The sequence below is a fragment of the Bos mutus genome, chromosome 16 (assembly GCF_027580195.1).
Source record: "Bos mutus isolate GX-2022 chromosome 16, NWIPB_WYAK_1.1, whole genome shotgun sequence".
Taxonomy (NCBI): Eukaryota; Metazoa; Chordata; class Mammalia; order Artiodactyla; family Bovidae; genus Bos; species Bos mutus.
This window is the reverse complement of record NC_091632.1, coordinates 15,398,169-15,520,064: the sequence shown is the minus strand read 5'-3', so window position 1 is coordinate 15,520,064 and position 121,896 is coordinate 15,398,169. Positions and strand designations below refer to the sequence as shown.

General features: G+C 45.7%; 3 protein-coding genes, 2 long non-coding RNA genes and 1 pseudogene across 12 annotated transcripts in view; 2 read left to right on the top strand and 4 right to left on the bottom strand.

Annotated features, from left to right (window-relative positions):
- Positions 1–11,001: 11,001 nt before the first annotated feature.
- Positions 11,002–16,781, bottom strand: LOC138991242 (uncharacterized). Of its 2 annotated transcripts, none has more exons than XR_011467213.1 (3): positions 16,647–16,781; positions 13,253–13,416; positions 11,002–12,540 (listed from the first exon to the last, which is right to left on the bottom strand). It is a non-coding gene; the product is annotated as an uncharacterized lncRNA (long non-coding RNA). The 2 variants fall into 2 exon arrangements; XR_011467214.1 differs by lacking the exon at positions 16,647–16,781 and adding an exon at positions 16,094–16,195.
- ANGEL2 (angel homolog 2) lies at positions 16,745–34,748 on the top strand. Of its 5 annotated transcripts, none has more exons than XM_005888541.3 (9): positions 16,745–16,963; positions 19,106–19,431; positions 24,522–24,778; positions 25,565–25,634; positions 26,997–27,418; positions 28,317–28,443; positions 28,849–28,906; positions 30,796–30,959; positions 32,570–34,748. In XM_005888541.3, the coding sequence occupies exons 1-9, from the start codon at positions 16,905–16,907 to the stop codon at positions 32,719–32,721; spliced, it is 1,635 nt and encodes a 544-aa protein (XP_005888603.1). In that variant the 5' UTR covers positions 16,745–16,904; the 3' UTR covers positions 32,722–34,748. The 5 variants fall into 5 exon arrangements, with proteins under 5 accessions (XP_005888603.1, XP_070240864.1, XP_070240866.1 ...); XM_070384763.1 differs by having other exon boundaries at positions 16,786–16,922; XM_070384761.1 differs by lacking the exon at positions 16,745–16,963 and adding an exon at positions 17,056–17,135.
- Positions 34,749–35,233: 485 nt separating this feature from the next.
- VASH2 (vasohibin 2) lies at positions 35,234–76,250 on the bottom strand. Its single transcript, XM_070384766.1, has 8 exons — positions 76,078–76,250; positions 75,003–75,441; positions 66,562–66,650; positions 62,112–62,168; positions 61,001–61,075; positions 53,258–53,639; positions 51,092–51,207; positions 35,234–38,278 (listed from the first exon to the last, which is right to left on the bottom strand). Exons 2-8 carry the CDS (start codon positions 75,276–75,278, stop codon positions 38,209–38,211), a joined length of 1,065 nt encoding a protein of 354 aa, XP_070240867.1. The 5' UTR covers positions 75,279–75,441; positions 76,078–76,250; the 3' UTR covers positions 35,234–38,208.
- A 92-nt stretch (positions 76,251–76,342) lies between these two features.
- Positions 76,343–79,148, top strand: LOC138991241 (uncharacterized). The gene is made up of 3 exons (XR_011467212.1): positions 76,343–77,045; positions 77,913–77,991; positions 78,400–79,148. It is a non-coding gene; the product is annotated as an uncharacterized lncRNA (long non-coding RNA).
- Positions 79,149–96,031: 16,883 nt separating this feature from the next.
- LOC102267924 (large ribosomal subunit protein eL29 pseudogene) lies at positions 96,032–96,488 on the bottom strand (annotated as a pseudogene).
- Positions 96,489–111,465: 14,977 nt separating this feature from the next.
- The window catches only part of FLVCR1 (FLVCR choline and heme transporter 1), a 28,594-nt gene continuing 18,163 nt past the window's right edge, over positions 111,466–121,896 (bottom strand). For 2 of the 3 annotated variants that reach the window (XM_070384759.1, XM_005888546.2), the window contains 6 exons: positions 121,264–121,367; positions 119,501–119,611; positions 118,877–118,982; positions 118,540–118,651; positions 114,232–114,299; positions 111,466–114,057 (listed from right to left, as the gene is read on the bottom strand). In XM_070384759.1, the coding sequence (XP_070240860.1) occupies positions 113,983–114,057; positions 114,232–114,299; positions 118,540–118,651; positions 118,877–118,982; positions 119,501–119,611; positions 121,264–121,367 (576 nt within the window). In that variant the 3' untranslated portion in view covers positions 111,466–113,982. The other variant, XM_070384760.1, reaches the window with a different exon arrangement.

Below are 121,896 nucleotides of genomic sequence, written 5' to 3'. Positions count from 1 at the left end.
AAGATCAGCATACAAAAATCAATTTTATTTCTATACATTAGCAATGAACAGTCTGAAATTAAAATTAAGAAAATAATTCCATTTACAATACCATCAAAAATAATAAAATATTTGGGAAAAATTTATAAAAGAAACATGACTTGTACACTGAAAACTCTAAAAACATTGTTGAGAGAAATTAAAGCATACATAAATAAATAGAAAGTCATCCCCATTCATGGCTTAAAATATGGTTAAGATGGCAATACTCCCCAAATTTATGTACTGATCCAATGAATCCCTATTAAAATTCCAACTTTTTTTTTCTTTTTTCAGAAATGGTCAAGCTGATCCTAAAATTCATTTGGAAATGCAAGGGACTCTGAATGGCCAAAATAATCTTGAAAAAAAAAAAAGATTCACTTCCTGATTTCAAATTTTACCACGAAGCTACAGTAATCAAGGCAGTGTGGTAGTGGTATAAGGATAAACATATAAATAAATGGCATGGATAGAGAGTTCAGAAATAACTTGATATATTTATAGTCAAGTGATTTTCAACAAGGATCTTAAGATCATTCAATGGCTGAGGAGGGTGGAAGAGCGTGGGCAGGGGTAGCAGACAGTCTTTTCAACAAGTAATGCTGGAAAAACTAGATACCCACATGCAAAAGAGTGAATTTGGATCCCTACCTAACACCGTATACCAATTTTTTTTAATAACTCCTGCTCATGGGGCATGGGTCAAAAGAAATGAATCTGATGTTAATGCACATAATGTTCAGCCTAGCTGCCAGAAATGAGTACATACTCTATGATTCCATAAAGTTCAAAAACAATTAAAGCCAATCTGTAGTGATAGAAGTCAGGACAGTGGCTCTCCATGGAGGATGGGGATGGTGAGCACGTGAGAAGGACACGAGAAACTCCTCTGGGATGCTGGGAAGGGCCATGATCTGGTTAGTAGTTACATAAGGCCCCCTCTACCTCCTGGTGGTGCAGTGGTAAAGAATCCACCTGCCAATGCAGGAGATGCAGGAGACGCAAGTTCAACTTACAAGTTCCACCCCTGGGTCAGGAAGATCCCCAGGAGGCATACTCTAGTATTCTTGACAGGAAAATCCCATGGACCGAGGAGCCTGGTGGGCTACAGTCCATTCGGGTCACAAAGAGTCAGACGCAACTGAACATGCATATACAAGTATATGTATATGAAAACATTTATCACACTAAACATTTATGATTTGTTTACTTTACTGTGTGTATGTTATACCCCAATCAATAAGCTTATTTCTTCATTTATCTGTTTTTGGCTGTGCTCTGCAGCATGTGGGATCTTAGTTCCCCCACGGATTGAACTTGTGCCTCCTACAGTGGAAGGCAAAGTCTTAACCAATGGACCTCCAGGGAACTCCCCCAATCAGTAAGCTCTTTAAATTTTTAAGAAAACAAAAGTCCCCTGGTCTCCCTAGACACTTCCAATCCACCTTTCATATTCCCATTAAAATCATCCATTTTAAAAGCTATGGCATTATGTCACTCTTCTGTAAATTCTTCACTGGGTCTTATTGTCATGATTTTTCTGTCATAGATTTTTAGGATCCATTATGTCTGGTCCTTGCTCACCTCATTTCATTTCTCTGGGTTTCAATCAAATCATTTGCAACATCACACCTCCAGATCTTCAGACCATCTGTTTCTTTAGAAACTCCCACCACCTCCAACCAGCCTTCAGAAATCAGCTCACTCAAGGACTAATGAAGTCGTCTTTCACAGCCCAAGCGTCTCTTTCAAGGAATAGTAGGTATTTCTTCTTCTGTGCAATCACCTCTCTATTCTTCACCTGTGCTACGGACCTGGCACAGGGTAGCCATACGTTGTGTGGGTTAATTTAGGGCTGAGATGTTTTTATCCCATTATGCTGTGAACTCCTTAAAGGCAGGGGCTGTTCTTGCTTTGTATCCGTACCCCAGGTAACTGTTGCAGTGGCCAGAAGGGAAGAGCTATTTGCTAACTATATTAACTCCAAGGTTCTAAAGACTTTTTTCCTGCCAATCCAATTAAATATACTGTTATAACTATTTATCTTTTTGCCCAAAACAACTGACTTTTAACTACTGATCTGAGCTTCTGACCAGAATAAAATAAAAAGTATACTCATATTAAGCTCTTATAATATCAGTCAAAAGCAAGAAACTGTGATTTTGGCAAACCTTTGCTGCCTTGTTATAGACTTTTCTTCAATTTCTATATGATATTTCAAAATATTATAATAATTCAAAGATTTCTTTAAATTTTTTTGATCTCCAGGATCCTAAACTTCCCAGGTTTAGCTAACTATGAACTAAAGATTAATTAAAGAGAATAAAGTGATATGTTACCTACACCTTGATGTTAGCCTTCATGAAAGACACATACTGCTTTCAACTATGTGCTTAGTTTTGGCATGGCAAAGTCAAAATTCTTGGTAAAATACTATAAAATATCACATTATTTAGACAAACAAAAGACACAGTTCCTGTCCTCAAGTGGGAAATAGACAACCATGAAGAGCATTTTTGCTCTTTCTTACAGACGCCTCCTCTGCTCTCCTCTGCTCTTCCATCATTCTCTGTATCTAAAGAACCTCTGCTGGTATCTGCCCTTACTCCTTCATCAGTTCAGTTCAGTTCAGTTCAGTCGCTCAGTCGTGTCCGACTTTGCGACCCCATGAACCGCAGCACGCCAGGCCTCCCTGTCCATCACCAACTCCCGGAGTTCACTCAAACTCATGTCCATCGAGTCGGTGATGCCATCCAGCCATCTCAGCCTCTGTCGTCCCCTTCTCCTCCTACCCCCCAATCCCTCCCAGCATCAAGGTCTTTTCCAATGAGTCAACTCTTCACATCAGGTGGCCAAAGTATTGGAGTTTCAGCTTCAATATCAGTCCTTCCAATGAACTCCCAGGACTGATCTCCTTTAGGATGGACTGGTTGGATCTCCTTGCAGTCCAAGGGACTCTCAAGAGTCTTCTCCAACACCACAGTTCAAAAGCATCAATTCTTTGGCACTCAGCTTTCTTCACAGTCCAACTCTCACATCCATACGCGACCACTGGAAAAACCATAGCCTTGACTAAGATGGACCTTTGTTGGCAAAGTAATGTCTCTGCTTTTGAATATGCTATCTAGGTTGGTCATAACCTTCCTTCCAAGGAGTAAGCATCTTTTAATTTCATGACTGCAATCACCATCTGCAGTGACCCTGGAGCCCCAAAAAATAAAGTCTGACACTGTTTGCACTGTTTCCCCATCTATTTCCCATGAAGTGATGGGACCGGATGCCATGATCTTCGTTTTCTGAATGTTGAGCTTTAAGCCAACTTTTTCATTCTCCTCTTTCACCTTCATCAAGAGGCTTTAGATCCTCTTCAATTTCTGCCATAAGGGTGGTGTCATCTGAAAATCTGAGGTTATTGATATTTCTCCCAGCAATCTTGATTCCAGCTTGTGCTTCTTCCAGCCTAGCATTTCTCATGATGTACTCTGCATAGAAGCTAAATAAGCAGGGTGACAATATACAGCCTTGACGTACTCCTTTTCCCATTTGGAACCACTCTGTTGTTTCATGTCCAGTTCTAACTGTTGCTTCCTGACATGCATATAGGTTTCTCAAGAAGCAAGTCAGGTGGTCTGGTATTCCCATCTCTTTCAGAATTTTCCACAGTTTACTTTTTCATAGCTTCCCAGAAAGATAACCACAGGGGCCTGAAGACAGACCAGCCCAGGTAGCAAGACCATTTGTCAGAGTTGAGCTCTATTCTGTGATATCCACAAGTGTCTGCACTGTTGAGACCCACAAATCTGAAAAGTTCCCATTCTGGGACAGAGATGGGAATAAGAAAGGCTTTGGGGGTAGAGAGCAGAGAAGAGCTAATCTAAATTTTATATCCTGACTGCCAAATCTCTATCATTGTACCTCTGCTGTAAAAGCCTGAACATTAAGATGTTCCCAGTGAATTAAGGTTCTTGCTTCATGGCAAAAAAATTTGGAGACAAAGTGATAGGAAAAGTGGTTTTATTTAGGGAGAAACACACTCTACACACAGAGTATGGGCCATCTCAGAAGGTGAGAGGCCTCGAAATCTGGCAGGGTTAGTTTTTATGGGCTGGGTAGTTTCATAGGCAAATGAATGAGAGGATTATCCCAATTATTTGGGGAAAGGGCAGAGATTTCCAGGACTTTGGCCACTGTTCAGTTTATGACCTTTTATGGTTGGTCTCAGAACTGTTCTGGAGTTCACGGGCGTGTCACTTAACATGCTAATGTACCACAACTAATAAGGCTCCAGGTCTACTGGAAGTCAAATCTCCCGCCATTTTGGACCTAGCTGGTTCTAATCAGTTTGTGTCTTGTCCTATGACTGTGTCATTCTTTTAAAGGTTGTGGCCCTGCTCCCTTCCCTCCCTTTCATTCCCCCCTCAGAGATTTTACTCTCATAGTCTTATGGGAAACAGATGGGTAATCATCTGTCTTCTATAACTGCTTTGTTTCAGAGAGTTCTTAATTTAATCAGTCCATTTACAGGTTAGGAAAGAAACAAGAGATTCTAGCAAGGGCTGAATGCTATAGTGTTCATCAAGGAACACTGCAGAACATATATACTCATGAAGACTTCCATCAACTTTCCAGACCAATTTACCGACTATTGGCTATTGTGAGTGAAGTGAAGTGAAAGTCACTCAGTCATGTCCGACTCTTTGTGACCCCACGGACATGGAATTCTCTAGGCCAGAATACCGGAGTGGGTAGCCTTTCCCTTCTTCAGGGGATCTTGCCAACCCAGGGATTAAACCCAGGTCTCCTGCATTGCAAGTGGATTCTTTACCAGCTGAGACACAAGGGAAGTCCAAGAATACTGGAGTGGGTAGCCTATCTCTTCTCCAGCGGATCTTCCCAACCCAGGAATCAAACCAGGGTCTCCTGCATTGCAGGTGGATTCTTAACCAAGTGAGCTATCAGGGAAGCCCTGCTATTGTGAGACCATTCATCAAATATGTCTGCCCCAAATCAAACCTTTAATTTGCCACCACTCTAGCAGGCTCAAATGCAATTTACGCTGGAAAAATAAGAAAGAGCATGAAAAAAGTAAAGGTAAGATTTCATAACCATAAAGAGTTAGGAAACCACTGCACCAGACAACAAAATTCTGCAGGGGAGAGAATTATGTCACCATGACAACCTGAGATATTTTTATTGGGAGAGTTGGTAGGCTATACAGAAACATTTTCCAAAAATTGGAGTTGAGACTGAAGTATAAGAACATGTGTGGGAGTTGAGAGACACTTCAAATTTGAATTTTCATCTTTATTTTTTTAGCTTTTTCTTGCAATCTACATATTGCCAAATCCTGTTTTATAAGTGCAAAAGGGCAAAAATAATTTTTATACCCCATACTCATATACAAATGTTTTGTACATATGTATATGACTATGCAACTTCAGGAATTAGAGGGTTTTGTTAACAAAAGATACAAGGTTTCTTGAAGAATAGACATTTATATCAATCAACAGTTCAAATAGATCATTACATATATTAGCACATCTATCCTTGGCTAAGAAACCTGAGATTATTAGGTGGATACCTCATGTATTGAATCTATACCATATTACTTTATATTTGATTTTATAACATTTTAACTTTCTGTGTTTAATTATTTTGTACCGTTTCCCAAAATGTCTGCATAAAGCTCTGTTACATGTGTATTATCTACTTAGTATATGTAGTTCATTTAATCACGTTTATGTTCAAGTTTGTTTTGCACACAAAATTGATGCAAAATAAACATTTCTGCCTATGTCTCATAACAGATACTTCACAGCTATCACTTTATTTAATCATCACGATATTTCACAAGTATCATTATCGCCTTTTAGAGAGGAGCTAACTATAACCAAAGAGGTGATACATTTGCCCCGAACCACATCTGGAAGTGTCATGTCTGTTAAGCTGCAGGTCTATTTGACGCTCACAAGTCTTCCCATTTCCTGTGCTACACTGAATCTCAACGTCCTCATGATTCTTGAGGCATACATTTTGAACTTATAAAGAAATTGCTTCTAGATATTACGTAGTACAACATATTTGGACTTCCAGCTAAGATACCTTGTAAGTTCTTACACTGAAATATTCTCTGCTCCAACACATAGCAACCGGAGATAAAATATAAAAAGAGAAATTAACACACAAAACCAAAAAACAAACAAGTAAACTACCATGCTCAGAACCAATTTAAACCTCTCTGAGGCTCAAAAACACCAAAGTTGAGGCCTGCTAGATCCTCCATCTAAGAATTTTGCTCCTGCTCATTAACATGGACTTAAAGTCCTCCCATGAAAGGAAAGAGATGAACTCAGTCTCACTGCGGAAACTGGGGGCTTCTTCACCTATGACAAAAAAGGTTGAAAAGTGCAGCAATGACTGCTTCCGGAGCCACGCCCCAAGTGGAGAAAGGTGACAGTTTCATATCCAGGACCTAGTCCACTAGCTCAGGCTGGACCTGCAGTGTTTCTTTCTTTTATATATTATTTATTTATTTTAATTGGAGGCTAATTACTTTACAACATTGTAGTGGTTTTTGCCGTACATTGACATGAATCAGCTATGGGTGTGCAGTGTTTCTTAACAGCATAACTAGACAAGCCTAAAGCCAACAATACAAGATCTAATTCTGGTCTGGGATTCCATGGAGGGAAATGCAGGCAAATAAGACACAGCTTAGTATTGATAACTATACCAAACCCTAAAGTATCACTCACAGAGAAGCCAGAATTAAGATACTTATCAGTGACACTAAAAAGAAAAGATTTTATCCCCAACAGACATTTGCAAAAAGGAGAAACAATGTTTTAAAAAACAAACAACAAACCCCAGATGGACTCACTTTGCTAAGCCCTGTATCTCCAAATCAAGACTTAATTCCTAACCTAATTGCAGTTTCAGCCTCTCCCAGGAGTATAATTTTAAACCGGTCAATCTGAAATTACCTGGTCAGCACTGGCAAGGTATTCTACTCAATAGGACACTTTTGCCCACCAAAGGAAGATGACCTTCCCTGAAACAACCCATTCTTTTCTAGAAACTACTTTATCTCACCCTTTTCTGCCTCTTTAAAAGCTTTCGATTTTGTACAGCTCTGTGGGGCTTCTCTCTGATAGGATGCTGCCTGATTCATGAATCATTGAACAAAGCCAGTCATATCTTCAAATTTCCTCAGCTGAATTTTGTTTTCAACAACAACAAACAGCAAAGAAGTTGTTGTCGATATGTTAGTGAATGTACTATTAAAAAGCTAGATTTGAGGGCACAAAAATTCAAGAAATATAAAGTTGAGGCAAGTCGCTCAGTCGTGTCCGACTCTTTGCAACCCCATGGTATGTAGCCTGCCAGGCTCTTCCATCCATGGGATTTTTCAGGCAAGAATACTGGAGTGGGTTGTCATTTCCTTCTCCAAGAAATATGGGCAGCAATGTTTAATGAAAAATTAAAGTCTGCTAAAGTTCTTGTCTTAATCATGAAAATGATAGAGATAACAAAGTTCTTATTAGAAATTTTGTGAGGAATTCAAGTGAAACTAGTGTTTGGAGCAATGGAAATTTTTACATGTCCCAAAGGAAAGTTCAACCACTCTAGAGAGCAATTTGGCAATATGTAGTAAAGATGGAACAATTTTATGTTTCCTATCGTCGGAACAATTCTATCCCAGGAACACATAAAGAAACATCATAGATGCAAACAGGGAGACGTACAAGAACATTTATTAGTAACTGTAGTATTAGTCATGATAGCAAAAATGGTAAACAACATAAATGTGTACCAGTAGAATGAAAGAAAAATAAACTGTGACTTGTATTTGGAATACTGTACAGTATTGAAGAATAAATGCATCAGAAAAAAGTATGCCGCCGCTGCTGCTAAGTCGCTTCAGTCGTGTCCGACTCTGTGCAACCCCACAGACGGCAGCCCACCAGGCTCCCCCGTCCCTGGGATTCTCCAGGCAAGAACACTGGAGTGGGTAGAAAAAGGTATAAATATGGGTAAATCTTAAAATATTATATTGACATTAAAAAACAAGTTGCATAATGATACAGAGTATGCCATTTATATATAGTTTTAATATGTTTTATAAAACATTATATGTTTGTAATACTTACATATATAGAAAAATATAACAGCATATATGGGAATGAAAAGCATGAAAATCAGGACAGGAGTTACATCTGGGGAGATGAGGGAGTTGTGGATGAAGCGCCAAGAGGCTTCAACTACATTTTTAATACATTATTTCTTAAGCTGGGTATTGGGATAAATGAATAAATGAAAGAGTGAATGAATCTTAACTGCAAATGTCATTGGAGTCCAACTGGTGTAGAGATGTAACAATAATAATATCTGGAAAAATTATTTAAATTGGAACTTAACAAACTACAAATGCTCTGCTCTTGGTATGTCATTAACTTCTTCCTCAACGCCCCCTATTACTGAGGTATGATTGACAAATAAAAACTGTATATATTAAGGTATAAAACAAGTTTTGGTGTATATAAACATTTTGAAATGACTATCACAAGGTAATTAACATATACTATCCATCTCTTCACTTAATTACCATTTTGTGTGCATATGGTGAAAATACTTATCTTAGCAAATTTCAGGTACTCATTTTCATTAACTATAGTCACTATGCTGTGTACTTTAGGTCTCAGAACTTTTTCATTTTATAACTGAAAGTTTGCACCCCTTGACCAATATGGTATTAATTTCAGATTCCTCCTGTCCTCTGGAAACTTGTGAAAACGTTCTCCAGACATGTAATCTTTCTCTTCCAATCTATTTTAGATTTTTCTTCTATCATAATCCATACAATCCTGCTTGTATACTGATCCAGTCTGGACATTTCAGACTAGACAGCCGAAATTGTCAAGCCTCTGCTCAGGGATTCGAAAACAATCTTCAGATAATTCTAGGTCTTTTGCTATTGTTCAAAATTAATATTTTTTTAAAACTTGTATTGGAGTATAGTTAATGTACAATGTGTTAGTTTCTGCTGTGCACAATCCGTTATACATATATATGTCTGCTCCTTTTCATATTTTTTCCATACAGGTCACTACGGAGTACTGAGTGGAGTTTCCTGTGCTGTAGAGTAGGTCCTTATCAGTTGTCTGTTTTATATATAGAAATGTACATGTATCAGTCTCAATCTTCCAATTTATCCCTCTTCCCTCTTCCCTCCTGGTAACTATAAACTTGCTTTACATCTGTGACTCTACTTCTGTTTTGTAAACAAGTTCATTTGTACCGGTTTTTAAGATTCCACATATAAGCAATATCACATGGTATTTCTTCCTCCGTCTGACTTACTTCACTGAGTATGACAGTCTCTAGGTTGATTCATGTTGCTGCAAATGGCATTACAAAATTCATACTTTTGAGTGTTATTTTATCTCTGACCACATTTCCACGGCTCTAGTCATCTCTATTTCTAGTTGGAAAACCCTTAACTCCCCAGTGAATTTCTCTGTACCTGTGTCACACTGCTAAATGCTTCCGCCAGTGACTTTTTCTGGAAGAGAGTCAGTCTCTGACTTCATGCCACTGCACCTCTCCACCCTCCTCCTCCTTGCTCCATAATCAGCCCTGGAAGTTCCATGGAAGAGAAAGGCAGTCTTACCTCCTTTAGTTTCTGGCAGCAGTAACAACTTCCATGGATCAAGATTAAACTCAGAAAATCAAAAACTCACCCATCCAGGGAATCCCCTGGCCAAATGGATTCTGTGCTTTCACTGTGGAGAGGTGCAGGTTCAATCCCTGGTCAGGGAACTAATATCCCACAAGGGGTGCTATGCGTGGACAAAAATAAATAAATGAACTCCATACAGAAAAAACAAATAAACAAGCAAAACCTCACCCATCTGTCTTTAAAGAATTGTTCTTTCCAGTGGGCACAGAATTCTTGAGAGTCCCCATACCGTAGAAATGTGGGCTCTGAAGCACTTTTCTTTAAAATATCAGAGCCTCTGAGAGTCGTTTAACTCACTCTTTATTGCCATATTATCTCCTCACGCCTCTGCCTAATTGATGCAAGTTCCTGAGCTTTTAAGCAGTCCCCTTAGTACCAGATGAATCTCCATATGCTTGTGTGAAATATTTGGTTTCCCTTTAGTGCCAGGTACCACGTGCTAAGTAGCTTCAGTCCTGTCTGACTCTTTTCGACCCTGTGGACTGTAGCCTGCCAGGCTCCTCTGTCCATGGGATTCTCCAGACAAGAATACTGAGTGGGCTGCCACGCCCTCTTTTAGGGGATCCTCCCAACTCAGGGATTGAACCCACATCACTTACATCTCCTTCACTGGCAGGTGGGTTCTTAACTTGAATGTTGAGGTATCCCTGACCATTCTTCACTGCCTCAGCCCCTGGCTATCTATGCAATTATGATGAGATGGTATTTTGAGATCTCAATCAGTGTCTCACCCCACCCATTTCTTATTACTTCAAAAAAAACTACTTCAAAAATGCAATGACTTGTTCACTTAGAGACTGATCTTAATTATTTGAACTTGGATTCTTAACACATTTCTGAGTTACTTTTTGCAAGAAAAATATATATATTTCTTTTAAGTATACCATATTTAAAGTATTTTGGGAAGTTCCTAGCAGTCTGGTGGTTAGGACTTCAAGCTTCCACTGCAAGAGGCAAGGGTTGGACCCCTGGTCATGTCACAGCTAAGGATCTTGGCCTTCCCCGGACAATAGAAATTGACTAGATGCCAGGCAAGGCTTTACTGGGGCTGCAGGAGGGAGGGAAAACAAGTTACAGGTTTCCTTGCTTGCTCCCCAGGGAGGGAGGGCTGGGGTGTGTGTGTCCAGGGGTTGGACTGAAGGGTGGCTCAAGTAGTTTGCCCATCCCTTTGTGGTGATGTGTGTAGGGGGCATGCACAGTACGCTACTTTTGTTCCTAACACCTGGTTTTTTGCTCTTCAGTTCAGTTCAGTTCAGTCGCTCAGTCGTGTCCGACTCTTTGTGACCCCATGAATCGCAGCACGCCAGGCCTCTCTGTCCATCACCAACTCCCGGAGTTCACTCAAACTCATGTCCATCGAGTCAGTGATGCCATCCAGCTATCTCAGCCTCTGTCGTCCTCTTCTCCTCCTGCACCCAATCCCTCCCAGCATCAGAGGGATTTTCCAATGAGTCAATTCTTCGCATGAAGTGGCCAAAGTATTGGAGTTTCAGCTTTAGCATCAGTCCTTCCAAAGAACACCCAGGACTGATCTCCTTTAGAATGGACTGGTTGGATCTCCTTGCAGTCCAAGAGACTCTCAAGAGTCTTCTCCAACACCACAGTTCAAAAGCATTAATTCTTCCGTGCTTAGCTTTCTTTGTAGTCCAACTCTCACATCCATACATGACTACTGGAAAAACCATAACCTTGACTAGATGGACCTTTGTTGGCAAAGTAATGTCTCTGCTTTTTAATATGCTGTCTAGGTTGGTCATAACTTCCTTTCAAGGAGTAAGCGTCTTTTAATTTCATGGCTGCAATCACCATCTGCAGTGATTTTGGAGCCCCCCAAAAATAAAGTCTGACACTGTTTGGCTCTTCAGAAATGGCAGTTGGGTTTTTTTGTTTGTTTGTCTTCATATCTTTTGGCCTAGAATTTGCCCCAACTGGGCATACACACAATTATTTTTAGTCCCACACAGTTTCTTTGTATTCTGTTACTCTAGGAGGCATGTGTCCAAGTGCAAGTTTTGCAGCATTGCAGCAAAGGGTCCCAGGTCCCAGTTGGGGGAACGAAGATCCTGCAAGCCTCTCAATGCAGCCAAAAAAAAAAAAAAATCCGACATATGTCTATTTCTTTGTTTTCAGATAACTTGGGGAAGTGAAAATTTATGTACCTCTTAAACGATTCAGAACAGAGCTCCTTTAATAAGCTTTATAATTTAATATATTAGTACCATTCAGATGTAAAATATCTCACTCTCACATAATGCGAAATAAAGGTCTTTAGAAATAACAGACACATAGACACACAGGCATATGGAGCGTTTATGGCTTAAATTCTACAATTTCAGCTATGGGTCAAGAGTAAACACAGAAGTGTGAAACGTAAAACCTCACTAGTTTAGATATCAAAGAGCTATTCTACCCAGTAGAGAGAGAATCTTCTTTTAAAAAAATATATTTATTTACTTTTGGGTGTGCTGGGTCTTCACTGCTGCGCTTGGCCTCTCTCTAGTTGCCGAGAACGGGGGCTACACCGTAGCTGTGGTGCACTAGCTTCTCGTCGCAGTGGCTTCTCTTGCTCAGGAGCGCAGGCTCTGGGCGCTCGGGCTTGAGTAGCTGTGGCTCACGGGCTTCAGGGCACGGGCCCAGTAGTTGTGGTACACGGATTTAGCTGCCCCTCGGCATGTGGGCCCTTCTAGATCAGGAATCAAATCTTCCTCCTGTGTCCCTCGCACTGCCAGGTGGATTCTCAACCACTGGACCGTCAAGGAAGCCCAGGCAGATTTCTTGAGCTCAAAATAGACAAAAAGAAAAACCAAACTAAGAAACCAAACATTCTCTGTCTCTCACTCAACAGATAATGCTGCTGCTGCTGCTGCTAAGTCGCTTCAGTCGTGTCCGACTCTGTGCGATCCCATAGATGGCAGCCCACCAGGCTCCCCTGTCCCTGGGATTCTCCAGGCAAGAGTACGGGAGTGGGGTGCCATTTCCTTCTCCAATGCATGAAATCGAAAAGTGAAAGTGAAGTCGCTCAGTCGTGTCCGACTCTTCGTGACCCCATGGACTGCAGCCTACCAGGCTCCTCCATCCATGGGATTTTCCAGGCAAGAGTACTGGAGTGGGGTGCCATTGCCTTGTCCACAACAGATAATAGATCTCTATAAATCATTAATCCTTTTACAGAGCCCACCGTACAACCAAATTCTTGATCTTGCTGCCACAAGAGGGGAATAATTTACTGATCACATAAAAACTCTTAACAAACTGATGGAGGAGAATATTTCTGGGAGGAAAACAGAGGACCTAAAGAATTCTATTATGCTTCAGATTCATTTCTGGGAACAAGAAAATAAATTCCTGGATTTAGGTATCCATGAAGTGTACTTCTCTGATGGTGAAGTTCATTTGCTCATCAGATGAATTCATTGGGCATCTCATTTGGAACAGCAGACTTTTTAAAGGATAATTCACACACACACACAAAATATGAAATCATATTGTTACCTTGCCAGGGTTCTTGGCCTCCCTGCTGCTGCTGCTAAGTCACTTCAGTTGTGTCCGACTCTATGCGACCCCATGGACTACAGCCTACCAGGCTCCTCCATCCATGGGATTTTCCAGGCAAGAGTACTGGAGTGGGGTGCCATCGCCTTCTCCATCTTGGCTTCCTTAATCAAAAGAAATTGATAAAAAGTCACACAAGAAATTCAAGCAAGGGTTTATTGGGAATCTTGCTGCTAGAGGAGGGAGTAAGAACAAGCAACAGTTTCCCTTCCTCACTCCTTGAGGCAGAGTGAGTTGGTTCCTTATATAGGGTAAGAGTAGGGATGGGCTTCCCTGGTGGCTCAAATGGTAAAGAATGTGCCTGCAAAGTGAGAGACCTGGGTTCGATCCCTGGATTGGGAAGATCCCCTGGAGGAGGGCATGGCAACCCTCTCCAGTATTCCTGCTTGGAGAATCCCCACGGACAGAGGAGCCTGGTTGCCTGCAGTCCATGGGGTTGCAAAGAGTTGGACAGGACTGGGCAACTAAACAAGCACAGGGATGGGTCCAGGGGTTGGGCCAGAGGGGTGGCTTAGTCGGTCTGTCCACCCGCTTGGTAGTGCTCTATACAGAGTGTAAGCACAGTACCCTGCTTTTGCTCCCAGCACCCTTCTTTTGCTGGGGGTTTTGGTCTTTTTGTGTCTTTTGTTCATAATTTGTCCCAAGTACCCATGCACACAGTTATTTTTAGTCCCTCAGAGTTTCTTTGTATTTTGTTTGCCCAGGTACAAGCACTGCAGCAAAAGGTCCCAGGTCCCAGATAGTCTCAATATAAAACGATTTTATTTAACTTATTAATAAGGGAACCAAAGATATGTTACAATTTGTTCAAGGAGAATCCAAAAAGTAAACATTTTACAGAACAGGAATATTGAATTTACAAATGGATGCAAAACTGGTTTATCTACAGAGGAGAGTTTTCCCTCCATTGGATAGAATTTGTTGACATGTTCACAGGCAACAATTATTTGCATTACCATCAGTTCTCTACAAGTTAATATCTTCAAAATTCTAAAATAGTTTAATTCAAGGTAAACATGACTATCTTTTAGGATCAGATAATCCTCCAAATTCCAGCTCCATTGAAAGGATATTCATTAATCTCTGTTGCTTCTTTTCTTTTCTTGTGAGACCTACTGGCTCACTTGCCAATGCAGGAGACTTGGGTCTGATCCCTGGATTGGAAAGATCCCCTGGAGAAGGAAATGGCAACCTACTCCAGTAGTCTTGCCTGGGAAATCCCATGGACGGGGGAACCTGGTGGGCTACAGTCCATGGGGTCACAAAGAGTAGGATGCAAATGAGAGACTAAACAACAACAACACCGGCTGATTTATTTTCCCGTCAAAGAATAGCTCCAGAGGAGTCCCCAGGGATGTTGCTTAAAGTGCTACATTCCTCCTTACAAATCACAAACCAGAGGTTATAGAGTGTATTCGAGAGAAAAGGTTCTGTTAATTCGTAAGCCTTTATTTCTGGTCCAGTATTAACCATTCATTCAAAAGAATACTATCCACAATCTATTGTGTAATTATCATAGCACCGGGTAGGGTGTATTTTGAAAATAATGAGTCATAGTCCTTGCTCACAAGGTACTTACAACCTCATTATAGAGATAAGACATACAAGAAACTATCAGTCAATAAATTTAATAAACTGCCAAACTGAGACTACAGTTAGAAGTAGGACAGTATAAAATGGAAATGTATTTGATCATCATTATTCAAGACAATGACAGCCCACTCCAGTACTCTTGCCTGGAAAATCCCATGGACGGAGGAGCCTGGTAGGCTCCAGTCCATGGGGTTGCTAAGAGTCCGACACGACTGAGCGACTTCACTTTCACTTTTCACTTTCATGCATTGGAGAAGGAAATGGCAACCCACTCCACTATTCTTGCCTGGAGAATCCCAGGGACGGTGGAGCCTGGTGGGCTGCTGTCTATGGGGTTGCACAGAGTCGGACACGACTGAAGCGGCTTAGCAGTAGCAGTAAACAAACATAAATAAAACAAGGTTATATATTGGTTTAGTGACTAACATGTTGTGATCAGTGTTTGAGGGGAACCTAACTCTGTATTTCCCTTAGGAACAATGGTTTAGTAGTCCTTAATTCAGTGTTGGCAGTAACTTTGAGACAGTCTGGGACCTGAGACCTGAGATCCTTTGCTGCAATGCTTGCACCTGGTAAACATCTCCTTGAGCACCAAAAAACAAAGAAACTATAAAGGACTAAAAACAATCGTGTGCATGCACAGTTGGGGAAAGGGCGTCCCTGGTAGCTCAGCTGATAAAAAATCCCCCGGCAATGCGGGAGACTCCAGTTCCATTTCTGGGTTGGAAAGATACCCTGGAGAAGGGATAGGCTACCCACGCCAGTATTCATGGGCTTCCCTGGTAGCTCAGCTGGTAAAGAATCCGCCGCAATGTGGGAGACCTGAGTTCAAGCCCTGGTGGGGAAGATTCCTTGGCGGAGGGCACAGCAATCCACGCCAGTATTCTTGCCTGGAGAATCCCATGGACGGAGGAACCTGGCGGTCCATGGGGTCGCAGAGTCCCACACCACTAAGCGACTAAGCACAGCACGGTTGGGGATAATTATCAAAAACAAAAAAGAGACCACAAAAAACCCAACTGCCACTCCTGAAGAGCCAGGAGCAAAAGCAGGGCACTGCCCCTGCAATCTGCACTGAACAGAGGTGGGCATTTAAAAGTGAGCTCTGCAGACGTGGTCCCGAAAAATTAATTGAAAAAAATCTGTGGTATCACAATTCTGTGAGAACCCAGAGAAGTTTTTCCCTACCTTGAGCGGATACAAATAACCGGTTTTTTTTTTTTCTTCTTTCCTTTTTAACAGTAACTGCGGTGCTTTGACTTTTCACTTTCATGCATTGGAGAAGGAAATGGCAACCTACTCCAGTGTTCTTGCCTGGAGAATCCCAGGGACGGGAGAGCCTGTTGGGCTGCCGTCTATGGGGTCGCACAGAGTCGGACACGACTGAAGTGACTTAGCAGCAGCAGCAGTGCTTGCTTGCTAAGTCGCTTCAGTCGTGTCCGACTCTGTGAGACCCTACTGACTGCAGCCCGCCAGGCTCCTCTGTCCCTGGGTTTCTCCAGGCAAGAATATTGGAGTCGGTTGCCATGCCCTCCTCCAGGGGATCTTCCCCACCCAGGGATCTAACCGACGTCTCTTCAGTCTCCGGCATTGGCAGGGGTGGGGTGTGTTTCTTCACTATTAGCGCCACCTGGGAAACCCAACTGCAGTGAACCTTCCCATCATCTTTAATCAAGCTGTTCAGCTCTTAGTTAATTTCCTGTCTCTTTAAGACCTAAATCGGCTGTTTCGCCCTACTCACAAATGGCTGCGCCGGCTTCACAGTCTCAGCGCATGCCTCTTGAACACAATTTGGCGCCGAGACAATTCGCTGACTTTTGCAGCGCAAGATGGGGACTTGGCGGCGGGCAAGATCGAACTTCCCGGCATGCTTTGCAGTCGGGCCTCACGGCCCCGCGTCTAGTGATGGGGAGCCCCCGGTGCTTGACGCCGCCAAATCGGCCGTGGAGGTGGACGTTGTGACCGGGAGCCGGGAACTGGAAGGCCGCGGAGTGTAAAGATGGAAGCGTGGCGCTGTGTGAGGAGGGGCTACGGCCGCTGTGTGGTGGGCAGAGGCCGGTCAGTAGGGCTGGGTGGCGGGAGGGAAGAGGGAGGGGCGGGCGGCCCGGGGGCGGGAGCGAGCGGCCCAGGGGAACCGGGGCGGGGCGGGCTGGGGTGTCGGGGTTGGAAGAGGAAGAGGGTCCGGGCCGCGATGCCGCCGGGACAGACCTCTGGAGACCCTGAGGGATAGGTAAACCCGGCGCGCGGCCCGCACAGCGCGGGCCCGAGGCGCCGAACGCGTCGGCCGAGGGCCGGGCTCGTGCTTCCCCGGGCCGGGCTGGCCTCGGAGCCCCGGCTCACTTCCCGTAACCCAGCCCGAGCCTCCGGGTCCCCGGCCTCCTGCCCCAGCCCCCGCAGAGCCCCGGGCGGGCAGCTGCGGGTCAGTTAGCGAGGCCGCCGTTCGCCATGGGTTCGGGGCGGCCTGACCCCGAGGGAGGCGCGCGCCTTGTGCACACGCCCGGGGGCTGCTCTGTTGGTGTGTGGATGCCTCGCAAACTTTTCCCCTCCCCGACTCTGGGATCCCAACCTTTTACGATGATTACCAAATTCTCGTTCCACATCGATATTACCAGATAATTTACTTGTGAAATCGACTTATCGAATAAAAAGCACTTCAAGAGGTGCTGCCCACATTAGCGCCTTTCTAAGTAGTATCCACGAGTTGCTGGCTTTTATATACTGATTTTTTTTTCTAATACACTTTAAAATAAATGCTTGGTATTATTTAATTGTGTACCATATGAAACTGACTGGTGTATTATCACACGTGGGAAATACAGCACCCTCTTAGTTTTTACATCAGTTACGGGGATCAGGTTTTGACTCCTGTAGTTTGGGGACTTTGCTGTTCCGTAGGCAGCGTTTCCTGAGTACCAGCTGTGTGCCACGCACTGTGCTAGGCACTTGGGAAGAGACCCAGATTAAAAGGAATTAGGGTGCTCTGGCCCCAAAGGAGCCCATCAATTTAAGAGAAAATAAAAAGTCTGTATAAGTAACTACAAATACAGCGAATACGTTTTGTAGTACAAGTATTATATTAGAATACGGTAGCTTATTGGGGTAGAAGGTCTATGGCTTTTCTCCAAATCTCTATGGCTTTCAGACTTGTCACAAAACAGGATAGACTTACCCATGTCATGTCTTTAAAAGTTTACAATTATGTTGAGGTTAGAGAGCAATTTGAGAAAGGGTAAACTGCTCAATAAATTTATATAAAAATGTAAATGCTGTTGAAACAAATATATAAAGGTCAAATAACAGTAAATACAATTTAAACAAAATTCCCTTGGTGATGAAAGTGGACATTATTGACACTGACTTGGAAATACAGCTTTAATGAATTCTGGAGGACAGGAGGAGTCTCTCAGAATTGTAGCTATTTGCCAGAATAGCGTTTTAGTGCTTGAGTTGCATTGTTTCATAAGAGAGCCTGCGAGCAATATATCTATTCAAAATAATGATAACACTATTTCAGAGACATTTTTCATGATACAGCCTATCATATAATTGGTATCAGATAATTGGTGCTGTTGGGTTTGGAGTGTTGGTGAATTTCTAGTCTTTTTCATTTCCCTCAAGGAGGAGCAAGCTTAAAAGAGAAAAAAGTAGCATGGAAAAATAAATTATGTACTGATTACCAGGAGAGGTAGGTAGTTTCATGAAGTAGTGATAGGCTTTTGTTTTCTTAGCTATAAAGATGTTTGGAAAATAAAACTTTGGTATAAAAAAGTTGTTCAGAAACATATTTTTACTCCAAACCCAGGTTAGAGAGATTCACTTTTATTATAGTCAGCTTATGTGTTCTACATTTAAGTATTATGTGTGCTGTGGGTTTTATTTGTCCATTAGGTTTTATTAGATGCTAGAAAGCTACTCAATACAGTTTGGTGATTGGTTTATCTCTCAGCTGAATTGTGTGGACTTTTAGAAGTTTAGCTGGTACTTGGGGAGGCTGGTGGATTCTCTGTTAAGTGTTTAGAATACCATTCATAGTTGAGGGAGCGTTTTGAGGTATTGCCACGAGCAGTGAAATCCTTCAGATTGAGAAGTCAGATTTTAAATATTAGACATTACCTTCCCTTGAGGAAACAGATTTAGATTCTGTGTGCTATATAGCTGAACAAAAAGTGGTGCCTCAAGGAGTGTATTTATTTCTTTTAGATACCCCATGTTACCCCACCACCAGAAGAGTCTGGGCAGAGACTGGACTACACCGTGGGAGAATCTGCAAAAGTGTTGCTGGAACAGACACATTTCTAGTTGTATGAGGTGGCCTGGACATTACTCTCGCGCCCCTTACCCGTACTTCAGTAGTAGGCATTTCTCACTAAATTGGAGACCACCTGGTTTGTTTGAGTCTAGAGCTCCGTTTCAGTACTGGAACTGGAGACCTGACAGCCTGAGCCAGACTTCCTTGTTTCATCTCTCTAGTTACATCATGAACTCTGAGGGAGATGAGCCTTCATCAAAACGAAGAAAACACCAAGGTAAAGGTGACATTTATCTTGGTGCAGAAATAGACATAAGCCATAGCGTAATTGAAACTTTTCATATTTAATCCTTAAGAAAACCTCCTGCAGGTTTTAGAGGTGTTTGGTGTTTATTTTTAACCAGTACTTTTCTGTTAGGAAAACAGAAATTATTTTTTTTTAATTAAGTCTTAAAAAAAATCTTCAATTAATTGTGTATTTCTGGCAGTAAAAATGAAAGTTACTCTTCATATAAAGTTGGAAAACAATGGAGAACCAGATGGAAACATTAAGAATAATTTTAAAATTCACTGTTTTTGAAACAACAGTTCTTAGATTTCTTAGAAATTGATAACATGTATTCTTGAGATTCCACAGATATATTAAAAAACATTATGTTTTCATTTTTAATGTTAGCATTATAAGACAAAAAAATTTCCTTAAATAGAAACAATCATAAGTGAAAAATATTTTCTTACAGAATCAAATTTTAGCTTATTAAATTTATATTTTTCATGATGGGTCTTTAGACATAATCAAGAGTCTTTGGGAAGTTTATCTTTTAACCACATCTTATTCAACTTTGAGACAGTTTTTTCTAGCTATCTTGGTTATTTCTATTTTTCTCCTGTTCTTTTTACTCTCAACAATTCACCAGACTCTCTGTGCTTCCAGCCCTGCCCCCCTCCAAAAGGATACACGAGTAGTCTAAGTAAATTTGGAATTGTCATTCTTACTGAGCTACAGTTGTCGATGAAGATCATTCCTCTGAAGATACTTGGAAATAGGCTGTGTGGGTGTTAATTTGCAGGGAGCGGACATGTTTGTCAAAGAAAGGCGTTCAGAGGGAGTCTCACCTGGGAGTAAGAGCTAGATTAGTTAGAACTCTTCTAAGTAGGACTTCTACTACACATTTAAGTAGAAATTCTAATTACTCAGAAGAAGTGGAAATCTATTTGTATAGCGCTTAACCATCAGTGTATCTGTAAACAAGTATTTGAGTGATTGCAAGGTACATTTAGAATCATTAAAATTAGGTTCCTAAAAACAACCCATCATCTGAGGCTGTATGAGGACGTGAGATGGCTGCTCGTTCACGTATTCATTGTTCATCAGGTTGACACACTCCTCTTCTGTTTGGCCTCTTGTAAATCTGGTGGGCTCTCAGGTAGAGAGGTGGCCTAGTGACCCCAGGCATGGGCTTAGGAAACGCTCCTGCTCTCATTCTGCTCCACCACTAACTGTGTGAGTCTGGACAGGTTACAAACCTCTCTGCTCCTTGGTTTCCTAGTGTGAAATAATGCCTGCTTTGAAAGCCTGTGGAGGATGGAGTGAGACATATTCAACGTGCCTAACACATTGTTGGCTTCATAGTAGGTACTCAGAAAATCCTGGTGGTGTTGTTTTCCCTTAAATGGATGGGGAATTACATTTACAGACCGATAAACTTTGATTGCAACCTGACTCTCTATATGTCCGTTCTTCCTAGGTTTTGTGAATAAGGAAAATGCTCTTCGTTAAGCCATATTTGTGACTTCTGATATTTCACTAATACTACTTTTCAATCAAGAGAACAGCATTGCTAACTTGCCTGTCACTATAAAGTGGTATTTGAAGGATTTGTGTGACCCAATTATGACCTTTTAATTAGGCACCCTAGAAACCCAATCAGGCCTAATTGCTTGCTTTTTTTGACTCATCTGTCTTCTCTGCTGTGACCACCTTGTTCCTCCTGACATGGAAGGTATATAAACTTTTGTAGTGTGAATTTATGTTGTGAAGTCTGTGAAAGCCAGAGACTGTCCACTCTCTCAGTAGTTTTCAAATTGTCTTCTATGGAACCCTAGCATTCGAACAAATTTCTGTATGTTTATTCAAAGCAAATGTGGTCAGAATGAAATGTGTTTACCCCATCATCCCAGCCCCAGTCCCAGCCTACCAGGGGTTAATGGTCAGGACATGAAAAATAATACCAAAGAGTTATACAGACTGTAGAAGTCTGAAAGCTACTGTATTGATTTGATCATCTTGTGGTCTTGGTTATTTTAAAAAGTGGAATTGCCGAAAGAGTTGGTTTAAACTCTTAATTGCCAGGACTATACAAATCTTATGCTTTTATATGCCATTACATATACATATTTTATAAGAAAGCATGAATGAATTTAATGCAGCGGTCCCACCAGGGTAGTGCTGTAAGTTTGTGATGATAGCTAACATTTTGTTGTATGACTAGAACCCTCTCCATCTCATTTACATAAAAAGATTTAATGATTTGTGACTAAAACCATAGACAGTCCCTAATTTATGAGGGAATTATGTTCTCGATAATCAGTTCTTAAGAATCACTTCTGTTTTCCTCATAGAAACTATGTTATAAATTTCAGAGTAGCTGTGCAGAGTCAGTATCAGTAGCTTTAGTTCTGGCCTTTAGGGGTTCAGTTCAGTTGCTCAGTCGTGTCCAACTGTTTGTGACACCATGGACTGCAGCACGCCAGGCCTCCCTGTCCATCACCAACTCCCAGAGTTCACCCAAACTCATGTCCATTGAATCAGTGATGCCATCCAACCATCTCATCCATCCTCTGTCGTCCCCTTCTCCTTCTGCCCTCAATCTTTCCCAGCATCAGGGTCTTTTCCATTGAGTCAGCTCTTTGCATCAGGAAGCCAAAGTATTGGAGTTTCAGCTTCAACATCAGTCTTTCCAATGAACACCCAGGACTGATCTCCTTTAGGATGGACTGGTTGGATCTCCTTGCATTCCAAGGGACTCTCAAGAGTCTTCTCCAACACCATAGTTCAAAAGCATCAATTCTTCTGTGCTCAACTTTCTTTCTAGTCCAATTCTCACATCCATAGCTAACATTTTGTGTGAGCTATGACTAGTCATAGCTAGTCATGTATACATGACTACTGGAAAAACCAAAGCCTTGACTAGACGGACCTTTGTTGACAAAGTAATGTCTCTGCTTTTGAATATGCTATCTAGGTTGGTCATAACTTTCTTTCTAATGAGTTAGCGTCTTTTAATTTCATGGCTGCAGTCACCATCTGCAGTGATTTTGAAGCCCCCCAAAATAAAGGCCTTTAGGAGTAGGATTCTCCATATTCAGTGAAGGATAAGGGATAGTTTCCTTCTCTTTCCTGGGCATAGGACAAGCACTGAGCTAAATTATGTGATAGTTGAATGCTTTTGTTACTTTGGTTTTCTTTCCTTCATCAGTTTTTACCTTTCTCCTCAGGCTCCTAGTACCTTTGGTATCATAATTCCAACTCCCCTGTTCCACTCAGACCTCGCTATTCATAAAAATTGCCTTCCTCTTCTGTCCTCTGGTCAGAATTCCTATTCCTTCAGTGCAGCAGATATCAGCTTTTAGATTTTGAGGGATGAAATCTGATTAAAGTCACTTAAAATTTTTACTTCATTGACATTTCTAGAGTGTACTGATACTTTTTTTCTTTCACCTTTTTTGAGATATAACTGACATTACCAGCACAGTCTAAGTTTAAGGTGAACAGCATAATGATTTACCTTACTACACCATGGAAGGATTACCACAATAAGTTTTGTGAACTTCATCATCCCAAAGAGACACAAAAGAAAGGGGAAATAAATATTTTGTATGTAATGTGAGCTTTTAGAATTTACTCTCTTAACAACCTTCATATAGAACATGCTACAGTGTTAATTAAATTTACCATGTTGTACATCACATCCCTGTTACTTATTTATTTTATAACTGAAAGTTTGTACCTTTTGACTGCCTGCAGCTAGTTCCCCCACCCCTCTAGAATGTGTTGATACTCTGTAAATATATAATTACAGAAGATTTGGAAAAATCTTTCACAGTCCTTCATATCAGAGATAATTACTCTTAAAAATAGTGGTATATTTCCTTGTAGTCTTTCCCCCCCATGTTTAGAATACTCTTCCTCAATTTATTTTTTATTTAATTTTTAATTGGAGAAATTTAGGGATTCTGAATCAGTGAAATGAAAGCCTTACAGGAAAAGGGAGATATTCTAGGGCTGAGATTTTCTCATATCATGTAATTGTGCTTGAAAGTCCATCTTCAAATCTTTTTGTTTCCCAAATTCATCCTATTTCTTGTTTTCCCTTCTTTTAAGCTTATAGATTCTCTAAAAAGTTCCACATTTGTCTTTATGACTTTCATGACAGTAACAGTATCCTCTTTATTGATGGGGAGAGGAAGATCGAAGGAGTATGTGTGTTGTGTATGAGTGTTTATACATATATATGGTACTGTGTTTATGTATCTATAGATACATACATGTGTGTGTGTATGTATTTTTTTAAGTAATCATGTCTAAATCAAAGACTGCTTATAATTTCAGAATCTCTTGCTATTTCCTCCTGTTCTCAATACTTTTTCAGTGTACACGGTGTCTTTGCAGAATATAAACTGTCACACATTCCTGATTGTTGCATGCTAGGTTTGTCAATCAGGATTAGCATTTACTAGCATTGTATAGCTATGTTACATTTAATTTTTGCTTTGGCGTGCATTAAAAATATTTCTTTTGTTTATTTCATTAGCAGTCTTCTGTAAATACTGCTTCCATTTACTGTCATTATATACCCTTCATTCACGTCTAAACCAGATTTCTCAGATGAATTGTCTCAGGAACATAGTTAAGCATTTGATGATCTTGTCATACTAGTAGGTGATAAAATACAATATGAAATTATCTTGTTGAAAGACCAGCTGTGCCATACAAGTATATTGTCCTGGCTATGAAGTTGCTGAGCATGTCTGGCAAATCCATGCCATAATCATGGGGAAGTGAGAAGCCATGATCTGTGTAGTCTTAGCTTTGTTGACACACGCTCAGAGCCTCCAGAATGACTTCCTGAACCCTCTTAAACATGTTTTGTGCCTCTTGGATCAGGCAGTGTATCATTCCACGGTCTTTGTAAACAATTTGATGACCACTTCTAGTCATGAGGTGCTACAGTACCATTTTCTAGGGGAAAACATTCTGTTCATCGCTTATAAGAATTTTTAAAAGGCAAAAAATACTTACGTGCAGGAAAATATATGATCTGTTTTTTATTAATTCTTTGTATTTTGTCTAATATATTTTAACAGGCACAATACAACGGCATTGGGAATATATATGTAACCATAATAAAGAAAACACGAAGATCCTAGGAGACGAAAATGTTGACCCCATATGTGAAGACAGTGAGAACAAGTTTGAGTTTTCAGTGATGTCCTATAATATACTTTCACAGGATTTACTGGAAGACAATTCACACCTTTATAAACACTGCCGGCGGCCAGTATTACACTGGAGTTTTAGGTTTCCCAATATTCTGAAAGAAATTAAACACTTTGATGCAGATGTAAGTGTAAAATATCATCAGAATTCTTCACCTAAGGAAAAGTTGGATTCATTTCTGAACTAAATGGTTTTTTATCCCTTTTGTTTGTGAAGTAAGAAGGGAAGGCCTATATAGTTACAGGTGAATTCCCTAGCAGTCCAGCAGCTAGAACTCTGTGCTTAACACTGCCCAAGGCTCGAGTTCCATTCCTAGTCGGGGAACTAAGATCCCACAAGCCACAGTGTGGCTAAAAAAAAATTTTTTTTAATAGCTAAGATGATGAAACAGCTTTGAATAGGGTATTATAACTTTGGAGGCATAACTTGCTAATGGTTGTTGATATAAATGATTATATAACTTTTCAGAAAAGATTCAAAAAGCTTTAAGTATCAATCAGTTTTGAGACAGGGACTGGTACCATATTAAGTATTCAGTAAATACTTCCCTTTGATTGAAAATTTTAATAATTCATGCAAAAATTAATTTTGATGATAATATTCAAAAGACTAGAAGGATTTAGTATGAATGAACTTGTAAATTCAGGAAAAATTTCCAGCATATAAATTATAAATATTTCCTTTGAGAAATACCAGTTTTGGATAATAAGAGGGATTCATGTGAGTAAAGGTCATGGTTTTGGGGACTGATCAAATTTGGAGACATTGATTTGATAGATTTATAAAAGAAAAAACTATTTCAGGTTTCATTAGGTTTTTAGAATTTTAGAAACCTATTTTTAAAACAAAAGCACCAGAAAATTCATATTTGTATTTTTTTGTTTTAATTCAAGCCATTTTTTCTTCTAAGGTACTTTGTTTGCAAGAAGTTCAAGAAGATCATTATGGAACCGAGATCAGGCCAAGTTTGGAATCATTGGGTACATATGTAACTTTTATTTTAGCCAGATTTACTTAGTGAGTTATTAAAGCATAGCTTGCTAACAAAGGTGTGTGGTGTATTTGGACTAAAAATCTTAATTTTGAAAAACAGCTTAATACTCATTTTAAGAGGTCAAGAAAAGATTGAAGTATTTCAAATGGGTACTTTTGTGTTGATACATATTTTAATATAAATGGAAAAGTGTGCAAAAATCTCTTCATAGCTGCCTTTCTAGGAGTCTCTTTGCCTACTACCAGACTCCTAGGATTCTGAGTTCCATGAGATTGGGGACCATTGTATCTAGTTCATCATTTTATAACACCTATGTCCACGGTGCCTAATTGAATGAATACCTTTAGAAACAGGTCATCTCTTTGAGAAATGCTGCCTACGTTGCATTCATTCATTCAGCACGTATTTTTTTGAGTGTCTGCTGTACACCATGCACTGTTGAAGGCAATGGGGATACAGCAGTGAGCAAAACAGGTAACAGGTCTCTGTGCTTGCGGAGCATACATTCTAGTGGAGAAAGGCCAAGAATAGACTGCACAAACAAGTAAATAGTACCTCAGGTAATGAGAGTTTTCTGGAGAAAAACACAGGAAGGGGGAAATGGGTCAGCTTTCAGTTTTAAACAAAATGACCAGAGAGAGCAACTTTTGAGTAAAGACCCAAAGGAGGTGAGGGAACAAGTGGTGGCTGGAGCATTCCAGGTAGTGGAGATGGCTAAGAAGGTTGTAGTGCCTTGAGGCAAGAGAAACTGCTGTGTGTGGAGTGGATCAAGCAGGAAAGAGTTAGAGGCAAAAAGGTAAGAGATCTGGGGTTGGGAGAGAGGGCACAGGTTACTATAAGGTCGCTGTTTTTGCCTTGACTCTGACTTTTGTTAGGATGGAAATGAGAGTGTGATAACACATGTATGTAACACTGCAGTCTGCCAGTAAAAAAAAATCTATTTGACCCAGAAGTAGACTTTTTTGATTCTAACACTTTTTAACATCCTACCTTACTAATACACTAACCCTGGCGGCTCAGACGGTAAAGCGTCTGCCTGCAATGCGGGAGACCCGGGTTCGATTCCTGGGTTGGGAAGATCCCCTGGAGAAGGAAATGGCAACCCACTTCAGTATTCTTGCCTGGAAAATCCCATGGACAGAGGAGCCTGGTGGGCTACAGTCCATGGGGTTGCAAAGAGTCGGACACAACTGAGCAACTTCACTGAGCGACAAACATTGTCCAAAAATTAGAATTTTGTTTTGCCATATTTATTATTTTTTGCAAGTGTGGCAAAACAGTTCTATTACTTTCGTATATATATTAAAAAAACAGTCATTTTTGTTAAAAATTTTTTTCTTTCTTACAGGTTATCACTGTGAATACAAGATGCGGACAGGAAGGAAACCTGATGGCTGTGCCATTTGCTTCAAACATTCCAAATTTTCACTCTTATCAGTGAACCCAGTGGAATTCTACCGCCGTGATGTTCCTCTGTTGGACAGAGACAATGTTGGATTAGTGCTGCTCTTGCAACCCAAGATTCCAAGCGCTGCCTCCCCTGCCATCTGTGTAGCTAACACACATCTGTTGTATAACCCAAGGCGAGGTGACATTAAACTGACCCAACTGGCAATGCTTCTGGCAGAGATTTCCAGTGTTGCCCATCAGAAAGACGGCAGCTTCTGCCCCATTGTTATGTGTGGGGACTTCAATTCTGTTCCTGGTTCTCCACTCTATAGTTTTATTAAGGAAGGAAAATTGAATTATGAAGGACTCGCCATAGGAAAGGTAAGTACATTCCTTCTTATTAGGAGGTGGGTGTAAGTCTCTGTCTACATTGTAAAGTGAGGACAGAGCTTTACCTTGTAAAGTCATCCCAGAGCTGTTTGAAAACCTCAGATGAACCAGTACCCTAACTTTATCAAGCTGCAATGATGATCCATAGCTACTCATAAGTAATTACATTCACTGGATTTAATTCACTTTTCCATCTATTTGTGACAATATTCTGCTTGGAGGAAGTAGGAGCCAACAAAAAATTCAGAATGGGGGCGAAGAAGGAAAATAAAACCATTGACAGACATGAGTACTTCACAAATAAGGAACTACTCACAGGTGCAGAGAAGCGTTTTGAATGCCGGGTGTGGGCAAGAGAGTTGGAGAAACAGTAATTTAATATTTGCTTATTATATAAGTTTTCCTTTCCATAAGGATACATATTTCAGTTCTTTAGCTGAGTATAATTTATCCCATGTTTTTATTTTTATTGTTCTGTTCTGCTTAGTTCAGATTATTTCCTCTTTAGTACATTTGACCAAAGTAAGCCCTTGCCACTGAGTTTTGGATGATAGTTTACAATTTTATGAGAGTTGATCTTTCTTAGTATTTTATATAACAGGAACTATAATGCAGGTAGTAAAAAAAAGGAGGAGCAGTATTAGTCCAAAGCTATAGATCATTTAGATTTCCAAATTTGAGAAAAACATGCATAGGAAAAGATTACCATTTTTATGTAAGTAATAATGTTTTCTGAACTGTATTTGAGCAAAATTTTACAAGCACAAATGATATAATGAATAAAGGATAATACTTACTATTCTTGGATTTCCTTTTATTTAAGAAATAAACTTTTCAGTACATAATTTAAAATCTATTTACCTAAGATACCTGTTGAAATTTTGTTTAGGTATCTGGCCAGGAACAGTCTTCACGGGGACAAAGAATTTTATCTATTCCAATTTGGCCCCCAAACCTAGGTATCTCACAGAACTGTGTGTATGAGGTACAGCAGGTACCAAAAGTAGAAAAGCCAGGTAAGTGTTTGCAATCCATTTTGGCAGTCTTCTTGATAATAGTGTTCCCTTTGAAGGTATAAAACTAAATTTTTAAAGGGATAACATCTCAGAGATGAATATTCATATATAAAAGCATAGGGTTGTTCACTTTTTTTTTTTTTAAGAACTCTGATTACCTTTTTGAAAATCAACTTCCAAAATTACTTTTGCATGAATTACTTGCATGTTGCTTTGAACATGTTTGTGTTTTATTTTTGCTAATTAGTATTTGCATAATACGTATTCTGGGATGAACCATTTAACTAGGCATCTATCTAAACTAGATATGCCTTAAATACTGTTCCTAGAGTAAAAGTACTCTACGGCAAAATAGAACAAAACAAGACACTGAGAGTATTAATAAGCTTCTCTCTGCCCTTACAGATGGTGACCTGACACAACCAGAGCTGGACAAAACAGAGGTCCTAGTAACAGCTGAAAAGTGAGTTCTGGAAAGCAACAGTAGACATTTGCTGACTCTAGTTGAGTAAAGAAATCATTTCTCAAAAATCACTTGGTTAAAAAATAAAGCTGATGATACTCTGTGCTGGTGAAGAACGCTGGCTCTTAAGTCAAATAGACCTGAGTTCTAACACTAACTTTGCTGCTCTTTAATTGTGTGATTTTAAGCAAGAAATTTAACATTTTTAAAAGGTTCAGTTTCTTTATAATCTGGGTTGATGTGAGGACTAGATGAGACAAAGCATGTAAAACTCAGTGTTTGACATACAGTAGGTGCTTAAGCATTGTTTATAGAAACAATTTGTCCATGGACCTGAACCCACTAACATTTATTGCTATTATGTATTTAAACAAAGGTGAAGATCACAGAAAAATATCTTTCAGATTTCAAGAGGATCTTTAGCCTCCTTTAACTGCTTACTGAATCTCAAAAATAAATCTATAGGAGAATTGATCCAAAAAAAGAATATGGCTGTAGAAAAGATAATTACCTGAACTTATCTCTTAAACTACAGGGAAAGGTCTTCATAGGTAGCTAGGTAAAGATGCCTGGGTTTCTTTTTATTAAAGAATCATGGATGCTTAGGGCTGTGATTGAAAAACATATATTTAATACAATAGGACATTTGTGTCTTAGGAGATTCTCAAAATGTCTTGATTATTTCGTAGTCTGACTCTTCTATAGTTTTGACTTTTAACATTTAAATTTCAGAATCACCTCTCATTTTTATCTGACTTCTTCTCAGTCTTATTATATTTTGTATATCTTGTTTTGGGAAAATATCTATAAGAACTAGAAAGAAAGGAGCAATTTTTTTAAATTAAAATTTATTAAAAAATTTTAAACCTTTCACAGTAGAAACTTCCTGAGTGAGATAATTAAAAAGGCTACTCTTACTAGCAAATACTTAGTTTTGAGTAATTCTAAAATCTTTTTATAAAAATAGGGTGTAAGAAAAGCTACTTATATCTTTAAAATAGTGCCTTTATATGCATACTTGTATCTGTAAACTAAAATGTTAGTAGTAAGAACAGTTGGCAGTAGGCCTGTTTTACATTTAATAATATTGTAAATATAAGTCCTCAGACATAAAAAGTTTCTAAAACTTGGCAGTAGAGCAATTTGAAGCAATTATCTGTACTTATTGACCTATGAGCTCTTTAAAATCAGGGCATCTTTATCAGTGTATTCTTAGCGCTTAAGAAGAGATAGTGCCTTGGACTTAGGAGATGTTTGATAAATGTGTGTTGGATAAACAAAAAATTTCTTTTAAATTTTGTTTTGTTTCATGACATAAAATATCCTTAAAATTCATGATGTGTTAATGGGAGATGATTTTTAAACCTTTTGCCTGAAACATCATGTGTATTTAAAGAATGGGGTAAATGTAAGCCATTATATAGAAGCTGTTTTAAGATGCAGTACAAAATTATCTCACATACCATAGCAAGGATAACCATGGAAAAATATGGCCCCTCTGATATCAAAAGTCTGTAAGTTCTAAATAGTATTCCTAAAGGCCACTTTAATATTCTTAGAAGCAGCAAAAAACTTACAAATTGTTTTAGAATATGTGTTCATTAGTAAGTGGAGGCTATCAAATATGTTACAATTAATTTAAAAAATCACATTAGTATGTTAATTATTGAGCTCCCCCACCCACCCCACATATTATACCTGTTAATGGATTTTGGATATCACTGCATGAATAAAGAAATGTGAAATTGTGATATGGTCTGTTTAAATAAATATTGTCCTAATGTCTGGTTTTGTCTGGAAATTTAAGTGAAAAGGTGCTTTAAGTAGGAGGAATTATAAAAATCATTAAAAACTTGATGGACGCTACTCTTTTTTCTCCTTCAATTTAGGTTATCTTCAAATTTACAGCACCATTTCAGCTTGTCATCTGTTTATTCACATTATCTTCCTGACACTGGAATCCCAGAAGTGACCACCTGCCATTCCCGAAGTGCCGTAACGGTGGATTATATTTTCTATTCTGCTGAAAAGGAAGGTGTTGCTGAGCAGCCAGGTAAAGAATGCGTGTAATCTTAAATTCTGCTTGAGAACACAGTAACTAAAAACTTCAGGGCTGAAGCTGAGAAAGCCAAACATCTGTATGAGAAGTTCTCAATTTAGAAATTAAAAGTATTTTTAAATTGGTAATATATTTGGCAGATTGGTACTATACCCGAGTAAATCAGTTTATCACTTGCAGAAGATGGAGGCAGTGAAATACCTCAGAGCAAATTATTCCCTGTGAATTACATCCTCAGCTCTAGCCTCCAATCCCAGCCAGCTTCTGAGTTCCTTTATAGATCTTTTTATATTGCCTTTTGGTTTTATCCACCACAAGTCTACTGTTCTTGCGGCGGCAGCATCACACAGCTTTGTACTTAAATTTTACTAAGGGGTGCCGCCTTCACTGGAGGGCCTTGCTTGTCCTGCAACAGCTGACGGTTTTGTCATGTTGACCCTGGGATATTGTCTCTTTCTGGAAAGAGAAGTCTGAACAGTGTGTTTTCAAAAAGCACAGGTAATAAAACACTTTTCCTTGTATGATTCATTGACAACAAGGTATTAACTATTGGTCAAAGGATTTACTGTGGAGGAGAAAGGGAGGTTTAATAGTAGTGAAAGTGGAGTTGCTCAGTCGTGTCTGACTCTTCACCAGCCCCATGGACTAGTCCATCAGGCTCTTCCGTCCATGGCATTCTCCAGGCAAGAATACTGGAGTGGGTTGTTGTTCCCTTTTCCAGGGGATCTTCCCAACCCAGGGAGTGAACCTGGGTCTCCTGCATTGCAGGCAGATTCTTTACACCAGGGAACCAGGAGTCAAAAAAGTATTCAGAAAATTGATCCTAAATGTGGGCAGCTATTTCGTCTTTTCTGATTTTCCTTTTTTCTCTTCCTTTTTTTTTTTTTTCAATGCTACTTTTCTTTCCCAATTTTCCCTTCTGTTTTTTTCTTTCTATCCAAAAATAACCTTACTAGTAACACTCAGGAGATGTCCAATTCCTCTCCACTAGATGAACTCTACAAAATAACCTTGTTGCTTTGAATTTATAATTTAGTTCTGGTAGTTGTCATTATATATATATATATATATATATATATATATATATATATATATATATCTCCTAGATGGCGGGAGTGTGCCGTGGACCAGCATCTCCAATGTTAACATCAAGAGCCTTTTACTCCACTTCTGTGGGTACTAACTCTCTGGGACCAAATTATACTAATTTATTCTGCAGTCACTTAATAAATGTCCTACTTAGATGTGGCTTAGTCTTTCGGTTTTATACAATTATAGAAAAGTTGATGGGTGAATTTCTTAGGTAGTTGTCAATCTCAAATTACTCTTAACATTCTTATGTGTTACATTGATATTTTCTTCTAAAGATTATTTGTAGAACTTGAAATTGAAAAAAAAAATCTGAAATAGGAAAACAAACATCTGAGACTGCTGTTTGAGTGTTATAATTAGGTTATAACTCAATAAAAACTAACCAGATTTTAAACTGTTTCATATTAGACTTCCAAGGCAGTGTCAAGTTACATATCATTTTTTTTAAAGACTTCTGGGGTCAATGTACAACCTGTTATTTCACTAAATATGTATGTGCTTTTTTAATGTAGGAGCTGAAGTTGCTTTGGTTGGTGGCTTGAAACTTCTAGCCAGACTGTCACTTCTTACAGAACAAGACTTATGGACTGTTAATGGACTTCCAAATGAAAATAACTCTTCAGATCATTTGCCTTTATTGGCTAAATTCAGACTTGAACTCTGACTCTTGATTACATATATACTTTGCTTTCCCGTTTGGTTTTTTTTTCCCCAAAGAATGTAAAGTTGTTCTTAAGAGTTTGCATGTTTATTTATTTTTACGCTATGAAATTTCTGAAGAGGTTTATGTTAAATGTTTGAAACAGGTAACAGAAGAAACACGTTTACACTTTTCTTTTTTAATAATGAAAAAATATTTTCCTGACAAGTGAGATCTAAATGCTGTTTATTGCAAAAAAAGTTGTAAATATTTATTCTAAATCCCAGTAAAGTTGACAGTGATTTTTAAATATGGCGCAACTTCTTTAGTCCTCTTAGGAAAGAATTTCGTGTTTTTAGCAAGCTTTACAGTGGATCCAAAATATCTTTGAGTTCTTGCAGACCACAACTCATTCCCTTCCAGAAGGCCTGATTTCATCACAAGTATCATGTCTGTTGAGTCTTAACTCATTCATCTCAGAAATCATTGGGTTGTTCCCAAGTATCTAACCATTTTAGTTTGTCTTTGATGGGGCTTGACAGTGCTTTTTAGAACTATACAAATTGCTGAATCCATTTTATTACCATCCTGAGCCATGTAAGGTGCCTGCATTTTATTGGGAAGATGTAGGTCACCATAACTAGCAGGATGAGGTGTTTTGGACAAGCCCACTCTCCATCCTGTAGTGGACTGCACAGGATGCCTGAGAGAGTCAAGAGGCGGGGGTCATGCCTTGAGTTTCCCTAGTAATTTTTTTTTAAATTTAGTTTCAAGAAAAGATTCTGGATTGAAGGAAAGATTTTACTTTACTGAACCAATCCTGTAGAAATTTACTTTATTAGGAAACTTGTATTTGGAACAAAGTGGCAGCTATAAGATTCTTTTTATTTGCCTCAGAAATAAGAGGAAGCCAGCAGAACTCTAGAGGGGAGATGTTAACTTGGAGACCTAACACTCTTTAATAGTTGATGATAACTGTTTTGTTGTGGTTTAACTGTTGTCATTTCTGTAATGTTTTGGGTTTTTATCTTTTTTTTATCATGATTCAGTAGTGTGAGATGGTGCTGGTCTTTTTTATAAAGCGGTTAAGAGTGGGTCTGAAAAATCCTGCAGTTGGCTCTTAATGAGTGTTTGAATCAAACATTTTAAAACCTAAGTGAAAATTTACTCTTTTCTAGAATTGGGATCAAAGAACTATGTCCATTTTTACTAAGTAATTTTATATTATACTGAATTACAAAAGTTTTTTACAATGGGTTTTCTGAATAGAATGCTTCATTTTAAATTAGCAGCAGTAGTTACTTTATAAGCTCGGACTTTTTCTACTGAAGTTATTTACTACAATTATTAAAAAAATAAATAAACCAGATAAATACCCCCCAAAAGCATGTGGGTTATAAGGATTTCCCTAGTAAAAGTTACAGTGTTACAGAAATACTTGTTTATTGTGTCACTTTTTCTTTTAAACTTAACAGTATTAACCATAGGATTTCCCACATTTTGTAGTAACAGTTTTCAAAGTATTACATGTTCTGATTAGCAGATATTGTCATCAGCAAATGATAACAGCAGATAGTATATTTATCCCTTTTAGTATTAGGGAAAGAAAAATGAAGATTCATGGATAACTATGTTGTGTTGTATGAATTTAAGAAAAATGAAGATTCATGGATAACTATGTTGTGTTGTATGAATTTATTAACAACTAACTTTATATATAGGTATTCTTGATAAACAAACATCTCTGAAAACCTCTGAAAACTTAATTTTTTGTACCCTGATTAATATATTGTGATTTTAGGCCCTTTTCATGTGTTTCACTTTGAGTTAATCCCATAAAATTGCTTTCTGCTTTACCTTATAGAATGAAGTATTATTATATGTACTGGAGGCCAAGGAGTCCTTTGTAACTTTGTCACAGGCTTTAAAAGCTCCACTAAAATTAACTGTCCACTTGTCTTTACTTTGTTTGATCAGAAGAGTTAGTAACTGTTGGAGCCTTGTATTTACCTGCCAAAAGCAATTAAATTTGGTTAACTGCTGAAACCAAATCTCCCTGTCTCACCTGCTGTGCTATCCAGGTTTTAAATGGAAAGGGATATATTGCAGAATTGCAGTAATGAAATTTTGGTTTTACTCTAGCTTTTGATATCAGTAGGTGTGTTTGAAATTGTCTTTAAGTTAGAGATCCAGAATTCAGAGGGTTGGAAAAACATTCACTTTGTCAAGCCATGTGCACTTTGTCCCTGTAAGTTGCCTAATAAATTATCATACTAGTACATTTGTGCCTGAAGGTTTTGTGGTAGATGAAGTCAGCTGTGAAACTCACTTGTTGCCTTGGGTGATGCCAAAATATAAGGAAGCCAATAAGTGAATTAAGATACACCAAAATAGAGTGATAAATTTAATACAGAACCTGAAAACTGTGGAAGAAGACAAGGGTGAGAGTGATAAATTAGTTTACTAGAACAAGTATATAATAAGAGGGATAAGAAAAAAAGTCACACCATTTATATTTTTAGAAGGAAAACAATCCTTGAGTTTCCAGGATGATTTTATTGAAAGTCCCATGCTGTGTATAAACATACAAGTGATGAGAAAAACATTAAATTGAAACATGCACTTATCTGGCATTCTCTAAAATACCATTATACAAGTTTTCATTTACTTAGAAAAATACCCACTAAAACAATCACAGTTTTTCTTAAGAGATCTAAAAAAAATGTATTGGCCAGAACAAAGTCCAAGAGAATAAACAAGATTCTGAATTGTATGTCAAAAAAACTGTACAAGGTTGTACATAAAACTAGAGCTTACAAAAGCCTCGGGTATAGTAAGAATACGGAATTAAGATCTCCAAAGTTCTATTTACCAATATCTATTAATAAAATCCTTATGAAATAATTGACTTAGAAAAAGTGAAATGCTCATGATTTCAGAGTGTATAGAAAATACTAAATATCACTTTCTGAAATAAAAATGTAAAACAGCACAACATGTAGTCTAGAATCAAGATTTCTGTCATTCATTTAAACTTTGCATGTATTATCACAATGGCTTAAGCATAAAATTTCTCTTGCATTAACTTTTTAAAAACTAGATTTCAAATCATTTCATGATTTTTATCTTTTGAATTATAACCAGATTTAAAATCAATTCTGTGGGGTAAATCGTGTCTTTTTTTTTTCTTACCTTATTATCAATTCACTAGAATGTAAGAGTTTGGTACTTTTCTTGTGTCTTTTAGAAATTAACATATTCCATAGGCAATAAAAATAGAGTAACAACTAAGAACATTTTAACTTATTTTCATGTTTCTGTTGACTAACTCTTGCTTTGGGGAAATGAATCTTAAAATCAAGAAGTGAGTGTGGAAGAAATCAGGTTACTAATTGAATCTTCAAGCCAGTTGGCAGTTTTAAGGCTTAGACGTCAGCATATTAGAAACAGGTTGTATTCCTAATTCCTTCCCCCGCTCTGTGGGAGACAAGGATATGCAAATATTGACACTCCATATTTTAGACTGGACAGTACTTAATATTTGGAAAATCCTATTCCAAGCCCTTAGAATGACTGCAGTATATCAATACTATAAGTAGTCTACTTATTGGATATAATAAACTTTCAGATTGATAAACATGATTTTATTTCATCTAGAGAGCAGTCTGTATTTTAGGATGAAAATGAAATGATTCACGGACTACTCCAAACATCTAAGTACATGTGGCCAGGAGGCTGCAAATGGGTTTGTCTTGAGAAGATTAAAATAACTCATTTTCAATTCTACTGGTAGTACTATTCTTAAAAGTGGTTAAGTCCTGAATGTGTTTAACTGTTTTAATCTGAGATGTAGATTGGACTTACTTGGTGCTTTTTCATGTAAAGGACATTCGACTTCTTTTTTCAAGGATAGTACTTTCCATTAATACCGATTCTTAGGATATAGGGTTAGGGAGTGAGCTCAGCTGCACACGGCTGAAGGATAGAGTCTGGCTGAAGGATAGAGTCTTTTTCCTTCCCGTGTCGCCTCAGAGGTAAAGAATCTGAAATGAGCAGATTCTTTTTTTTTTTTTACTCCTAAAATCACCTTCAGGTAAAGAAAGCCAGAGGGGGAGGCCCCAAGACTGAAATAACACTTTTGTTGACTAACAAACTTCACTTAAAATATGCTTTTTGGTTGCATAAGTTGGCATGGTTGCTAAGATCAAACAAGTGAAGTAGAAGCTGTACTCTTGATAACACACAGACTTGGTATGCAAGTTATTCTGTGTGGTCTGCAGCAGAAGTTACACTTTAACTGCCATATGCAGGCCAGATACTCATCCCCTGCTCCATGGAGAACATCACGCTATAAGCTGTAACACAGTACCCGAAGTCTTTTCCACTTAAAAAACAAAGGTTCTGCTTCTCCAATTCACTGCATTTTCCAATACCAGTTCCTAAACATCATGAAGTGGTACCTAAAAACGGTACTGGAAAAGAATCACATCATGCCGTATTTGGTCTTAATATAAGACATTACCTACCTACCAACAGTGAGTCCTTCAGAACCAAGGCCTGACTCAGAGTTTAAAACTGAGGTGAAATGTGAACAGCAAGGTTATCTAGTTCTCAAAACCTGATTCTCTCGGCCTCTGTCTGAGGGTGTTATTGTCAGAGGTAATCGCAATACTGCTAAATTTGTGTAACCATACATGACCTCATGTGCTTTTCACTGGAGTCTGCAAAGTTTAAATGTTAGTGACAGAACACAGACTAGCTTCTGAACGTGCTTTTTTGTTTTGTTTTGAAAGAACAAAAGCTGCTGTCAGTGAATGCTGTAAGAAAGATTAAGAAAGTAGTAACTCCCAAGATCCTGAAAATGATTTCCCATATTGCCAGAAGAATTTCAGTGCTCTTTAAGTAAAACACTTGCATATAATACCTAAAATCTCATCACATGTGCACCAGGAAAAAAATTGCAAACCTTGTGGAGATCCCCATGGGAAATACTGGGGAAACAATACAAATAGACTTAAAAAACAACCCACCATTATGTTTGCATATCTGATGTCAAGATGCTGAGGTAATATTGACTGCTTAAAAAAAACCCCACCAATCTTTGCCTCTGTTATTGCTGAAAAAGACATTAATACTGATTGAGTTACCTTACTGTATCAAAAGTGGGAGGGGGGAGGGCTTCATGAACATGGACTACTAGAGAGGCATAATGTTCAAAGCAAGTAAAAGAAAGTAGGTAAATGGGAAAATATAAAAAACTACAGTTATGGTCTTAGCCTTTCTGTCTGGAGTGAGGACAGTCCAACCCCAGTGGGGTCTATCACAGCCTTTTCATGGTTGTCCCTTCATGAATTTTTTTTTTTGTTACCAGCCACTCAGAGTCTACTTCCAAGTGAATCCTTAAAAATAAAATTCACCAGTTCTCAATAAATAGTTGCAGTTCTCCTGAAGATGCTGGGTAAAGTGCAGAGAGAAGCACCATAGAAGCCCTGTTGCTGCGGTACGGCTGGCCTAAATCCGGATCTGATAGCCCACTTCGTTCAGAGTGCTGACGTCAGCCACCTTCTCAGGCAGTGCAGGCCTGCGGGTAAAAGAAAGATGGGGTGGAGGGGAGGGGGTACAGAAAGATCATTTAGCATTGTTGTCAGGGCCCTCTACCCCACCCCACCCCCCACCACATGCCAGTCCTAGCCCCCAGCTCTACTTCTTGTTCTGAAGTCTGCCTTTATAGGTTTTAAGGAGCCTTTTAATAGGTTTTCAAGGTAGAGTTCAAAACAAAATGTATAGGTTGCTGAATGAGTTTGTTTAACTTCAAGCCTGAATTTGGTCACACTGTAACTTCTGACACGTATCTGTAACCCTTGCAAGAATCTGAAGTTCAACTACAACAGAACCAAGCACCTGAACCAAATTCTCCTAGAAACCTTGGCTTCCTCGGTGCCATGGGGAAGCCCAGCGCCTCCCAGATGTCTGGGGTGACTCAGGTTCTCTTAGACATTCTCCATCTCTAGTCCAGGCTTGAGGGTATAAATTTAGGATGAATCTTTCAGAATTCATCTGAAAAAGCATGTCCATGTGGGAAATCATTCCAAGGCAAATCGCCTCGCTTCCCTAAATGTAATACGTTTTCTCATGTACTTTGCAGTGTGATACTGCACTCAAGCATTTACGGGAGGCATATGAGAAAGTACTTCAAGCTGGGGAAAGAAGTCCTTCAGAAGTGCATCATCTGTCTTCATTAAAGCTACTTCGTAGGAGAATTCCCGACATAAGATCATGCCTAAGCATTCTCAGGGTTTATCTCACAATTTTTTTCTCCATTTTTAAAATGAGTGGGTAGCTATTCCCTCCTCCAGGGGATCTTTCCAACTCAGGGATCGAACCTGGGTCTCCTGCATTGCAGGCAGATTCTTTACCATCTGAGTCATCAGGGAAGCCATTAACTCACCAGTTAGCAGCTAATTCAGACATGATGCTAGTAATGGTGTTGAGCTATTAGTATGCGGAATAAGAGCGGTTTAAGCAAGCGCTCCAGAATCCTTTGAGAGAAGCAGCCGCACCCAAAATGAAGTCCAGAAACCCATCTCTAAGAGTCCGTCTTCTCCCCTGGGACCTCGCATACCACCTGGGCCCTGAGCCGTGGCGGCTCTGAGATCTCCCACCGCCTCCCAAGGCTAAGCAGTTCCTCGTGCTTTAACGAGAGAACCCCTTGGTCCACGGTCCTCGCAGCACTTACCAATCAGCTCACCCCACTTTTCCGAGTCTTTCCTGCACAAGCTTTCTCCCTATCCTGGCATATTCCTCGACACCAAGTCACACGTCTCCTCCTGAAATTCTAAATGTGCTGCTCTTCGTATGTGAGACGAAAGCTAGTAAGACCCTAGCTTCCTAGCGTTTCTCGGGCTCAGATAAACCCACACTCGCCTATTTTCTCTCCCTCATTTCTGTGACCAACAGCACCTGCTGCAAAGTCCGCGGCAGGACAGGCGACAAGGAAGGTCAAGGAATGAACGAACCCCACCCACTGACCCCGAAACGAGGGCTTCCTGGGGTCACTGCAGCGACGGGCCACAAGCACGAGTCACTCGGACGCCAGCTGCTCTGAAGCCACTTCTTGGCCACTCTCTTGGCTTCCTCTTGAAGCCTCTCAGCCACAAGGAAGAGAATTTTCACTTTTCAAGTTTCTCTGTTCCTGAAACCTCCCCTTATCTTTCCCACGTTCTGCTCTCAGCATCCTTAAAAATAGATGCACTTTGCCTTGGGGCCCTTTGGCCTCCTTTTTCTAAACCTTTTCTTAGCACTTCTGCCAGTTCCCCACGCCCCCAGGTGCTGAGGAACCACCACTTTATAAATAGCTTTTATTTATTAGGCACCTACTCTGTACCAAGCATTGTTCTAAGGGGCTTACATGGGTGAATTCATTCCCACCATGGCCTTACAGCGCTGATACTGTTACCATCCATCTGACAGAGGAAGAAAGAGAGGCCCTGAAAGTTAGGAAACGTGCTCAAAGTCGCGTGGTTAGCAAGAGGTGGAAACCAGAATTCTCCTCCAGAATCAAAAGCAGATGACCTTGACCAAGATGCAATGACCCTGACCCTCAGTCTCCTGGTCCCCACACAGAGCATCCTCCCAAGCATCTGAGGAAGACGTCAGGCCACTCCTGTCTCTGCATCTTGGCTTCTGGAATGCCTCCCGCATGTCTCTTCTCATCCCTTCAAGAACCCTAACCAAGCCAGATGCCACTTCCCCTGTGAAGTATTTTCTGACTAGACTGCCCCCACAATGCACCACCCCTTGCTCCACATGCTCTACCATTTCCTTCTGTACATCGTTGGAGCAGGTCCCCAGCTCCTGTCAGGAGCCAGGCCACACAGCAGGGAACCATCTGCTGCTCCCCACCACTCACATTACCGCCTGAACCATCCCCACCTCACCCCAGTCCATGGAAAAACTGTCTTCCATGAAACTTCCCTGGTGCCAAAAAGGTTGGGGTCCACTAGGTTAAAGAATCCCAAAGGTTCATAATTCTTGAGTCTGCCTCAGAGTCTGCAAACAACTATAGAGAAGGGATCAAGTAAATTCATCTGCGAATCCCCACTGTTGAATATCCTGTACCTCTCAATAAACTCTGGTCTAGCTCCTTTGTTGTTTTTAATCTAAGTTAGGTCCTATTCTTTATGACCCCATGGACTGTAGCCTGCCAGGCTCCTCTGTCCCAGGGATTTCCCAGGCAAGAACACGAGTGGGTTGCCATTTCCATCTCCAGGGGATCTTCCCGACCCAGGGATCGAACTCTTATCTCCTACATTGCAGGAAGACTTTTTAGTGTTGAGCCACCAGGGAAGCCAGTCTAGTTCCTACTAACGTGTAAATGGCTGATAGGATTTCATTGTGGTATGTTTGTGATGGGATATTTTTAACAAAGTCCTAAGCCAGAATTCAAGCTACCATGAACAAACATTCTAAGAATTGACTGGAAGACGTTTTTTTGCTTTTCTGTATATAGGAGAGGCTTTACCTTATCTTTGAAGGTCACTTGGGGAACCTGCCTGAATTTGGTTCTGCGACAACAGACAGCATGGGGCCTTCCAAAGGAAAGGGACTAAGTTGTCTCCTTCCTCTGTATCCCCACCCTCATGCCTCCCACAACAGCCCAGAACACAGGGGCGGAGGGAAAAAGGCTAACACTGGCAGAACTGTGGTGCTCGAGAAGACTCTTGAGAGTCCCTTGGATTCCAAGGAGATCAAACCAGTCAGTCCTAAATGAAATCAACCCTGGATATTCATTGGAAGGATGGATGCTGAAGCTGAAGCTCCAATACTCTGGCCACCTGATGCGAAGAACTGACTCATTGGAAAAGACCCTGATGCTGGGAAAGATTGAAGGTGGGAGGAGAAGGGGACGACAGAGAATGAGATTGTTGGATGGCATCACCGACTCAATGGACGTGAGTTTGAGTAAACTCTGGGAGTTGGTGAAGGACCGGGAGGCCTGGCGTGTACTGTCCATGGGGTCGCAGAGAGTTGGACACAGCTGAGTGACTGAACAACAACACTGGCAGAAAATGAGTTCAACTGAGATTCCTGGCGAACTGTCTGCAAGGTGAAACCCTCTTCTTTCATGGCAACACTGGCTGAATTTCCTGGCCTGGCGAAGGGCAGAAGTGGGTTATCGCAGCATGCCACCTGCCTGGGAGCCCAGCCAGAAATAACGGCTCAGTCCTCGCCAGCTCGTCTCAGGGCCAAAGCTGGGGGAGCTATTGTGGAGAGGCCCTTCCAAGTGCTCCCCCAGCTATAATTAGAATATTGCAAGGGGGGTTATTTTTAAGAAACACAAGCCTCAGGACGATGATTCAGCTGGGTCTGCACTTGCCCAGAACCTTGCACATCGGATCCAGGGTTATTATTTTAGAACAATGTATTTCTCCAAATCCTTCCCTAGTCCAAACAAGGAAGCCTTTCCCTCTGAAAAGCTCTCGGGCGCCTTCTATTTTAGGGGACGTGGGGTAGGGACTTCAGGTTTCCTTTGATGCACTTTGTGGAAGGAAGGAGGGGGCACTTCTCTCCGCACAAAAATGGACTGTCCCAGCCTCACTGTTGTCATGTCAATGTATCCAAGCGTGAACCAGGCTAACTGCCTGATGGCCTGGTCCCGGAGCCAGCTCAGTGGAGCTCTGCAGAGCGGGAGGGGGCCTGGGGAGGACAGGCTCACGGTTCCATAGAGAAAGTGTTTTGTGGGAGGTGCCACTGATATTCACCACATACCCTAGTACGGGCTAACTGCACCTAGACAGTGAACCATCTCCTATGTGCGCCACCTGGGGCAGCCTCAGGGCCAAGGAAGAGCTCGGCTAGACTGGACATTGGCAACAGGGAAGCCACAAGAAGCCTCGGAATCAGAAAGCGATGGAGAACACTGGGGATGCAAGGGGGGCGACAGCCCAACCTGGGGCTGAACGAGTTGGTGTGTGTGTGTGAGACCGGACTTCAGGAAAGAGGCAGTAAGTGGAGAAAAAGCCTAGAGGGTTCCCCCTGAACCACCCAGGTCCCTCCCTGTCCCTGGGACAAGGGATTTGTCTGAGGCGTCTCCTCTCCTCGCACCCCCAGCCCCCAAGCTGTCACTGGGCAGGATGGGTCAGGCGGCCTGAAGGGCAGTCGGCCAGCAGGGCTCCTGGAACTTGGGCACCACTTACTCATTCACAAGAATTTACTAAGTGACACTTGGGCTTCCCTGGTGGTTCAGATGGTAAAGAATCTGCCTGCAAAGCAGAAGACCCAGGTTCACTCCCTGGCTTGGGAAGATCTCTGGAGAAGGGAATGGCAACCCACACCGTATTCTTGCCTGGAGAATCCCATGGACAGAGGAGCCTGGCGGCCACAGTCCATGGGGTGGCAGAGTCAGACACAACTGAGAAACCAACACACTTAGACTGTGCCATGCGCCTTGCAGGTCTTGGGGTTACCAAAAAAGATGGCTGGTCAGTAGAGCCAAAATCCGTTCTTCCTCTTCTAATGGAAATGCACCCCTCTTCCTTCTCCCCTGCAGGTGTGAGACACCTCAGGGACACGGCCCAGCTAAGCCCAGTTCCGGGCTCCCTGACGGGGACACACAGGCCCCCAGTCAGGCTGCTCAGGCTTCTTGTTCCTGCCTCCCTTGAGATCACAACCCCTCATACACGTGCACAGGCCCATGTTCACAGGTGACACCCTCACACACTGCACATTCACAAGGACAAGTTTAGCTGTACTCTCCACAGTCTCTGGACTCTATAAATGGATGTATCGCAACAGTGCAATGTTAAATCTTTCAGTCCTTGGTGTTAAGGGTGTGTGTGTGTGTGTGTGTGTGTGTGTGTGTGTGTGTGCGCGCGCGCGCGTGCTCAGTCGTGTCCAGCTCTTTTGCGACCCCAGGGACTACAGCCTGCCAGCTTTCTCTGTTCGTGTGATTTTCCAGGCACGAGGACTGGAGTGGGTTGCCGTTTTCTCCTCCATGTTAAGGGGGTGGAACAGATTAAATCAGGGGTGGCATCAGCCCAGCATTCACAAGTTCAGGGAGACCCAAGGCCCTCCGCTCCTGTCTAGCTGGGCAGGAGTCAGGCCAGGCCAGACTCGATCTAGGACTCATGGCCTGCACGCCTCAGGGAGGAACACTGAGGGGGGCTCCCTCCCACCTGTCACCTTCATTCAAAGCCCACCCTGCTTCTGACATTCCTCACTTCCCAGGACCACAGGCACCACTGCTGGCAGCTGACGGGGAGACAGCTGAGGCTGCTTGTGACCAGACAAGCCTGAGCCAAGAGGGATGTGGCTCTGGAGAGAGCTCCAGCTCCCTGTTCTTTCAAGCCCTCCCCAGGCAGGAGGCTCTGGCCGGAGATCAGGAGCCAAGGCCGCTGAGAGTCCCAGGCATGGCTTCCCGGCTCTCACCTCTCCTTACTGCAGCGGAGAGCCCCAGAGGAACCCCAGCCCTGTGTGACTATCTTCAATCATCAGCTCTGGAGGCTCCTGGCTCACTTTGCCAGAGGTGGTCTTTCTTGATAAGGCCCGTCACTTCATTTTGGTTTGTTCAAGCATCTCCGGGCACCCTGGACCACCAGGAAATCCCCCAGGGGATGAAGCAGGGTGGGCCTCTGAGTTGGAAACTTCCTTCTCTGGGCACCAGGGAAGAAACCCCACCTCATTCAGGAGGTTTGACTTCTCCCTCCATAACCTTCCTAGTTCTCTCTCCCTCTCTGTGTCTCCTCTACATTCCATGTGAAGGAAATTTCCCCCTTTCCAACCACAACCCCCCCACCCACCCCTGCCCAGGGAGATTTCCTCACTTGGGATCTAAAGAGAACGACTTCTTGGGGCCCATTCAAAATATCTTCCATGTGGTTAGACCAAGGACCCGAATCACTGCTCTCTGACTTCATTATGACTTCACTTAGAAATGACTTAGGGCCCCCCAGCCCCGTCGCCTGGAGGCGCCTTCATGAGCCTGGCGACTGAACGGGCAGGAGTTCCCTCGTCTGTGGCCCAGCAGTGCAAGGAGACCTCACTGGGCTGAGGAACCTTTGTGACCCTGAGGGTCTCCACGGGCGAGCAGAGCCCAGCGGAGCCGCGGACCGCCCTCGAGATGGATGACAAAGAATGGAAATCAAAGAGGAAGACAAAGGGAAGAAAAAGTCATGAGCAGCAAAGAAGAGAGGGGAAGAGACCGAGGGAGCAAAGAAGCCAGACGGGGAGAGAAGGTGTTCCCATGGACGACTCTTGCCCCAGTTCAGAATGTTCTCGGGGTCACTCGAATTGGCAGGAGCTGCCTTCATGGGAACACACATAGCCCAGCCAGAAAACCACTGTCCACTCACCACCTCTCTCTCAGGTTCAGGCCATGGATCAGGAAGTCGAGACCTGGGGACTGTCAGAGATGGAGAGGACTCCATGGGGCATTCGGGGTTGTCAGTGGTGGATTGGTTTTTTATTGGGGGCGGAAATGGTCCTGAGCTTGGCAGGACATTCACCCTCTGGGCCCCCAGGCACTCATGGGCAGCAGCATCATTATAAACCCTCCCCTTCCGCTGCACTTCTAACCCTTCTCCCCCGGGGGCGCCCTGGCCCCTGTTGAGAATCTCAGTGAGCCTGAGGCCCACTGTCCTCAAGGAGCTGGTTTTAAGTTCACAGAAGGCCTTTTCCACCTACATAGCAAGCTCTATCTGTTTACAAACCACAGGAAACAACCTGACTGTTCAGTGTGGAAGGTTCTTTAAACAGTCCCAGAGGAGCAGAGAGGAGGTGGAAGGGCTATTGGGCAGAAGGGTGGGGGTGGGAGTCCCTGTTTCTCTCTTGTAGGAGCTCTGTCTCAGCGGACACCAACAGTCACTGCCGTCTGCCCTCCCACTCAGCTGACTGTCTTGACAACCCAGTGACACTTATGCTCCTTTCGAGAAGGATTATTCAGACAAGTGCAAAAATGGCGAGGAATGCAGAGCTGGTAGGAGCCCCAGCTGCAAGTTAGGGGGGGACTGGGGGACATAAAACCACTAAAATTATCCACACGCACAGACAGGGGCTGGGACCCCACAGCTGAGGAGCCTCTTGGCTGTTATGGTAACTCTCCCCTCTTGAGGCCACTCCCCAGCTTCACGGCGGCACCCGCCACATTTAGAAATGACTTGGCGGCCTTAAGTAATGCTGAAATAACAACATAGTAAGAATCACCAGCTGAGACATTACTTTGCCAACAAAGGTCCGTCTAGTCAAGGCTATGGTTTTTCCAGTGGTCATGTATGGATGATCCTAAAGGAGATCAGTCCTGGGTGTTCATTGGAAGGACTGATACTAAAGCTGAAACTCCAATACTTTGGCCACCTCATGCAAAGAGTTGACTCACTGGAAAAGACCCTGATGCTGGGAGGGATTGGGGGCAGGAGGAGAAGGGGACGACAGAGGATGAGATGGCTGGATGGCATCACCGACTCGATGGACATGAGTTGAGTGAACTCCAGGAGTTGGTGATAGACAGGGAGGCCTGGCGTGCTGCGATTCATAGGGTCGCAAGGAGTCGGACACGACTGAGCGACTGAACTGAACTGAACTGAACAGTCACCAAACCCTTCCTGGTCCCGATCATGCTACACGCTAAGAGGTCTGGAGTTTGATGGAGTTGCTGGATCTTAACTACATTTGTCACTTTCTCGTTTCCTCGCCCCAAAGCCAGATTACCTGGAGAAAAGCCTGCTTGGGGAAGGCCATGGGTAGAGGCTAGGAAGCTGCTTTTCTCCAGACACACCTCTAGGAACCAGGCTGTCCTGGGCCCCAGTCTGTTGCAGTGACGGAAGCTGGGATCTGGAGAGGGAGGGAGGAGCTTGGTGCTCGGTGCATCTCGTGGTCCCCACCTCCCGCAGCCTTCATGTTACTCTCATCTCCTGCATCTCTCTTCCCTCTCTTCTTGCATGGGGGCCCCTGTCATTCCTCATCCCGCCCTGCAATCCGGAAGTCAGGATTAAGGAGGAACCGTGGAAGAGACGCTGCCATCCTTGTAACGTCTCTGTGCATGTGTGCTAAGTCGCTTCAGTCGTGTCCGACTCTTTGAGACTCCATGGATGGTAGCCCGCCAGGTTCCTCTGTCCATAGGATTCTCCTGGCAAGAATACTGGAGTGGGTTGACGTGCCCTCCTCCAGGAGATCTTCCCGACCTAAGGATCAAACCCGTGTCTCTCTCTCAAGTCTCCTGCGCGGGCAGGCAGGTTCTTTACCACCAGCACTACGTGGGAAGCCCTCGTAATGCCCCCTCCACTGTGAAACTCTAGCCAAGACACTTGCCCCCCAGATCCTCTCCTGGCCTCCAATCCCTGGGGGCAGAGAAAAGCAGCAGCGGGAGCTTCCACCACCAAGAATCACCATGGTCTTACTGGACTTGCTCACATCAGAGTGTCCACGGGAATCCACAAGCCGCCTGGGCTCCCTGGCTGGTCAGGAAACCAAGGCCACCTGATCCTGCTGTGGGCCAGAACCACCACTCCCCAAATTCTGGCCCTAGGGAAGAGTTTATGAAGACCCCTGGGAGTCAGGGCCTGGCCCAGGAGAAGGGGTGCCAGGAGGGGTCATGAGTCTCAGTGGATCCGGGGCCTGGTTGCAGCCCCTCTTCATCGTTTTGGAAAAGTCTACATTTACACTGAATCAAGAGCCATCACCTCTGTGCTCCTGGGCCTGCCTGGCTGGAGCTAGGACCAGTTCAGGGAATGAAGGGGGGATGATGGACTTGAACCACACTTCCCCGCAGGTCTTCCTTCCTGATCTCTCAGTGACTACTGCCCTCTCCCCAGTCTTCCTCCCCATTCCCAGGCCCACTCCCACGCCTCGGGAGGGCAGTTAGGGGAGGGCAGGGGGCCCTGACACTGGAGGGTGGCTGTGCACTCACATCCGTGCACATCCACAGCTGTCCGCTGCAGGCACCGGCATGCTCGCTTGCCTTGGCTGCGTGACAGAGTGGCCGGAGATGAGGGCAGGGGCATGGCCTGGGCGATGACTGAGGTCGGGACTTCTCTCTCTGGCCCCCAGGAGAAGGACCCATCGGGTTCCTTCCAGGGTGACTTCAGTGGGGCCCAACCACAGGGCCACGCCAGGGCCACACCCTCTGACTTCACAACAGCAACCTCATTACCCAGGGGCCCAGGCAGGACTAGGCAGGGCTGAGTCCCTGATCCACGCTCGATGGCCTCATCTGCCCCTCTCAGCAGACCCAGGACCTTCGAGACTTGATGTTTTCTTATTTTTTGAAGGTCAAGCCCCAAATTGGTTCTCCCACAATAACTGACCAGACGCTGGCTGTCCAGGTGGCATCCCTAGACCAGCAGCACCAGGATCACCGGGGACTCGTTAGAAGGGCCCCTTCTCAGGCACCGGCCCAGATCTGCTGCATCAGAACCACTGGGGGAGGGGCCAGGCAATCTGTGTTAACAAGCCCTCCTCCTAGTGCTCAAGCGTTAAAGTGAAAGTCGCTCACTCATGTCCGAGTCCTTGCAACCCCATGGACAGAGGAGCCTGTCCATGGAATTCTCCAGACAAGGATACTGGGAGTGAGGTAGCCATTCCCTTCTCCATGGGATCTTCCCGACCCAAGGATAGAACCGGGGTCTCCTGCATTGCAAGCAGATTCTTTACTGTCTGAGCCCAGGGAGGCCCTTGCGAACAGGGTTATACGACGCTTCCATCTCTCCTCAGCCAGGCCCCGTGTGCCCATTTTCCACCCTGTACTGATAAGCCTCTTCCCCACTCGCACCAGATGACTCGGGCTCCCTCACAGCAGCATCAGAGCCACATGATACATGGTGTCACCTTCCGCCTCCTCAGCGCCCCTAAGCCCTTCCGCACTATCCTCAGTGCGCACAGGCAGATGCCTTCATGCTGGCCCTTTCTCCCACTCTCTATTTCTTCCTCATCTCCTATGCTGGCACTTCTCGCACACTCAGGACCCTGACATGATTTCTTCTTTTCCGCTCTCTTTCTCCTTTCTTTCCTGGCAAACTGATCCAGCTGTTGTTTCAACTGTCCCTTCCGAGTAGATGGCTCTAAAAGCAGGATCTCTATTCCCCAACACCCTTGAACTCCACATGTGCATTTTCAGCAACTTCTATGACATTCCCCCTAACCCCCACCTCCTATGTCTAAGAAGCACCTCAAAGCCCACGGTCCAAATTCAAACTCCCTTCTTCCTCCACTCAAACCAGCACCAACACCATGACCATCACCAGCCGCTTGTCATTCCAACTTTTGTTTCTATAACCAGCTTCTAATATCGTACAGGCTTTACCATCCCTGGGCAATCACAGTAACTTTTTGCAGTTAAAAACATAATCTGCCTTGGACTGCAAAGCTCCTGTGGATCCAAGTAAAATGACCCCAACAGGAATTGCCTTAAAAACCAACGATGGCCATCCTGTGCAAAAATCCAATCAGACACAATGCCTAGGGTTTCCTGGGCCCTGGATACCAGAGTCTCGAGGGGAGAGCAAGGCTTTATGGACCATGCAACGTTTGCTGAAGAGTTGAGAGCTCCTCAGGAGAGGACTCAGGCCTCCGCAGGCAGTAAGCATAACCAAGCAGATTAAAGGCTACCCTCCCCGACTCCAGGGCTCACCAAATAGATTCCCATTTCGGGCGGGGCCCCTTACACTCTGCCCAATGACCCTCTGGGAAGGGCTTCCAGGTCCATAGTCCTCTGAGACCACAGCTGCTTTGTTCAGTGACAGTAATGAATGGCTGCTTGAATCAGAGAGGACAGACAGGTGAGCATCAGGATCAAGGGTGCTGCCCAGCATTAGGGGCAGGAATAGGGTCAGAGGCCATGTACGACAGGTCTAAAGCCACCCTGCTCCCTAAAAGGACAAACCTATGTTGAAACCACAGGGAGTTACTGCATAACACAGGGAGTTCAACGTGTCGCACAACCCAGAGGGGTGGGATGGGGTGGGAGTGGGGTGAGGGGGAAGGTTCAAGAAGAAGGGCACATATACTTATGGCTGATTCATGTTGTTGCATGGCAGTAGCCAACACAATATTGTAAAGCAATTATCCTCCAATTAAAACTTTTTAGAAAAAGAAAAAAGAAACCACTCTGACCTTCAGTTATAGGACCACCCAACCCTCCCAGTTGGTCATTCCTCCCCTTTCAAACCCTGGGCTCCAGTCCCAAGACCTTCCTGGCTGTTGGTGCAGAAGCCTGGGACTGGCAGTGGGAGGCGGAACAGAGATGAACGGGAAATCTTCCCTGGAAATGACAATACTTCATCCTGTCCTGTCCTCCCCCACCACCTTCCCAGAGTCAGGAGGCCTGGGTTCTAGCCCCAGTTCTGTCGCTGGCTAACTACACGACACAGCACAAGATCTTCTGTGCCCTGGTTCCTTCCTCTGAAAAGGAAAACTGTGAAACACTCTCTCCTCCCACTACAGGAATGCTGTGACAATAACAACATGCTGTGTACACAGCTCACCATCCACAGATCGCTCTTACACATCTTCTAACCTGAGCTTACAGCACCTTGTGAGATAGGCAAGAAAAGATTCTGATCCTCTTTGACGCACAAGGGAACTCAGACGCCCCCGAGCACTTGCCCAGGCTGCAAGGCGAACGCGCGGACGCGCCGGGGCCCCTCTGCCCTGCACCCCTGGGCCCCCTGCATGGTGAGAACCCGTGTGACAGACACAGCAGGCCACTGGTATTCATCAAGGCAGTATTTTTTTTCCCCCAGTGTATTTATGGCCCACGTATTTGCCGGGGGATTACCACTGGCTACTTTGGGCAGCCTCAGCATCTCCAACTGTCATATCTTAAGTGGATCACTTTGATCTAAGAAGGAGGCGAGGAGTCACCAGCTTCAAGGCTAAAACATAGGAGGGTACAGCCAGCCAAGGAGAGAGGAGAAGCCAAGCGCTGTTTCTGATGCCACCATCCACGGAGGGCAACTGCACTTTCTACCAGGCACAGAGGGCTAAGGTTCTAGTAACAGGCAAGTTCATCCCTTCTAAAGGTCTCATTTTGGGGGTGAGAGAACGTGAGCCCAGAAAGGTTGCACAACACGTCTAAGGCCCCACAGCTCCCTAAGCAGCTGAGCTGACTCCAGACCCAGGCTTCCTAACTCTAAGGCCAGGGCTCCTTCCAGGTTCTTCTCCACCTCGCAGCGTCTGGGGCTTATCTCTCCAGCCGTGTCTACATCTGACCGTCAGGAGGGTAAGAGCACTGGGGGGGTGGCGTGCATGGGGGACCTTTGCCGTCAGAGATGTCCCCCACGCAAGAGGCCCATCTCATGGAGATCACCATTTGGTTCGAATGCCAAGCCCAGGACAACCCCACGAGTGTATGTGCTGGGCCTTGAACTGGGGAGTGGTGGGGGGAGGGAAGGATACTACTCACGACTTGTCTCGCCTGCCGAGCCGTCTCGGGGGGCTCGCCTGCCTTCTGCGGGGGGACAGGGATTTCCCCCGGCTTCTCACTTGGGTTGGAGAGTGGGCACTTGCAGGTTTCAGGATCTGGAAGAGATAGGAGGAGTCACTGCGCTGGCTCCCCACGGACCCTCCCCGTGCCTTCCTAAAGCCCAGCATCTCAGCCCCGCCCCTTGTCATCCCATGCTGCCCAAGGCCCTGGGCTGGAAGACTTCCGGGAGGAGGGCTGAGCCACCCAGGTGCCTCTCTCATGAGGCACCTTGCTGCAACTAGAGAAAGCTGGAGTGCAGCAACCAAGACTCAGCATGATCAAAAATAAAGAAATAAATAATGAAATTATAAAAAAGTTAAAAAAAGAAAAACCAGGATGAGTGGGTCACCCTGCTGTATAATTTATCAGATTATACGGAGTCATGTTTTATCTCTGGTTTGCTTTGTGAGTTGCAAAGCCCTTGGGCATAAAATTCTGACCTGATGTCACAAGGTCACCACAGGAAGCAGAGGGGCCACTGCTCAGAGGATGGCATGATGACCCTGTGCCCCCTCCCCCTTAACTGACAGCCCAGTGCCTCAGCCTCCTGGGGCTGTTTGGTTGTTCAGTAAATTCCCCTCTTGGGAAGACAAAGTCCCATCCATGTTGCCCCAGAAGCCAGTTTGTTCTTCCCTGGATCCTTCCCCCCCACACACACGCACATATGCATGCGTGCTAAGTCACTTCAGTCGTGTCTGACTCTTTGCGACCCTATGGACGGTAGCCCACCAGGCTCCTATGTCCATGGGATTCTCCAGGCAAGAATACTGGAGTGGGTTGCCGTGCCCTCCTCCAGGGATCGAACCCTCTTCTCTTGCATCTCTGACATCTCCTGCATTGGCAGGCAGGTTCTTAGTCGCCAGTACCACCCAGGAAGCCCACACGCATGCAGAGTGGGTTCAAAGGATCAAGAATCTGCATTCCAGGGAATTCCCGGGTGGTCCAGTGGTCAGGACCCCACACTTCCACTGCAGTGGGCCTTTCAATCCCTGGTCAGGGAACTAAGATCCCACAAGTTCATGGTGTGGGTAGAAAAAAAAAAAATCCCCATTCCAAGTGCTACCAAGTGAAGATGACAAGTCTCCAGGTGCTAACCACAACCAAGCCTAAATTCGGCATAATCACTTTCTCCTGTGGGCCTCGGTGTAAACACAGCCCTCAGTGACTCCACAAGCCCTGGAGGGGAAGGACAAGCAGGCATCCTGTCCCCTTGGCAGTGATGCAGTCGTTTATGAAAACTACGGCAGGACGTGTGCTCCTTTGTTTGCTACTATGACACCAGGTCAGAATTTTATGCCAAGGGCTTTACAACTCACAAAGCAAACCAGAGATAAAACATGACTCAGTATAAAACATGACTTTGCTTCAGCTGCAACACCCACATGGACTTTAGCTCTGGTTTTTAAAGTAGTAAATGCAAAGAAACTTAAAGTGTCCATGTCAAAAATCAGATCTGATAGGGCCCACTTGGGGTCTCATTGATTAGACGGCTCGTTATGTCGACCTGGCAAACAAAGAATAAATCACAGTGATCTGTGAGACTGACCAAATTGCCCAAATGGCATCCTGTTATCTCACGGGCGCCTATCTTATCAAAGCTACGAGACCACCAGGTTCCAGACCTCCGGCTATGCGACCACCCCTTCAGAGAATTTTTCACTGGTGGGGTATAAGGAGGACTCCATCAGAAAGGGAGAATGCTGGTTCTCCTTAAGAGCCAGTCACCTTCTCTTTTCCCTCTAATAAATTTCCTTTTCTTGCCTGACTGCTGGGCTCACTCTCTTTTTCTCTGAAATCGCCTTACAAAATCCTTTACAAATTTTTTATTATTATTATTTTTTGGCCACACCACGTGGCATGTGGAATTTTAGTTCCCTGACCAGCAATTGAACTTGTGCTCTCTGCAGTGGAAGCTTGAAGTCTTAACCACTGGACTGTCATGGAAGTCCCCAAAATTATTTAAAAGGTGGCTAATAAACAAGATAACCTCGAGAAACTGTTGGCCATCTCAGAAACACAGGGCACATGGCAAGAGAGAGAGAGAGACAGAGAGAGGGAAAATGAAAGAAGGGTCTTGCATCTCTTATCTGCCTTCCTTGCACTGACCTTCATCCTCATGTCCCTGGCATATTTCTCCAGCTCCTTCCTTATGTCAGCCCTCAACATTTTTGAGACATTGAGGACCAGCTGCTTCCACTCGATGGGCTGGAAGCTATGAGGCTCATGGGGGACATACAGTCCGATCTTGACCTTCTTGACTGTGTGAAGATACTTCTTGTAGGAGTCTTCGAAGTCAAAGATGAGGTCACTCAGAGTCCGAAAGGTCAATGGCTTGTCCATCAGCTCAGCCCTTCGGCTCATGCCCAGCGAGCCATAGCGGCCATTGCAGTAAATCCCCAGCACAACGTGGTGAAAGTAATTTCCTGAGAAGTAGGTTTTAAAGCTGATGGGGAATCGCTCGATGGAAGGCTGTCCATTCGTTAAGTATCTTAAGACAATCTGAGTCAAGGAAGAGAAAAGAGGCCTTGAAGATACCAGACCTTGCACTCCCAGGAAGGGGAAGTGGACCACAGGGCCAGGGGATCCACTCCTCTGCCTCTGAGCAAACCCAGACCTCATCTTTCCAGATCAATCCTCTTATAAAAGATTCACTCCCTATCTTTGAGATACCTGCTATCTGCTGCACACCAAACCAAATTTTACGGGACCAAGAGTGAAGACCTCCTTTCTTCTTTAGTAATTAAATAATAGAAGCTCAACCATCACAAGGTACTTTTTCTTTACCTGGTGCTCTACGGGGCATGACGAGCTATTAAAAGTCAGTTTATGCCACTGGAATGATGTTCTCAGTCATTAATTCTGACTTGGGTATGTGGGGCAGACCAGGAATCGAAGGCCTCTGCGACAGTGCGGGGAGAAATGATGACCAGAGTCAAGGCAAGGCAGTGGCGACGGAAAAGACACAGACCAGCTGACGGAAAGGGAAGGGACAGGATGGTGTCAGGATGCGCCACACCTGCACCTCGCCTGCTCCTCTCACTGGCCCTGGCACACCCATGCCAGCAGCCTTGGGTACCACCGGACAGCTGCCTGCAACACCCGACCCCCGGGCTCCCCTCAGTCCCCAGACCACTTGGTGACACAGCTCAGCCCTCTCCACGGACTGGCTCACTGGGGTCGAGCCATCCAGTCTCTGCTAACTCAGTTTGGGCTCAGCAACTCCACAGCGCACAACTTCAAGTAACTGCCCCACAGACTCCAAACGCTGCAACACTGAACGAGAGGCACCACCTCCTCAGGTCTATATCCGAGTCTCTGGATGGTCCTGGTGTGGCTATGGTGACTCACAGATCCAGCTCTTCTGAAGAGAGACACTAAAAATCCAGATACACTCTGCTGAAAACTGCTGGTGTCACCAGGCTTTGCTAAAGTAAGTAACAAGCCAGGCTCTTAACATGGTGGCTTGGTGCATGCATGCACGCTAAGTCGCTTCAGTCATGTCCGACTCTTTGCCACCCCACGGACCGTAGCCTGCTTGGCTCCTCTGTCCATGGGATTCTCCAGGCAAGAATACTGGAGTGGGTTGCCGTGCCCTCTTCCAGGGGATCTTCCCAACCCAGGGATCAAACCCGTGTCTGTTACATCTACCTGCACTGGCAGGCGGGTTCTTTACCAGTGGTGCCACCTAGGAAGCTGGCTTGTGCACGGTAAGTATTAATACTTGCTAAGCGGGTTCAGTTCTCTACTCTCTGGGAACTTGTCTTCACCGTTTCTTATCTCTGCTCCAATTCACTTTCTACACGGCGGCCAGAATGATCTATTGAAGCCAAAATGCAGCACATCTCATTCTTTTACTTAGGTTTTCAGTGTCTCTCACTTCTCCAGGACTTAGTCCAAATCCCTCCCAAAGCCTACCATGATTCAGCCCCTGCTCACCATCCTCTGTACTGTCTCATCTCCCCCACACGCTGACCCACAGCTGATCCGTGATAACTTGGTTTTTTGTGGCTGCACAGCTTGCAGGATCTTAGTTCCCCAACTAGGAACTGAACCAGCGCCCTTGGCAGCGGAAGCACAGAGTCCTAACCCCTGGACCGCCAGGGAATTCCCGACCCGTGACATTTTTGCAGGATACACCCTGAGACCATAAAGAATCCACAGATCTATGCCCACTGCCCTCAGCACATGTATTCCCCCAGAATATGAGGTCAAATATAACTGAAAATCTTAAATGACCTTTAGACTACATCTGACTCATTGGAAAAGACTCAGATGCTGGGAAAGATTAAAGGCAAAAGGAGAAGTGGGGAGCGGAGGATGAGATGATTATAGTATCACCGACTCAACGGACATGAATTTGAGCAAACTCTGGGAGACAGTGGAGGACAGAGGAGCCTGGTGGGCTACAGTCCATGGCGTCGCAGCATCAGACATGACTTAGTGACTGAACAACAACAAACACATTTCAAAGCTGAGACCAAAGTGACCTACGAAACTTTCAAAAAGAAACCACTACACCCACTGTACACGACCTCATGTCCCTATTTCAGTATAACTTTTTTGGCTTCCTGCAGGTCAGCCTTATAGCACAAGGGATTTAAACCTGGCAGAGATCTTTTGGGTCTCCCAAGAATCATGAGTGGTAAGGATGCTATGGACTTTCTTGCTTTCACACAGGCCACACCCTGACTGGAAGAGCCTCACTGCCTGGTTGTGATACCTTCCCTGACCTTCCTCAGTGTGGGTGAAGTCCCCGCATCCCCTGCAAGAGCTCCCAGCGCACTTGGCGCTTATTCGCCCAGCACTGTGTGTGTGTGTTTGTATCTTACGAGGGCAGGAGCTATACTTTGCATCCTGGGCCTCCCACAGGCCGAGCACACAGAAGTGTCTAGTTAATGCTTGCTGAAAGGATGAACCTTACGTTGTGAGGATACATCTTACGCTTAAAAGGACTGAACTCGACAGAGAAAGATAAACACTGGATATCACTCACTTACATGTGGAATCCAAAAACCACAACATACCTGTATACAGAACAAAAAAGAAGCCAGACTCACAGGTACAGAGAAGAAACTAGTAGATACCAGTAGGGGGAAGGGACAACATAGGGATGGGAAGTGGGGAGGAACAAGCTGTCAGGTGTAAGACCGGCTCAAGAATGTATTGTACAGCACTGGGAATGGAGCCAATATTCTGTAATAACTGTAAATGGAAAGTAGCCTTTAAAATTATATTAAAATTTTTCAAATTAAAGTAATTTTTTTAAAAAAAGGACTGCACAGGGTATAGGGCTAATCCAGGTACCCTTAAAAAGAAGAAGTCTTGTCATCTGACCTCAATTTAATCACAGATGGCTCCTCTCTATAAAAATGGTTACCTGCTTTCTCTTCACTTTATCACGTGAGGTTAACTGGCAGTAAGGGAGTGAAATCACATCCTTCTGGGTCCTCTTACATAAATCCTTCCCTGCTTTCTGGGGCGAGTTCTCTGGGGCTGGAACAAGGGCACTCCTCAGTTAAGTCAGTGTAACAAACACTACTTCCTATCCCAGCCAGACTGCTAGGTAGGGCTGTGGAGTCAAGGATGAAGTACACAGCTCTTCCCTGAAAGTCTGACAGAGAGACAGACTCAACATGGACACAACACGGGGGCTTCCCTGGTGGAGCAGTGGCTAAGACTCCATGCTTCTCCTTCCAGGGGCAAGGGTTTGATCCCCAGCTGGGGAAGATCCCCATGCTACATGGTGTGGCCGAGGGGGAAAAAAAGGACACAATACCATCAGCACGGCAGTTCCTCAAGCACATTAAACACAGAATTACCGTATGACCCCGCAACCGTACTTGGGGTACACACCCAAGAGAACCAAAAGCGAGGGCTCCAACAGATACTCGCACACCAATGTCACAGCAGCGTTCTTCACAAGAGCCCAAAAGTGGAGATAACCAAAGGCTCTACTCAAGCGGTGAATGGATAAACGATGTGCGGTATGTACATACGATGGAATAGCTCACCCTTAAAAAGGAAGGACATTCTAGCATACGCTACAACAGGAAAGAAACTTGAGGAAATTAGTGTATGTGAAATAAACCAGTCAGAAAAGGACAAATACTGTATGATTCAACTTTATGAGGTATCTGGAAGAGTCAAACTCTAATAGAGACATAAAGTAGGACGGTGGTTGTTAGGGGCTGGGGACCCTGTTTAATGGGCTTAGCATTTCAGTTGGGAAGAGCCGGTGGTGGGGATGGACAGTGGTGATGGCCGTATAACAGCATGAATGTCCTCCACACTACTGAACGGTAAAGTTAAAAATGGTAAATGTAAACCAGTCCATCCTAAAGGAAATCAGTCCTGAATATTCACCGGAAGGACTGATGCTGAAGCTGAAGCTCCAATACTTTGGCCACCGGTTGGGAAGGGCTGACACATTAGAAAAGACCCTGATGCTGGGAAAGACTGAGGGCAGGAGGACAAGGGGACGACAGAGGATGAGGTGGCTGGATGGCATCACCGACTCGATGAACATGAGTTTGAGCAAGCTCCGGGAGTTGGTGATGGACAGGGAAGCCTGGCCTGCTGCAGTCCATGAGGTCGCAAAGAGTCAGACACAACTGAGCGACTGAACTGAAGTTATGAATATGTCACTACAATGCTTAGAAACCCTGCATTTGCAATATATATGTCAAGTCATTACAGTGTACGTCTTAAACTTACACAGTGCTCTAAGTCAATTTTATCTCAGTAAAACTGAAAAAACCCACCCCCATGCGATCCGTGCTGAGAGAGAGGAATCCCAGCCACCTCAGGGAGAGCAGAGAAGGGGCCTCGGTGTGACCACACCAGGATTCCTATGGGACAAGCAGAGTCAGTCAAGGGGAGGAGAGAGAGTGGGGAGTGACCGGAGGGACCACTAGCCCATCCTGTGACGAGTCATCACTCGCTCAGAATTGCTCCATCACTCCGGCAATCAATGGGACCTGGAGTCTCTGTGAACCGAGAGGGAGGGGACTAGAAGGTGTGGATGAGGACTGGGAAGTAGCCTGGGCTTTAACTGGGAAGAGAGCAGCAGTGCCCCCAGCCCAGGGAGGTTCGGCCCAGCACCCAGCCTGCTGGGGCGATGCCTACCCTGCCTCTGGTAATACAGCTATTACTGGAGAAACCCTAGCACTTGAGCTCCAGGATTAAGCCCCACCAGGGCCAATGGGGCCCCCCCAAAGAAGTGCCATGACCCCCAAGGCTCTCTCTCTCCAGCACGATCACAAAACCAAGATCAAAAGAAGTGGCCCTTCACGAATGAATCCTGAACTCCGCGCTCACGTCAAACAAGAGAAAATAAGGACAAGCTGATGGACACAGGGTTCCAAGAAGCAGCCAAGTCAACCTGTTTCAGAGTCGTCAACGCACCCCTCATCCCCCAGGACCTGCGGAAGGACCTGTGGGAGGCAGACGGATGACCGGAGTTCGCCCTTGGCTGTGCCTGGGAGGAAAGCAGGCCACAGGGATGCTGACGGAGCAAAGACAAAGAGGCCGTCGCTTTTAGAATCCAGCTCTGTGTCTCTTGTCTATGCAGGAGTCAAATTTCCCTGAGTTCGGCAGTATTTCTCCACCCTCCCTCCACTTCTCCGAAATGACACAACGGTAAGAACAAAAGAGGGCCAGAACAGGCTGCATCTGATCTGGACAGGCCTGGGGCTGGCCACAGGTACAGCCCCGCAACCCCAAGGGTTTAAGCAACTCCAGGAACCTAAGCTAATTTCCACTTGGACTGATGCAACTGCACGGCGACAAGACTGCCACATACAGGACTGTCGTGTGACGCCAGATGACCTCCGTCCAGGGGCCTGGCGACCTCCACCAGCAGAGGGTCTGGATGCAGCTGGCGCCCATGGCGAGGGGCTCCTTCACCCACCACCAGCAAATCCCCGACAACTGTTCGCCCATTAAACTTAGAGGAGGCTCTGCCCAACAGCTGTGTGGACTCCTGCCTCCAAAGGGTGGGGCCTGGAGCCATCTGCTGTTCCCCACACCCCACCCCTGCCTGCCTGCTGGGCTCCCAGACGTGTCCATCTCCCGGGTGGGGAGCAGCGGGGAGGTATGACTTGCAGGGGTGGGCAAGGGCCTCCTCGAGACTCAAGTTCCCATTCTTCAGGCGCGAGCCTGGGCACCTGTGGACAGTCGTGTTTCAGATCCGGCCAGACAGCGGTCTGCAGACTAGAGGGGCAAAGTTCCTTTCCCCATGAAGATGTCCAGGGGGGCCAGGAAAACAGACCAGACCCGTCCCCAGTCCGAAGCCTCCTGCTGACTTCTGAGTCTCCTCTCTCTCCTGGTTTCCTTTCCACTTCTCTTAACTGCCCTCCTCAGTCTCTGTCACGGCTCCTTGTGTCCAACTAGAGCAGAAAACCCTGGGATGTCATCCTTGAAACCATGGCCACCCCTAACGCCCACCGCCCGCAAGTTTCTATTTCCAGCGAGGACCCTCCTCCTGAGCGCCACAGTCTAATACACGACCCGATGCCCCACAGGCACCTCAAATTCAACACGTCCAAATCGGAACTCACCTCCCCGTAACTCTGACCCTCCTGTGTCAGTCCTCCCCGTGGACGGTGGCATTACTATCCGATCACTCAATTTGCCAAACCAGAAATGCAGAGTCATGGCCTCTCTCCTCTAGCTCCGCACATATGAGTCCCCGCGTGGGGCTGAGGACATGTCCAACTCCCCTCCTCGACCTTCACGGCTCCGTCTGAGTTCAGGTCTGCGCCCGAGTCTCTCACCTTCCTCCAGTCCATCTTCCACAGATGGTCGACTCATCCAGAAACCTGTACTCGTGGACTTCCTTCTGCATCAACGCCGGCTAATTCTCAGTCCCTGAGATCTTCTGAAACTGTCCCCTCAAAGCCATCCCCATGGCCAAGATCACAGTTCAAGCACCGCCATCCCCCTGAGAGAACGGTTCCTCACTGGCTTCGCAGATGCAGTCTCACCTTCCCCGGCTGCCCTTCTATCTGCCCCAAGAACTGTCTCTCCAGAGTGCACGCTCATCATGTTCTGTCTCTGCTCCAGAGATTTCGGCAGGGCTGCTCACTGTCTTTGGAAAAAGTCACCCTTCTCAGCACGGCACTCAAGGACCTACCTGTCCTAACCTGGGGCCACCTCTCGAGCTCATGTCTGGCTGCATTCCCTTGGCCAGTTCACCCAAGCCGTCCGTCCCGGGATGGGGAATTTCTCTGCTTTTCTACCAGATCACGTTCTACTGCTGCCACCACTAAGAAGTCAAGGGTCATCACGGTTATTCTGGATCGTATTTCCCCTCCGGCTGAGGAGCCAGGCGCCTAGGGGAAAACAGAATGGAAAGTGTGAAGTGTCCAGACCCTGGTTTCAGCCTTATGTCCTGTAGGGTCAGGACACTGCCACCAGGCAGTCCGCATGGTGGACTGCCCCTCCACAGTCCACGCTGAGAATCTTCCTGCAGATGGGTTTGAGTAATCCCATGGGCGTGTCCTTCCTGTTGCAATGCCAGGTAAATGCAAAAAAAATAATGACACATGCTCTCGCTAGTCCCCCCGAAGCTAGACTTCTCCTCGCGACTAACGCGGTCTGGCCTGGGAGCCAGCCTCGAAGCAGGCTTCAGCTCACAGGTTACACTGAAGATGGCCAAGCAGCCGAGCTCTGATTTGGTTCAAGTCCAGATGGTGAAAGTTCAAGAGAACCACCAGCGGAGCTTGACAGTTTCCTCCACGCAGATGACCAGCATCATCTCTGAGGACCTAGGATGTGAAAGGCACAACCAGCCCAGAGTGATGCTACCATCTACAGAGCACATTTAAACTCACATCCCTTAAAGGATACATGCCCAGGATGACAGCTTCAAGGCATTTGATAGGCAGGGACTCCCGAGTCATTTCTTTCGCTGTTTCCATTAACCTGTAGGGTAGAGCACAAGGAAGGATCTCAGGTTCCTTTAATTATGCAGTTGGTCTGTGTGTCAGCCCACAAGTCTCCACGCTAGGCCCAGCATGCAGGAATACGGAGGGAAAGGGGAGAAGTGGCCTTGCTGCTAAGTAGCTTCAGTCATGTCCGACTCTGTGCGACCCCAGAGACAGCAGCCCACCAGGCTTCCCCGTCCCTGGGATTCTCCAGGCAAGAACACTGGAGTGGGTTGCCATTTCCTTCTCCAATGCATGAAAGTGAAAAGTGAAAGTGAAGTCGCTCAGTCTTGTCCGACTCTTAGCGACCCCATGGACTGCAGCCTACCAGGCTCCTCTGTCCATGGATTTTCCAGCCAAGAGTACTGGAGTAGGGTGCCATTGCCTTCTCCAAAGTGGCCTTGCACGAGGCTGGAAAAGTACTTGGCAGAACTAAAATTCCTAAATTCTCCACTCCTCTCTCCAAGAGGTAGTTTTGGGAGGTTGTGTGCATGCATGCTAAGTCACTTCAGTCATGTCCGACTCTTTGTGATCCCAAGGACTGTAACCCACCAGGCTCTTCTCTCTGTCCATGGGGATTCTCCAGGCAAGAATACTGGAGTGGGTTGTCATACCCTCTTTCAGGGGATCTTGCCAAACCAGGGATTGAACCCGGGTCTCCTGCATTGGTAGGCGGGTTCTTTACCACCAGCGCCACCTGGGAAACCCTTTGTGAGGTTAGTGCCCCTAATCCACAGTACCCTCCCACTAACCCAGGACAAGGGATGTTACAAGGGAGCAAGTAAAAAAGGCCACATAAAACAAATTTCATATGCCTCCCCCATCCCTGAGTTAGTCTCCACCACTGAGCTTGGCTGTCCAGAGTGGCTGACACCTCAGTCTCACCTCCACCCTGGTCCTGGGGCAGCCCCACCCTCACCCCTTATGGACCAGAATGTTTGAGCACTGGGATCAAGGACCAAGAGTGGGAGAGAAAGATGACAGCTCTTAGACAGAAGCACAGTCTCCTGGTCCATAGACCATGCACCACTTACCCACTCAGCGGTCTCATCTTCCTAATTTCAAAGAACTGGGTCCCTGTATGATTGTATCTGTGTGAAGTATGTAAAGGGAAAGTGACAGAAAACTCCAAAGGTCCCAGTAATCCAACAGAGGAAGCTATGTTTGATGTCTCGAAGGGATGAGGGAGTCAGGGCTTTCTAGGTGTCCAGCAGCCAGAATATCACCAACAGCATCTTCCTCCTCACTGACCTGCCCTGGAGGCCCCAAAGCACCCTGGAACTTCAGACTAGCTCTTTTCAATATTCTCTGTGTTTTGTTGACTACATGTCTTAATTCACCTACTAAACTACAATCTCTTTGAGAGTTGGGACTGTTTCTCTACCATCTTTGTATCACCCTAAAGCATGGCACAAGTCCAACATATTCCAGTTAGCAAAACGTATTAAATATGAGGGATAAGTGAATGGCTGGGTGGACGGATGGATGCATAAGTGGGTGGATGCAAGGAAGGCAAGAAGAATGGGGTTGACAGAAGAGTGGTTAGGTGGGACTTGCCTGGATATTCTTAGATCCAACATGCCACAACCAAAGATCCTGTGGCCAAAACTAAGAACAGGCACAGACAAATAAATCATAAAATAAATACTAAAAACCAGAAGACAGGATAGGTGGATGGATGAATGAAAGGTTGGCTGGCTGGCTGCAGACAGAAGGGTAGGTTGATGGCTGGATGGCTGGATGGATGGAAGGGTGAGGCATGGAGGCCAGGTAGATGGCAGCAGAGTTTCTCAAGAGCAAACTGACTGCAGCAGGGTTTTCTGGGGAGACATCTCTTCCATGTCCCGTCTGACTGACACTGGCATGGATTATTAAATCTGAGGAGACTGACACCATTACCCCACAGGGGTTTAGCTGGTTGCCCACAAGGTTTCAGAGATCTGCAAGCCCACATGAGCTCATTTGGAAGGGGACCAGAGATTCTCTCATAGCAGGCTCTCTTGATACTGGATCTTGATTTTTTCTGAACCTAAAGAAAAGTTAATTTCTGTTTCTCTTTTTTGCCTCCAACAAAATCCTACAGAAAAAAGTACGTATTGGGAAGGTGCCAATGAAGCCTGAACCCGTAGCCCAGGAGCGGAGTATGAGGTTAGATGCGTGCCCCTACAATGGTACAGGCAGCTGCAGAGGGAGGCAATGATCACCTCAAGGCATTGCACACCCTCCCAAGAAGGGCTGGGATTCCTGTCTTGGCAAAGACGTGCTTGGCCCCTAGGACAAGAGCGTGTTTAACAACCTCCTGGAGAGTCTGTGATAAGCAGGTTCTGGGCTCCACCTCTGGCGATTCTGATTTCAGGCCATGGTCTTGGCCCCGGATGTTATTCAGTCACCCCATCTGGGACTGATGGGGGGTAGGGGGAGGCAGGTGATGGTTTTAAGAGGCTCAACTGTTGGGAAATTACCAGCATGAGCCATAAGAATAACCCGTAACAATAAAGGCCCCCTCAGCTTTTAAAAATATAATACACAAAACCCTGGAGGTAACAAGAAGATAAAGGGCTCCACAGTCTCGTTGTGAAATGGTTTTTCACTTTACCAAAGATTTCGTTCAAACAGTCCTGGTATATTTAAAGTGTTAGTCGCTTAGCCGTGTCCAACTCTTTGCAACCCCATGGACTGTAACCAGCCAGACTCCTCTGTCCATGGAATTCTCCAGGCAACAATACTGGAGCGGGTTGCTGTTCCCTTCTCCAGGGGATCTTCCAACCCAGGGATCAACCCGGGTCTCCTGCATTGCGGGCAGATTCTTTACCTTCTGGGCTTCCCTGGTGGTTCAGACAATAAAGAATCTGCCTGCAATGCGGGAGACCAGAGTTTGATCCCAGGGTCAGGAAGATCCCCTGGAGAAGAGAACAGCAACCCACTCCAGTATTCTGGCCTGGAGAATCCCATGGACTATAAAGTTCATGGGGTCGCAAAGAGTTGGACATGACTGAGCGACTTTCACTTTTTCACTTTCTTTACCTTTTTTTAGCCACCAGGGAAGAATGTAAAAGTAGAATGCAACAGGCAAAAGTTCTATTTATATGCCCAGATTTCTCTCCGTGCTTATATCTAATTTATACATCTAGTGCATAGAGTGAGACAAATCTATAATAAAAAAATAATTAAGAAAAAATTACCTGACCATCCTTTCTCAGTCCCTTACAGTTATCAGCCCTGAAAGTGGGCTGGGGAGGAGAACCTCCAAAAAACGGCTTCCTTCAGAGAGAGACCTCACCCTCACCCTCAGAAGGCTGCACCCCACACAACAGAGCTCAGGACTAGAGACTTCACTTCCCAGAATCCTGTGCAAGGCCAGCACTCCTGTTGGCCAAGGCTGTGAGGCTGACAGAAGGGAAGGCAGGATTCACCCTTTTGCATCCCCAGCTGAGACCCTGCACAGTCAGGGCTGGCCCCAAGCGGTCCCCAGGCCCTAGCACCAGTCCTTGAGTCCAGGACAAAGCACTAGGAAGGCCCGTGGAACTGCAAAATAAAAGGCTTGTCAGAGGGTAGAACAGGGAGGACACTCCAACGGCAAGGTGACCCGGAACCTGATCCCGGCAGCACGGGGCATGTTTTCGCTTCTCTGGCCCTCTCTGCAGTCACTGATCCAGGTCAGCGACCATCACAACGGGTCAGTGAAGAGAAAAATGAAAAAGCAGATCCTTCAGGACTGAGAGTGTGCTGCAGGGTTTATGGGAGAAAGAGCAGTTATATGTCAAGCACATGCAAACGGGCCCCCAAAATGCATTTCTCCCCAGGCTTATCCTCTTTAATCTCCAGCCAGATGATCCTTGTGAAGACCCTCTCCTAAGTAGAAGGGACCTGCTTAGTGGCTCAGTCGTGTCTGACTCTTTGTGACCCCAAGGACTGTGGCCCACCATGCTCCTCTGTTCATGGGATTTCCCAGGCAAGAATACTGGAGTGGGTTGCCATTTCCTCCTCCGGGGGACCTTCCCAACTCAGGGATCAAATCCAAGTGTCCTGTGTCTCCTGCATTGCAGGCAGATTCTTTACCTGTCAGGGAAGCCCCAAGTAGAAGTGGGGTGGGCAATTCTAAGTTCTAATTTCCATCACCTTCTGGAATGTTCTGTGAGGAGTCAGTCACATCCAGGAAAGCTCAGCTCTTGGGGCTCCAGGTGGACTCTGACAAGAGTTTATGCTTTTGGGCCAAAGGGAGCTCCCCACGCGAGTTCCCAATTCGGTGATCAGCACTGAATCAGACGGCCATCCCTGGGCTTGGGCTGTCAGCCTGAGCCTTGGAGGCTGGTGCTATCTTCTAATCCCTAATATTACTTTAGGATTCTACTGGGAAAATACCACGCAGGGAGGTCACAGTCTGTAAAGGAACTGAGAGGGGTCACCCAACCAAGGGGCCGTTCTCATCTGCTAGCGCCCTTCCCTTCAGGGCAAACACATAAGTCCACAGGACAGCTTCTTGCCCGTAGCAGAGAGGGGAGGCCTCTTGCGGGGCAGGCGGGACATGTGTGCAGTGCCCCGTGAAATCCTCTCTGCTAAGCTCTCTGTCTTTAGGGAGGAAGGACAGAGGTGAGCCGAGGCCTGACCTCATGGACCATGTGCTGGGGGCCAGGATGGCGGCAGGGAGCCCAACGCTGGCTGAGCCAAGATGCTCCCTGACTCACTCAGGCAGACAGCCCCTCCCTCTCACTGACATCGCTCTCAGCCCGGCTCCCGTCTGACCCCTATCCCGGATAAAGCACCAGCCGCGGCAAGGGGACCATCTGACCCGCCCCCTTGGTTCTTATACCGTAGCTCACGCAGGTGCTCAGAACTGATCTAATCCTGACTGCAGACACTCCTTAGATCAGAGGAGAAAAGAGAGCCACGGCTGGCTGGTCTGCACCCAGCTGGGAACTACAAGGCAACTTGGCTCTTCTTCAAACTCACGCGAAGTGGAGGGGACCCCAGCCCAGAGCCACACTCACTCATGCAGAGCAAGAGTACCAGGTGCGAAAGGCAGCACCGGATGGGCTTCTTGCTGATGATGCGTGGTCAGCATCAGGCCAAAAAGAGAGAGGAAAGAAAAGGAAGCAGAAGACTAGAGGGAAGAGAGAAAAGGAAGCTGGCATAGGAAGAAAGATGGAAGGAGCCAAGGATGACTGAGAGGGAGGAGGGAGAGAGAAGGAGGAGCAGTGCCCGCCCCTGGCCGCCCCTTGCCGGCTGCCCCACACCCTGCTTAAAGGGAGAGGGTCTGAGCTTAAAGGGAGAGGGTCTGAGCTTAAAGGGAGAGGGTCTGAGCATCACAGCGATGGCCCTCCAGTGTCACCCCTAGGCTCTCACATCACGGCGTCCCTCCGTCCCTGGCCTCATCAACCTCACACCGCATTTGCTGACCATCTGCGGACAGACAGGTCATCAGACTAATCACCATGCCCATCCCCTTGGCTGGGTCGTCTCCTCTGACCCCGGTCGGAAGGATACTGTAGTGTCTTCATGTAGTTCTGGATCGCCTGGAGCCAGTCTGGGATCGTCATTGACAGCCTGTAGTTTGGAACCTGGGGTATTGAAGGCTGCAGAGAAATAGACAGAGATGGTCGTATCAAGGAGATGCTGTGGAGCCCAGTGCCTCAGGGTGGACCAAGGGTCAGGACCACTGCAGAGCTGCTCCCAAGCTCAGCTGGCCACCCTGCCCCCGGCACCCATTCAACTGGTGCCTCCAGGATAAGGTCTCCCCAGACCAGTCAGTCCCCTGCCGACGTCCTCTGTGTTCCCTTGGCACACAGCCTGCCCTGGGTCGTCGCAAGGGCTCCCTACGGCTCTCTGCGTGTTGCGTGAACACGGCCCGTCTCCCTGCGGGAGCCTCCGCTCTTCTTGAGGCCAAGGGCTATGCCCTGTAGTGTCCCACCCTCCCCTCCCAGGCTGGAATGTTTCAAGGTGCTCCATTAATCCTCACACTTCGACTGCACGACGACACTTTTCTGCGTGGCTGGGGTAACCTGTGTTCTTCGCCAGGGCACCTCTGAATATAAGATGATGGTGCCCCAAAGGGAGGCAACATGGCTCTGCACCTAGCGTTTCTCCTCCACACCACCCCCTGCACTGCCTGTGGCACCCCTTCCCTGAATCTAGCCCCGAGCGGATTCGTAAGGATGCCCCTCTTGTCTCGACTCTTCCCAGGGATGGGCATCCCTTCCAACTCAGGAGCCGTCTTACCTTTTGACCCCTCCTGGCGGCCAGTCTCCCCTGCACTTCCTAATCTGCCTCTAGGTCAACACTGAGTGTCTGAAGGTCTTACCCTCCGCTGGGAAGAGAAGGGAGCAAAAGCACCCAGGACAGGCAAGTGGGAGGTAAGTGCCTCTTCTTAGGAACTTAGAGCTGAGACGGCGCTCAGCTCTGAGCCACCCTGCCAACCAGGCCAAGAGTGAAAATAAGCAAGTGCTTCTAATCCAGTCACTCCTGGGAAGAAAGGGGGCAGTTTCTCCTTTACTTTCCTTCTAACCTTGGCCTCTGGTGGGGAGACGCAGGGACAGGGCCTGCCAGCCCATGCGGGCTGGCAGCTCCGGCAGGAGGGAGAGGAGGCCTGCGTCGCTTAGGGAGGAGCAGAAGGGGCCACGGGTCAGATTAGTTCCACTCTCGAAGAAAACAGGTAAAGGGAGACCCTGGGGACGGAGTGCTTAGCTGATAGAGGGGAAGCCACTGGTGAAATAGAGGGGAAGCCACTGGTGAAGAGACTTGGGGGCAGAGCTGGACAGCCTGTGGGCACCAAAGCCAGACACGGCCCACGAAGGTCCCTGGTTCTGCCCCCAGCTCTGCAGGCTCAGGCCCTACATCCAAGCTGGAGGGCGCAGGGCCTCTGGGCCTGAAGCAGGAGGTTCTTCGAACTTCTACACCTTCCATTGCTTTTATTTAAAACAGAATTAGCCACACATCCTATTTCACAGCCAAGGTGCAGTGTGTGTGTGTGTGTGTGTGAGAGAGAGAGAGAGAGAAAAAGAAAATGTGAGACTGGGAGTGCACACGCTCACACAGCTGTTCTGCAAACATTTTGCTTACAACATATCAACTCAAATCACATTCCTGTCATGGAGAGTCATTTTTGGGAGCAAAATGTTCCCATCTGAACATTTGTTTACATGGTCCTCCCCACAACCCCCTGGGGGTCAAAATACGAAGCGTGTCCTTGTGTTTCTGCCCTAGCAAACACGGGGAAGCTTGTCCCTGGTTTTTTTTTTTTTTTTTTTTTGCAGTAACATCCACAGATCTACCCACACCCGGAATTCTGTGTAAGAAGGTGCCAGAGCTTTCATATAAAAGTGAGGAAGCAGGGGAGACGCGGACAACCATTTCTGTTGCGCCTCCTGTGTTTTGAGCTCTGGGCCAGGTACAAAGCGGGAGGTGGGACAGGCACCAAAAGGGCAGTGGCACAGTTCATGAAGCCATGGGCAGAAAGCGGGGTTGGTACCTAGTTAGTAGAAAAGCTGGCAAGCACGGGAAAACGCCCCACAGAGTCACCGGCCACCTGAGGGATCCCCAGAGGGACGTCCCTTGCCCAAAGCCCTGAGGAAGCCAGAGCCACTTGGTTCTGAGTCAGCTTTTGGGGCTGACCACCAAGTGATTTCAATGCCCCCAAGCCTGATGGAGCCCGCAAGGGCCGGATGCCGGGGGTGGGAGTCAGGGGGCAGCTGGTCCTCAGAATAGCAAGCCCAGTGGCGCCCAAGGGCTTTTCAAAACAGCTGCCCGCTTACCTCAGCCCCAGCTGAGAGCGAGTGCAGGAGCCTCGGCCACATTCCCCAAACCCCAGCTGGGGACTGCCGAGGGGATGAGGTCATCTGGCTGCAGCCCACCCTGCCGTCTGGGACAGCTGGCGGGGGGTTCAGGCTGGGTCAGCCTCCGGCCGCCCATGCCCCCACAGGCCAACGGACGGCAAACCAGGCAGGCTCCTTGCAGGGTAATTATGAGTCCCTGCTTTCTCACCTAACTGCTGTGGACCCTGGGCAAGCTGCCCCCACCGCTAAGCCTCCAGGTCCCTCTTGATAAAATAAGAAAGAATACCATCTACTTCAGACCTTCCAGGCTGGCGGTGAGGATTATATGACCTAATGTAAAAAGCAGGCAACTTGGGGCTCGGCGCATGGGGCTCTTTAAGTGTTAGCTGTGCTAATCATTATTCATCAACGGTGTGTTTTCAGGGGTCTGGACGGGGGGTGAGGAGTCTGAATGGTGTCCACTTTTCAGGAACTGGAAAACAGAATCAGCAGAGTTTGAGCCCCTGGAGGCTCAACTCAGGAGCATCACAGAGATGCCTTCTCAGCGTGAAGTAAGAGAATGAAAACGTCCATGTCCCCCTGTGGATACGTGGGGGCCATGCATTACTGTCTGTAATTCATGAAGAGTTCACACTTCGAAGAAGTTAATATAACTCTCTGGGCTTTCATGAAGAGAAAATGGCCCCAGGGACTTCCCTGGGGGTCCAATGGCTAAGACTCTGTGCCCCCAAGGCAGGGGGCCTGGGTTCCATCCCTGGTCAGGGAACTAGACATCACATGCCACAGTTAAAGAGCCAGCAAGCCCCAACAAAAGACTGAAGATCCCAAGTGCCACAGTTAAGGCCTGGTGCAGCCTAAATAAATACGTGAATATTTTTAAAAAGAAAGAGATTCTGTAAAACAATTATCCTTCAATAAAAAAATAAATTAAAAAAAATAGTCTCTTTAAAGTATATGGTCAGGAAGATAATATAGGTAAGCTTACAATAAAAACAGGCACATTTGTATTTGCAAAAAAAGAAAATGGCCCAGATGGACACCCAAGTGTCCATCAACAGATAATGGGTGAACACAATGCACTACACAGGCCACGCATTCCTATGCAGCCTTAAAAGGAAGGGACATTCTGACACTTGCTATATAAGCCAGAACTTCAAAGACATGATGCTAAATGGAATAATCCAGTCACGAAAGGACAAACACCGAATGATCTCTCTTATATGAGGTTACTATGGCTGTCGAATTCATAGAGCCAAGGAGTAATAGAAGTGTGGTTGCCAGGGGCTGAGGGAGGGAAAAATAAGAACTCAGTGTTTAATGGGTACAGAGTTTTAGCCGAGGAAGAAGAAAAACTTCTGTAGACGGAAGGTGGTAGCGGTTGTACAACAATGTGAACCTACTTACAGTGTGAATTACATGAGTTAATATCCTTCATTCGTGAAGTTAATTGTAAGTACATGTGAACTTACATGTAACTAATGTAAGTAATTCATGTACTTAATTGTAAGTATAATGTGAACTGTACACTTAAAATGGTAAATAATATGTTCCCACAATTTTTTAAATGACCATGAAAAGACAGTTCACAAAGAAATGCAAATAGTGAATAAATATTTTTTAAATGTTCCAGTGCACAATTTAAGAATGAAAAATTAAAGCCACTGCAGAATATCATTTTTTGCCTCTCCAATAAAGAGAGATATCTTGACGTGTGGATACCCAGTCCTGGTAGGATGCTCTCCTGTGGCATGATGGGAAAATTAACTGGTACAGCCTTTTCATGAAAAGCCCGGGGAACACTCCTTTTTCTTCTCATCCTTGACTGGGGTCCTGAGAGTCTCTCCTGTTATTTTCCTGCCCCGATTCACCTGAGACGTCAACCTAGATTTATCAAGTCCCTCCTGCCAACTGCATCCAACTTTCTCAAGCCACATCCCAGCTGAAGAAGGCTGAATCTAGAGGGCACAAATCTAAACCACGCCCTCTAAGAGCTCCTACCACCGTAGGCACTGTGCCTATGGTCAGGGGGTGGGGGAAGTGGGTGGACAGGAAGACTGTTGTTCAAGAAGAAAAAGGAAACAAACCACAGGCCAGCTTTTGTGGACAGGCTCTCTTTCACTCCATCCTTGCCAAACGCAATGACCTGTCAGAAGCATCCAAGGAGCAAGGATGTGGACAGACACCAGTGTGTGTCATCCCCATACATCACCATGTGGCGAGAAGGAGGAGCCAGGAAAGGAGCCAGGAGGCAGCGAGAGCCCCGGGCACCACGAGTCTTTGACAAGAAAGTACAGAGAGAAAGCACAGCCTTTTGCCATCCCTGCCCTGGCAATGTACCATACACTGTGCAGGTTCCAGGCAGAAGAATCTTCTCTGGCAAGCTGGAGGGGAGCACGGAATATCACTCTTGAGCCCGGGCTGGGCCCCAGAAATCTGCTGATGGTAACCTGGTATGAAGGTCAGGGGTCACATCCTCAGGCTGAGCAGGAAGTGGGGACTGATGGTTTGGAACGCAGGACAGGGGACAAAGTGAGCTGCCCATGTGTGCCAGCAGGCGACAGGAGGAGCCCTGACTGCAGCAAAGCCTGGCTCCACAGCCCTCACCCTTCTTCACTCAGGCCAAGCGGAGTCCACTAAATGTGAATTATGTCACAATTTGGGATCAACGTGAGGATGAGTTACAAAAACGTGGCGTCTGCAAGAAACGGCTTGATGTTTCCCACTGAATCCATCTGCTTGTCTGCCCCAGGAGAGTTGGGCTCCAGGCAGTCAAGAAGCAGGAGGCGCTGACTCCTAGTTGGCTCAGCTGATTTTTTCTGAGCCAGCCATCTTCTCTGCTTCTCCTTCCCAACCTTGATTATCAGCCAACTAACTCGTGCTGCTTTCTTGCACTATCCCTAAAAAACCCTGGCTTTCACCTAGTCAGCTGGAACTTCAGAGCCAGTAACCAGTAGGGCAGAGGCCCGCAGTCACACATTTAGAAGGAGGATCGCAGAGCAGGAGACACCTGTCCCCCCTTCCCCAGTGGGGGCACCTGGATCTCTGGACAGAACTTACTAACAGAATGCCTGTGGTCAAAGGAAGTGTCATTCAGTCCTCCTTTTAGGTCTTTGACACTTTACCCTGCTCACTTCTTTTCTTAATCCATATTCCATATTCAATTGTCAAAAAAAAAAAAAAAGGTTTGTTGTTTAGTCACTAAGTCATGTCTGACTCTTTTACAACCCCATGGACTGTAGCCTGCCAGGCTCCTCAAGGGATTTCCCAGGCAAGAATACTAGAGAATGTTGCCACTTCCTTCCCTAGAGGATCTTCCCAACTCAGGGATTGAACCCACAGCTCCTGCATTGGCAGGTGGGTTATTTACTGCTGAGCCAACTGGGAAGCCCACCAAAAGGTTAATCTCCCTGAAACTCTCCAACTTTTCTACCACCACTTCCCCCTACCCCCTGCTTCTGTACAAATTCCTCAGCAAGACATTGATTTGATTAAAAGAGAAAAGGACTTGGCCCCAGAGGAGAAACTCTGCTGAGCGGAGTGCAGGTATAGCCTTCGAATCAGAAGTTCCTGGAAGCGGGAGTTTTCGAAGCTATTCCCTCAGCTCAGTGCTCTGTGGTGACCTAAATGGGAAGGAAATCTGAAAAGGGGATATATGTATACATGTAGCTGATTTACAACACAACATTGTCAAGAAACTATATGCCAATACAAATTTTTAAAAAAGAAAAAGCTGTTTCCATCCCAGGGCCTGTGCAGAGTCAGAGTTTGGGGGAGGTCAGAACCAGGAGAGAGGGGATGCTACAGCGGGGCTGAGGATGGAGAAGCAAGCATCATGATACAACGTAGGAGAGAAAAGTGAAGTTCTTTATTTAGATTCAAAAAGCCGATGCCCACGTTCAGGCTGGGGTTGTCCTGGCTTGGCAGAAGCCCTCATATGACCTTAGTATTACTGTGAAAGTACAATATGATATGGCCACTATATTAAAACAAAAAGAAAAGAAAAGAAAGAACAGTCTTTTTTAAGAACCCAGAATTCAGCCTCAATAATGGAAGTATCAAAGTACAGGTCTCCGGAAGTAGTGGTGTATGTTCTAAGCTGCTCAGACAACATTCAGCATATTGTGTTTCATATTGTGCTTGCTTTCCGGGACTGACTGATGACAAAGTAGCAACTGTCCTAGAAAGAGGACAAGGAAAGTGAGTTGATCTGGGAACTATGATACATAAAAAAGAAAAGATGAAAGGAACTACCTGTGGACAAAGACGATTAAAGGAAGATGCAGAATAGTCCAGTGTCCCTCTGGTATCGCACACATCACCGGAAACCTGAAGATTAACGGGTCATAACCCCATAGGATTTGAGACTTGGAAAGAACTTTACACCCTACCTGATCTACTCCCATTTTACAGATGAGAAAAGGAAGGTGGGAGGTTTTTAAATGAGTGATCTAGGTCACGAAGCTAGAGGTAGCACAACCAGGACTAGGATTCAGTAGCTTGATTTTTGACTCCAAGTCCTTCCCTCACTCCAAGAGAACCATCTCATAACATTCAAGGGAGCTGTGAGTAGCATAGGAAGGCCATGTGTGCTCCCCTTTGCTTCTTGACCAGAAGAACTGTTGATGACACGTAACTGGGGAGGAAGGGTGGGGACGGACTTCTGTTCCCAGTTTAAGAGTTCCCTAGTAAGCAAAATCTGGCCAGGCCTGGAAGCTGCTCTGTGAGGTAGCGAGCCCTCCAATCCCAGGAAGTCTTCAAAAAAAGGGAGGGTTTTTGCTGAGAGGCAGGGATTAATCTCTACCAACGCTGACATTCTCTGATTCCTATAGAGAAAGGGGGTCCCCACCCACAATGTCAGGAGAAGGATGAAGTCACAGTTAGAAGCAGGGTGGGTGCTGAGGGTGCTAAATGAGAAAGGCTCACTTAAGTAAGGACCAACTCTGAAGTCAGAACTGTACTTCGGTACCAGAGTTGTTTTCAGGTTCTGAGTCCTCCAGAAGGACTCAGCAAGGGTAATTACAGCTGACACGAAAGCAGGCAAGATTCTCTTTGAGCAAAATGAAAGATCTCCTTGACCAGCAGGGTAATAAAACACTGTAACCAACTGCCACAGGAAGCTGAGAGGCTCTGCCACTTTCCCCAAGGGCACACACAGCTTTCTGGCCTGCAGGCTCAGAGGCTCAAGTAACCAGATGCTCCAGGTTGGGGACTCGACCAGATGGCTTTCCAGGTCTCGGGTCTGGCATTCCTAGACCTGCCCAGGAATCTTCTCAGCCATACCAGAGTCCCCAGGGTGCACGGGAAACCATCTGCCATGCTACATCCCCCAGGCTCTGCGTCATTCCTCCTTGAGTTTGCATTCTGATGTTTCACATAGAGACCCCTGCACATGTCCCTCCATTTTATTAACATTATCCTTGGCCACCAAATTCAACTGGCTCACTGGCTTCTCTCCAAGGTAGAAACAGTTTCATTCCTAAGTCTCTTTCTCTATCCTGTGAGATTCATTCATCATGGGTACTGGAAAGTCCCTTTTAAGTCATGGTTAAAACACTTTTTTCTTTTTTCTCAGAGCCCAGATAAGCTGGGAAAAGAGAGGGTTGACTCTTTTGCAAGTTTCAGAGGTGAAAGTCATTGTCATTTAAAAAAAAAATTGGCAAAAAGTCTAGGAATGATTCACGATGAGAAGTCTGACTGGTTGGTTGTAAATTCATTCACAGTCTAATACATCATTTTCGAGGGGAACACAGAGGAGGACCAAGAGACTCCAGAGAGGGTGAGAGGGGCGCGATGCCTAGGGAGTCTATGCATTCTTGGCACACTGGTGCTACCTGGTGGCTTCAGTTTTCTCTGAAGGAGGATGTACAGAGGGTAAGTAAATAACAGAATTTGGCTCCAGATTCAAAGAAGCCTTGGCACAAGTCGACCACACAGTCCCAGGACAGTAACCCCTCTTCCTTTTCTCTCGCATTGCTAAGACATCCAAGACAAACATCTCCATTAAGCAAAGGGGGTGGGAGCCGGCGGGAAGAATTAGGCGGGGAAGGGAGTTTGCAGCAGGACCAGGAAAATGGAAACTGCCTCTATTCGCTACGCTACGTACAGGTAAAATGGTCCCATCCCTGCCCAGCCCACCCCTCCTTCGTAGCTACTAACCTTTGCCAAGAAGGTGGCGTTCCTGATGGCGCCCACCATCTCTCCCCCCTTGGGGTGCACTTTGGCCACGTGCAGCCACATGCGCTCCCAGGTGTGGCTGTCGATGGGGAAGCCGCTCTTGTTAACGTGAAACAGCACCCCGCCGTCTTTGTCCTCCTCCTCCGAGCCCCCGCTGGTAGCGAGGCTCACGGGCCGCGCGTGGCTGCTCCGGGATCGGGTGCCTTTGGCGCCTTTGGGGTGGGGGCGGCGGTGAGTGTCGGCCGCGGAGCCGGTCATGGTGGGGCCGGGGCGGGGGACGCGGAGGGCTGCGCAGGGGGCGTGTGCTCGCGGGCGCAGCGCGGGGATCAGCGCCCGGCAGGGGCGGCCTTCTCCATGCCTCTCGCTGCGGCAGGACGCACCAAGGGGGAGCGGCGGCCGGAGCTCTGCTTACGGGCCGTGCCTGAAATCAGTGAGAGACAGCACACACCACGGTAAGTGGACACCCAGAGAGACCACGGAGGGGGCCGTGGCCAAGGCAGTGGGGCTTTGCTGGATCCCCACTTCACTGTCCGCTCCGCACTGCGCGCGGACAGAGCCCACCCCCAGCCAGGGAATTGCACACCAGCTTCCAGCCCTGGAATTACCTAGCAAGGCGACTTGGATATTGCCACAAAGCTTCACACCCACCTAAACCATGAGAGGGAAATACAAGGAGCGTGGAGGTTGCGGAGTGGACGGGGAAGGGAGAAGAAGAAAGACACGCCGCAGGAAGGAACCGGAGGTCCCCGCAAGGCTCCGCACGTTCCTGGGTCGCCAAATGTGCCCGAGAGCTGAGCCAGAACGTGCCGGCACGTGAGCGCCCGGGGCTGCCGCGAGGGCGCAAGCGTTAGCCTCGGCTTGCAAAGACCGCCGCGTTTCTTCCAGGAAGCCCTCCCGAAGCCGGGAGCGCTAGGGGCGGCCCCCGGCCCCCGGCTGCAGGGGCAGTGGCTCCACCCGCCTGCTTCCCCGAGTTCCAGCGCCGGGCACCCCGGGCGGGGCGGGGGACTGGCTGCAGGCGGGGCGCGGGAAAGGGCGCACAGCAGCTCCGGAACCTTACCTCGGGACAGTCTGCCTCATGGCTGCGGAGCCTCTCCGGGCGGCGGGGAAGGCGGGGGCTGCTTCTGGGCCTGGGCCTGGGCTTGGGGGTGCTGCGGCCGTCGTCTCATTCCATGTCCCATTCTCGAATGTTATTCTGTGACAGATAACCGAGTCACCCGGGCAGCCGCCGATGTTCTGACTGCGTCCATTGGCCGCCGCAACAAAGAGGGGCGGGGCCCGAGCGCGGGACTCTCACAACCCGGGGCTCCGCCGCGCTCTGATTGGCTCCGGAGGCTCCTGGGCGGGAGCGAAGAGGAGGAGGGGGCCCCGGGCGGCCGCGCGAAATGCGATTGCCGTCTTGTCCTGGGACCCCCGCGGGGGCGGGAGCGTGGGTCCCTGGGACTTAGGACAGAGTTTCCCCAAGGGTCGTGGTACTGCGGGAGTTGCAACTGTGGGAAGCAGAGGAAAAGTAAAGCCACCCAAGAAGTGACCCTGAGAGTAAAGCCACCCAAGAAGTGACCCCGAGGTAGACGAGGGCTTGTGGTAAGACACATTCCCTGAGGAACACTGGACACACTCACCTGCCGCTACCAAGCGGTGATGGGTGGTTCAGGCAGGGCTGTTCACATGATGGAACAATGCTAATGTGTGTGTATGTATGTATATATATATATATATATATACACACACACACTTTTTTTTAACCCCACATTACGAATTACCCAAAACCCACTAGGTGACAGAGCCATAGATCCTCTGACATTATTGTTGTTCAGTCGCTCAATCGTGTCCGACTCTTTGTGACCCTGTGGACTGCAGCACACCAGGCTTCACTGTCCATCACCAACTCCAGGACTTTGCTCAAATGCATGTCCATCGAGTCGGTGATGCCATCCAACTATCTCATCTTCTGTCGTCCCCTTCTCCTTTTGCCTCAGTCTTTCCCAGGATCAGGATCTTTTCCAACGAGTCGGCTTTTCGCATCAGGTGATCGAAGTATTGGAGCTTCAGCTTCAGCATCTTTCCTTGTGAGACATTAGTCCAGAGAGACAAATAAAGTCCCTTTACACCCAAGATAATATGCGAAGGAGTGGTCATCGAGGTTCACATTGTTGTCACAGCTACTGATTTAGGAGAGGAGGGAGAGATGCTTCAGAGCCAGGGTGAAGTGGAGGCCCTCCCACACTCCCCAGGGAAAGACCTTTGTCTTAAAGACATCTTCTTTTTAAAAAGAAGAGCAAGGTGAGAGGGGAAGAGCACCAGAGTCCTCACCTGAGGGCTAGCCCTAAGGCCAGGTTTATCAGTTGGCTAAGCTGTGTGACCCAGGACAAGCCATTGCCTGTTTTGTGCCTCGGCCTCTATCTGAGAAGAGCAGATCGCTCACTCTCCAAGGTCTGTTCTGGCTCTAAGATTCTGTGATCCTCTGACTTCCTCGCTTATGGAGACTTCAGAACTTGGCTGTAAAGCCTTTCTCTTTAAACTCCAGGCCAGCCTGCCAGCTTTGAGGAGTTAAAGCAGCTGTGACAGCAATGCTAGGTTAACCTCAAATTAAAAATGCAGTCATCTGCAGACATAGAGAATAGACTTATTGCCGGGGCGGGGGAATGGAGAGAGTAGCATGGAAACATATACACTGCTGTATGTAAAATAGATAGGCAGTGGGAATTTACTCTACGACTTGGGGAACTCAAACCTGGGCTCTGTGACAACCTAGAGGGCTGGGATGGGGTGGGAGGTGGGAGGTGGGAGGGAGATTCAAGAGAGAAGGGACATGTATACTTATGGCTGATTCATGTTGACATAAGGCCGAATCCAACACAACACTGTAAAACAATTATCCTTCAATTAAAACAGATAATTTTTTTTTAATGAAGAGGAAAAAGAAGCAATCATCTAAAACCACTGATGACAGATCTGTTTCTGGATGCTACGGGTTAGTCGCTCCTGTGGAACTGGAACTCCGCTTTCAGAGAACGGTGTGCTGAGGGGTGGGTGCTGGAGTGTAGCTCCTGGCTCAGAAGAAAGGTGAGGTAGAGACCTGGATTCCTAACCAGTCCTGCAGCATCACCGACAGAGCCCAGGCCCTGGACTTTATAGATTCCACAGTGAGAGTAACTCAGGTCCAGATAGAGGAAATGGACCTAATAATAACATTCAGGAAATTATCTGAGTAATTCAAGTACAAGCACACCTGGAAAAAATAGGGAATGGAAAGAGAGTTATCCTCTCAATACATAATTGCCTTGGTTTTCATTTCCTGATTAGGAGAAAACATGCCTCAGAGGAATGAGCTGTATTCTCACCTCAAACAGCCTTCCTCCCTTTTCTCACTCTCTTTCAGATCCGTCTCTTTCTCCTCGCTTCCCCTGGGGTTTCAAGTCCAGGAGACTAGGGTTTCAAGATGCAGATCTGTATGCAGAGTAGAGAATATGGCCTCACAAGCCCTCAGGAGAAAAGGGAGCTTCCTAAGCTCAAGTGATCAGACCCGTTAGTGAACATCACAGAGTGTCTGGCAAGTGTCCTTGGCATCAATCTCCAGTGTCCCCACTCAGGCCAAATTCAAACAACTACAAGGTCCATGTCAACCCAGGGCCTGGATCCTGCTTCACCCGGATCAAGATCCTAGGGACCAGAGAGGGTCATCGATCATCTTCCTGGCCTAGGCACCTCAGGACTCCCCCACAGTTGAAGGAAACGCTTTTGTTTTTCATCTCCAGTATTCCTACTATCCATCCTCCATCCCAGGGGATGGGTGCAGTGGGGAGTCAAGTGAAACGGTCTAAGAAGACAGCTATGAGATTTGGTTAATTTTCCAAAGAGGTGGTAAGACAGCTTCTGATGTGAGCTGCGCTGTCCCGCTGAAAGGACTGGAGGTCAGAAGGGCCCTTTTGTTCAGAATCCTTTTGCATCTGAGAACTGTACTCATTGTGTGGACCAGCCGACTCTGTTCTCCATTTCTTTGTGTATTTCGTGTTATATAACACTCAAGTGAACCCAGGCCAGACAGATTATGGGTTTTAGGGGGTTTTTTTTGTTTGTTTGTTTTTAATTTTTTAATTGAAGTATAGTTGATTTACAATGTTGTGTTAGTTTCAGGTGTACAGAAAAGTGATTAAGCTATATATATATATATATTCTTTTATATATAATATACTTTTATTTATAATATATGTATTTTTCAGATTCTTTTGCCATATAGGTTGTTACAAAATACTGAGTATAGTTCCTTATGCTATACAGTAGGTCCTTGTTGGTTATCTCTTTTATATATAGTACTCTGCTGTGTTTAGTCACTCAGTCATGTCTGACTCTTTGCAACACTGTGGACTATAGCCCACCAGCCTCCTCTGTCCATGGAATTTTACAGGTAAGAATATTGGAGTGGGTTGCCATGCCCTCCTCCAGGGGATCTTCCCAACCTAGGGATTGAACCCAGGTCTCCTGCATTGCAGGAGGATTCTTTACTGTCTGAACCATCAAGGAAACCTAAGAATACTGGACTGGGTAGCCTATCCCTGCTCCAGAGGATCTTCCTGACCCAGGAATCAAACCAGGGTCTCCTGCATTGCAGGCGGATTCTTTACTAGCTGAGCTACCAGGGAAGCCCATGTATAGTACCGTATATATGTTAATCCCAAACGGCTAATTTATCGCCTCCTTTCCTCCTTTGGCAGCCAGGGCTCAGGTGGTTAGTAAGAGTGACATAGCCACATATGCACACAGTGGGGCAAGGCCAACTTGACACATGATGACCAGCTGCTCAACCTCTGAGAGCATAGTCCTATTTGTTCACCAGCATAACAACTGGCATAGCAGAGACATGTAGTAGTTTTAATTTATGGTTTGGAACCATAAAAACTGAGTTCAAATGGTATCTTCTTTTCAAGTGCCAGTTGCTAGGGTCTCTAAGATAAATAAGACAAAATCCTAACCTGATGATGATACGTCTAGCTCCACCACCTGTTGATATTTATAGCCTCTTGATGGATGTATGAGATGCATCTTATGAGCCTAATCACACTGGCTAGATGTTGCCTTTTTTCCCTGCCTCCACAGCTCCCTTCACAGCCAGCCAAATCTGTGCAGTTCAGCCATCTGGGACAGACAGTCGCTTGCCCATCAGGTCCCCCTTGGCTGCTGCTGTACAGCCAGGCTGGCTGACCGCGTGTCTGGAGTCTCTGAGCCGTCTACTACTTCTGCATCAGATGAAATGTCACACTGAAGGATGTGGCTTTTAAGCAGCCCTCAATGGGGAATCTAAGGGAATTAATTCCCTCTGGGGAACATTTTGGGGCTTCCCAGATGGTGCTAGTGGTAAAGAACCTGCCTGCCAACGCAGGAGACATAAGAGACACGGTTCGATCCCTTGGTTGGGAAGATTCCCCTGGAGAAGGAAATTGCAACCCACTCCAGTGTTCCTACCTGGAGGATCCCCATGGACAGAGTAGCCTGGCGGGTTGCAGTCCATGGAGTCGCAAAGAGTCGGACACGACTGAAGTGACTGAGCCTGCGGCCTGCACGAGGGACATTTGACTGATAGAAAGAGGAAATGAGAGGGAGCTGGGCAAATACATTATCTTTCCTTCCTGCCTCCTATGGACTGTTCTGAGTCGTGATTTTCTAACACTGTCTGGAGACATCCCATATGGCTGAGCAGACGTACTTCCTAAAGCACCTGCCACGGCTCTTTGCAGAGGGTGGTGAAGCACCTACCTGCAAGAGAACAGACCGTCCTGCACTGCTTCTCTTCCTAGCCCACCTCGTTTCCCTTTTCACTCACTCTTGCTGCCTTCTCAATCAGATTTCATCTCTGCTTTCAGATCCTGTTTTCTAGAGTAACAGAGCTAAGACAACCGGTTTTACAAGTGGTTCTAGAAAGCGAGTCCTCAGGATGGATTTTTGGGTTGTGTCTCCTCGCTGTATGAAGTCAATAGAGTCCTTTGCTGGTGACAAGAGAGATAGCAGTAGCTTTGATATGCAATAGCATCACAGCTTTCACGTATTTAACTGGGTTGAATTGATGGAGAGGGAAACATTGGGAATACAAGTGGCTGTGGCTGTTCAGTCGCTGAGTCATGTCCAACTCTTTGCAGCCCCATGGACTGCAGCACACCAGGCCCCTCTGTCCTTCACTGTCTCCCGGAGATTGCTCAAATGCATGTCCATTGAGTCGGTAATGCTCTCTAACCATCTCATCCTCTGTCACCCTCTTCTCCTATTGCCTTCAATCTTTCCCAGCATCAGGGTCTTTTCCAATGAGTCAGCTCTTGACAGCAGGTGGCCAAAGTATTGGAGCTTCAGCTTCAGCATGAGCCTTTCCAATGAATGTTCATTGTAGATTTCCTTTAGGATGAACCAGTTTGATCACAAGGGTAGCAGAACTGCAAAAATAGACTAAATGCATGGCCTTGATAGGCATCCACGTCAAAGCAGAGCCCTGATAGGGAAAGACTGGGACCCTGAGACCGGGGATAGGGGTGGATGAGTTTCTTGACCCTTCAGATCTCCTGAATGTTCCTGCCCAAAGAAGGCTTCTTCTCAAGACCTGGCCCCGCCACTTACTGCCTCTGCCAAAACCCAGAGTCAGGCTGTCGCACAGCCCACACTTGGAAGAAGTCCTGCTCCAGGGAGAAAGAGCATGCTTGCCACAAATCTTGTGGGACTTGGCTGGTGTGCACTGGCAGGAACTGTAGAAGCATGTGGGAGTGGATCTGGAAGATGTTCTGTTTGCAGGTGGGGGTGAAGCAGGAAGCTCAATTGGAAGAATTTACTAATTTGGGGATATTCACATAGAACTCGAGATTTAATATTTTAGTAAGGATGCTTGGAGCTTGCCCGGAGAGTTTGCTAGGGTGGCTTTTTGAAGCCTGGTCTCAAAAATGGCCTACAGTAAGCAAAGTGGAGAAGCCAGATTTCCATGTGCAGTGTTGAGGAAGGGGTCAGAAGATTCAGGAAGGAGGGACTATTAGAAGAGTTTATCATATACGGCTCAAGAATCCACCACATGACTAGTTCCCTGGGCTGGCCCAGAGGACACACTCCACTAAAGCAATAAAGAGTGTGCTAGTAAGGAAGTCTGTTTTGTTTTGTTTTGTTTTGTTTTTGTGAGCATGACATGACTGACCTTGTAGTTCAAGGTTGATGGTACGGGGGAAGCTGCTGTGGGACTGAGCTCCATGATTTTAGTGGAGATGATAAAAATCACAGAACTGCAAAGCCCTGGTGGGAGCACATGATCATAAAGGACAAGGTGGGATACTTACCACAATGGACAGCAAGGAGGCAGGAAGACCAGTGTGACTTTATCTGCAGGAACCCCTGGTGTTTGGATAATAAATCATGGTGTTCCTAAAGGGAGGGTATTCATTGTCAAAATTGGGCTTCCCAGATGGCACTAGTGGTAAAGAACCCACCTGCCAATGCAGGAGACATGAGACACAGTTGCCCTGGGTTGGGAAGATTCCCTGGAGGAAGGCATGGCAACCCACTCTAGTATTCTTGCCTGGAGAATCCCATGGACAGAGGAGCCTGGTGGGCTGCAGTCCATGGGGTCACAAAGAGTTGGACACGACTGAAGTGACTTAGCATGCACACACACACATATTGTCTAAATTGAGCCACTTTCAAGAGTGAAAAGTGTGCTAGTAATGATTACGTGGGGGAAATAAGTGTACACTAGAACCACCCCAGTCGAACTGATACCCATGGTCACCCTACCAGGAGTGATAGGTGGGCAGCCAATTAAAGTATTACTTGATTTGCATAATTAGAAAGAACAGAGAGCTATGAGCAGAAGGCCAACTTCAGTCACCATAGTGAAAAATCATACACCCTTACCTCATTTCTAAATTGACACCAGATCTGGTCCACAGCTCTTGCCATTGTTGAGGGAGTTCAGCCGGCCAACAGCGAAGACTGATACTGAGCCTGCAATACAGCAGCCCTCCCCAGGGTAACCAGATAGACAGCTGGTGGAAAAATAGAAACCCACAAGGCTATATTGATTATAAATAAATACATAAATAAGTGGTGTAGAAAGGAAGAATCTTGTTTACAGTAGAATGTAAAGGTGAATGGAATACCAGAGTTAGAAAATCATCACTTTGCAATCCTCATAGTAGACTTTTTTCAGGCAAGAGTCATAAATGCATGCTAGGGGACATTTCAGTGAGGAGCAGGATATCTGCATGATCTTAAGTGTCTTACTTCAAATTGCTTGTAAGTTTCAAGGGGAAGAATGGTAACTATTCAATGGAGTAACACAGTACCTTGACCAGGTGATCAAAGTTATTATCACCAGTTATGGGCTGATGAACATCTGCTACTGCTGCTAAGCCATTTCAGTCGTGCCTGACTCTGTGCGACCCCAGAGACGGCAGCCCACCAGGCTTCCCCGTCCCTGGGATTCTCCAGGCAAGAACACTGGAGTGGGTTGCCATTTCCTTCTCCAATGCATGAAAGTGAAAAGTGAAAGTGAAGTCGCTCAGTTGTGTCCAACTCCTAGCGACCCCATGGACTGCAGCCTACCAGGCTCCTCCATCCATGGGATTTTCCAGGAGTGGGGTACTGGAGTGGGGTGCCATTCACGTGCCTCCAAATGTGATATCCAGAGAACACAACATCCCCTATACAACAGTCTGACTAGCATCCTTAACATGAATCTAATTATGAAGAAACATCATACCAATCCCAAATAAGGAAACTTCCATTCAAAAAACTATATTTTTAGAACTGTCAATGTAATAAAAGACAAAGGAAACCTGTGGACATGTTCCAAATTAAGGAAAGACTAGGAACTTCTCTGGTGGTCATCCCACAGGCCACATGGCAAGGCCAAAAAAAAAAAAAAAAAAAGAGTTAAACTAAAAAAACATGATGGCTAAATGTGATATCTGATCATAAACTAGATCCTGACCTAAGAGGGAAAAAATGGTGTAAATGACATTAGTGGTTCAATTGACAAAGCTGGAGTCTAGATGTTCAATTAGATAAAAGTATTGTGTCTTTGTCAGCTTTATGGAAGTTAGTAATTGTACTATAGTGATGTGAGAGAATATCCTGATTCCTTTTCTTAGAAAATGTACCTTAGGGGACTTCCCTGGTGGTACAGTGGATAAAAATCCCCTGCCAATGCAGGGGATGTGGCTTTGACCCCTGGTCCAGGAAGATTCCACATGCCACAGAGCGACTAACCCTGTGAGCCGAAACTACCGAAGCGTGTGTGCCTAAAGCCTGTGCTCCACAAGGAGAGAAGCCAGCACAGAGAGAAGCCTGGGCACTGTGACGAAGAGTAGACCCCGCTCACGACACCTGGAGAAAGCCTGAGAGCAGCAACAAAGACCAAGTGCGAGCAAAAATTTTTTAAATAAAAATAAAGAAATAAGTAAAGAAATAAATAATTTATTTTAAAAAAGAAAATATGAGGTATACCAGGGGAAAGGGCTATTCAATGTGTAACTTACTCCCAAGGGGTTCAGGAAAATACCTCACTCTGTGTGCGTGTGTAGAAGAAAATAATAAAAGATTTAAAGTGAAATGTTAATGGTAAAGAGTATGCAGACAGTGTTTGCACTATTCTTATTCCTGCCACTTTTCTGTGAGTTTGAAATTATTTCCAAGTGAAAAGTTTTTAAAAGGTGAAGGGGGCACTAACTCCTGAAAACATAACAACCGTCTATTATACTAAGCCTGTAAGGCAGGTATTATTATTCCCATTTTACAAAGGAAGTAACTGGGGTTTAGAAGGTTAGGCAACTTGCATAAGATGATACAATTAATAAGTGGCAGAACTAGAAGATTCTCTTAATCCAACTCTTTTTTTCTATTTTTTTTTTTAATAGCAAGAAGAATGTGGATTTAAATGGTCGTCACAGTCAAGACCCAGATGTTCTTATGATCAAAAAGTTTTACTGTCCTGATGTTTCAAACTTTTGCCTCCTAGAGAAGTCCCTTGAATTTCAGGTTCATTAGTTTTTCTAACCAAAGCCCTGGAGAGGGATCACGGGAGAAGGGGGAGCACAGAGGAGAAATGAAAGCAAAGGGACTCAGACCAGGGAGGCCCCAGGGAGAGGACCCCACTGGGGCCTGAACGACCCACGGGCAGCAGCGGGCCCTGGACAATGGTTCTTCCTGCCAGGTGTAGGGTTCTGAGGTGCTCTGAGGACATTTGGCTAGAGGGAGCAGAAATTTAAGACTTTCTTGGGTTTCAGCTACTTTTTTTCCCAGAGAGGACGAGGATCGTCTGCTGTGAAATGACAATGGCAGCCTTCAGAGAAGAAACCTCCTGTCACTCCTGACAGTGCAGTCAGAGGCCCTGGGCCCGCCCCTTCACAAAAAGACTGCAGACTGCATGACTTACATACAACAAACATTGATTTCTCACCGTTCCAGAGGCTGGGAAGTCCAAGATCACGGTGCTGGCAGAGCCCAGACACTGGTGAGGACCCACTTCCTGGTTCCTGCACAGCCAGCTTCTCAGTGTGCCCTCGCCTGGTGGAGGGGACACGGGAGCTCTGCAGGGCCTCTTTTACAAGAACACTAATCCCATTCATGAGGGCCCCACCCTTATGACCTAATCACTGCCCAAGGTCCCATCTCCTAAAACCATTGCACTGGGAATTGAGAATTTGACATATGAATTTTGGACGGACAGAAAAATCAAGTCTCTTGGGACTTCCTTGGTGGTCCAGTGGTGAGGAACCCACTTGCCAGTGAAGGCGACATGGGTCAATCCCTAGTCTGGGAAGATACCACATGCCACGATGCAGCAGCTAAGCCTGCATGCCACAACTGCTAAGCCTGTGTTCTAGAACTCGCGAACCACAACAAGAAGCCACGGCAATGAGAAGCCCGTGTACCGCGATGAAGACCCAGTGCAGCCATAAGTAAGTAGATAAATAGACAGGTAAATAAAATACAGTCTCTAACAGCAGCCATCTTGCAAATACTTGAATTTGGTCTCTATGGGTTTCCTGAGATTCATGCAAAGAGGAGCCATCGCTCAGATGCCTTGGGACACTGGGGTTATGTGAGGAAGCCCCTTTTGGCTCTTGGGCACTATAGGAAGACAAAAAGAAGCAGTTTAATAAAATAGCATCTGTTTCCCAAATGAATAGGTAAGTGCGGTGACCCAGGCCTGCCCCAGCTAATGAATGAGACCTAAGGCAGTTGCTATGGAGACGCATGATCTGGGTCGTACAGGACCTACCCTGGGAGTTTCTGAAGGTCCAGGAACCCAAGTGATACAAAGGGCACTCTATCTGCCAATCTCAGCTGCCTGCAGCATCCCATCTGAGGCAGGCAGCCACCTCTAGGTGTTTGGTGACTGCCACAGGGTGTGTATGTGAAATAGTCATGGAAATTGGAGCAGGAAACTCATCCTTGAGCAGAATGAGTGCCTGACTCACCACCCTGCCACTGAGCAGTTTTTCTGGGTTCAGACCTCTCTACTGTGCCCTGAAAATCTTTGTACAGGTCAGGTTCATTCTATATGAGTCAGGGATCAAGCAGAAGACAGGTGGGACTCTCGAACTGGTTTTTAAGTGAAAGATATTTTTTGACAGAGGCAGAGGGGAGATGACGGGACCATTAGGGATGGTGCAGAACCCAGAAGCTGTTACCTGCCTGAGGCCTGAAGGAGCAGATGAGGGCAGGAGACGGGAGCCCAGTCCACCAAGGACAGCCTCCGGCACAGCGCAGAGCAGAGAGTAGACTGTGGAGCAGATCGAGTTGACCAGTACACCTGGATCTCCAGGGCCCGGACACAGGCCCGGTGCCTTCCAGGGAATGTCCCACACCCGGAGATGAAAAGGAAAGACAGGTAAGATGGGACAAGGACTCTACACAAGAAGGAAATCCAGGCATTTGTGTATCTGGGCCACGAGCTAACCACATTGAGAGGCTGACTGTCTGCCCAGCCTCTGAAGAGGCTGGAATACTGAAGAGGGAGTGTGAGCCCAGTTTTACAGCGGGGTGTTCAGTTTTCCCAGAGGAGACGACCACGGGGTCTCCTGTTGTCAGTCTCCCTGGAGGCTCCCTGGTGTCTAACCTGAGGAAAGAGTCAGCATTAGACACGTGCCAACATGTCTTCCTTCCTTAATGCTAACACTTTCCTCGACCTTATGATAGACAATTGTCTGGGGAGCAGTTGAGAGACCATGACAAGCATCTCTCTTGGCAGAGGAAGTGCTACAAAAAGCTAAAGAGGGAGCCTACGCCCTCACTGTTATTGTCACATGTTATTGCTGACATTTACTGAGAACATATGATGCGCCAGACGCTGAGTGCTTTTCCCACATGGACTCAGTCCAGCCTCACACAGCAACCCTAGGAAATGGGCACCATTATGGGCTGAAGACGGTGATTGCAACCATGAAATTAAAAGATGCTTACTCCTTGGAAGGAAAGTTATGACTAACCTAGACAGCATATTAAAAAGCAGAGACATTACTTTGTCAACAAAGGTCCATCTAGTCAAGGCTATGGTTTTTCCAGTAGTCATGAATGGGTGTGAGAGTTGGACTATAAAGAAAGCTGAGCACCGAAGAATTGATGCTTTTGAACTGTGGTGTTGGAGAAGACTCTTGAGAGTCCCTTGGACTGCAAGGAGGTCCAACCAGTCCATTCTAAAGGAGATCAGCCCTAGGTGTTCATTGGAAGGACTGATACTAAAGCTGAAACTCCATTACTTTGGCCACCTGATGCGAAGATTTGACTCATTGGAAAAGACCCTGATGCTGGGAAAGATTGAGGGCAGGAGGAGAAGGGGACGACAGAGGATGAGTTAGTTGGACGGCATCACCGACTCAATGGACATGAGTTTGGGTGGACTCTAGGAGTTGGTGATGGACAGGGAGGCCTGGCATGTTGTGGTTCATGGAGTCACAAAGAGTCAGACATGACTGAGCGACTGAACTGAACTGATGGACTGAACTGTTGTTGTTGTTCAGTCACTCAGTCATGTCTGACTCTTTGTGACGCCATGGACTGCAAAACGCCAGGCCTCCCTGTCCTTCACTCTCTCCCAGAGTTTGCTGAAATTCATGTCCGTTGAGTCAATGATGCCATCCAACCATCTCTTCCTCTGTTGCCCCCTTCTCCTTTTGCCTTCAGTCTTTCCAAGCATCAGTGTAAAGCTTTCCAATGAGTTGGCTCTTCGAACCAGGTGACCAAATTATTGGAGCTTCAGCTTCAGCATCAGTCCTTCCAATGTATATTGAGTGTTGATTTATTTTAGGATTGACTGATTTGATCTCCTTGCTCCAAGGGACTCTCAAGAGTCTTCTCCAGCACCACAACACAAAAGCATCAATTCTTCGGCATTCAGCCTTCTTTATGGTCCAACTCTGGGAAAGCCATAGCTTTGACTAAACGGACTTTGGTCAGCAAAATGATGCCTCTGCTTTTTAATCTACTGTCTAGGTTTGTCGTAGCTTTCCTTCCAAGGAGCAAGTGTCTTGTAATTTTGTGGCTGCAATCACCATCTGCAGTGATTTTGGAGCCTGAGAAAATAAGATCTGTCACTGAGCCATGATCTTAGTTTTTTGAATGTTGAGGATGACTTGTGTCCCCCCTCAAATTTGTATGCTGAAGCCCTAACTATATGGCCATATTTGGAGATGGGGTCCCTACGGAAAGGATTAAGGTTAAGTGAGATTGTAGGCTGGGGCCCTGACCCAATAGGGTCAGTATCCTCACAAGAAGAGGCACCAGATAGCTTGCCCTTCCCTACAGAGTATGTACTGAGGAATGGCCATGTGAGGACATCGCAAGAAGGTGACCGCCTCAAGCCAGGAAGAGAGCTCTCCCCAGAAACTAAATTTACTGGCACCTGGATCATGGACTTTCCGCACTCCAGAACTCTAAGCAAATAAATGTCTATTGTTTCAGCCATCCAGACTGTGGTATGTTGTTCCAGCAGCCCACGTTAAGACAAGCACTATCAACATTCCCATCTTATAGGTGAGGAAACTGCAGCCTAGGGAAGCTAAGTGGTTGTCTTAGGTCACCCCATGTGCCTTTGATCTTGTCACCTCACTGGGTCCTGTTTGTCTTACAGGGAGGGGGTCGGTGGAAATAGATCAGGGACCATAAACTCAATTGTCAGTGTGTCAGGCAAGGAACAGAAATGGGTGACGCTGGCCGAGTGGGTACGGTGGCACGCTGGAGAGTACTGTCCTCTTTAAAGAGGAGGGAAGCCCTAGTCTGCCTCCACCAATGGTTGGCCAAATGATTACAGTTTTTCAGGACAAGCTTGGGGGACTTCCCTGGTAGTCCAGTGGTTAAGAATCCGCCTGTCCCTGCAGGGGGCCTGGGTTCGATCCCTGATCAGGAAACTAGATCGAGCATGCTGCAGCTACGACCTGGCATGCCAAAAAAAGTAAAAGAGACAACTTGGAAGTCTGGCTCTTTGGGGGAAATGCTCTGGTTTTTCAAATATCAGCAACAAATTCCATCATATAAGAGTGTGTAGGCCAATTAAAACATGGCTACGGGCCATGTCTGATATATAGTGTCCCCTCTGGAGTAGATGATTTTTGTTTTAACCCTTCTCCTCCTTCCTCTCTCCTTGGCCATGGTTCTCTGCCTTTTGAGATGTTCCTGTGGCGTCTCTAAGTCCCCTGCCTTCAGGAAAATGATCACCATATCATGATCCAGAAGGGTTTCCAGGTACAGTCCGTGCAAAGAATACTGTGCAGACTCAGCTGAGCCATGCAACCTTGAACCCGTTTGCTCTTCTGAAAATTGGTTCAACGACAGCCACCTCGCAGGAGTTGTGGAAGGATTAAATAAGACCCGGCAGGAGGAAGCAACTGGCAGAGGAGGAGTTAGCTGTGTGTCGAGCCCCTGCTGGGCTCAGCACTTGCTGACCGTCATCAGACATCTCAATGATGGGTGTGTGAACTCCTTACCTGCGGCGCGCGGATGGCTTGGTTGGCTGTAACATTCTTGAAAGAGAAACTATCGGCCAAGTTCACCAGAGGGTGACCTGGACAGCCCAGAGGCCTGGCTGGGAGATGGAGAAATCGTCAAGGATGACAGAGCAGTAATTTCACCCCCTGGAAGGCAGGAACCCAACAGCATCCTCTGCCCCCAGCTGCCCCCCCACCCCCACCCCCACCCCCTATCCCCGGCTTGGGAGGCATAATTAGTAACCATGTTCGTAATAATGCCCTGTGAGTTCTACTCCTGCTTAATAGCTGCCTGTAAAAATTCCAGTGGGTCCATTTTTAGTTGGAGCTAATGAGGGTTAAAAACTCTCCGGGCTGCCCAGAATACCCTCTGGGAGGCTCTCCCAGGAAAAGGGTGTTTACTGAGCTCCTGATTAAGGAACAGTCAGTCTACTTTGTATCATCTTTCACCAAAGCCTTTATCAGCATGTGTTTTGCACTGCTGGGGTTTTTTGTTTTGTTTTGTTTTATTATTTTAACAAATGAGATCCGATTATGTGTATTCCAAGGGCATGACTCAAGTTAGCTGTGTGCTAGCTGGGAGGAGGACAGAGGCAGTTTTCTGGGGCCAGTTTTCCCTTTGCAGAGCCAGAGGGGAGTCATCAAGGAGGAGAAATGCAAAAGGAGGCAAGACCCACTGTCTGCCAGGTCTTTCCTGCTGGGGACAGCTCAGTGGGCAAGGGGTGCTCAGGGAGGACTTTAGCCTGGAGAAGAATAAGTGGGTCAAAGGCAGCTGAGTGGAGGAAAGAAAGCCAGAAAGGGACTGAGCGGGGAAGGCGTGTGGATCAGAGATGCTCCCAAGGCATGTGGGGAGACCTCCCCAAGAAGCTGAAGAACTGGCATGTGGTCGTACAGGGAGGCCCATACAGAACAAGAAGGAGGACCTGGGTGAAACTGCTTTGGGACTGGATTGAGACTCTGGGTTAAAGCTGAATCCACTCTGGGCAGATCAAGGAAAGGTTTAAAGATTCTAACCTTAGGAATCACTTTCAGCCCCCAAAAGCAGGAGATCAAAAACTACGTTTTCAGAAGAGATGATGGGGAGGCCTTTGGAGTAGAGAAGCGTGCTCACTGGACTTGGGGATCATCCCTTCAAGAGCTGGCTGAATAATCCTGGGCATCCCCCTTCCCTTCTCTGAGGCTTGGTCTATAAAACAAAGGGATTGGATTAGACCTCTAGTTCTAAGCCTCAGCAGCACATGAAGAGCACCTAGGGAGCCACTAAAAATTCTGATATCTGGGCAACAGCCCAGACCAATCAAATCAGAATCTTTCCAAGAGCGGGTCCAGGCGTTGGTATCCCATAAACTGGAGGACTGTACAGATCCAAGATGGAGATCACCTGGACTATGTGGTCTCTAAAAGCCTCTGTCAGCCCTGCTGTCATATATTAGGTCTTTAAGGAGAGAAGAGACTGGATGATTGGCAGGCAGTCACCAGCGGAAGCAAGGCATGGACCAGACGGCCTCTTGAGATTCCACAGCCCATAACGTTCACAGATTTGAGGCTCCAAGTGAACAAACTCTTGCTGCCAAGCCCCCACCAGCTATATTTCTCCCCATCAATTCATCCCACAAATACTGAGCATGTACTCTAGGCCTAGCCCTGTTTCTGGGGCTGGGGATACAACAGTGAAGGATACAACAGTTCAGCTCTTGGAAAAGACCTGAAATCACGAAGCTGAAGAGGAGGATGCAGGATGGCGTGGAGAGCAGGAGGGGAAGGGAAGTTGGGGAATCTGACATTCACACAGAGTTCTCCAGACTGTCACAGTTTCATCAAACTCCTAAGGTTACCGGGATCTGTTCCTGTTGCGTTAATCCCATCTCCCTTTACTCCCAACCTCCTCCTTCAACTGTGGGGTCATCACATTTGCATTTAGCAAGCCATCTTAGGGTTAGACAAATTCTTTTCCTCCACCCAAAATCCATACTCTCAAGTATACACCACGATGTCTTCCCAACTCAGTTTAAGCTCCCCACAGCCAAGGACTGGGCCTTGAGTCTTCAGGGAGGGTTTGGTGTAGTTTAGAGCATGTGGGCTACAGACAGGCAGCCTGGAGTCAGATCTTGCCACTGCCTCTTCCCAGAGGTGATCACTGCATGACCTTGGGTAGAGTACTTAACGGCACGCCGGCCGCTCACCTCAGATCTGCATCTTCAAAACAGGGATTACAGTCGTACCACCTCTCACATTCTTACAAGGAATAAAATGAATTCCTGAAAGGAAAGCAGTGTGGCCCCTGAGCACACTCCACAGGTGGTAATTGTTACCGTCCTAGAGCCCAAGATGTTAAATGAGCTCGTTCTGATCAAACTAACGGAGTGACCTGCAAGATTGTACGTTGTGGGAGCATCTACTGTCTTTCTCTCTTTCCATTTGTGTCTGATACATTGGTTGGGGAATGCTACATTCTCTTGCAGGTAGATAGATCGAGTCCGAGATTTCAGCAGATTAATTCAGTGGGAGTTCATTGTTCCCTCATAAAGTCTTAATGGGTGTGGGGAAGGGGGTGCTCTGCTCCATGCAGCCATGAAGGACTGGGGCTTCCTTGGTGCTCAGACAGTAAAGAATCTGCCTGCAATGCAGGAGACCTGGGTTAAATCCCTGGATCAGGAAGTTCCCCTGGAGAAGGAAATGGCAACTCACTCCAATATTCTTGCCTCGAGAATTCCATGGACAGGGGAGCCTGGTGGGCTACAGTCCATGCCGGGGTCTCAAAGAGTCGATGGGACATAACTGAGCGACTAACACTTGCACTTTTGAGATGGGAGAAAATCCTCGAGCCGCTTTCTGCACTTGTTCACAGCACCTTTTGCAGGCTCCCTGTGGCATGCGACAGGGTTCTTACCAGGGGAATGTCGGTGGAAGTGATGCCATTCCCACCCTGATACAAAAAGCTCCCAAGTTATATTCTCTTTCCCTTGTTCTGTGTTTCTCTGTACATTTCTCTCTGTCTCTCTCAGCTTGTGTGCCATGGGGTTGTCAAAGCCCTGGGGTGCCTTGAGCCAGAACCCAGTCACATGCCACAAGGAGCCTGGGAAAGGTGCAGTGAAGAAGGGCAGGAGGGGCCTCTTGGATTGTCTCCCGTCTCAAACCCCAGTACAGGGGGGCGTCATCCCATCTGGGGTCTCACTGGGACCAGTGCGTGTGTGCACGGCTCTGTTTCTGTTCTCTGTCACCTTCTCCTGTTACTTTCCTCCAATCTCTGTTCTCTCTTCAATGGCGTCTACTCAGTGTTGGGCTTCTGTGGTTGCAAACATGTTGACTGTTTGGCCACTGAGTGCTTCAGTGGAGATACACTCTAGGGACAGTGACAAAGGATGTTGGGAGGGGGATGGGGTGGGAAATGCCAGCACCGGAGCCTTCCTGAAGGAATTCTGTGCATGGTCACCTCTACCTACTTTTTACGAGATGAGAGTGTTTGATCCCAGGCCACTGGACTCCCAGGAGCCAGGGAGGGACTTTTAGCCCCTGACACTTTCCCCTGAACAGTAGCTGTCATATCACCTGGAAACTTGATAGAAATACAAATTCTTACCCCCACCTTGGACTGCTGAATCAGAAAATCGGTTCAGAGAGGTTAGTAACCTGCCAGATGCACACAGCTAGTAAGAGGCAGGACAAAAGCAGTTGAACAAGTCCTTGGGTGATTCTTCAAGTCTGAGAATCTGGGCTGTATCCGTGGAGCCCCTGATGAGTTCAGTTCAGTTTAGTCTCCCAGTCATGTCTGACTCTTTGCGACCCCATGGACTGCAGCATGCCAGGCCTCCCTGTCCATTACCAACTCCAGGAGTTTACTCAAATGCATGTCCATTGAGTAGGCGATGCCATCCAACCATCTCATCCTCTGTTGTCCCCTTCTCCTCCTGCCTTCAGTCTTTCCCAGCATCAGGGTCTTTTCCAATGAGTCCGTTCTTCACATCAGGTGGCCAAAGTATTGGAGCTTGAGCTTCAGCATCAGTCCTTCCAATGAGTATTCAGGACTGATTTCCTTTAGGATTGACTGGTTTGATCTCCTTGCATTCCAAGGGATACTCAACAGTCTTCTCCAGCACCACAGTTCAAAAGTTATCAATTCTTCAGCACTCAGCTTTCTTTATGGTCCAACTCTCACATCCATATATGACTGCTGGAAAAATGATAGCTTCGACTATACAGACCTTTGTCGGTAAAGTACCGTCTCTGCTTTTTATTATGCTGTCTGGGTTGGTCATAGCTTTTCTTCCAAGGAGCAAGTGTCTTTTAATTTCCTGGCTGCAGTCACCATCTGCAGTGATTTCGGAGCCCAAGGAAATAAAGTCTCTCACTGTTTCCATTGTTTCCCCATCTATTTGCCATGAAGGGATGGAGCTCCAGCTGGAGGGCACCAACAGGACGGTGCCTCACTCTGCCACCCAGTGACCGCAGAGTGAACAAGGGGGACAGCCTCGGGACTGAGGAGGCAGTACCACTCATATGATCCATCAGTGAGGAAACAATAATGCAAAACACTGGGGAATCCACAGGCCGCACAGGCTGTTCACCCAAGGCTGCCTCATGGACAGTTTTAAAGATTTAGAGTCCAGCTCAGAGCCAACCCCAAAGTCTGTTTCCAGAAGGGCAAGCCCACCTGTGTTTACATTTCATGGGGACCTGGCAGAGTGGGCTGGAAGAGGCCTCGGTGTTCAGACGGTGACCCCATCAGCGGCCAGGGGCCAAAAGCTGCTGTCAAGTTCAGAGGGTTCCAGGAGAAGCAGAGCTGCCTCGTCCCTGGGCGAGCACACAGCTCTATCCAGACCCTCTGAGCAAGGCTGCTCACCTGGTTTGGCCCTCTCTGGGTCTCTGCCAGGAGCTTGGGGAGCCGGGAGAGAGGACAAGAGATGACCCCTCAGGGCTCAGCCCCCTGCAGCCTGTGTGACCAGCACTGTAGAGATGGGGCTGCCGCCTGAGCTTACCCAGGAGCGAATGTCCAGAGAAAGACCTCTTGCTGTTTGCCTTGCCCCTGACAGTGCTCCAGGGCACTAGCTCTGATTTAGTGTTTTTTAAGGAAGGAGCTGGCAGCTGTGGGGGTCCCGGGGAGGTGGCCAGCTTGCTGGGAAGGCTGTGCCTTTGGTCCTGACATCTGGCTTTCCTGACTGTGCGCTAGAGACACAGACTCTAACAGAAGGGGAAGGCGCAGGAACCCGCATCGGTAGGGCGTCCTGTGCTGTGTGGGGAACCCGCCATCTCCGCCTCATTTAACCCACTGACTCCGAATTCCCAGCATGACTCGGCTCAGAGAGGTGAGTAACCTGCCTCCAGGTAGTCAGCTAGTGAGATCTAAAACCAAAGCCTCTGTGTGCTCTGTCCATCTCTCCCAGCAGCCGCTTCCCCACTGCAGAACACTTCTGGGCTGGTTATCATGCCAGGCAGTCTCAAATCCAGAAACCCATGGGATCCCACAGCGAGAGAGCATCCTTGCCTAGCTGCCCTGCCCTCAGCTCTCAGGGTCCTCTTTGATGGCTCAACGGAGGATGCTCCAGCCAACTCAGAAACCAGGGACGCGGGCCTGTGTTCCCAGGTCAGAGGGAGAGCCTCTCCATCCCAGGGCAAAGCAACATCCAGAAGGTGCCTGTCTCCACCCTCGCAGGGCTCCCAGCGACGCCCCCCCCTCCAAACCCCAGCAATGGGTGCAGAGCAGAGTCCGAGATGGGGGAGTGGAACAGAAGGAAGAGCACTAGCTCAGCTCTGCCAGGGGAGGGCCAGACGGGGCCCCTTGTGCCACATGGAGCAACCCAGCCACCTCGAGCCCCACATGCAGGTGGCCAGCCAAGTGGACCTGAGCCGAGCCTGGGGTGGTTGATGTCGTGCCCAGATGCCCTGCTGTCTCCTGGGTCCATCGGGTAGGCCACAGACACCTCACGCTACAGGTCACTGGAAACCAAGGTAGCTTTTTGTTGTGTTTTTGACAGATCCTGTCTCAGATTTATTTGTTCAGATCCCAAATGAGGGCACCGGCACTATGCAGACAGCAGCCCAGGGGTCACATCGGCCCTTCTGTCCTCATACTGGCAGATGAAGGTCTCTACTCCAGAGCTTTGGTGCCTGGGCACCCTTGGGAGCCAGAGCTGCAGCTGTAGGTGCCCAGGCCTTGGTTGAAGCCTTGGCCTGGGACTTTGGCCGGCAGAACCTGAGACCCTTGATGAGCGGGCACGGGCACGTTTCCTGAGCTTGGGCTGAGCGGTGTAGGCAAGTTGGCTGAGCTTGCGGCTGCCGCCCATTGGGATCTGGGGCTTGATTTCCTTGGGCTTCACGAGGGCCTTGACAGCCTCAGCCTTGGCGTTGTCGGCATCTTCTTCAGGCCCTTCTTGTTGTGTTTCTTGGCAAAGTGCATGATCCTCAGGAACTTGGGGTCCACCGCCTTAGGAGACTCATATTCTTGTGATTGGGATTTCTTGATGCCGTTTCTGGGCCATTTTCAGGACTGGTTGTGCATGGTGTGGTTCTCGGACTTGGCCATGTTTGCATTGGGGACAGCAGATCCTGAAGCGCCTGGTACCAGACGAGAAAGAACCAAGGTAGCTTTTTGAGATACATTTTCTGCTGCAGACTCTCAACTACATAACCATCACTAAGATAAACACAGGAGAAGCATGTGTGGGTTTAAACTTCAAACTTTATTCAACATACAAGTGTTATCAAAGAGCCTAACGTATATGAACCTCCAGCTCCCTCCGGGTATCTGACTCAGGAGCAAGTAGGCGTGGCTTGTTCAACTTTATGGCAAAAGATCCCCAGATCTCCAGGTTTGGGAATCAACAATGTGACTGATTTTCTCCTTGAGGAAGTCAGCCCTGACTAATCATTGGAAGGACTGTTGCTGAAGCTGAAGCTCCAATACTTTGGCCACCTGATGCAGACTTGACCTAATGGAAAAGATCCTGATGCTGGGAAAGATCGAAGGCAAAAGGAGAAGAGGGCAGCAGAGGATGAGATGGTTAGACAGCATCACCGACTCAATGGACATGAGTTTGAGCAAGCTCTGGGAGATGGTGAAGGACAGAGGAACTTGATGTGCCACAGTCCATGGGGTTGCAGAGTCAGACACGATTGAGCGACTGAAGAGAACAAGAAGTGTGGCTTATGATCATTGTCATAATTAGCAGCCCAGAGTGTCCACCTCTCTATGCCTGACTTCCGTCACTGACCCAGATCCTCGCTGCAAGTCTCAGAGGATGGAGCGTACATAGCAAGGGGGCTGCCTTGAGCACACTAGTGAGAGTTTACAGGGGGCCCGATGCCCAAGAGCAGTCCAGGCAACTGTCTCATGGGTGCTGAAGGCAAGAGTGCCAGCAGCAGATTGGTGCCAGGGCTAAGAAAGCCAGCCCATGATGCCCACCAGGCTGACCATCTGTGCCAATGCCTTAGGGATGTGCCTCCCTCTAGGTCATCCCTCAGGTCAGAGTCTGAGGCTGAGGTTGTGCCTGCCTCTCCCTGCTTGGGTTTTCTGACCCTCTTCCCTGGTGGCTCAGAGGGTAAAGCATCTGCCTACAATGTGGGAGGCCCGGGTTTGATCCCTGGGATGGGAAGATCCCCTGGAGAAGGCAATGGCACCCCACTCCAGTACTCTTGCCTGGAAAATCCTATGGACTGAGAAGCCTGGTAGGCTACAGTCCATGGGGTCGCAAAGAGTCGGACACGACTGAGTGACTTCACTTTTTGCCAAGGAGGCAGCTCATATGAGTCAAGGGAGAGGCCTGCCTTGCGAATCTGTCCTAGTCCCAGCTCCATTTTTTTCTAGCTACACAACTTTTGGCAAGGCTGAGCCTGAGTTTACCCCTCTGCAAAATGTCTGTGATCAGTGAGGCTTCAGAGTTTATTATAGGAGGCTCTTGGGGCCCTAAGAAAGGAGATGCTGAGATATTGTCAGCAAGCACGTGTACACCGTTTTGCTTAGATGATAGGCTTGTTGGGGGTGGGTTGGGGAACGGGGAGCCGGCCAGGGTGATGCTGAAGTCTCACCCAGCATCTCTTGGTGCTGCCAGGGTTACAGGAATCAAAACCTGTTTCTCACATGTGGTGACCGTGATGGTCAGATGAGATCATGCAGTGAAGCCCTTTGGGAACTGTAATGCTCTCAGCAGATGGGGTATGTTATTGTCTCCTCCTCTAGAAGGACCTTAGCCTTTCAGTCGGGAGCCTGACCAGCATTGCTTGCTAATGGATCAGTGATGTTCCTGTGGACCCTTCTGCAGTGAGGCCTTCAGTGAGCTTTTTCCCAGCTGTGGACGATGCCCCAAGTGGTTCTCTGGCTCCTTCTTAAGCCAGAGGCTTGGTTGGATCCTCCAAGCCCCCTTCCCCACCCCCCGAACCTTGTTTACTGGAGGAATCTCTTCACTTAGCAGCAGCCCAAGTAGGCCTCCAAATAAGCGGTAAGAACCTGCAGAGGCAAAGATGGCCAGTTGCTTTCACAAGCAACCCACCAGCACGAACAGGTGGGTCGCTTCTGAAAAATTTCATGACAGCATCCTGGGTCTAAAGAATCAATTTCTGGGAGTGAACTGGAACAACCTGTGAGGTTTCTTTTCATTTGGTTTTGTTTTTTTCATTGCAAGCATCCCTGCTTATTGTTGTACAAACTGAATTTGAGTTTTGGAAAGGGTGTTTCATGGGATCTGGTCCCCTGCCCAGCTAGAGTTCCTGTAAACCCTTCAAATTCAGGAGAATCTTTCCCAATTTTAAAGTGCTCACTTGTTCCTAGGAGGCGATGAAGTGACAGGAACACACCAAATATACCAGCCACATATTCCTTTTGGGAAAGTCAGCTGAGCTAGTGCGGAAGGAAACTCAAGAATAAAAACAGCACTGGGGAAGTAGGGTTTCAAATGCATTTGCTAAGGGCAGAGCTTTTGCCCAGGGCAGCTTTTGCTAAGCTCTTGTTTGGAGAAGACAGAAAACTCGGGGGAGGTCCCACAGGGGCCTGGAGATGCTCCTGCCAGACGCAGCTCCAACAGCAGCTCAGCTCAGAGCCTTCCCCAGCCCCACCCACAGAGTTCATACTCGCTAATGTGCCTCAGCACTCGGCCCAGGTCCCCTCCTCAGCACTTTCTCACCGTTTAAATTCTCCATACGTCTGTCCTCACCAGACTACCAGACCCGGCAGCAGGTCTCGCTTGGCTCTGCAACCCTGGCCCGAAATTACTGTTTAATGTTTGTTGAACGAATAAATGAATCAACCCTATAATTAACCTGTGAGACAGAAACCCAGAGAAGATCTTGAATTTTAAAAGGTAATTTAAAGAAGAAGAAAAAAATGGAAGTCCTAATCATACAATTCATTGTGTTTATGAATATTACAGACAAAACATAAACAGGAAGAGGAAGGGTTGGGTGAACCCATACTTGGTAGTTCTGGAAGTGAATACGTGATTCCGGGAAGGGGTTGTCTTATGTGAGTCTGACCCGCGTGGCCATGCCGGGATCACCAGGTAACTCCTAGAACGTAAAAAGTAAGTCCACAAACATCTCTTTCCCTCCTTTCATTTTTTTTTTTTAAATTTCCTAGTCACGTCGTGCTTGCCTGCAGTGGAAGTGTGGAGTCTTAACCCCTGGACTGCCAGGAAAGTCCCTTTTTCCCTCCTTTACTTGCTCAGGAGGCCTTAGCATCAAGCCCAGGAGTTTGGCCTGTTGAAAGTGCTGGATTTTGTGCCCAGACTCTGGGACAGAGTCTCTTCTCTCCTTTGCTACCTTTTCTCCAAAACAGGTAGGCGTGTTGCTTGCCATCCTCGATTCATGGTGATCAGGATGCTGCCGGAACCAGATACACATCGATGCCGTCTTCACCAGGGAGAACGCTGCTTTCCTAGAGGCTGGTTTTCCCAACCCTCCTTTCCTAGGAGCAAAGTCCGCTGCCTCCGTCTCAGATCCACCCTGTTCTCTGAAGCGGGCCAAAAGCAAGGGGGAGGGAGGAAGATAAACATCTGATAGGGAAGAGCGACCGCTGACTCTCTCCAGGGACCGCCTGGCCCGCCCCATGTCTCCCATGGGTGCTCAGGTTGTTTCTGCACAGGTGCCCGATGCCGTGTGTCCTGCGCAGGCTGGAGATGGGCCAGCGGTGCCATCTGCGTGCCTCCCCTCCATGGCCACAAATGCACCTGCTGGGCTCAGAGCCATCCAGACGGTTAAGAAACTCAATCTCTACCCTGCTCCTCTTCACAGGGAAAAGACAGAAGCCTCCCCTCTGGCTCATGAAAGAAACAGCCAGGTCCTGTTTCCAGCCAGGCTGGAGGAAGGGTTTCTGGGGCAACCTAGAGAGCAGGTACGGGGTTGGTGGGGAGCTGAGCCTGGGGAGAACCCCCTAAAAAGTTACTGTGTGCTCAGCCCACCCAGGGAAGGGAGATCAGAGGCAGCTTCTATAGGGTGGGAGCTCTCAAAGTATGGGTCCCAGACCTGCTGCGGTGCATCATCTGGGAGCTTGTGAGGGACACCAGTCCTCGGGCCCCACCTCACACCTGCAGAATCAGAACCTCTGGGGTGGGGCACAGCATGCTGGGGTTTACCAAGGACCCTCCCCAGGGGATTTGGAGGCAAGCCCGAGATGCTGAGTGTCTGGATCAGGCCTGCCGGGAGAGTGAGCCCTGTTGTGGGAGGCGGGGCCTGGGGCCTGGGGACTTCAGAGCAGCTCCACCCATCTGCCCCGGTTCAGTTCAGTTCAGTCGCTCAGTCGTGTCCAACTCTTTGCAACCCCATGAATCGCAGCACGCCAGGCCTCCCTGTCCATCATCAGCTCCCGAAGTTTACCCAAACTCATGTCCATCGAGTTGTTGATGCCATCCAGCCATCTCATCCTCTGTCGTCCCCTTCTCCTCCTGCCCCCAATCCCTCCCAGCATCAGGGTCTTTTCCAGTGAGTCAACTCTTTGCATGAAGTAGCCAAAGTATTGGAGTTTCAGCTTCAGCATCAGTCCTTCCAACGAACACCCAGGACTGGTCTCCTTTAGGATGGACTGGTTGGATCTCCTTGCAGTCCAAGGGACTCTCAAGAGTCTTCTCCAACACCACAGTTCAAAAGCATCAGTTCTTCGGTGCTCAGCTTTATTCACAGTCCAACTCTCACATCCATACATGACCACTGGAAAAACCATAGCCTTGACTAGACGGACCTTTGTTGGCAAAATAATGTCTCTGATTTTGAATATGCTGTATAGGTTGGTCATAACTTTCCTTCCAAGGAGTAAGCGTCTTTTTATTTCATGGCTTTAATCACCATCTGCAGTGATTTTGGAGCCCCCCAAAATAAAGTCTGACACTCTTTCCACTGTTTCCCCATCTATTTCCCATGAAGTGATGGGACCAGATGCCATGATCTTCGTTTTCTGAATGTTGAGCTTTAAGCCAACTTTTTTACTCTTCTCTTTCACTTTCATCAAGAGGCTTTTGAGTTCCTCTTCACTTTCTGCCATAAGGGTGGTGTCATCTGAGCTTATTGATATTTCTCCCAGTATTCTTGATTCCAGCTTTTGCTTCTTCCAGCCCAGCATTTCTCATGATGTATTCTGCATATAATTTAAATAAGCAGGGTGACAATATACAGCCTTGACGTACTCCTCTTTCCTATTTGGAACCAGTTTGTTGTTTCACGTCCAGTTCTAACTATTGTTTCCTGACCTGCATATAGGTTTCTCAAGAGGCAGGTCAGGTGGTCTGGTATTCCCATCTCCTTCAGAATTTTCCACAGTTTATTGTGATCCACACAGTCAATGGCTTTGGCATAGTCAATAAAGCAGAAACAGATGTTTTTCTGGAACTCTCTTGCTTTTTCGATGATCCAGCGGATGTTGGCAATTTGATCTCTGGTTCCTCTGCCTTTTCTAAAACCAGCTTGAACATCTGGAAGTTCATTATTCACGTATTGCTGAAGCCTGGCTTGGAGAATTTTGAGCATTACTTTACTAGCGTGTGAGATGAGTGCAATTGTGCGGTAGTTTGAGCATTCTTTGGCATTGCCTTTCTTTGGGATTGGAATGAAAACTGACCTTTTCCAGTCCTGTGGCCACTGCTGAGTTTTCCAACTTTGCTGGCATACTGAGTGCAGCACTTTCACAGCATCATCTTTCAGGATTTGAAATAGCTCAACTGGAATTCCATCACCTCCACTAGCTTTGTTCGTAGTGATGCTTTCTAAGGCCCACTTGATTTCCCATTCCAGGATGTCTGGCTCTAGGTCAGTGATCACACTATTGTGATTATCTGGGTCGTGAAGATCTTTTTTGTACAGTTCTTCTGTGTATTCCTGCCACCTCTTCTTAATATCTTCTGCTTCTGTTAGTTCCACACCATTTCTGTCCTTTATTGAGCCCATCTTTGCATGAAATGTTCCCTTGGTATCTCTAAGTTTCTTGAAGAGATCTCTAGTCTTTCCCATTCTGTTGTTTTCCTCTATTTCCTTGCACTGATCACTGAGGAAGGCTTTCTTATCTCTCCTTGGTATTTGGGATTCTGCATTCAGATGCTTATATCTTTCCTTTTCTCCTTTGCTTTTTGCTTCTCTTCTTTTCACAGCTATTTGTAAGGCCTCCTCAGACAGCCATTTTGCTTTTTTGCATTTCTTTTCCACGGGGATGGTCTTGATCCCTGTCTCCTGTACAATGTCACGAACCTCCGTCCATAGTTCATCAGGTACTCTATCTGTCAGATCTAGGCCCTTAAATCTATTTCTCACTTCCACTGTATAATCATAAGGGATTTGATTTAGGTCATACCTGAATGGTCTAGTGGTTTTCCCTACTTTCTTCAATTTCAGTCTGAATTTTGCAATAAGGAGTTCATGACCTGAACCACAGTCAGCTCCCGGTTTTGTTTTCACTGACTGTATAGAGCTTCTCCATCTTTGGCTGCAAAGAATATAATCAATCTGATTTCGGTGTTGACCATCTGGTGATGTCCATGTGTAGAGTCTTCTCTTGTGTTGTTGGAAGAGGGTGTTTGCTATGACCAGTGCGTTCTTTTAGCAAAACTCTATTAGCCTTTGCCCTGCTTCATTCCATATTCCACAGCCAAATTTGCCTGTTACTCCAGGTGTTTCTTGACTTCCTACTTTTGCATTCCAGTCCCCTATAATGAAAAGGACATCTTTTTTTGGGTGTTAGTTCTAAAAGGTCATCTGCCCCAGGGTGTTGTACAAAGAGGATCCTTTTCTAGGTGTGCCGGCAGGTGAAAAGGGTTTGGGAGCCTACCTGCGAAACATGTGACCAGGAGAAACACTGAGGAAAGTCCCCTGTTGAAGGAGGCTCATCTTCCAGGTGCAGACAAGCGTTTATCCCAACTTGGAGAGTATGTTTCCACGAGTCCTCTGGTAACCTGGTTCAGAGACTAACACTGCGTGCAAATCCTTTTGCCCAACATAAAAAAAATAGTTTTGTGCTGCACAGGCCACTATTTCTTGATATTTGGTCGGTAGGAGTGGAGAAGAGTGAGAGTCCACTGCCGAGCTGTGAGGGGTCAGTGGAAGGAAGCCTGCTGTTGGGACACCGGGCTGAGTCTGGAACAGCGTGGCCCGAGGGACCCTGAGGGCCACGGGAGCAGCCTCCAGGAAGAATCACTGAGCTGGGCTCCATTTTACAGAAATCGTCCAGGGCAGTTAAGAGGAGTCAGGACATTCACCAACCATCCCATTATTTGGTTTGTAAGCATCACTAGACAGATGAGAGATTGCTGTTGCCCTGTTAGGTGCTGCCCAGAGCTGGGAGTGGCGGGACACACACTCAAGTGTGTGCGTGTGTGTGTGTGTTTGGGTTAAGTAGCGCTTGCTGGCTTGGATATGGCTGAAAAAAACCAACACATCCTATGCCCCATCCCACAAACACACACAGCCATCCCCAGTGAAATTTTGGCAGTGAGTCTGAAACAGTACAGCCTAGACAGCATATTAAAAAGCAAAGAGATTACTTTGCCAACAGAGGTCCATCTAGTCAAAGCTATGGTTTTTCCAGTAGTCATGCATGTATGGATGTGAGAGTTGAACTATAAAGAAAGCTGAGCACCAAAGAATTGATGCTTTTGAACTGTGCTGTTGGAGGAGACTCCTGAGAGTCCCTTGGACTGCAAAGAGATCCAACCAGTCCATCTTAAAGGAAATCAGTCCTGAAAATTCATTAGAAGGATGCTGAAACTGAAACTCCAATACTTTTGCCATCTGATGCAAAAAACTGACTCATTGGAAAAGACCCTGATGCTGGGAAAGATTGAGGGCAGGAGGAGAAGGGGACGACAGAGGATGAGATGGTTGGATGGCATCACTGACTCAATGGACATGAATTTGAGTGAACTCTTGGAGTTGGTGATGGACAGGGAGGCCTCGCGCGCTACAGTTCATGGGGTCGCAGAGAGTCGGATACTGAGCGGAACTGAATTTAAGCAGTTTATGAGATGACCAGCAGAGGGCGTGCTCTCCCCAGTTTGGGGCAGAGCCGGCCCTCGCTGCCCTGTGCCCGGTGCTGGTCTGGCAGCCAGGCTCTCAGGGTCAAGGAAAAGATCGACTTACTCGGAGGTAAAAGAGACACGAGCCTAAAGCAAAGTGACTTCAGAGACACAAGGAGCAAAGCCTCGCCCAGTCTGTCTTCTCAGACAACGGAGACTGTTTGAGGCTTAACTATTTAAAATGCAAATATAACCCAGGATTACACTTCAGGGCTTCATGTCTCATTGACATGGAGGGAGTTGAGAGGGTTTTGACAAACCAGAAGGTGAAGGTGAGGGAGTGCTGGGCTGGGCGCAGAGGCACTGGGGCATAAAACGATGAAACCGGGGCCTCAAAGGCAAGTATCACAATCCTCCTCCCTTCCAAAGAAGGGAAAGCCCTGTGTGCTCCCCGCGGTAAGAGCTGAGAGTACCACGCGGGGCAGGGTGCCGCCTCCTCGGGGGTCTGTTGCCAATTGCGCATGGACGGTCTAGATCAAGTGCTGTGGACCTGGTGATTTTCCTGTCTGTGAGCATTTTGAGGGCAGGACACTGCTTTATATTTCCAGTTCCTGGTGTGAACTCTGACACAATTGTAAATGCTCTGTATATGCTAAGTGAACAAATGAATGGCCACGAGTAAGGACCCATTAGGTAAATTATAGTGTATCAGCCTTATTGGAATATTACACAATGATTTAAAATAATGGTTATTTGAAAGTTGCTAAGAGAGTAGATTTTACAAGGTCTCATCACAAGGAAAAAAACATGTAACTATGTGAGGTGATATATGTTAACTAAACTTACTGTGGTAATCATTTAACAATATAGAAATCAAATCGTTATGTTGTTCACCTTAAATACAATGTTATATGTCAATTATATGTCAATAAAACTGGAAAAAAAATAAAATGGTTACAAAGGCCATGTAGTGATATGGGAAGTGCTTATGATATTGAGTATGCAAACTGCTTTACGTCTGTGGGCAATTACTCGTGCATGTGAATGGAAAGGGAACAAGGAGAAATGAAGAGCTGTGGACGGGCAGTGGACTTGTCAGCAGCTTCCTTCCTCGTTTGTGATTTAATCTCCTTTGTTGTGGGTTGTGCAATACACATAAAAATCGTTTTTTTTTCCTGCCCACAAGAACATCTCAGTTTCGTTCTTTGGTGCCAAAGTGCGTTGACCCCTATCGCGTTTGCTCAGATCTGTATCTCTCCGGAATTCTCGAGTTTCACGTGCTGGTCACAATGTCCAGGACGGCACCCACTTGCACACAGAAGTATTAATATCTAAATCCTTTGGACATCAATAATTTTACTGGCAGCTGCTATAACATGAAATCCAAACACTTAGACCTCAGTTCCCCCTCAACTGCTTCTCAAGGGTTATCTCTATTTATACTGTCCTTATTTGTCCCTATTTATACTGTCAATGAGAATAATAATGGGTCTCATTCGCTCAGAAGCGACCTTCTACATAAATTTAATCCTCACCACAAGCCTCCAAGCAAGGAACTATTGTCCCATCTTGTAAAGGAAGAAACAGAAATTCAGAGGGTTTCTATTACTGCCGCAAGACTATGGGCGGTTGGGTTTCATCATGCCTAAGACTTTAGGCTCCCAAAGGCTGCTCGTGTTTTAATCCAACATACCACAACGGGTGCTTTCAAAGGGCTCACAGTACTGCAGAGACAATAAAATAATGCACAGCAGTAATATAGTCTAGACATCCCTGGTAGTCTGGTGGTTAAGAATCTACCTGCCAATGCAGGGAACACAGGTTTGATCCCTGTCTGGGGAGATCCCACAGGCCTCGGAGCAACTAAGTCTGTGTGCTACAACTACTCAAGCCCAGGAACCTGGAGCCTGTGTTCTGGAACAAGAGAAGTCGCTTCAATGAGAAGCCTGCGCACTGCAACCAAGAGTAGCCCCTCCTCTACGCAACCAGAAAAAGCTAGTGCAGCAACGAAGACCCATCACAGCCAAAAATAAATAAAAAATTTTAAAATATGGTCTAACTATACAAAAAAAGTGTCATGCATTAATAGTAGCAAGCACTGCATAGGTTTGGAGGTGCTGACTCTATGCCCAGGCGTAGTGTGCTCAGGGACTCCTCTAATACTGAGCTGCTGATTGTGTAATGGGGAAGCTTTGTCCATCCAAAATCCCACCCCAGCTGATGATCTGCAATTCACCTCTCTTGGTTTTGGGTCAAAATATGTCTGAAGGGTCAAATATGTTTGGTGATGGACAGGGAAGCCTGGCATGCTGCAGCCCATGGGGTCGCAAAGAGTCAGACACAACTGAGCGACTGAACTAATGTTTTGAAGGAGTGGGCTTTTGACTGAAAAAGAGATCATTGTCACTCATGTCAGTTTTACTCTTATGAAGCTCTATGAAAATGTACTCTGTCCATTAATCTCAGGGGATTGGGGCCCTTTCAGTCCCTGGAGGAAGCAGATGTTTTCCCGAGGAAGAGATGTCTGCTTAAGCAGCATGTGTCAAACAAAACCTAGAGGCTGCAACCGGAAATCAAGTGTCTTCCGGCTTTGGACAGTTCCCTTTCCAGTCACCATTTCATCATGGGCTTTTAAAACAATATCAATGAAGGGAAAAGTGCAAATGAATACATGGGACAGGACTAGACATAAGCCCGACCTGTCATTTGTCTCAATGGGGCGTGAAGTTCATAGACTTAACCTTATGAGTCATTTCCCCCTCTCTACTGAACCCATTCCCTTAATTTCTCAAGGCTTTAGGGCCTCCAGGCCCATGTCCTCCTCCTTCTGATTCAAACCTACTCACAGGACATCCATGGATCTCAGTACAGATGTAAGACGAGGTCAATGCACCTTGAACCTTCTCTCTCTTTAGGGACCCAAAGGTATTTTATCTCCTGTGAGAAGTCATGAGACTATCCATGCTCAGGACGGTGTCAAGGCCGCTCCGAGTTACTTCAGGGCAATATTCACCTACAAGAATGAATGACTGGTTCCACCTGTAAAGAGTGGGTGGGGACAGGCATCTTGGTCCCAGAAGCTGAGGTTAGGCAGGCAGGTTATAGAAGAGCTGATTTCAGAAATGTGCCCCTTACCTGTGTAACTTTGCCTGCAGTGGAATATGAGAATGGTACTTTTTTCTGAATGGAAGTCTTTCGTTTTACTGAAAATCTAAATGTAATTTTGGTGTTTCTCAATAGGGTCTAAGAAAGGGCTTAACAATTTCCCCGGTGATTAAGAACCTGCTGGGCAACGCAGGAGACACGGGTTTGATCCCTGGTCGGGGAACTAGGATCCCATGTGCTGTGGGGAAAGTAAGCCTGTGTGTCACAACTAGAGAGGCCGGGTTTGCAGCGAGAGACCCAGCATGCCAAACTAAGGCTCGATGAAGCCAAATACATCACCAAGAAAAGGGCCCTACTTACTACAGGTCAACTGATAAAAATACCCAGTTCTGCCTTTCTTTCTCATGGGTTTTTCTGTCTCCAAGGAGTCTCCTTTCTTCTGCCTGCTCATCAGAGACCTCTGATCCTTGACCCCCTCTTACTTTCTGCCCTTCTTTTTTTTAAAAAAAAAAAATTGGGAAGTATAATTGCTTTGGGCTTCCCTGGTCATTCAGTGGTAAAGAATCCAGCTGCCAATGCAGGAGATGTGGGTTCGATCCCTGGGTCAGGAAGATCCCCTGCAGAAGGAAATGGCAACCCACTCCAGTATTCTTGCCTGGAGAATCCCATGGACAGAGGAGCCTGGTGGGCCACAGTCCATGGGGTCGCAAACGAGTTGGATACGACTTAGCAATTAAACAAATAATAACTGCTTTACAATGTTGCCTTAGTTTCTGCTGTAAAACAAAGTGAATCAGCAATATGTATACATATATCCCCTCCCGCTGGGACCTCCTCCCCTTCCCCCCATCCCACCCTTCCAGGTCATCACAGGGCGCCAAAATGAGCTCCTGGTGTTACACAGCAGCCTCCCACTATCTGTTTTACACACAGTAGGGTATATATGTCAATTCCAACCTCCCAGCTCATCCCACCCTCCCCCCATATCCACTCTTTCTTCTCACATTGTCAATCGTTGATTGAAAGACACTCTTCTCTAGAACAGTGATTCTCACAGTGTGATTGATGGAAACAAACTCGGGAGTCCCTAAGACCTTTACAGGAATCCATGTCAAAACTCTTATAATAAATAATACAAAGAAGTTATTTACATGTTTTTACTGGGTGACATTTGCAAATGTGGTGATATATATCTAACTGCTGGCATCTTAGCCCCAAAAGGGCTGTGACATCAACCCATATTACTGGTGGCCACTGGATTTTTCACTACCACGCATTTGCAGTTTTTAAAAAAGTCAGTTTTACCTAAGAATGTCCTTGGTGAAGGAATAACAGCTATTGTATCCCAGTCCTCGGGTATATGACTTTTTAATATTTTGTGATGACACAGGAAGTATGCATAACACACTGCCACACACCAAAGTATGAGGGCTGTTTAGAGGAAAAGCCTACGTACAATTATTTGAGTCACAAGCTGAACTACAGCCTGATTTTCACAGACCATCATTTTCACTTGAAATAATGACTGACATAAATTACGGTTACCCAGACTTGGGCATTTGGCACGAACTTTCTCAAGAAACCACGAAGTGAGTCACTTCAAGAAACAACTGGCAGAATTTTTTACCCAGTGATGAGAACCAAGCTTTCAAAATAAAATTAGCATTTTGGAAATCCTGCATCTGCCAAAACAAGATTTAGAATACATATATGGGCTTGACTGCTTCCCAATACTTGAAAGGCTTTCTAATGAGATCAGAGGTGACTTGTCTGGCATATGATGAAATATATTAATATTTGGAAAAGCTGCATACTTCAGTGAAATCCTATTTTCCAAATGCATAATATTATGAAATATTTTTATAGAACAAGAGAGAGCATTAGATTTTAATGTAACAAAGTAGGAACTCTGGTTTCAGATTTCACAGCAACTAACCTGAAACTCCAGTACTTTGGCTACCTCATGCGAAGAGTTGACTCATTGGAAAAGACTCTGATGCTGGGAGAGATTGGGGGCAGGAGAAGGGGACGACAGAGGACGAGATGGCTGGATGGCATCAGTGACTCGATGGATGAGAGTCTGAGTGAACTCCGGGAGTTGGTGATGGACAGGGAGGCCTGGCGTGCTGCGATTCATGGGGTCGCAAAGAGTCAGACACGACTGAGTGACTGAACTGAACTGAACTGAACCTTTAAGACCAGAGAAGGCAATGGCACCCCACTCTAGTACTCTTGCCTGGAAAATCCCATTGACGGAGGAGCCTGGTAGGCTATAGTCATGGGGTCACGAAGAGTTGGACATGACTAAGCGACTTCACTTTTCACTTTCCTGCATTGGAGAAGGAAATGGCAACCCACTCCAGTGTTCTTGCCTGGAGAATCCCAGGGACGGGGGAGCCTGGTGGGCTGCCATCTATGGGGTCGCACAGAGTCGGACACAACCGAAGCGACTTAGCAGCAGCAGCAGCAGCAGCAACCTTTAAGACACTACCAATTCAGATTTTGGTAAAGTATTAAGGAGTATCCACAATTATCTGAAAAGGCTAGTAAAATGCTAGGAATAGCCACAATTATCTGAAAAGACTAGTGAAATACTTTTCCCTTTCCAAGTCCCTACATGTGCGAGGCTTTTCTTCAAACATATCAAAATAGGGAATCTTTACAGTTTGAATGAAGAATCTAAGAATCCAGCTATCTTCTGTAACACTAGAGAGTTTTGTACTCTTTAAACATTAACGAGTCACTTGTCTCACTACCTTTGTTTTATTTTAGAAAGGTTATTTTCATAATAATGAAATTTATGTCAAGATAGTTATTTTTAAATGAATAGCTTTGGTTTTGTTTCTAATATGATTCATATTGACATATAACTCATAAAACGGAAGTTCTTTGGGATCCTCAAGGATTTTTACGTAAGAATTCTGAGATCAAAACCTTAGGGAGGGACTTCCCTGGTGGTCCAGTGGCTAAGCTGCTGCACTCCCAGCGCAGGGGACTCAGGTTCGAGCCCTGGTCCGGGAACTAGATCCCACATGCCGCATCTAAGACCCATCACAGCCAAACAATAAAGAAAAAGCTTTGGGAGTCTCTGCTGTAGACTAATCTTTTATCTGGCTTCTAGTCTTCATTACAATTTCTTTAACAGATAGCAACCTATTTATTAGAACATAAGACTAGTTTTGGGAGGATTTGGAGTGGGCAGCCCTGTGCCTGGTCTGATTTCAATAGAACAGGCTCTGCTGCCCTGCTCCCCAATTATCTTCTCTGTTGACCCTCCACAGGACCTCAGATTTCCCTCACTGGTATTCTTTTGATGTAAGTCACCTGAATGCCTCTCTTCAAATCTAAATACATGTAAGTAGCAATTGCTGCTAGTTACCAGTCATTAATGCATTAAAATAATACCCAACTTTTTGAGTGTTGACTGTATCAACCTTAATTCTAAATGCTTTTCATGTATTATCTCATTTAATGTTATGAAGCATGAACATGTATTTTCAGTGAAGAAACTTGTAAATTGTTTTTATTTCTAGGCTATAAGGTCTCACACAGGCACATCCTAGCAGGATAAAAAAGGCAGAGAACAGTCTGGAGCTTAGGTGGAGTGTCCATGATGGCTCACGGCGGGGCCGCCAGACTGGCCAGTGAGGGGCAGACACCAAAGCAAGTTGTGGGGAGACTGAGCCCTGGTTCCTCTGGGGCTCAGCTCTGACCCTGACCCTGACCCTGACCCAGGTGAGATTTATTACCTGGTAATCCACAAACCACTTCTCTCTTGGGCCATTCTGAAATCTTATAACCTTTTTTCTATTCCCCAAGTGTACTGAAGTATCGAATTAAAAAAAAAAGCCATACAAAATTAACATTAAAAAAATAAATTTATCTGAGGTCTGAAATACTGAAGAACAAGCATATAGCTAAATAGTACAAAGAGCAGAAATTAGAACATAAAAAATGACTTAAGACAGACAGGCATTCTCTGGCAATACTCTATTAGTTTACACATATTTTTAAAACACATTTTTAAAGATATTTCTCCAACATTCACAAAAGGCAAAAGCTGTATTTGGAACATTTCAAAATACTTTTGAAAGCATCCAGTTTCTTTCTCAAATCACTCAATTAAAATGTACACAAGTGAGTTACCCAACTCCATTTTTCAAAGATACAACATAGAATCGTATGATATTCTTGTCTGACATATTACAAATTTAACTAAAAATACAAAAAACTTATCAATTCATTTTGTGTTCTGCCACGTAATATTTCATTCTTTTTCTAATCAACTAGGACAAATACACATGACATATGTATATACACTTTTCAGGAATAAAATATTCCAACTTTTATCTGTAATTTGTTCAAAACCTCAGGAACTTGACAAGGACATGATTATTTGAAACAACATTGACAGTTTAAAAATAAAAACAATCATTTAAAGGAGGGACCTTAAAATATATTTTTGGCCATAAAATCTGTGATGTGATTATCTAGGGAAGTTAATGATACAGCATCATCTGCCTGAGCTATTACCAACTGAACAAAAAGGCTGAAAACAGACATTAAATTCCCTGTATCTACAAGGTAACAACCACAGTTGTTTATTCAATTGTCCAGGGAATTTTCCTCCAGCTAGATTTAAGTTCCTGTGCTACAGTGATTTGGTCTATCCCCTGATGAGTGCATTTAAGATTCAAAAAATGATCTTTGAGATCAGATTTTACATTCATTACATACAGATGAGGAAAATGCTGCCTGGAGATTTACAGGGAAGCTAGAAACAGATCCACCAGGACACAGACCTGAATAAGTTCTTCTGGTAACACGCTCTCCAGGGTAAGATTCCACATAATTTCCTGTCGTTTGGTTATGGAGATTGCTATAATTTTAATATTAAGCAATGCACATAGCTAATTGCTAATTCACTTCAAGGGTATTCAAGGGAATACCTGATTGGTTTTTTGTGTTTATGTGGACATAATACAAGTATCACGGCTGTTTCAATGTCATTACTCTAAAGATGTTCCCTATCAGCTTGGAGAGCCAGGACGTGAACAACATTGAGATTCTCACTGTAAACAAAACGCAGTGGTAGGCACTGTGGAAACGCATTTGGTCCTGTTTTCCTTACCCTGAGCACAGAAAACAGCAGGCTGTTCCAGCAGGTCGGAGCCTGTGCACATTCCTGGTGAAGAAAGGAGTCCACGTGCCCAGCGCACTGAGGGAGCACAGACGTGGGCACAGGACTCCTCAGAGGAGAATCGTCTGAAGAAACCATGTTGCAGAATCAGAACAGACAGCATTTCAAGGGGTCCCCCCTAATTGGGAACACCCGGTCTCCCTGAAGTTATTAGAGATTTCCTTATCTCAGGAATCGTCAAGGCCAAAGTATAAGGTGTGATACAAGACACCGTGAAAAAGCCCAGAAAACACAAGGTGAAATGTTCTGAGCAGAAAGCTATATACTGAAGGGCGAAAAAAAAAAGTAAAAAAGGCAATGGATACAAAACTACTCAATTTCAAGTTGGAGTGAAAAAATATAGTAAATATAGTGTTAACTTTCTTACAATGACCGGGAAGGCAGCACAGAGACCAACTCAGGGCAACGAGTCTGTGTCTGGGCTTTTTCGCTTAACGAGAATACAAGCCTAAGACCAAAGGTATGAGTTCCGTCTACACACTGAAGAGTTTTTATGGCCACGGACAGTACCTGTAACAAAGCAGCTTCTAATGAGAATGGTAAGAAATGGGAAAAATCATAGAGGTCATCTGAAAGTCTCATCCCAATAGTGTCCGTTGGTGGGTTAAAAGTATCGTATTGGTATACTGTTTCACACTGAGGGGCTTAGACAGCTGGTATGAACAATGCCAAGTGAAGTGAAGTGAAAGTCGCTCAGTCGTGTCTGACTCTTTGCGACTCCATGGACAGTCCATGGAATTCTCCAGGTCAGAGTACTGGAGTGGGTAGGCTTTCCCTTCTCCAGGGGATCTTCCAACCCAGGGATCAAACCCAGGTCTCCCGCATGGCAGGCAGATTCTTTACCAGCTGAGCCACAAGGGAAGCCCAAGGATATTGGAGTGGGTAGCCTATCCCTTCTCCAGCAGATCTTCCTGATCAGGAATCAAACCAGGGTCTCCTGCATTGCAGGTGGATTCTTTACCAACTGAGCTATCAGGGATGGAAAGGGAGATAATTAGGAATATACTGTTCACTTGGTTCCACTGGATAGCATATTTAAATAAACAAATTGCATGTACTCCTATGCAATTTGAAGGGCATGGACCTCCATATTATCATTTTAGAAAGCCTCCTAAGCTTCTACTTTCTATGTTAAAATGTCAGCAAAAGTACTTTAAATTAACAATTAAATAAAAAAACAGTAACTGCATTTAGGAGTCACATAATAATTTTCAAGTAAGTGTCCATTCTCCATAACCTATAAACCAGGCTTTACTATTCAATTATCACATGATGTTACTTTTCCTTTCACGTCAAATTGCTGACTCTGACTGTTTGGACATCAGGACAGTTTTTGACTCTTGATCTGTGGGGCTATCAACTGGTACCTGTAGAAAGAATAAGAAGATAAAAAATTTACATTACGTATCTGGCATATGTCATTATGACAGATCCACAGTTGACTCAGGAATTAAAAAACAAGCTGATTACATAGATGGGTTTACACTTACTCTATGCACACATTTCTCAATAGTATAATCATAAAAATATTCACTACTTACAGCTTTAATATCGCCATTTGTAATTCCTTTATTTATATTGTGTCTTTTCAGATCAGACTTGATTAATGCTGCAAATAGAGAAGGATCAATGAAGTTACCACAGAGTATGTATAAATATACTTTTTTCTAAGCAGTGCAAAATCTTTTTTGATATTGTCAAATGTAGCACACTATAGTACCATAATATTCCATAACATTCTTGTAGCCTGAAAAAAGAACACTACCTAAGTCATTAACTTAATTAGCAAGTCATTCATTGGTGAACAAATACAGGATGCTAAGAACCAAGACACAAAGACGAAAAGTGCGATTCTTCCCCTAAAGGACCCTCTAATCTAGGGAAGGGCTTCTATGGTGGCTCAGATGGTAAAGAATCTGCCTGCAATCAGGAGACGTGGGTTTGATCCCTGGGTCGGGAAGATCCCCTGGAGAAAGGAATGGCACCCGTTCCAGTATTCTTGCCTGGGAAATCCCATGACAGCAGAGCCTGGTGGGCTACAGTCCATGGGGTTGCAAACGAGTCAGACACAACTGAGTGACGAAACAACAACAATCTATGGGAAACACTGACATGCAAACAATTTTAACATTGTGCAACAACTCCAGTAATGCAGGCACGGACAGGATACGGTGGAAGCATGGGGGGAAAATGTCTGTGTCAGCCGAAGGAAATAAGGAAAGGCTTATCAGAGGAGACACGTTTGAACTGAAACTTGAAAAAATGAGTGGGAACTTGTCAAGCAGACAAGAGGAGAGCAGAAGGCATCCAGGCAGGCGGAAGCTGGTACACGCCGAGCAGAAGGCATCCAGGCAGGCGGAAGCCGGTACACGCCGAGCAGAAGGCATCCAGGCAGGCGGAAGCCGGTACACGCCGAGCAGAAGGCATCCAGGCAGGCGGAAGCCGGTACACGCCGAGCAGAAGGCATCCAGGCAGGCGGAAGCCGGTACACGCCGAGCAGAAGGCACTCCAGGCAGGCGGAAGCCGGTACACGCCGAGCAGAAGGCATCCAGGCAGGCGGAAGCCGGTACACGCCGAGCAGAAGGCATCCAGGCAGGCGGAAGCCGGTACACGCCGAGCAGAAGGCATCCAGGCAGGCGGAAGCCGGTACACGCCGAGCAGAAGGCATCCAGGCAGGCGGAAGCCGGTACACGCCGAGAGGTCAGGACAGGAAGAGTGGGGTCTATTCTCAGCACCCGTGGTCGTCTGATCAGCGGAGCATCAAGCACAAGAGGGAGACGGGAGACAGCAAGAGGAGGCTGGGTTGGCAGGACGACGCCGTGAGTGACTGGGGAGGAGCTCCGTTTGGCAGCTGTGTGGGGGGTGTGATCGGCAACAAGGCTAGAGGCAGCAAAGCCGGTCAGGAGGCTCTCATCCTGCTGGAGATGGTAAGGCCTGAATATGTGAGAAATGGTGCAGTTTAGAGAGTGATTTATTTATTTAGTTTTGGCTGCTCCAAATCTTCATTGCTGTGCACAGGCTTTCTCTAGTTGTAGCAAAGCGGGGGCAAGTCTCTGTTGTGGCGTGCGAGCTTCTCGTTGAGCTGGCTTCTCTTGATGCAGAGCATGGGCTCTGGGGCACGCGGGCTTCGGTAGTTGCGGCGCGCAGCTCCGTAGTCGCATGTCATGGGCTCTAGAGCACAGGCTCAGTAGTTGTGCGTGGGCTTAGTTGCTCTGCGGCATGTAAGATCTTTCCAAATCAGGGGTGGAATCCATGTCTCCTGCATTGACAGGCGGATTCTTACCCACTGGACCACAGGGAAGCCCAAGAGGATGTTCTAATATCAAGCTGCTTGTAATTGGGAGCTTGTTACATAAGCAGTTTCTTTAAAATCATTTAAATGCAGTCAGAAAGGCCATTTTATATATATCCAAGTATCTTTGTGTAAATGTCTGAATTTCTAAAATGTTGCTATCCGTAACAGAAAAAGTTCTAAAGAAGAAGTAGTCTAACTTTTAAGACTGATTTTACTTTTACCTTTCATTTTGACTTTGCTTTATGACCAATTAGATTATTTAACTACCCACCAATTTGTCCCTTTTCTTATTTTACACTCTTTGTGTAGTCTGTGGCTTTAACTACCACATTAACAGTGCTGCTGCTGCTTCTGCTAAGTCACTTCAGTCGTGTCCGACTCTGTGCGACCTCACAGACGGCAGCCCACCAGGCTCCTCTGCCCATGGGATTTTCCAGGCAAGAGTACTGGAGTGGGGTGCTGCACCTCCAGACCTGATCTTTTTTACATTTCAGACCAATATGTCTAATCATATATTTATCCTTGGACCTGAATGTCCCACGGGATTTTATACTCGACCTGTCCAGAACAGAACTTGCCATCTTCCCACCACACCTGTCCTTTTTGTATTTTCAGTTTCAATATGCAGGACCAGAGAAAGTGAAAGTGTCAGTCACTCTGTCATGTCTGATTCTTTGTGACCCCATGGACTATAGCCTATACCAGGCTTCTCTGTTCATGGGATTCTCCAGGCAAGAATACTGCAGCGGGTTGCCATTCCCTTCTCCAGGGGATCTTTCCCACCCAAGAATCGAACCTAGGTCTCCAGCCTTGGCAGACAGATTCTTTACAGTCTGAGCTACCAGGAAAGCCACCATCCATTCAATTGCCCAAGCAAGTCGCCCGCTTCCCCCTTCCCAACCCCCATTTTTCGTATCCTTTCAAACCGTTGAGGCGTACTGGTTTGATTCTAAAATATCTCTGAATTCTGTCCCTGTATCACCATTTCTCCGCTAAGGAGCGGATATATATGTGAAGCATACTGCTTCACAGAGAACAATTAACACTAGAAAAGCAGAATGCACTGCATTTAAATGGTAATTCCTCTGTCAAAATAAGACCTGCCAACAAGTCTCAGAAAAAAATATAAAAAAGAAAAGGTATCACCTTCAGCACACCTCAGCAATCTCTCAGCCCTCTTTCCTCTGTCTGTACAAATGACTACTGGATACAAATCCATCATACACTCTCTAGTAAAACACTCAACACATGAGAGACATTAATTAGCATTTTTAAATGACAAAACTGTCAATGTAAAACTGATTTTAAAGATCTTTTTTTACACTTCTTAATTTTCTGTACCTGACCTGTTTGAATTAACACTTATGAATCTTACTATAAGATAAACTGAATAGAGAACACAAAACTGTTGCCTTTTTTGGTGCAACAGTAACACTCTATTTGATACCTATGTGTTCCTCTCCTGGAAATTGAGAATCAATATGGAATTACTTATGACAGCTCAGTAGTTAAGGCAGTTTATCTACCACGTTACATACGTTCAGTCACAAAACATTCAGTTTTATGTGTTTCGTTTTACTAACTGAAGAGAATAGGGGAAAACGCTTCCTTGGTAGGATTTCTCCTTTGAGGAAACAGTGCACTCAGTCCCTAGAGTGTAATGAATAAATGTCAGTGACCTTAAGTGGCTGCATATTTCCAAAGTATGTGCTTATCACTGCTAAGAGCTCATACTGGGGGTTTCAAAAAGGATGACCAGGTGTTCAACAAATATAAAAAGAAGCCTTGATTCACATCTTTCTGTTAGATTCTATCCTTGAATTAAGTTATAGGAGATCAAAAAAAAAAAAAAAACAATCCCTCTCTGCGTCTCCATCGCCTCTGTCTCTCATGTAGACAAGGAATGCAGAAAGAAACTAATAAAGTCAAATAGCAGTAGAGGCCAACATGGGCCTGGAAGCCCTGATACACATCTCGCTTCTGTTCCTTTGGGCCATGCCCCTTAGCTTGTCAAATCTTAGTTCCCCAACCGGGCGTGGAACCCAGGGGGAGCACATGTGGGGAGGTGGGGCTGAGCCCGGGGAGCCTGGGCTGCAACGGCAGCCTGCATGATCAGACAGGCCCTAGGTGCCAGACCCTGCCAGCAGCTTCTCATCAACCATCTCAGTTAGTCCTCATAGCAAGCCCTAAAAGCAAGCTTTTAATATCCTGTTAATATAATTAAGAAAAGGAAAATGAGAGAGGTGGAGTAGCTTGTCTACAATCACACACCTAACGAGCAGCAGAAGCTGAACCTGAGGCCAGTTGTGTCCATCCCAAGTCTTTGCTAACACTTGCTACAACGGTTTGTTTTCCAGGCGTGGTAACTGTATTGAATTTGAAACCTCAAAAATGAATCCACAGATTCATATTCCTGAAGGCAAACAATATCCTGCCTCTTATTTCATTTTTTTTTCCTTGAGTTCTGCCAAGCCTTGAGAAGCAACAGAAATGAAATTAAACATACGAAGACGATGTGACACAAGCACTTCCGGCAGGCGTGCGCCGAACCTACCTGTTAAAATGATGCCGCCAAACATCCAGACACAGAGGAAAACGTTCCCCATTCTAGGGCCATATGCTGATGTAAGCTTTCCTTGGGCCAGTGTGAATAAGATTCCAAATATCTAAAATCAAATAAGAGAAATATTTTATTATTAAGATTGCTTTTAAAAACAAATACAGTATTTCCCCCAGAACTTTTCTTAACTATTTTATTCATATGATTTGGCTTCTAGAAACATGCATTGAAAGGTGGAATTTTTAAAAACAAAAGCTACAGTCAAATTCATTATTCATTAGAATATTTGATAAACTAATGGTCTCAGATTTAAGAGAAATCAGAGGTTCACCTGTGCGGCAGCATTAAGAAGACCGGACGAAGTCCCTTCAGACTCAGGGTAAGTGATTTCAACAGCAAATTCGAAACCCAAGGGGAGGTAACCAGTCATGAAGAAACTACAGAAAATAAATTCAAAATCACAGAAGAAATCATTGGAAGGACAATATCTCCTGTTGATGCAACTGCTTTACTTCTCAGACTTGTTATAATTATCAGATAAGTGAAAGTTTTGAGGTTGGTGTGTGAAAGGAAGGCACTATTATGATTCACCAATTAACCCAAGGACAGGAGAACTGCCAAGCAAAACCGTGAACTAGGAAGCAAAACAATTTCTAATTTTTTTCCAGAGAAAAATATACTCCTAGTTTTCTAAGTCAGTTGTCTTTCTAGCCAAGTAAAGAGACTTCAGGTTAAGTAAGGCTCATCCATTTTTCACCTACAGCATAGCAAAAAATTTGAATTATTTTTTATAGTTCTAAAGAATTATACATTTATGTGCACAAGAGGGATCTTTTTTAAAGTTTAAAATATTAAAGGACTTTTGGATGAACTGTAAAAAATGAAAAGCCACAGCAGTAATGCTTCAGAATTCTAACAGCACACTCTCATTCCCTTTAACACGTGCGATGCTTACCCAAGCAACCCTCCAGTAACAAAGACGATGATAATGTGTCCAAGGTTCAGTGTGAAAGTAAAGATAACCATTCCAACAAAAGACAGAATGTAAACAGTCAGAGTAGTGTGTCTAAAACAAAAACAACAGAATTGTTAGTGTTCTGTCTGATTTTCTTAGGCACATAAAAATCATGTGGCTAATTCTGCTCTGTCCATATGGTAATAAATTCTTCAGATTTCAAGACTTACCCTTTCTTATCTATGGAAAATGGTTCCACCAGGCATGGACTTGAAAGACTAAACTGAAGTTTCAAAAGTTTCAGTTTGCAGCCAACAACAAAAGTCACCTTATATCTAATGCTCAGACAAAGGAATACCCATAAGGGTAAAAACCATTTTTATGGCACCAAACGGGATATGGATGCTGCCCTATCTGTATTTCAAGATTCAGATCAAATTCTGCCTCTTCCATAATACTTTTCCTAACCACTGCAGCTTACAAGATTCTCCTTTTTTTCAAACTCCCTAATCATTTTCTATGTACATGACTGACACGTGACATCTATTTTAGTCTGTTATATGATTATTTAACTTTACATGCATGAACACCTTAATTTTTCCCAATTAGACTGCAAAGGTTCTAAGGATAGGGATCAAATATTGCTTCCCACGATTCTTAGCTAAGAGTGATGCACATGACCAGAGCTTGGTGCGTGAACGGCAGTTACCCTGAGAAGAAAGCCAGGGCAACAAAGAACATCTGTACGCCAAGCCGTTTCCTAATTATAAAACGGACCAAAGACTATTGATAAATATAAATCCTTTACACATACTCTCTTCATCTACAAATTTAATGGGTTTCATTCTAAGCTACCATTACATTACAATGAAGCCCCAGTAAGTGCTATTTTAAATCATGTGAGAATTATTTGGAGCATTTTAAGATCAGAGGTATTTTGAAAGAGCTTAGATAATGATACCAAATATCAAACAGATTAGATCTATCAAATGTATCTTAGGCCTTGAAAGGTGTAGAGGACACAGTTCCATTATTTCATTCATTCACAGTTCCATTCATTCATTTCTCCCAAACACATGAGAAATTTCTGTCTGTTAAGAAATGCAGCTATTCTTCTACTTTTTTTTTTAGATGTAGCTGTTCTTTTAAGGCTCAGTGCAAAAGATGCTGCCTCGGAAAGCCCCTTTCTCAGTCTCCCAGTTGGTATTACTCACTTTTTCTTTTGTATTAGCATTTTTCTGGTTCCATATAGATACACAATTAATATAAAATCTTCATATTATCTATTACAGTATTATAGTCAAGTGTTATTACAGTTTTAGGGCATTTTAGCCAAGAACTTTTTATTAAAATGCCTTATGCTCACCAATAATTTTTTGATAGGAGAAAACTTTTTATTTGTTTTTAAGTTCACAACATGAGAAAACAGCAATATAAAAGTCTCTATCAAAAGTCAAATGTTTCTCAGAAAGGGCTCCTTTTAAAATAGAACTGATCTCTTCTGGAGTGGTATACATTGAGTATTATTAGAGGAGAGGAGAGTTCATAAGGTATCCAAGTTCTCAAAGTTAAAATAAATATGACCAATAAGATAATACAGAGACCACTGAAACATTCAGAAGTGAAGGGAACCTAAGAGTGTCTAGAATGTAAGTCTTTTAGTAATAATAACACTTTTTAAGTTTCTTAGAATGAAAAGTAAAGGTTCCTTTAAAACCAAAATACCTTGGGTTGTACACCACACATCTGCCTGCTTCACTTACTTGTAGGTTTTGGTATAATCCAGCCATAAGCCACAAAGAATAGATCCCACCATTCCAGCTACTACTAGTGTTAGCCCAATCCTTCCAGCATTCACTTCTTCTCCCTTAAAATTTTTTCAAAAGAAGTTCATCAGACACCTCAAATTCAAAAAGATCCTTCACATTCCCATGCCTTCTCATGTCAAGGGAAATAAGCAGATACAATTAAGCATACAATATAACACGAAGAATTCAGTACGTGTATTAGGGTGAATGGACATTCTACATTAAAGCAAAAAAACAAAGCAAAACCTGACATATGGGAGAAATCAAAAAGGAAATTTTTCTTGATCCTCCATGGTTAGAAGGACAATGATTTTTGTTAGAATTCTTAAGTAATTCATAGGTGTTTGAAAAGAAAGTTAATCTGATAGCTTTTACATAGAAGTGCTTTCTCTTTTCAAAAGGAAAGAGAGATCAGGGCTTGATATTTACTTCTTTATATTTGTGTTGGTTTCTTTTACATTTTTTTGGTCTTGTCTCATATAACCAGTCACACTATCCCTTTAAAAAAGAATAAAGAAAAAAACAGAGGTATTGTCAAAACAATAATGACTTCTGGTTTCTATGTTGTTTTATAAATTGAATTAAACG

Bases quoted from the DNA above. Each gene is read 5' to 3' on its own strand.
- ANGEL2 (XM_005888541.3), top strand. From the start codon at position 16,905: ATGGAAGCGTGGCGCTGTGTGAGGAGGGGCTACGGCCGCTGTGTGGTG. The intron at 25,635-26,996 runs GTACATATGTAA...TCTTTCTTACAG, and splicing joins GCCAAGTTTGGAATCATTGG to GTTATCACTGTGAATACAAG. The intron at 28,444-28,848 runs GTAAGTGTTTGC...CTGCCCTTACAG, and splicing joins ACCAAAAGTAGAAAAGCCAG to ATGGTGACCTGACACAACCA.
- VASH2 (XM_070384766.1), bottom strand. From the start codon at position 75,278: ATGACCGGCTCCGCGGCCGACACTCACCGCCGCCCCCACCCCAAAGGC. The intron at 62,169-66,561 runs GTATCCTTCCGA...TACTTCACACAG, and splicing joins AACTACATGAAGACACTACA to ATACAATCATACAGGGACCC. The intron at 53,640-61,000 runs GTATCCTTTAAG...GATTGTCTTAAG, and splicing joins GAAGCTGTCATCCTGGGCAT to ATACTTAACGAATGGACAGC.